This window comes from Hyperoodon ampullatus (assembly GCF_949752795.1).
Source record: "Hyperoodon ampullatus genome assembly, chromosome: 4".
NCBI lineage: Eukaryota > Metazoa > Chordata > Mammalia > Artiodactyla > Ziphiidae > Hyperoodon > Hyperoodon ampullatus.
Window position 1 is genome coordinate 4,643,373 of NC_136917.1, and position 121,896 is coordinate 4,765,268.

At 42.6% G+C, this 121,896-nt stretch overlaps 1 protein-coding gene across 1 annotated transcript; it reads left to right on the forward strand.

The window, feature by feature from the left end:
- Positions 1-60,722: 60,722 nt before the first annotated feature.
- ADRA1B (adrenoceptor alpha 1B) lies at positions 60,723-119,258 on the forward strand (the record flags this gene model as incomplete). Its single annotated transcript, XM_079701787.1, has 2 exons — positions 60,723-61,671; positions 118,651-119,258. 2 exons carry the CDS (start codon positions 60,723-60,725, stop codon positions 119,256-119,258), a joined length of 1,557 nt encoding a protein of 518 aa, XP_079557913.1.
- Positions 119,259-121,896: the final 2,638 nt, after the last annotated feature.

The window sequence follows — 121,896 nt, forward strand, 5'->3', positions numbered from 1 at the left end:
AACATCCCTGAACCTCAGTGTCCTCTTCTGTAAAAAATAAGGGTAGGATGATTTTGGGGATTAGACATAAGGAGCATTACCCTGGAACATAGTAAATGCTTAGCGCCTTTGAAGATAATGATACTGGCTGCAATAATGATGACAATAATGATGAAAAATTGAGTGGATAAAGAACATGTGTTAATTCTCATGGTCAAAATTTCTTCTTAATAACAACTCCAGACAGGACCCATACTTGAGACTCTCCGCTTCTATTTTGCCCCATGCTCCCATGTTTCTTCCCTCCTTAAAGAAAGCACAATTTGGTGCACTTGAACTTTACCTAAAAAACTGGATCTTCTGTGACTGACTACAAAGATGATTTCCTATTGTATCAAGCTGTGTTAATGGTGAACGCCCACCTCAACTCAGTAGAGCCAATTAGTCAGGCTACGTACAGAATTGGAAAAGGTGAACCAACACACATGTGGTTACTTTCAAGAGAAAATGTTGGTTACAGGGTAACTAAGCCTCAGTATTCAAAACTATTATAATGATCTTATCAGGTTCATGGTGTGAAGACTTGGACTATGCCTTATTCAAATATCTCCACAGGATTTCATTTTATCTGCCATTGAATATGGTGTAGTTATCCAGTTGGCCAAAATATACATGTCTTATCTGACAAGGTAGCAAGGAAGATTTGCACTCAGGTTTCTAAGTCTATTGGTTGAAGTAAGGTATGTTCAGACTATCATTTGAGCAATGTGTGGGCATCATATTTAATTGGATCCCCTCCTTTTGTGCCTGTATGTGTAAAACTGAAATACATAGAAGAAATGATCTAGTGCAGAGTTGTAACTGTGCTCCATGGATCCCTGGTGGAATGATGAAGGTACTGCCAAGGGTTTGAGTCTAGGGGAAGACTGGAGTTTATGAAACCCTAGAATGCCCACCCCTGACTTCAACCAGATCTTCTATTTCTGGTTTCCCTGCTGGGTTTCCATGTGATGTTACTCAAAAAATTTTTTAAAGTTTGGACATCACCATCCTGATTGAACCCACTCATTTTTCAGGAGAGGAAACTACAGCCCAGAAAAGTCATCTGACTTCCAAGGTTGCACAGCTAGCTACTAATGGAATCTGGATTAGAATTCCAGACTCAGAGATCAGCACAGTTGCCTAAGAAAAGCTACTGAAGCATTCTCTTGCAAACATACACTTTTAATCTTCATGACTGTCACTGTGAACATCAACAAACACTACTGTCATATACCTCCCTGTGAGTGTGTGATACTATATTTGTCACTTTAGGGCTTAGAGGGGCAGAGTGCAGGGGTAATATCAGGAAGGCTTCTGGAGAATGAGTGCCTGGACAGAGTTTTGAATGCTACATATGAGTTTAGCAGGTTGAAAGGGAAGAAATGGGAGTATTCCAAACATTAAACCTCTTTGAAATTGAGAACAGTGTTATAAATATAAGTCCTATTGTTCTCAGCAAATTACCAAGTGTAGCAGTCAGAGTCCAGTCAGAAAACAGCAAGCAGATTAATATTTCAAATCAGAGGATTTAATCCAGCAAAGTACTTACAAAGTGTTGAAAATGCTAAAAGAACAAAAAGGAAAAGTTGAGGTAAGCCCGAGACTAGGAAAAAGCAGAAAGCAGCTCTATGTTGGGACAAAGACAAGAACATGTTATTATCCAAGTGCAGGAATGCACTTACGACTGCACCACTGGGGGTGCCAGAAAGGGTGATGGAACCATGAAGGAGGACCAACAGGGAGGGCTCTCCCAGGCCGGTACTGAGCTATTGTGACTGAGGTTGGAATTGGCAGAGATGCGGTCACTCCCAAAGATCACACGAAGAACACACCGTCTCACTTCCTCCCACCATCCAACTTCCTACCAGTGCTTCCCCTTGGCTGAACCTACAAAGGGGGTCTGAGATCTGTGGTTTGCAGAGGTCCAGGCCCTGTAATGCAGAGCAGCATGTGTAAAGTCAAGAATGGTGCTGCGAATAAGCAGGAAATAACCAGCACACCATATTTTCTAAATGTAATATTCTTCCCAGAAATTTCCCCAGGGTCTTGCTCCCTCTCCCCTGCAAACACACGTTGACACAGTGATACACCCACAGTAGCAACCCAGTAGTGGACATTTGCAATTCTTTTATCTGTCCAGTACCTGAAGTCTCTTCCTATCTGGGGGGAATCCCCCATTGTACAAAGATGAAGCTCTGGATCCTGGATTTCCCTGCTTACTTGCAGCTAGGAGGTGGCACATGACCAAGGCTCCACCAATCAGATACATCTGTTCCTAAACTTGGAATCAGGAGCTAGTGACCCAAAGAAGTAGAAACAGGGAGGTTCCATCCTGATGGAGAAGTAGCCACATCCAGGTTCCAAGTGCTGTGGCAATTGTGTCCTTACCAAACTGGTCTGACATGTGACCTGGCCCTTAATCTCTAGCCTCCCAGGGATTTTGGAAACTATCCAAACCTCTCTAATAATTTCACTTTCTGCTTAAATGATCTAGAATAATTGTCTGTTGCTCACAACAAAGAACCTCTACTAGCATAACCTCCTTCCTTGTTTTGTGACCAGAGATCTTATATCTTCAGTCTAGCCCTTATGATTACCCATGAGTTTTAGGGAGCTTCATCTCCTACAATATCCAAGAGAAATAGGCACTGGCAAATAAGTAGACTTTGGCCTAGAACCCTCTGGAAGTCCTGAGAGGCTGGGATGTGCTACCAGCCTCCAGCATCCATAGGTATGGAATCAAGCTATCCCCAGCCGTGACCATGGAGAACAGTCACTTGCCTTGAGGGTTAAGTTCAAAACCCAGTGGCAGAGACTGGATCATCTTCATACCTCTCCCACAAAGGTTCACCGCACCCAGGAAGCTCTTGACTTTGTTGCATCTCCTTCCCGCTCCCAAGCCAAGTTCTGTCAGAAATTATTAGCCTCTACCCCCTTACAATTTCAGAGCCTCCAGCCTCCTTGCAATATCAGTCAGCAATTTCCAAGGACCTCTCTTACTCTAAATCATCATCTATTCAATTAGTCATCTATTGCTGCATAATAAATCACCTCAAAACTTAGTGGCTTAAAATGATAATAGTATTTATTACTTCCCATGGTCTCTGGAGGTCAGGCATTCAGTCAGGGCACAATAGGAATGGCTTATCTCTGCTCCACAATGTTTGAGGGTCTCAGCTAGAAAATTCAAATGCTGGAGGTTATACTCATCTGAGGGCTCATTCATTCAGATATCTGGCAGTTGATGCTGGCTGCAGACCTAGCTGGCATGACCAACTGAAACACCTCCCACACATGGCTTCTCCGTGGCTTGGGCTTCCTTATTACAACATGGCAGCTGCGTTCCAAGAAACAGGTGGAAGCAATATTGCCTTCTAACCTCAGAAGTCATGTGGCATCACTTCCACCACATTCTGTTGGTCAAGTCAGTTACAAAGATCCACCCCATTTCAAGGGGAGGACACAAAGACCTCCACGTCTCAGTGGAGGAATATCAGTGTCACCTTGTAAGACAAGCCTGTGGAATGGGAGATATATTGATGATCAAGTTTTCTTGAAAATATTTTCTCCCCCAGTCGCCTTCAGTAATTCTCAGGTTTAAAGGGCCTCTTTGGACTCATTCTTCTTTGATCATGTAGCAACTCACTCTGTACCTGACCTTCTAAGTATACCCATCCTCAGTGAGTCCACCTACCTTCTGGGAAGGGGACTGCACTCAGTGTGTCCCAGGTGCTCTTCTGGATCCTTCTTCTGAAGAAAAGCAAATAAATGCAAATGTCATCTCAATAGAGCTCTCTGCTACACACATGAACCCAAAGATACTGATTTCACTGGCTCCTTGGAGCTGTACACCACGTTATGGTTCACACTGCTCTTTTGCTTGCACAGCTCATTTAATCAATAACTCCAAGGTGATTTTTCTGATGAAAAAAATAAATAAAACGACACAGAATTAAGTACAAACGTGGCTCGCAAATTGCTCACACTACACTTTCCCCGCTCAGCTTCTGCCACCTTGAATTACATTCATGAAGACCCAGCCCCTCAAGGGCTGACACCTCAGCATAAAATGCATTCCACATCAGCAAGCTTGTTGAGGTGGGAGAGGAAACCCAACAACGCGGGGTAGGAAGGTGGCTTACACAACAGGAAGAGGAGGCCCTAAACTTGAGTTAATGTTCCCAAGTAGGGATCCTGCAGGAGCTGGGTGATTTGGAGATGGAAAGGCAACAAATACATTGACTGTGCTTTTAGTCCTTAGGCAAAGTATCAGGGATTCATTGCTGGGAATTTTCACAACACTGTCCTGCAGCCTTGCTCCCTCAGTCCTTTGCTGTAGGCCAGGCCTGACTCTGTGAGACGAGGGCAAAGTCATGTCAGGGAAGACGGAACTGGGTAAAAACTCTAGGCTGCTCAACAATGTAGAGATTCTAGTCCCTGATTTTGATGGAGAAGAATCACTTTAGGTTTCTACCATGACTGTAGAATAGGAGTCACTTGCACTTGTCAAAAAGCTTTAGTTATCAATGCTCAAATTTGAAATGGGCCTCTCACAGTAAATAAAAAGAATAGCCATCCTTTGAAGATGCTTAGTTTGTGCCAATCACTGAGCCATGCTCTTCACAGGTGTTATTGAATTTGATTGATTAATCAAATTAATCAAACACGTGTTATTGAGTACCTGTCATGGTCTCCTAGAGTTTATATTCTTTGAGGTATGTCTGTTAGAGCTGGGACTAAAACTGCTTCTCTGGGATTCCACAGCCTGACACATTAACCACAAAGCCATAGAACCACATGCTGGTAATGGGTGTATCTTCCATGACCTGAGGGGTTAGTGCCAGGCATCCAAGGGTTCATCTTGGGCTGCAGGGCTTAGCAGGCTGAACTAAGAGTTTGGAATACCTTGGTGATTTGTGGAGACAACTCAAAGGAGGAAAATGGAGAGGTTCTCACAGGCCCAGCGTAGGTAGAGAGGATGTCAGAATGACTGGCCAGGCCTAGGTTGGAATTCCAGCTCTGCCACTTGTTAGCTATGTGACCTTGGGTGAGTTACTTCACCTCTCTGTAAAAAGGGGATAAAATAATTAAACAAGATACTGAGCTTAAGTATAGTCCCTGGCCCACAAGAAGTGATCATTCATTCAATGCTCAATGAAGATGAAGATGAGGATGAGGATGCAGCCTAGCAGGAGGGTCTCCAGGTGACAGTCAGAACCTGGAAACCAAGAATGAGAGTTGAGTATACTGCGAAACAAAGTGGGGAACAAAGTATGCATGCCAGCACCTCAGAGGTAAAGACTGGGGGATTGCACCAAGCTAGGAAAAAGGGAGAAGGTCAAATATCAAGAAAGATGCAATTCACTATTTCTTTAATTCGTTCATCCATTCAGTCATTCAGTAAACATTTCCCAGGCCCCTGCTACATGCAAGAAGCTCTGTAGTGCCAAAAGGAATATAGGAACTGGTGCTGTCTGAGAAAGCTGGGCAGAGAGGCAGTCAGGAGCACAAATATCATCAAAAGCCTTTTGGAAATACCAGTCCAGAGATGTGGGGCTATGCTGGTGCATCAGGAAACAGAGTAGGGACTTGCAGCCTTCTGCCATGGTTCAAGTAGCCTCACAGGCATTGAATCTACCACCAGGTTCTAGGAGTTTAAGATGCCATCGGGGACTAGATTGGAAAGGCCTCCCTGGATGGCCCTGTCCAGTCTGGACCATCCCAAGTAAACCTAATCACTCTTAGAGCCAAGCTCTGAGACAGACCTGGTTTCAGGGGTCTCAGGCTTGCCCCTCACATATCCAAAACAGGCAGCTACCTACCACTGCAAGGGGCCAGCCAGCCAAAAGCAGTCCTTGTTGAACTGCCAGAAACCCCCTCACCAGAGCCAGGCCCACAGGGAGACATCCACTCAGTAGCTCCACTCACGTGTACCAAGAGCTTACTATGTGCCAGTCTCTGGTCTAGGCCTGGGGATACAGTATTGAATAAAACAAATGAGGTCCCTGCCCCCTTGGGGTGTATGTTCAGGTTGGGGAAACAAACAGCTAGAGAGCCACAATCCCTTATCTGAAACATTCACCACAGATGTTTTTGGGGGATAGAGAATTTTTCACATTTTAGAGAGGTCATGCTGTTCAAATTCCATGTAGTACGTTATACCCCATAGAGTCTGGGCCAGCTTTTCATAGTCAAACACATTAACAGTTCTGTAGCTGCACATATCCATGTTTACACTAAGAGGGATAAATTAAGAAAAAAGATAGTTTCACATCAGGTCATATTTTGCTACAAAAACTGAAGATTTATATCAGAAACAAACTGATGCGTGCCCAAACTATTTTTTTTAATGTTCTACCTTGAGGGCATTTGGAATTTCAGAATTACAGAGGAGGACTGTGAACAAGATAATTTTAGATAGTAATACAGGCAATGAAGATAATCAAAGAGGATCATATAATCCTGAGTGAGGCAGGGAGAGAGCAACTTCAAGTAAGATGGCCTCTTGGCTGAAGCACCATGCAGGACCCTCATACACATTGTCTCATGTCATCCCTCTACTCCCTGGGAGGTAATGCTGTCTCTTCCATTTTACAGTAAGGAGCCGGAGAACTGGTACCATTCAGAACCACATTCTACACCAGCATTTCCCAAATCTCCACAAACAAATACCACTCGTGGTTTTACCACATTCACATACCACACTGCTAGTCCTTCAGGTTCTCCTTTAAATCAAATCAGTTTTTTTAACTTACATAAATTTATTTTTAAAGGAAGCATTATAGAACGACCATAAGTGGAAAGATAGTTTCTTCGTAATACACATAAAAATGTTTGCCTCAACGCTACCTAAACGTTATCTATGTAGACCACACTTTGAGAAATGCTGACCTATAGGCCAACAAGCGGAACTCAGCTTGAGCCTAACAGTCTTCCTCTTGCCAGGCACTGCCTTTCTAGACCAGGATGGCAGCAAAGACCAACTGGACCCATTTCCCCAGCTTACTCCACATCTTAGACCCAATGGAATCTTCACCTTCCTAGGAATGTGTCCAGAATGGACTCTGAGGATCAAAGAAGAGGAGGAGCCTCCAGGCACTGTGCCAGCACCTTGTTGAAGCGTCACAATCCTGAGGTGGATGACACTACTACCCTCATTTCACAATAGAGGACACTAAGACAAGGGGAGGCCAAGGTCACAGAACAACCAGAGGCAGAGCTGGACCTCAAACTCGGCTCTCAGACCTCCAAAGCTTTCACTCAGTATTTCCAGCCTCAACCTTCCCCAGTACCGCTCCCATTCTCCCTTAGGGTTCCCAGAGCGCTCTGCTACACAGCTCTACTAAAGTTCTTCCTCACCTACCAAGCCAAGAGCTCCTAGAAGGTATAGCCCATGTCTTAGTGCTCCCTGAAGACTGTAAGATCTATGAAAGCAGGGATCATTTCTGTCTCATTCAGCTCTGTGTCCCCTTCACATAGTGCAGCGCCTGACACCTCCAGGGGGTGCTCAAAAATACTTGTTGAGGGCTTTCCTGGTGGCGCAGTGGTTGAGAGTCCGCCTGCCGATGCAGGGGACACGGGTTCATGCCCTGGTCTGGGAAGATCCCACATGCCGCGGAACGGCTGGGCCCGTGAGCCATGGCCATTGAGCCTGCGCGTCCGGAGCCTGTGCTCCGCAATGGGAGAGGCCACAACAGTGAGAGGCCCGCGTACCGCCAAAAAAAAAAAAAAAAAAGTTGAATGAATGAATGGATAGACGAAAGAATGGCTGGGTATCCACCCACGAACCTGGTATCCCAATACCTAGCACAGTGCTTGGCATATAGAAAGAGCTCAATAAAGACTTGTGGAATCATTAAATAACACTCCTGTTACTTACAGATTAAGTAGAACTAAGAGTTTCTAATTCTGTTACCTAGAATTCAAAAGAAAATGAATTTTAAATGGGATGTTCTTCTGTTTAAATAAACAAACAAGCTACCAATAGGCAAAGAAAGAAGAGAGAACACTTTTTAATTCAGTTACTCAAGATCAATTCAGATAAACTTAAAATGTTAAAAGCCTTGGATTTGAAACCAAACCTGAGCCCGAAAAGAGACATCTTTTTGGCAATGTGCTTCCACAAGAACACTTGCTGTAATTCCCAGCGTTTGTATCAATTCCCCAGAGATTGATGGCACCGACCAAATTTAAGTGATTAAATGTGTTCCTGGAATTCTCAAGTGTTCCTCCTGACTCAGATGGAAGATGTGTGCTCAGGGAAGGGAGGGAATATCCGACGATCTCTATTGTTCAGTGAATGTGGGTGTGGAAGGGTGGAGAGGAAGGATAGGGGCCCATGAGTCCCTTATTTCACAGGGCTTGGAAATTTAATATAATGTGAAACCAACTGCATGTAGAAGAACACACTGGGTTCTCTGTCAAATCCATTCTTGTTTTACGATGTGATTGTCTCAGGAAACACACTCATCAGGCACACTCCACTGGAATCTCAGATGTATTTAGCAAGCCCCTGGAAAAAATTCTCAGAGATGGAGATTTGCCTAGCACAGGGCAAATCAAGCATCTTACTCCTCCAAGTCAATAAGACAGAAAGATGCAGGATTGTAGTACGTATTCAGTGATAGCAGGGGAAGTGTCTAACTCAGTGCTTAGCACATAAAAATCCAAGAATTTCCTTTTGTAGTAATAAAAAAGATCCATGTAACCAAATTCTGTCCAGGTCCCACATAATAATTTACATAATATGGGAAATTTGGAAATTGCCTGAATTTCTTTCCTTTCATTTTTTTCCCCCAACAGCCCTTTGAGGCCCGTTGACAATGGCTTTATTTAATCTCCATGCAGTTGAGGAGGCAATCAAGGCTAAGACAATAAGACAACTGATCCAAAGTCACACAGCAAGGAGGTGGCTGAGCTGGGATGGACGTGTAGTGTTTTGGACTCCAGGGGCTATTTTCCTGGACTCCTCTGCCTCTCCCAGTTGCTGATTTTGCTACGTCTTGACCAGCCCCACCCATGGATGAAGCAGATAGTCATTTGAGATGAGTGATTTTTTTTTTTTTTAGAGAATTGAAATTTCAACTTTATTGCTGATAACCACAGGATTAGAGAATGTGGCTTTGAGTCTATGGCAAAGTGGACTTGCCCATTCTTTACTCTTTTTTTTTTTAACATCTTTATTGGAGTATAATTGCTTTACAATGGTGTGTTAGTTTCTGCTTTATAACAAAGTGAATCAGTTATACATATGTTCCCATATCTCTTTCCTCCTGCATCTCCCTCCCACCCTCCCTATCCCACCCCTCTAGGTGGTCACAAAGCACCAAGCTGATCTCCCTGTGCTATGCGGCTGCTTCCCACTAGCTATCTATTCTACGTTTGGTAGTGTATACATGTCCGTGCCACTCTCCCCTTTTGTCACAGCTTACCCTTCCCCCTCCGCATATCCTCAAGTCCATTCTCTAGTAGATCTGTGTCTTTGTTCCCATCTTACCCCTACGTTCTTCATGACATTTTTTTTTCTTACATTCCATATATATGTGTTAGCATACGGTATTGGTCTTTCTCTTTCTGACTTACTTCACTCTGTATGACAGACTCTAGATCCATCCACCTCCCTACAAATAACTCAATTTCGTTTCTTTTTATGGCTGAGTAATATTCCATTGTATATATGTGCCACATCTTCTTTATCCATTCATCCGATGATGGACATCGGATAGGTTGCTTCCATCTCCTGGCAATTGTAAATAGAGCTGCAATGAACATTTTGGTACATGACTCTTTTAGAATTATGGTTTTCTCAGGGTATATGCCCAGTAGTGGGATTGCTGGGTCATATGGTAGTTCTATTTTTAGTTTTTTAAGGAACCTCCATACTGTTCTCCATAGTGGCTGTACCAATTCACATTCCCACCAGCAGTGCAAGAGTGTTCCCTTTTCTCCACACCTTCTCCAGCATTTATTGTTTCTAGATTTTTTGATTATGGCCATTCTGACTGGTGTGAGGTGATATTTCATTGTAGTTTTGATTTGCATTTTCTAATGCTTAATGATGTTGAGCATCCTTTCATGTGTTTGTTGGCAATCTGTATATCTTCTTTGGAGAAATATCTGTTTAGGTCTTCTGCCCATTTTTGGATTGGGTTGTTTGTTTTTTTGATATTGAGCTGCATGAGCTGCTTGTAAATTTTGAAGATTAATCCTTTGTCAGTTGCTTCATTTGCAAATATTTTCTCCCATTCTGAGGGTTGTCTTTTGGTCTTGTTTATGATTTCCTTTGCTGTGCAAAAGCTTTTAAGCTTCATTAGGTCCCATTTGTTTATTTTTGTCTTTATTTCCATTTCTCTAGGAAGTGGGTCAAAAAGGATCTTGCTGTGATTTATGTCATAGAGTGTTCTGCCTATGTTTTCCTCTAAGAGTTTGAGAGTTTCTGGCCTTACATTTAAGTCTTTAATCCATTTTGAGCTTATTTTTGTGTATGGTGTTAGGGAGTGTTCTAATCTCATACTTTTATATGTAGCTGTCCAGTTTTCCCAGCACCACTTATTGAAGAGGCTGTCCTTTCTCCACTATACATTCCTGCCTCCTTTATCAAAGATAAGGTGACCATATGTGCATGGGTTTATCTCTGGGCTTTCTATCCTGTTCCATTGATCTATATTTCTGTTTTTGTGCCAGTACCATACTGTCTTGATTACTGTAGCTTTGTAGTATAGTCTGAAGTCAGGGAGCCTGATTCCTCCAGGTCCGTTTTTCGTTCTCAAGATTGCTTTAGTTATTCAGGGTCTTTTGTGTTTCCATACAAATTGTGAAATTTTTTGTTCTAGTTCTGTGAAAAATGCCATTGGTAGTTTGATAGGGATTGCATTGAATCTGTAGATTGCTTTGAGTAGTAGAGTCATTTTCACAGTGTTGATTCTTCCAATCCAAGAACATGGTACATCTCTCCATCTGTTGGTATCATCTTTAATTTCTTTCATCAGTGTCTTATAATTTTCTGCATACAGGTCTTTTGTCTCCTTAGGTAGGTTTATTCCTAGATATTTTATTCTTTTTGTTGCAATGGTAAATGCGAGTGTTTTCTTAATTTCACTTTCAGATTTTTCATCATTAGTGTATAGGAATGCCAGAAATTTCTGTGCATTAATTTTGTATCCTGCTTCTTTTCCAAATTCATTGATTAGCTCTAGTAGTTTTCTGGTAGCATCTTCAGGATTCTCTATGTATAGTATCCTGTCATCTGCAGACAGTGACAACTTTACTTCTTCTTTTTCAACTTGGATTCCTTTTATTTCCTTTTCTCCTCTGATTGCTGTGGATAAAAATTCCAAAACTATGTTGAATAAGAATGGTGAGAGTGGGCAGCCTTGTCTTGTTCCTGATCTTAGTGGAAATGGTTTCAGTTTTTCACCATTGAGGACAATGTTGGCTGTGGGTTTGTCATATATGGACTTTATTATGTTGAGGAAAGTTCCCTCTATGCCTACTTTCTGCAGGGTTTTTATCATAAATGGGTGGGGAACTCAAAAGAAAGCTGGAGTAGCAATTCTCATATCAGACAAAATAGACTTTAAAATAAAGACTACTAGAAGAGACAAAGAAGGACACTACATAATGATCAAGGGATTGATCCAAGAAGAAGATATAACAATTGTAAATATTTATGCACCCAACATAGGAGCACCTCAATACATAAGGCAAATGCTAACAGCCATAAAAGGAGAAATCGACAGTAACACATTCATAGTAGGGGACTTTAACACCCCACTTTCACCAATGGACAGATCATCCAAAATGAAAATAAGTAAGGAAACACAAGCTTTAAATGATACATTAAACAAGATGGACTTAATTGATATTTATAGGACATTCCATCCAAAAACAACAGAATACACATTTTTCTCAAGTGCTCATGGAACATTCTCCAGGACTGATCATATCTTGGGTCACACATCAAGCCTTAGTAAATTTAAGAAAATTGAAATTGTATCAAGTATCTTTTCTGACCACAACGCTATGAGACTAGATATGAATTACAGGAAAAGATATGTAAAAAATACAAACACATGGAGGCTAAACAATACACTACTTAATAACGAAGTGATCACTGAAGAAATCAAAGAGGAAATCAAAAAATACCTAGAAACAAATGACAATGGAGACACAACGACCCAAAACCTATGGGATGCAGCAAAAGCAGTTCTAAGAGGGAAGTTTATAGCAATACAATCCTACCTTAAGAAACAGGAAACATCGCAAATAAACAACCTTGCACCTTAAGCAATTAGAGAAAGAAGAACAAAAAACCCCCAAAGTTAGCAGAAGGAAAGAAATCATGAAGATCAGATCAGAAATAAATGAAAAGAAATGAAAGAAATGAAGCAAAGATCAATAAAACTAAAAGCTGGATCTTTGAGAAGATAAACAGAATTGATAAACCATTAGCCAGACTCATCAAGAGAAAAAGGGAGAAGACTCAAATCAATAGAATTAGAAATGAAAAAGGAGAGGTAACAACTGACACTGCAGAAATACAAAAGATCGTGAGAAATTATTACAAGCAACTCTATGCCAATAAAATGGACAACCTGGAAGAAATGGACAAATTCTTAGAAATGCACAATCTGCCACGGCTGAATCAGGAAGAAATAGAAAATATAAACAGACCAATCACAAGCACTGAATTTGAAACTGTGATTAAAAATCTTCCAACAAACAAAAGCCCAAGGCCAGATGGCTTCACAGGCGAATTCTATCAAACATTTAGAGAAGAGCTAACACCTATCCTTTTCAACGTCTTCCAAAATATAGCAGAGGGAGGAACATTCCCAAACTCATTCTCTGAGGCCACCATCACCCTGATACCAAAACCAGACAAAGCTGTCACAAAGAAAGAAAACTACAGGCCAATATCACTGATGAACATAGATGCAAAAATCCTCCATAAAATACTTGCAGACAGGATCCAACAGCACATTAAAAGGATCATACACCATGATCAAGTGGGGTTTATTCCAGGAATGTAAGGATTCTTCAGTATATGCAAATCAATCAACGTGATACACCATATTAACAAATTGAAGGAGAAAAATCATGTGATCATTTCAATGGATGCAGAGAAAGCTTTCAACAACATTCTTTACTCTTGAGTCACGTGGCCTTTTCTAGCAGGCATGGTCAAGGTAGACATTTTCAGGAGTGGGTCCCTTACTGCACAGAGGTAATGAGCAGATCAAAATGTTAGCGTCTGCTCAGGTAAGCAGACCTTAAATGAACGCCTATCACAGACAGGCCTTGAAAGTCGCTTCCTTCTTCTTAAATTTGCCAATCAGTCAATGCGTAAGTCATTCTTCTTCCTCTAGAGAGGGGCTCCTGAGGTTAGGGGAGAGAAGCCAGGGTGAGCACTAACTCTAGCTAATGGAGCATCAGGAGTTGGGAATACATATCTCCCTGGTACCCATATAATTGAATGTTAGATTCTTTACACTAATTGTTTCAAGTAATCTTCACATTTTTATCACCATTTTATAGATGAGGCAACTCACACTTAAAGATGCTACTTTACCTAAGATTGTATAGTTTGCAATGGGAAGACCTCTGTGTGATTTGACACTTGTCTTTAGTTCCGCTGCTATGTTTTGTAAAGAAATGAACTAGCAAGAGGACCTTCAAGATGGTGGAGGAATAAGATGTGGAGATCACCTTCCTCCCCACAAATACATCAGAAATACATCTACATGTGGAACAACTCCTACAGAATACCTACTGAATACTGGCAGAAGACCTCCGACTTCCCAAAAGGCAAGAAACTCCCCAAGTACCTGGGTAGGGCAAAAGAAAAAAGAAAAAACAGAGACAAAAGAATAGGGATGGGACCTGCACCTCTGGGAGGGAGCCGTGAAGGAGGAAAGGTTTCCACGCACTAGGAAGCCCCTTCACTGGCAGGGACAGGGGGTGGGCAGGGAGAAAGCTTTGCAGCCATGGGGGAGAGCGCAGCAACAGGGATGCAGAGGGCAGAGATTCCCACACAGAGGATCAGTGCCTACCAGCACTCACCAGCCTGAGAGGCTTGTCTGCTCACCTTCCAGGGCAGGTGGGGGCTGGGAGCTGGGGCTCGGGCTTCCGAGGTCAGATCCCAGGGAGAGGACTGGGGTTGGCTACGTGAACACAGCCTAAAGGGGGCTAGTGCACCACAGCTAGCCGGGAAGGAGTCCGGGAAAAAGTCTGGACCTGTGTAAGAGGCAAGAGACCATTGTTTCAGGGTGTGCAAGGAGAGTGGATTCAGAGTATCGCCTAAACGAGCTCCAGAGATGGGCGTGAGCCGCGGCTATCAGCATGGACCCCAGAGACGGGCATGAGACGATAAGGCTGCTGCTGCAGCCACCAGGAAGCCTGTGTGAAAGCACAGGTCACTGTCCACACCTCCCCTCTCAAGAGCCTGTGCAGCCCACCACTGCCAGGGTCCCATGATCCAGGGACAACTTCCCCAGGAGAACGCACGGCACGCCTCAGGCTGGTGCAACGTCACACCGGCCTCTGCCACCACAGTCTTGCCCCACATTCTGTACCCCTCCCTCCCCCTAGCCTGAGTGAGCCGGAGCCCCCTAATCAGCCGCTCCTTTAACTCCCCCCATCTGGGCGAAAAACAGACGCCAGGTGGCAACCTACATGCAGAGGCGGGGCCAAATCCAAAGCTGAGCCCCAGGAGCTGTGCGAACAAAGAAGAGAAAGGGAGATTTCTCTGTGCAGCCTCAGGAGCAGTGGATTAAATCTCCACAATCAACTTAATGTATCCTGCATCTGTGGAATAACTGAATAGGCAACTAATCACCCCAAAATTGAGAGGGTGGACTTTGGGAGCAACTGTAGACTTGGCATTTGCTGTATACGACTGACTAGTTTCTGATTTATATGCTTATCTTAGTTTAGTTTTTAGCACTTGTTATCATTGGTCGATTTGTTTATTGGTTTGGTTGCTCTCTTACTACTTTTTAAATTTAATAATATACTTTTTAAATTTTTTATTTTAATAACTTTATTTTTTTCTTTCTTCCTTTTTTTTTTTTTAAGAAGATGTTGGGGTAGGAGCTTATTAATTTATTTATTTATTTTTGCTGTGTTGGGTCTTTGTTTCTGTGCGAGGGCTTTCTCTAGTTGTGGCAAGCGGGGGCCACTCTTCATCGTGGTGCACAGGCCTCTCACTATCGTGGCCTCTCTTGTTGCAGAGCACAGGCTCCAGACACACAGGCTCAGTAGTTGTGGCTCACGGGCCTAGTTGCTCCACGGCATGTGGGATCCTCCCAGACCAGGGCTCAAACTCGTGTCCCCTGCATTAGCAGGCAGATTCTCAACCACTGTGCCACCAGGAAAGCCCTTTATTCCTGTTTTTTTACTCCCTTTTCTTCTGAGCCGTGTGTCTGACATGGTCTTGGTGCTCCGGCCAGGTGTCGGGCCTGAGCCTTGGAGGTGGGAGAGCTGAGTCCAGGACACTGGACCAGCAGAGACCTCCCGGCCCCATGTAACATCAATTGGCAACAGATCTCCCAGAGATCTCTGTCTCAACGCTTAGACCCAGCTCCACTCAGTGACCAGCAAGCTCCAGTGCTGGATACCCCATGCCAAACAACTAGCAGGACAGGAACACAAACCCACCCGTCAGCAGAGAGGCTGCCTGAAATCATAATAAGTTCACAGACACCCCAAAACACACCACCGGATGCGGTCCTGCCCACCAGAAAGAGAAGATCCAACATCATCCACCAGAACACAGGCACCAGTCCCCTCCACCAGGAAGCCTACACAACCCACTGAACCAACCTTACCCACTCAGGGCACACACCAAAAACAATGGGAACTATTTCTGCAGCCTGAGATTCTCAGGAATCTTCAGCCTGAGAAAAGTAGACCCCCAAACACAGCAAGTTAAGCAAACTGAGAAGACAGAGAAATATACAGCAGATGAAGGAGCAAGGTAAAAACCCAACAGACCAAACAAATGAAGAGGAAATAGGCAGTCTACCTGAAAAAGAATTCAGAGTAATGATAGTAAAGATGATCCCAAATCTTGGAACTAGAATGGAGAAAATAAAAGAAACGTTTAACAAGGACCTAGAAGAGCTAAAGAGCAAACAAACAGTGATGAACAACACAATAAATGAAATTAAAAATTCTCTAGAAGGAACCAATAGCAGAATAACCGAGGCAGAAGAACGGATAAGTGACCCAGAAGATAATATACTGGAAATAACTACCACAGAGCAGAATAAAGAAAAAAGAATGAAAAGAATTGAGGAGAGTCTCAGAGACTTCTGGGACAACATTAAACACAGCAACATTCGAATTATAGGGGTTCCAGAAGAAGAGAAAAAGAAAAGGACTGAGAAAATATTTGAAGAGATTGTAGTTGAAAACTTCCCTAATATGGGAAAGGAAATACTGAATCAAGTGCAGGAAGTGCAGAGATTCCCATACAGGATAAATCCAAGGAGAAACACGCCAAGACACATATTAATCAAACTATCAAAAATTAAATACAAAGAAAAGATATGAAAAGCAGCAAGGAAAAAGCAACAAATAACATACAAGGGAATCCCCATAAGGTTAAGAGCTGAACTTTCATCAGAAACTCTGCAAGCCAGAAGGGAGTGACAGGACATATTTCAAGTGATGAAAGGGAAAAACCTACAACCAAGATTACTCTACCCAGCAATGATCTCATTCAGATTCGACAGACAAATTGAAACCTTTTCAGACAAGCAAAAGCTAAGACAATTCAGCACCACCAAACGAGCTTCACAACAAATGCTAAAGGAACTTCTCTAGGCAGGAAACACAAGAGAAGGAAAAGACCTACAATAACAAACCCCAAACAATTAAGAAAATGGTAATAGGAACATACATATAATTAATTAGCTTAAATGTAAATGGATTAAATGCTCCAACCAAAAGAAATAGACAGGCTGAACGGATACAAAAACAAGACCTGTATATATGCTGTCTACAAGAGACCCACTTCGGACCTAGGGACATGTACAGACTGAACGTGAGGGGATGGAAAAGATATTCCATGCAAATGGAAATCAAAAGAAAGCTGAAGTAGCAATTCTCATATCAGACAAAATAGACTTTAAAATAAAGACTATTACAAGAGACAAAGAAGGACACTACATAATGATCAAGGGATCAATCCAAGAAGAAGCTATAAAAACTGTAAATATTTATGCACCCAACATAGGAGCACCTCAATACATAAGGCAAATGCTAACAGCCATAAAAGGGAAAATCGACAGTAACACAATAATAGTAGGGGACTTTAACACCGCATTTTCACCAATGGACACATCAACCAAAATGAAAATAAATAAGGAAACACAAGCTTTAAATGACATATTAAACAAGATGACCTTAATTGATATTTATAGGACATTCCATCCAAAAGCAACATAATGCACTTTCTTCTCAAGTGCTCGTAAAACATTCTCCAGGATAGATCATATCTTGGATCACAAATCGATCCTTAGTAAATTTAAGAAAATTGAAGTCGTATCATGTATCTTTTCCAACTACAGTGCTATGAGACTAGATACCAATTAGAGGGAAAAAACTGTAAAAAATACAAACACATGGAGGCTAATCAATACGCTACTAAATAGCCAAGAGATCACTGAAGAAAGCAAAGAGGAAATTTAAAAATACCTAGAAACAAATTACAGTGAAAACTCAATGGCCCAAAACCTATGGGATGCAGCAAAAGCAGTTTTAAGAGGGAAGTTTATACAATCCTACCTCAGGAAACAGCAAACCTCTCAAATAAACAACCTAACCTTACACCTAAAGCAATTAGAGAAAGAAGAACAAAATAACCCTAAAGTTAGCAGAAGGAACCAAATCATACAGGTCAGATCAGAAATAAATGAGAAAGAAATGAAGGAAATGATAGCAAGGATCAATAAAACTAAAAGCTGGTTGTTTGAGAAGATAAACAAAATTGATAAACCATTAGCCAGACTCATCAAGAAAAAAAGGGAGAAGACTCAAATCAATAGAATTAGAAAAGAAAAAGGAGAAGTAACAACTGACACTGCAGAAATACAAAAGATCATGAGAGATTACTACAAGCAACTCTATGCCAATAAAATGGACAACCTGGAAGAAATGGACAAATTTGTAGAAAAGCACAACCTTCTGAGACTGAATCAGGAAGAAATAGAAAATATAAACAGACCAATCACAAACACTGAAATTGAAACTGTGATTAAAAATCTTCCAACAAACCAGATGGCTTCACAGGCGAATTCTATCAAACATTTAGAGAAGAGCTAACACCTATCCTTCTCAAACTCTTCCAAAATATAGCAGAGGGAGGAATACTCCCAAACTCATTCTATCGGGCCACCATCACCCTGGTACCAAAACCAGACAAAGCTGTCACAAAAAAAGAAAACTACAGGCCAATATCACTGATGAACATGGATGTGAAAATCCTCAACAAAATACTAGCAGACAGAATCCAGCACCTCAGTAAAAGGATCATACACCATGATCAAGTGGGGTTTATCCCAGGAATGCAAGGATTCTTCAATATACACATATCAATCAATGTCATACACCTTATCTAAAAATTGAAGGAAAAAAACCATATGATCATCTCAGTAGATGCAGAAAAAGTTTTCAACAAATTCAATACCCATTTATGATAAAAACTCTCCAGAAAGTAGGCATAGAGGGAACTTACTTCAACATAATAAAGGCCATATATGAGAAACCCACAGCCAACATCCTTCTCAATGGTGAAAACCTGAAATCATTTCCACTAAGATCAGGAACAAGACAAGGCTGTCCTGTCTCACCACTATTACTCAACATAGTTTTGAAGTTTTAGCCACAGCAATCAGAGAAAAAAAAGAAATAAATGGAATCCAAATTAGAAAAGAAGAAGTAAAACTCTCACTGTTTGCAGATGACAAGATAGTATACATAAAGAATCCTAAAGATGCTACCAGAAAACTACTAGAGCTAATCAATGAATTTGGTGAAGTAGCAGGATACAAAATTAATGCACAGAAATCTCTTTCATTCTTTTTTTTTTTTTTTTTTTTTTTTGCGGTATGTGGGCCTCTCACTGTTGTGGCCTCTCCCGCCGCGGAGCACAGGCTCCGGACGCGCAGGCCCAACGGCCATGGCTCACGGGCCCAGCCGCTCCGCGGCACGCGGGATCCCCCCAGACCGGGGCACGAACCCGCGCCCCCTGCATCGGCAGGCGGACTCTCAACCACTGTGCCACCAGGGAAGCCCCTCTTTCATTCTTATACACTAGTGATGAAAAATCTGAAACAGAAATTGAGGAAACACTCCCATTAAACATTGCAACAAAAAGAATAAAATACCTGGGAACAAACCTACCTAAGGAGACAAAAGACCTATATGCAGAAAACTATAAGACACTGATGAAAGAAATTAGAGATAGTACAAACAGATGGAGAGATATACCATGTTCTTGGACTGGAAGAATCAACATTGTGAAAATGACTATACTACCCAAAGCAATCTATGTATTCAGTGCAATCCCTATCAAACTACCACTGGCATTTTTCACAGAACTAGAACAAAAAATTTCACAATTTGTATGGAAACAAAAATAACCCGAATAGCCAAAGCAGTCTTGAGAACGAAAAACGGAGCTGAAGGAAGCAGGCTCCCTGACTTCTGACCATACTGCAAAGCTACAGTAATCAAGAAAGTATGGTACTGGCACAAAATCAGAAATGTAGATCAATGCAACAGGATAGAAAGCCCAGAGATAAACCCATACACATATGGTCACCTTATCTTTGGTAAAGGAGGCAAGACTATACAATGGAGAAAAGACAGCCTCTTCAATAAGTGGTGCTGGGAAAACTGGACAGCTACACGTAAAATAATAAAATTAGAACACTCCCTAACACCATACACAAAAATAAGCTCAAAATGGATTAAAGACCTAAATGTAAGACTGGACGCTATAAAATTCTTAGAGGAAAAGATAGGCAGAACATTCTAACACATAAATCACAGCAAGATCTATTTTGATCCACCGCTTAGAGTAATGGAAATAAAAACAAAAATAAACAAATGGGACCTAATGAAACTTAAAAGCTTTTGCACAACAAAGGAAACTATAAACAAGATGAAAAGAGAATCCTCAAAATGGGAGAAAATATTTGCAAATGAAGCTACTGACGAAGAATTAATCTCCAAAATATACAAGCAACTCATGCAGCTCAATATCAACAAAGCAAACAACCCAATCAAAAAATGGGCAGAAGACTTAAATAGACATTTCTCCAAAAAAGACATACAGATGGCTAAGAAGCACGTGAAAAGCTGATCAACATCACTAATTATTACAGAAATGCAAATCAAAACTACAATGAGGTATCACCTCACACCAGTTAGAGTGGGCATCATCAGAAAATCTACAAACAACAAATGCTGGAGAGGATGTGGAGAAAATGGAACCCTCTTGCACTGTTGGTGGGAATGTAAATTGATGCAGCCACTATGGAGAACAGTATGGAGGTTCCTTAAAAAACTAAAAATAGAACTACCATATGACCCAGCAATCTCACTACTGAGCATATACCCTGAGAAAACCATAATTCAAAAACAGTCATGTACCACAATGTTCATTGCAACTCTGTTTATAATAGGCGGGACATGGAAGCAATCTAAGTGTCCATTGACAGATGAATGGATAAAGAAGATGTGGTACATATATCCAATGGAATATTACTCAGCCATAAAAAGAAATGAAATTGAGTTATTTGTAGTGAGGTGGATGGACCTAGAGTCTGTCATACAGAGTGAAGTAAGGCAGGAAGAGAAAAACAAATACCATATGCTAACACATATACATAGAATCTAAAAAAAAAAGGTTCTGAAAAACCTAGGTGAATGACGGTAATAAAAACACAGATGTAGGGCTTCCCTGGTGGCACAGTGGTTGAAAGTCCACCTGCCAATCCAGGGGACACGGGTTCGTGCCCCGGTCTGGGAAGATCCCACGTGCCACGGAGCAGCTAGGCCCGTGAGCCATGGCTGCTGAGCTTGCGTGTCTGGAGCCTGTGCTCCACAATGGGAGAGGCCACAACAGTGAGAAGCCCGCGTACCGCAAAAAAAAAACAAAAAACACAGATGTAGAGAATGGACTTGAGGACACAGGGAGGGGGGAGGGTAAGCTGGGACGAAGTGAGAAAGTGGCATGGCCATATATACACTTCCAAATGTAAAATAGATAACTAGGGGGAAGCAGCTGTATAGGACAGGGAGATCAACTTGGTGCATTGTGACCACCTAGATGAGTGGGATAGGGAGGGTGGGAGGGTGGGAGGGAGCCGCAAGTGGGAGGAGATATGGGGATATATGTATATGTATAGCTGATTCACTTTGTTATAAAGCAGAAAGTAACACAACATTGTAAAGCAATTATACTCCAATAAAGATGGTAAAAAAAAATGAACTAGCAAAGGGGTGATCATATTATTATTTTTCTTAAACTATGGACATGAGAGCATTTGTTTTCTGTTATTGTTCATGGTGTGTTTGGGGTGCACGTCAGTTAAGGGAAACTTATTCAGTCAGAAAAGAATTTAGAAAGGTAGTTTTCCAACCACATTAAAAATTTAGATGCAATTTAAATAAAAAAGACTGGACTATTCATTCTCATTGGACATATTTTTAACAAAACTTTTTACCTCACTTTTTTATTAGTTATCTACTTTATACGTATTAGTGTATATATGTCAATCCCAATCTCCCAATTCATCCCACCACCACCACTACCCCTGCCACTTTCCCCCCATGGTGTCCATACGTTTGTTCTCTACATCTGTGTCTCTATTTCTGCGTTGGAAACTGTTTCATCTGTACCATTTTCCTAGATTCCACATATATGCATTAATATCCGATATTTGTTTTTCTCTTTCTGACTTACTTCACTCTGCATGACACTCTCCAGATCCATCCACATCTCTACAAATGACCCAATTTCATTCCTTTTTATGGCTGAGTAGTATTCCATTCTATATATGTACCACATCTTCTTTATCCATTCATCTATCATTGTGCATTTAGGTTGCTTCCATGACCTGGCTACTGTAAATAGTGCTGCAGTGAACATTGGGGTGTATGTATCTTTTGGAATTATGGTTTTCTCTGGGTATATGCCCAGTAGTGGGATTGCTGGGTCATATGGTACTTCTATTTTTAGTTTGTTGTTGGTTTTTTTTTTTTTTTTTTTTTTTGCAGTTCGCAGGCCTCTCACTATTGTGGCCTCTCCCATTGTGGAGCACAGGCTCTGGATGCGCAGGCTCAGCAGCCATGGCTCACGGGCCCAGCTGCTCTGTGACATGTGTGATCTTTCCGGACCGGGGCACGAACCCATGTCCCCTGCATCGGCAGGTGGACTCTCAACCACTGCACCACCAGGGAAGCCCTATTTTTAGTTTTTTAAGGAACCTCCATACTGTTATCCATAGTGGCTGTATCAGTTTACATTCCCACCAACAGTGCAAGAGGGTTCCATTTTCTCCACACCCTCTCCAGCATTTGTTGTTTGTAGATTTTCTGATGATGCCCATTCTAACTGGTGTGAGGTGATACCTCATTGTAGTTTTGATTTGCATTTCTCTAATAATTAGTGATGTTAAGCATCCTTTCATGTGCTTCTTGGCCATCTGTATGTCTTCTTTGGAGAACTGACTTTTTAGGTCTTCTATCCATTTTTTTTATTGGGTTGTTTGTTTTTTTAATATTGAGCTGCATGAGCTGTTTTTATATTTGGATATTAATCCTTTGTCCGTTGATTCGTTTGCAAATATTTTCTCGCATTCTGAGGGTTGTTTTTTCATCTTGTTTATAGTTTCCTTTGCTGTGCAAAAGCTTTTAAGTTTCATTAGGTCCCATTTGTTTATTTTTGTTTTTATATCCATTACTCTAGGAGTAGATCAAAAAGACCTTGCTGTGATTTATGTCAAAGCGTGTTCTTCCTGTGTTTTCCTCCAAGAATATTATAGTGTCTGGTCGTACATTTAGGTTTTTAATCCATTTTGAGTTTATTTTTGTGTATGGTCTTAGGGAGTGTTCTAATTTCATTCTTTTACATGAAGCTGTTGAGTTTTCCCAGCACCATTTATTGAAGAGACTGTCTTTTCTCCATTGTATATCCATGCCTCCTTTTCATAGAATAGTTGAGCTTAGGTGCATGGGTTTATCGCTGGGCTTTCTATCCTGTTCCACTGATCTCTATTTCTATTTTTGTGCCAGTACCATATTGTCTTGATTACTGTAGCTTTGTAGTATAGTCTGAAGTCTGGCAGCCTGATTCTTCCAGCTCTGTTTTTTTTCCCTCAAGACTGCTTTGGCTATTCAGGGTGTTTTGTGTTTCCATACAAATTGTGAAATTTTTTGTTCAAGTTCTGTGAAAAATACCAGTGCTAGTTTGATAGGGATTGCATTGAATCTGTAGATTGCTTTGGGGAGTATACTCATTTTCACAATATTGATTCTTCCAGTCCAAGAACATGGTATATCTCTCCGTCTGTTTGTGTCATCTTTGATTTCTTTCATCATTGCCTTAAAGTTTTCTGAGTACAGGTCTTTTACCTCCTTAGGTAGGTTTATTCCTAGGTATTTTATTATTTTGTTGCAGTGGTGAATGGGATTGTTTCCTTAATTTCTCTTTCTGATCTTTTATTGTTAGTGTATTGGAATGCAAGAGATTTCTGTGCTTTAATTTTGTATCCTGCAACTTTACCAAATTCATTGATTAGCTCTAGTAGTTTTCTGGTGGCATCTTTAGGATTCTCTATATATAGTATCATGTCATCTGCAAACAGTGATAGTTTTACTTCTTCTTTTCCAATTTGTATTCCTTTTATTTCTTTTTCTTTTCTGATTGCTGTGGCTAGGACTTCCAAAATTATGTTGAATAATAGTGGCGAGAGTGGACATCCTTGTCTCGTTCCTGATGTTAGAGGAAATGCTTTCAGTTTTTCACCATTGAGAAGGATGTTGGCTGTGGGTTTGTCATATATGGCCTTTATTATGTTGAGGTAGTTCCCTCTATGCCCACATTCTGGAGAGTTTTTATCATAAATGGGTGTTGAATTTTGTTGAAATCTTTTTCTGCATCTATTGAGATGATCATATGGTTTTTATCCTTCAATTTTTTAATATGGTGTATCACATTGATTGATATGTGTGTACTGAAGAATCCTTGCATTCCTGGGATAAACCCCCCTTGGTCATGGTGTATGATCCTGTTAATGTGGTGCTGGATTCTGTTTGCTAGTGTTTTGTTGAGGATTTTTGCATTTATCTTCATCAGTGATATTGGCCAGTAATTTTCTTTTTATGTAATATCTCTGTCTGGTTTGGTATCAAGGTTATGATGGCCTAGTAGAATGAGTTTTGGAGTGTTTCTTCCTCTGCAATTTTTTGGCAGAGTTTGAGAAGGATGGGTATTAGCTCTTCTCTAAATGTTTGATAGAACTCATCTGTGAAGCTCTCTGGTCCTGGACTTTTGTTGGCTGGAAGATTTTTAATCATAGTTTCAATTTCATTACTAGTGATTGGGCTACTCATATTTTCTATTTCTTCCTGGTTCAGTCTTGGAAGGTTATACCTTTCTAATAATTTGTCCATTTCTTCCAGGTTGTCCATTTTATTGGCATAGAGTTGCTTGTAGTTGTCTCTTAGGATGCTTTGTATTTCTATGGTGTCCGTGGTAACTTCATTTTCATTTCTAATTTTATTGATTTTTGTCCTCTCCCTCTTTTTCATGATGAGTCTGGCTAATGGTTTATCAATTTTGTTTATCTTCTCAAAGAACCAGCTTTTAGTTTTATTGATTTGCTATTGTTTCCTTTGTTTCTCTTTCACTTATTTCTCTCTGATCTTTGTGATTTCTTTCCTTCTGCTAACTTTGGGTTTTGTTTCTTCTTCTTACTCCTGTTCCTTTAAGTGAAAGGTTAGATTGTTTATTTGAGGTTTTTCTTGTTTCTTAAGGTAGGATTGTATTGCTATAAACTTCCCTCTTAAAACTGCTTTTGCTGCATCCCATAGGTTTTGGATCGTCATGTTTTCATTGTCATTTGTCTCTAGGTAATTTTTGATTTCCTCTGATTTCTTCAGTGATCTCTTAGTAATTTAGTAGCATATTGTTTAGCCTCCATGTGTTTGTGTTTTTACTTTTTTTCCCCTGTACCTGATTTCTGATCTCATAGTTTGTGTTTGGAAAAGATGCTTGATATGATTTCCATTTTCTTAAATTTACCACGGCTTGATTTGTGACCCAAGATATGATCTATCCTGGAGAATGTTCCATGTGCACTTGAGAAGAAAGTGTAATCTGCTGTTTTTGGATGGAATGTCCTATAAATATCATTTAAATCTATCTGGTCTATTGTATCATTTAAAGCTTGTGTTTCCTTATTAATTTTCTGTCTGGATAATCTGTCCATTGGTTTAAGCAAGGTGTTAAAATCCCCTATTACTGTGTTACTGTCGATTTCCTCTTTAATAGCTGTTAGCAGTTGCATTATGTAATGAGGTACTCCTATGTTGGGTGCATATATATCTATAATTGTTATATCTCCTTCTTGGATTGATCCCTTGATCATTATGTAGTGTCCTTCCTTGCCTCTTGTAACATTCTTTATTTTAAAGTCTATTTTATCTGATATGAGTATTGCTACTCCAGCTTTCTTTTGATTTCCATTTGCATGGAATATCTTTTTCCATCCCCTCACTTTCATCCTGTATGTGTCCCTAGGTCTGAAATGGGTCCCTTGTAGGCAGCATATAGATGGGTCCTGTTTTTGTATCCATTCAGTGAGCCTGTGTCTTTTGGCTGGAGCATTTAATCCATTCACATTTAAGGTAATTATTGATATGTATGTGCCTGTTACCATTTTCTTAAGTGTTATGGGTTTGTTTTTGTAGGTCCTTTTCTTCTCTTGTGTTTCCCACTTAGAGAAGTTCCTTTAGCATTTGTTGTAGAGCTGGTTTGGTGGTGCTGAATTCTCTTAGGTTTTGCTTGTTTGTAAAGCTTTTGATTTCTCCATTGAATCTGAATGAGATCATTGCCAGGTAGAGTAATCTTGGTTGTAGGTTCTTCCCTTTCATCTCTTTAAAAATATTGTGCCACTCCCTTCTAGCTTGTAGAGTTTCTGCTGTGAAATCAGCTGTTAACCTTATGGGAGTTCCCTTGTTTGTTATTTGTCATTTTTCCCTTGTTGCTTTCAATAATTTTTCTTTATCTTTAATTTCTGTCAGTTTGATTGCTATGTGTCTCAGCCTGTTTCTCCTTGGGTTTATCCTGCCTAGGACTCTATATGCTTCCTGGAGTTGGGTGGCCATTTCCTTTCCCATGTTAGGGACGTTTTCAACCATAACATCTTCAAATATTTTCTCAGGTCCTTTCTCTCTCTCTTCTCCTTCTGGGACCCCTATAATGTGAATGTTGTGGTATTTAATGTTGTCCCAGAGGTCTCTTAGGCTGTCTTCATTTTTTTTCATTCTTTTTTCTTTATTCTGTTCTGTGGCAGTGAATTACACCATTCTGTCTTCCAGGTCACTTATCCATTCTTCTGCCTCAGTTATTCTGCTGTTGATTCCTTCTAGTGTATTTTTCATTTCAGGTATTGTATTGTTCATCTCTGCTTGTTTGCTCTTTTAGTCTTCTAAGTCTTTGTTCTTTAATTCTTCTAGGTCTTTGTTAAACATTTCTTGCATCTTCTCGATCTTTGCCTCCATTCTTTTTCCGAGGCCCTGGATCATCTTCACTATCATTATTCTGAATTCTTTTTCTAGAAGGTTGCCTATCTCCACTTCATTTATTTGTTTGTCTGGGGTTTTATCTTGTTCCTTCATCTGGTACAAAGTCCTCTGCCTTTTCATTTTGTCTGTCTTTCTGTGAATGTGGTTTTCCTTCCACAGGCTGCAGAATTGTAGTTGTTTATGCTTCTGCTCTCTGCCCTCTGGTGATGAGGCTATCTAAGGGGCTTGTGCACGCTTCCAGATGGAAGGGACTGGTGGTGGGTAGAGCTAGGTGTTGCTCTGTCGGGCAGAGCTCAGTAAAACTTTATCTGCTTGACTGCTGATGGTTGGGGCTGGGTGCCCTCCCTGTTGGTTGTTTGGCCTGAGGCAACGCAGCACTGGAGCCTACCTGGTTCTTTGGTGGGGCTAACGGAGGACTCTGGGAGGGCTCACGCCAAGGAGTACTTCCCCGAACTTCTGCTGCCAGAGTCCTTGTCCTTGAGGTGAGCCACAGCCATCCCCTGCCTCTGTAGGAACCCCTCCAACCCTAGCACGTAGGTCTGGTTCAGTCTCCTGTGGAGTCACTGCTCCTTCCCCTGGGTCCCGATGCACACACTACTTTGTGTGTGTCCTCCAAGAGTGGAGTCTCTTTTCCCCCCAGCCCTGTCGAAGTCCTGCAATCAAATCCTGCTAGCCTTCAAAGTGTGATTCTCTAGGAATTCCTCCTCCCGTTGCCGGACCCCCTGGTTGGGAAGCCTGACAGGCTCAGAACCTTCACTCCTGTGGGTGGACTTCTGTGGTATAAGTATTCTCCAGTTTGGGAGTCACCCACACAGCAGTTGTGGGATTTGATTTTATTGTGATTGCGCCCCTCCTACCATCTCACTGCAGCTTCTCCTTTGTCTTTGATGTGGGGTTTCCTTTTTGGTGAGTTCTAGTGTCTTCCTATCGATAATTGTTCAGCAGTTAGTTGTGATTCCAGTGCTCTCACAAGAGGGAGTGAGCGCACATCCTTCTACTCTGCTATCTTAAACCAATCTTTTAAGCAGAGTGATTTAAAAAAAAATTTCTGCCTCTGAAAATATCTCCTCTAATGATCTTCCAAGATCATTTGATCATAATGATTTCTCCTGAAATCCTTGCCCACTTCTCTTCAAGGTCAAGTGCCAACAGGTAATGGTCCACAAAGTTGTCCCATCTAGGTCTTCAAAAGAACCTAGGCCTTTCCCTGTTGATGAACATTTGAATCAAGATTTTCCTTCTGGACTCCCTGTTCCTTCATCTATAAAACAAAGCCTATGGGTCACATGATCTTCAAAGTCCCCTCCTGTTGGGACCTTCTCTGTCACTCTGATCTATGTGGATATCCAAGGAGTTTGGCCACCTCTTCCTTGTGCACTTATAAAAGGCCCAGTAGCAGGATAAGGACAAGGAGCACTGACGCCTGAAAAAAATAAGTATGGCTGAGAGCCCAGGGGCTGGCACAGCTCCATTTGTAATGGCATTAAGCTAATAACACTCGCCACCCCTCCCTGCTCCCTCTCTCACCCTCCCTCTCTCCTCCCTCTGCCTGGCCAGGATGACAAACCACAGTGAGAGAAGTCCTGGGCAAGGCTGTTCTGTGGTATCTCCGCTGGTTCTGCCTATGATTCCATTTAAAGTAACCAGTTGTGCTGGCTCCAAATTGGAAGCGGAGAAGTAAAATTGTCACTATTTGCAGATGACATGATACTACGTATAGAATGCCCTAAAATCTCCACCAAAAAACTATTAGAATTAATAAGAAACTGTCTGAAAGAGAAATTAAAAAGTAACCCCTTTACAATTGCATCAAAAAGAATAAAATATCTAGAAAGACCCATACTCTGAAAACTGTAAAACACTGATGAAGGAAATTTCAAATGACGTAAAGAAATGAAAAGATATCCCACACTCTTGGATTGGAAGAATTAGTATTGTTAAAATGTCCATATTACCTAAAGCAATCTACAGATTTAATGCAATCCCTATCAAAATACCCATGACATTTTTTACAGAACTAGAAATAATAACCCTAACATTTATATAGAACCACAAAAGACCTTGAATTGCCAAAGAAATCTTGAGAAAAAATAACAAAATTGGAGGTATCACACTCCCTGACTTCAGACTATACTACAAAGCTACAGCAATCAAAACATCATGGAACTGATACAAAAACAGACACATAGATCAAGAGAACAAAATAGAGAGCCCAGAAGTAAACCCATGCTGTTATGGTCATTTAATCTACAACAAAGGAGGCAAGAATATACAATGGAGAAAACACAGTCTCTTCAATAAGTGGTGCTGGGAAAACTGGACAGCTACATGTAAAAGAATGAAATTAGAACATTTTCTCACACCATATACAAAAAAAAAACAAAAATAAAACAAAACAAAAAACCTCTCAGTATGGGTAAAAGATCTAAATGTAAGTCCTGAAATCATAAAACTCCTAGAAGAGAACATAGGCAGAACACTCTTTGACATAAATCGTAACAATATTTTTTGGCTTAGTCTCCTAAGGCAAAAGAAAGAAAAGCAAAAATAAACAAATGGGATCTAATTAAACTTAAAAGCTTTTTTACAGTGAAGGAAACCATTGACAAAACAAAAAGAAAACCTATTGAATTGGAGAAAATGCTTGCAAATTATATGACCAGTAAAGGGTTAATACCCCCCAAAATATATATATATATAAATAGCTCACACAACTCAATATCAAAAAATCAAACAACCCAATTTTTTTAAATGGGCAGAAGACCTGAATAGACATTTTTCCAAAGAAGACATCCAGATGACCAACAGGCACATGAAAAAAATGCTCATCAGGCTTCCCTGGTGGCACAGTGGTTGAGAGTCCGCCTGCCGATGCAGGGGACATGGGTTTGTGCCCCGGTCTGGGAAGATCCCACATGCCACAGAGCGGCTGGGCCCGAGAGCCATGGCCGCTGAGCCTGCGCATCCAGAGCCTGTGCTCCGCAACGGGAGAGGCCACAACAGTGAGAGGCCCGCGTACCGCAAAAAAAAAAAAAAAAAAAAGCTCAGCATCGTTAATCATCAGAGAAATGCAAATCAAAACCACAGTGATGTAGCACCTCACACCTGTCAAAATTGCTATCATCAAAAAATCTACAGATAACAAATGTTGGCAAGGATGTGGATAAAAGGGGAACTCTTGTACACTGTTGGTGGGAATGTAAATTATAAATTAGTGCAGCCACTATGGGAAATGGTATGGCATTTCCCCAAAAAACTAAAAAAAGAGCTACCATATGAACCAGCAATTCCATTCCTGGGTATATATCCAAAGAAAGTGAAAACACTAATTTGAAAAGATACATGCATCTCAATGTTCATAGCAGCGTTATTTACAGTAACCAAGATACGGAAGCAACCTAAGTGTCTATCAACAGATGAATAGATAAAGAAGATGAGATATATATAGATATAGATTAGATAGATAGATAGACATACACATATACAATGAAATATTACTCAGACATAAAAAAGAATGAAATTCTGTCATTTGCAACAATTTGGTTGGATCTAGAGGGTATTATGCTTAGTGAAATAAGACAAAGACAAATAATATGTTTGATATATGTTCTGAAAAATAAAACGAATGAAAATAACAAAACAGAAACCAACTCACAGATATAGAGAATAAACTAGTGCTTCCAGTGGGGAGAGAGACAGGAAGGGGCAAGATAGGGGTAGAGGATTAAGAGACATAAACTACTATGTATAAACTAAATAAGCAACAAGGATATATTATACAGCACAGGGAAATAGTCATAATTCCATAATAACTTTAAATGGAGTATAATCTTTTAAAATACTGAATCACTGTGTTGTATACCTGAAATATTGTAAATCAACTATAATTTTAAAAAAAATTTTTTTAAAGAAATAAACTTATAATTCAAAAAGAGTCATGTACCACAATGTTCATTGCAGCACTATTTACGATAGCCAGGACATGGAAGCAATCTAAGTATTCATCGGCAGATGAATGGATAGAGAAAATGTGGTACATATATACAATGGAATATTACTCAGCCATAAAAAGAAAAGAAATTGAGTTATTTGTAGTGAGGTGGATGGACCTAGAGTCTGTCATACAGAATGAAGTAAGTCAGAAAGAGAAAAACAAATACTGTATGCTAACACATATATATGGAATCTAAAAAAAATGGTTCTAATGAATCTAGGGGTAGGACAGAAATAAAGATGCAGATGTAGAGAATGGACTTGAGGACATGGGGAGGGGGAAGGGTAAGCTGGGATGAAGTGAGAGAGTGGCATGGACTTATATACATTACCAAATGTAGAACAGATAGCTAGTGGGAAGCAGCTGCATAGCACAGGGAGATCAGCTCAGTGCTTTGTGACCACCTAGAGGGGTGGGATAGGGAGGGTGGGAGGGAGATGCAAGAGGGAGGGGATATGGGGATATATATATATATACATATAGCTGATTACTTTGTTATACAGCAGAAACTAACACAACATTGTAAAGCAGTTATACTCCCATGAAGATGTAAAAAGAAAGGAAGGAAGGAAGGAAAAGAAAGAAAGGAAAGAAGGAAGGAAAGAAAGAAAGAAGAAAAGAAAAGAAAAAAAAAGAAGAAGGAAACCAGTTATGCTGATGTCTGTGGTCCTACCAAGTGTGTTTGGCTGCTTTTGCATCACCCATAAGAACCACTGAAGGATGGCCCCTCTTGACCCCTGTCACCACCACAACCCCTCAAGTTCACTGGTTTCCTGCAAACACAGAAAGCAAGGGAAAAGAGAGAGAGAGAGCAGACTGACTCCTGAGATAGTCATAAGGCATAAGAACAGAAAGAATTATGCCCCCTAGATTTCTAGATTTTAGAAGACACTGGATCACAGAACCTGATCCCCAGAAGGAGTGTGTGTGTGGGTGTGTGTGTGTGGGTGTGACAACTGAAACTCTGATAAGCATCTAATTCTCAATCATACTCAGCAAATTATACCTCTGACTTATGTTTGTAACCTAGTGGCTAAATCAAGAATACAGACATTAGGGGCTGTTAGCTCATTAAACATATGTTTATAGATTCCAACAAGGTGATTTTTAAATATTTTATTATAATTTTGAATTACTAATTATTGACCTTTGCAAGATGCCAGTCACTGTCTAAGGACTTTACTTGTATTATCTCATTTAATCCTTAAAACATTCTGTGAAGTTATCCTGAGAGCATTGACTGCTTGTTTTGCTTGGGAGTTTTCTCACTATCTGATGCTAGTATCAATGAATAGAAGCTAAGGTAGAGATTTGGGAGGGGAATCATTCAGAGGACAGATGTGAGCTACTCACTTTAGTATAGGAAGGCAAATAGATTTTAACTCAAGTGCCAGCTACAGTTGAACACTGGTGGTAACGAAGAGGGTTGGGTTGAGAAAGATTCTGAGATTAAATCTGAGTTTAGTGGGAAAGAGTAACATGATTGACAGGTAATGCCTGTCATGAGTACTAGAAGGGGAAGTGTCACTACATGTGATAAGTATTTGCCATCCCTACTGAAGGACTCCTACTATGCCCATACACACGCTCTTCACAACTCTAATGAGTGTCATTCATATAGATTTTGATATAAATGGAACCCCCTGGAATTGTGCAGTCCATAACCTGCACTAATGTGCTCAGCAGCCCTGCTGCTATGATCCCTCATGGAAATGAAAACTGAGGTAGAAGATGATGACCTGAGCTGTAACGATGGGTCCTTAAAGAGTAGGTGCTTTAGTGCGAAGAGCTCCAAATGGGAAGTAAAGAGCCCTTGGCCCTGCTCTTAATTTGTTGAGTGTCCTGGGGCAATCTCTTTGACTTTTCTGGGTGTCAGTTTTATAACGTACGAAATGAGCTGTTAGACCACAGGATCCCCAAAATCCCTACCAACTGTGTATGTGGTAAACTTTGTTGTTCACCTTTTCTGGTCTCCTCCCCCTCTGTGATGTCATAGCCCAATTTTGGGGTAAGGGGAGATGGCTTTCCCACTCTCAGCTTTTAAGCTTTATGTTAGTCATGAGCATATAACTAAGCTAAACCAAGCAAGGCATCTCATCCACCTTCTAACCCCCAGCCACAGTGACTGGTTCAGAGTTCGATCCAAACAGAGCCAATGAGACTCAAGTCCAGGGATTTGAAGTGGGCTTTATCTTTCCTACTAGACATGAATAGAAGGATGTAGCCTCAGGAAGTGTTGGCAGTTAAGTTGGTTGAGCATGAAGGGAAACGCTGTCTTAAAACAGAGCCCTTACCAAAAACGCAAAATCAAAACATAGAGAAATTGTATTCTAGTTAGACTGTATGAGCCCTGTACCAAGCTCCTCCTGAAGCCAGGCATTCTCTGACATGAACCAACAAATTCCTTTTGCTTAAGCAGTCATGGAACTTTAAAAGTATCCTAACTGAAAATGTATGAATTCATGAATCAAGAGTGAATTTTACACCCTCTAACCCTGGCCAATACTGGTCTTGGTATCACTGACAAGAGCCCAACAGAAATGGGAGGTCTTCTTGATGCTCTGAGATGCTCATGTCATGATGAGCATTCCAGATTCCATTCGAGTGCTTCTCCCACACACATCATACATACACAATGGGCCTGGGAAAATGCAACAAGTGTATTACTATGCTTACTAAGACGTCCACTTCCAAATGAGTGCTGTCAGCCAAGCAGTCACCTAGGGAGTCAGGCTATGGATTTTTTTAATATCACAAATACATCCAGTCCTCTTTTCTGAAGGTCTACAGTTCCAGTTAGCAAAACCCCCAATGAGAACCCCTAGATCAAAATTACAACAATCCTTCACTGCCCACTCATTAGGTGGAAGGGGCTATAACAAACACTGACAGATGGCAACAACAACAACAGCAAAGTCCAGAACCTCAAAGCATTTATGATTTAGAAGGAAAAAATAAGGCAGATGTCCAGTCTATCCAAACATTACACTCTGACTGGCTCATAAAAATAATTTTCAAATGTTAAGTGGTTTTCTGGGCAAACCCTCAGGCTCTTCTTTCCTCCTTCCCATTCTGGATCTTTATGTGCTCTGAAGTGAATATCTATGAGGCACCTTCTTGCTAAGAACTGTCCCTCTCTCATCTATATGGTCACCATGGATACCTTCCCAAAATAATGTGATCCCCTTTCCCTGGCCAGTGTTGATGGTCCAGGGCTAGTCACCTACCAAAGCCTAGCGACAGCCGTTTGGCCCAGCTGTAAGCCCCTGATCCTCAGATTTACCTGAGCCCTTCTGTGGGAGTTTTGGAACAAGACTGCTATAAAGGAGCCAGGCTTTTTCTGGCTGCCCACATGCTGAGATGTAAAAATTAGAGCTTTTTGTGGTCTTGTTTCTCATCTTGTGGATCACAGAAAGAGGGTTTCGTCCTGTGGAAAGAAACAAAGGTGAAATATGGTATGTGAGGAGTTATCCAAAGGGTCTTGAACACTTGGGTCCAGTTGCTACTGAAGCCCAGATACATGCCAGGTTTTGAATTGCTTATTATACCCCACTAACACAATAAAGTCCTGTTTTTGCTTAAGTTACTTGGAGCTAGTTTTCTAGAACCACGTGTCCTTACAAGCACATGGTCATCTGATAGGTCTTACGTCTCTGGTTCCAATTCAAGTCCACCCAGCCAGATCTGGTCACACCCTCATTCCTGAATTTGGACCTTCATGGTTATGAGCATTGAGCTCCCTCTCAACTTGATGTCTTTTGTTCTCTGTTGGGGCTTCCCCACCCTCATCCCAGCCTGCAAAACTGCATCTTGATTCTCCTGTGAAGGGAGGGGAATAGGACAATCCCCAGAAACCATGACACTTGGGGGCAGGTGTGGACTGTGCCAGAGCCGTGTCCACAGTGCTGTGGAAGTGCTGAGGAAGGAGCAAGCAGATCCAGCTGCAGTAGGGCTGGGGAGGTCCACAGGGACTTAGCTATAACCCTCAGAGGCTGGTAGGAACCTCATAGGTGGAAAGGACTGGAGGAAGGCAGCTTGGAAAGACTATTTCTAGCAGAAGGAACAAAATGGGCCAAAATGTTTGTGGGAAAATGGGTAAGCACAGCTTTAGTGGATCTCTAAGGAAAAAAGCCTTCCATCTTGGTTCCTACATTATTTAACATATTTGGCTCCAATTGACTTTGCCCTTTCAAAATAATTTTTGGGGGGAGAGGGAGGCAGTGGATTACATGTCTATTCTTTAAAAAAGAAAAGAATACCTTCAGAAAATATGGAAAATTATGAAATCATCTATAATCTCTCCACCTACTCAGATATAATCTCAGCTAATGTATTTGACTATATGCTTATTACCTCTTTTTAAAGCATTTATATATTATAAAAGTAGATTTGAGCTATTTATATAGTTTGGCATCCTGGTTTTTTTCACTTTCAATATTTTATGAGAAGAATGTCTTTAAATATATACAACATCATGATTTTACATCGTCATTAAATGGCTGCATGGCAATCTCTGTGTGGATGTACAGTAACGTCTTAAGCAGTTTCCTTGTGGCAAACATTTAGGCTGCTTCCAATCAGGTTACAAGCGTGTGTGTGTGTGTGTGTGTGTGTGTGTGTGTGTGACTTTGCTTTTATATCAAAACTGTGATGACAGATCTTTATGCATTTGTTTGCTTGTTTTATTGAGGTAAATTCCAACAAGTAGGATTGCTATGTTAAACAGCTTTCATATTTTCAAGTCCTTTGACATACTGTCAAATGCCCTTTAGCAATGTGCCAATTTGCATGCCCACCATCGCTGTATGAAACAATCAATTTTTCCTCACCCTTTTCAGACTTTTTAGACTCAGTTTTATTCTTTTCTATCTGCCCAGTAGGTAAAAACCAGATATCATTGTTATGCAATTTGCCTTTCTTTTATTAATATACAGGTTTGTATATGATTATTGATCATCCATGTATTTTATTTAAGATTTATCCCTTCATGTCCTTTTCACATTTTTATTTGGATGTTATTCATCTTTTTGTAATTGATCAAAAGGATTTCTTAAATATCTAATATTAGTTATCTATTATTCGAATAAGTTGAATGTGTGTTTTGAATATGTCCTTTCTGGGGTGGTTTTTGTTTTCTCTGTGTGTGTGTGGCTGCACCACGTGGCATGCAGGATGTGGGATCTTAGTTCCCTGACCAGGGATCAAACCCGCACCCCCTGCAGTGGAAGCACAGTCTTAACTGCTGGACCGCCAGGGAAGTCCCTATCCTTTGTGTTTTAACTTCATCATGTGGGAGGTTTTGCCACATAAGTTTTACATTTTCATTTATAGTCATACTCTTTTTTTTAACATCTTTATTGGAGTATAATTGCTTTACGGTGGTGTGTTTATACTCTTTCTTTTATGGTTTCTGATGTTAAATGCCATTGCTAAAACGAATTCTCTAACCCTAAGAAGCTAAAACTATGCACCTACGCTTTCTTTTGGTGTTTTTATGATTTAGATGGTCACATTTAAATCTCTAATTTGTGTGGAATTTGTATTTTATGTAAGGTGAGAAGTAAGGCTCTAACTTTATTTTTTTCCAAATATCCAAAATTGACACCATTTGTGAGGAACAGAAATGTCACCTTTATCACATTTTAAATTTCATGCATAGTTGGATCTTTTTTCAGATGATCTCTTCTATTCCAGTGGTCTGCCAGCCTACCCTCTGCCAGTGTCATTATCCAGCATTTTAATCTAATAGGGAAATTCCCTCCACATAGCCCTCCTTTTCTGAAAAAAATTTTGGCTATTCTTAAGCATTTATTCTTCCAGAAGTACTTTGGAGTCATTTTGTTAAGTTCCTTCCAAATCCCACTGATATTTCGGATGAAATTACCTTAAATAACTAGATTAAACTGTGGGACATTGACATCTTTACAATACTTCCAGAGGCACAGTACATCTTTCCATTTGTTCACGTCCTCTTTCATGCTCCTCACTAAAGTTTTGTCATTTTCTCCATTTGGGTCTTATACATTTCTTGCTAAAGTTATTCCTGGGTATTACATATTTGTTTGCTATTGTGAGTGAGTGAAATCTCTTTTGTATCATATTTTATAGAAAGTTCCTGCTGGTATACAGCAAGCCATTGAGATATATATAGTTATAGATAGAGATGGAAATAGAGATGGAGGTGGAGGTAGAGACTGAGATAGATATTATTGAACCTGTCTGGTGCAGGAGGAGTCATGGAACAACTCTTGAGAAAGAAGAAGAGAGAGAAATGTCCTGACTTCTCCTGTTTCTCTCCTTCCCACCATGCCCACCACTGACCAAACCCATCTAGAAGCCAGATGACAATGGAGCCTGGGAACTACAGCCTGGAGTGGGGGCTTAGCCCCCAGCCGTACAGAACAGCACAGGGGAAGTCATGGAAGGAATCTAGGACAGAGAGGCCACGGACCAGTGCTAGATGCCTTCATAAGACTATCGGTTGCTTCTAAAAATCTGCTCTCAAATAATGAATGTTTAACTCCACCATGATGATCACAAGATGTGCATTGGTTTGAAAACAATATTGAAAGAGGAGAAAAATTAGTTTTAACTGGATTATTGAAACAAGCTTACCACCTCCTGTAGTGACCACTTTGAAGGGGAACACCTACATATGGAAGTATTGGTATTATTTTTAAATACGCCCATTAATGTAGAAATATTCACTATGTAAAATACATGTGTTACTTCAACAAACTCCCAAGGAATGGAGAACAAAAATAGTTCATTCTCTGCAAGGATCCAGCAAGGTCTTATTTTTCTCCCTCTGTCTCAGAACAGCGTGCTTGCCTTCCTCAGAGGGAAAAGTGAGGGGACTTCTCAGCAGGTGCATCCCCTCCTGCCTCAAGCACCAGCCAAATAGGCCATATAGAATCCCAGTAAGAACAATACTTTACAAATAAATAAAACTTGCTAAATACCAGTATGAACTAATGAGCCTGCTGTAAAATGTAATTTCAATTCTGTATCATTTAACTTTCTTAAAATCAACCAGATGTTACCTTGAGGAAAATCCCAACACTTTTCTAAAGGTTTCTTGAGGGATTTCTTGTTCATCTCCGCTGTCCTCAGCACCTAGTAGATGCTAAAAGAATGAAGTGAAGTGAAGTGAAGTTGAACCTACTTAAGTACAAATGATTGACAGTTAACTCTCAGAGCCCTCCCACACTTTAACGTCCCTCCCTGGTGATGGTTCCCTATTCCCCATCTTAGCCCCTTGCTTAGTTAATAGCACTGTTGATGGCAGAGTCTGTGTTTTCTCCATGTTTGTGTTCCCCACATGATCTAACCCAACCTGGCACAAAGCTCAACAAATGTTCATGTCATCCATGAAGAAGCAGATGGAATAGGGCCTCAGTGTCCCCATCTATATAAAATGGGAGCCTTGACATCTGCCTTTTTAACAGTCTGTGTGATGGAGCAATTCTCCTGGTGTTCTTGCTTTGAGGATGTAAGAAGTGGGTTTTCGTTCCTTCTGTGCCACCCACTTATGTCTGTTCTCCTCCTGATGAGTCATCTGGGAGCCAGACACCATCGCTCTCAGACAGAACATGTAAGGTACTTGCTCAGGAGCAGTGGGGCCATAAATCTGTGCCGCGTCCCTGTGGTTACCTAGGGAACACTGGGGCCCAGCCAGGGAGGGGGCACTGCAGACAGAGAGGGCTCTGGCCAGTGCCCCAGCCTCCAGGCGACAGCCCAGCAAACATTCTCACTCTCTAGTTTGGAAGCAGTGTCCTGGCCCCTGTAGAAGGCAAGGGTGGCCCCCAGCCAAGAGGCTCTGAAATACACCATGATCCTCCTACCAGACATTCAGAGAGACAGAAGGGGTCAGTTAGCAAAATGACTGTGACAGGAACCAGAGCAGCTGGAATCTGGTCCTGCACTTCATTCCTTCACCATTTACACAAGCAATCATAAGCAGATCCCCCTTCCACTCTCTGTGGATGTGAAAAGTAAATGAAACAATATATTAAACTGCTTGGCTTCAGTCCTGATCCCACCAAACAATTAACAGAGACAGTTGTAAATTTAATTATTATGATCGTTACTGATAGCAGTAGTAGTAGATTATTCTCATGATAATCTCCTGAGTATTATCCCACTTTAGAGATGAGGAAACTGGGTCAGAGAGGTAAAGTGACGTGCTCAAAGTCCTTTAAGAATCGAATACACTGGTAACAGCCAGCTAGCTACTGTAATGCACGGGGATTATTCTAGTAAGTACTATGGGAGAGTGTGGGAGGGACAGACAATATCACTCAGCTCCATTCAGCTCCAGACCCAGACAGGTAGGCCCTCCCTGGAATACTTCCAGACCTTGCTCCAAACCTTACGTAGTCTCATCCTCAAATCCCATGAAGAAAGAGTCCCTGGGCCCTCACTGGCTCTGATTGGGTCGGATTGTCCACCCCTAGAGCCACATGGGAGGGTCAGCCTGGGTCTGAGAGGTGGGGAGCTCAGCAGACAGCTATGGGTGCAGAGGGATGTAGAATGGAGGCTAGGGGCACAAGCAGCATGGGGTGTGTGTGTGTGTGTGTGTGTGTGTGTGTGTGTGTTTGTGTGTGTGAAGTCTGAAAAACATTTGCCAAAAATGTTTATAGAGATGCTGTCTTTGGATAGTGGAATAAAAAATTGATTTCCCTTTTGTTTTTTCTTTTTTTTACATATAGAGAATACTTTTTTAAAAAGTTTTATTGGAGTATAGTTGATTTATAATGTTTCCCTTTTGTTTTCTATACCTTTCCATAGCTTTACCATAAGCAAATACTTTGATCATTTTTTAAAAGCTATTTTCATTTGCTTAGTGGTTGAATAATACAAATAATATACAGTTATGTTAAGTATATTTATTTTTTATTTTTAAGAGTTTGGGGCTGGATATTTGAGGGCTTAGTCCTGGTTCTGGCTCTGAGTAACCACGATCATGTCACTTGTCTGACCTCAGTTCCAGCATCTGTTAGATGAGGGAAGAGCCATACAACCTCTGTAGTCCCTCCCAGCTCTGATTCTCTCTCTTCTGTGTACACACATCAAGTATAAAGGTGTGGATCAGCTGGGTCCTAGGAGACCTGCTTGAATGTGAAGAGAGCACAGTGGACCCTGAAAAACATGGCTTTGAACTGTGCGGGTCCACTTACATGCAGATTTTTTTCAATAAATATGTACAGAACTATGCAATTCTCAGTTGGAACCACGGATTCAGAGGGCCAGGGCTGACTGTAAGCCCTCCCCTCCTGACCCCTAAACCCCTCCTTTGCCCCCTCTCCCCGCTCCCGTTATTTAAGCGTCAACTGTAATTGCTTTTTTTTAAACTGAAGTATAGTTGATTTACAATGTTTTATTAGTTTCAGGTATACAGCAAAGTGATTCAGTTACACATTTATATGTATGTATATATATATATATATATATATATTCTTTTTCTGTAATTGTTGCTTTTTTTTTTTTAAGTGACTCGGCCCTTGCAGTGTTGTTTTTGGAGGTCACCACTCTTTTTTTTTTTTTTTAATTTTTGGCTGCGTTGGGTCTTCGTTGCTGTGCACGGGTTTTCTCTAGTTGCTGCGCGAGCGGGGGCTACTCTTCATTGTGGTGTGCGGGCTTCTCATTGTGATGGCTTCTCTTGTTGCAGAGCACAGGATCTAGGAGCGTGGACTTCAGTAGTTGTGGCACATGGGCTCAGTAGTTGTGGCTCGCAGGCTCTAGAGCGCAGGCTCAGTAGTTGTGGCGCACAGGCTTAGTTGCTCCGCGGCATGTGGGATCTTCCCGGGCCAGGGCTCGAACCTGTGTCACCTGCATTGGCAGGCGGATTCTTAACCACTGCACCACCAGGGAAGCCCCTGTAATTGTTTCTTGATAGAAATCAGTTCTGAATAAAAATGGGTACATTTATGGAGTTGAAAAAGTTTCTTCACAAGTTGAATATGTTCCCAGAGCTGCTAAGAGAACACCCCTCCTAAGTGGAGGCCAGCTAACCTACTCCAGCCCTGAAAAATCTCTCCCTCCCTAAGAGGGAAGAAGAATTAACATTGCGGACTGGGCCTACTATGTGTCAGACCTAATACAAAGTGTATTATACACACAGTCTAATTTAAACTCATAATGTGGTTCCCATCATTTGTTTGACAAGCAACTAGATACTGGACTCCTGCACTGTTGTTGAATGCTTGTCTTCCTATAAAGATCCTTGAGAAGAAGAAATGCTCTTTATTCATCTTTGTATGTACCTCAGACCCTAACACAGGGCTCAATAAATATTTGCTGATCATTAGAAACCTCCTCCTATCATCACTGCTTCTTGGGCTCCATAGAGGATGATTCCTAATATCAAAGTTTTGACCACCTCCTTGGTTAAGAGAATGATGATCAAATCAAAAGGGAGGAGAAGGAGCAACAGATTAGGTCATTATCCACTGTTGGCAGGAAGCCGTCACTTTACAGAGTTGTCCTGATATGCACAGGGCCTTCAGGAAATAGGACGTTGGACAGGTGGACTTTGACCAGGAACAGAAGGTTAGAAAGGTCAGGACTAGGGGTGACTGGAAGCAATATGAGAGCACTGGGAGCTTTATTTTTATTGAAATACAGTTGCTGTACAACATTACATTAGTTTCAAGTATGCTACATAATGATTTGACATTTGCATACATTATGAAATGATCACCACAATAAGGCTAGTAACCATCTGTCTGCTTACAGTTATTACAATATTATTGACCATATTCCTTATGCTGTATATTACATCCCTGTGATTTGTTTGTTTTATAACTGGAGATTTGTACCTCTTAATCTCCTTTGCCTATTTTGTCCACCCCATCACCCCTCCTCACTCTGTTTGTTCTCTGTACCTATGAGTCTGTTTTCCTTTTGCTTTGTTTGTTTGTTTTTTAGATTCCACGTATAAATGAGATCATGCAGTGTATTTCTCTATCTGACATCTCACCTAGCATAATACTCTCTAGATCCATCCATTTTATCACAAATGACAAGATTTCATTTTTTTATAGCTGAGCAATATTCCTGTGTGTGTGTGTGTGTGTGCATGTGTGGGTGGGTGGGTGGTGTGGTGTGTGTGTGGTGTGGTGTGTGTGTGTGTATACCTACATCACATCTTTATCCATTCATCTACCTATGGGCACTTAGTTTCTTCCATATCTTGTCTATTGTAAATAATGCTGCAGTGAACATTGGAGCACATGTATCTTTTCTAATTAGTATTTTTGTTTCCATCGGGAAAACACCCAGAAGTGCAATTGCTGAATTATATGGCAGTTCTATTTTTAATTTTTGAGGAAGCTCCATACTGTTTTCTATGATCTCTGCACAGATTTACATTTCCACCAACAGTGCAAGAGGGTTCCCTTTTCTCCACATCCTTGCCAACACTTGCTATTTGTTGTCTTTTTGATGGGAAACAAAAGCAAAAATAAACACATGGGACTATATCAAACTAAAAAGCTTTTCCACATCAAAGAAAACTATCAGTGAAACAAAAAGGCAGCCTACTGAATGGGAAAAGACATTTGAATACAATCCAGTAAGAGGTTAATATCCAAAATATACAAAGAACTAATACAACTCAATATCAAAAAGACAACCCAATTTAAAAATGGGCAGAGGGAGAGACCTTCAACATGGCAGAGGAGTAAGATGTGGAGATCACCATCCTCCCCACAAATACATCACAAATACATCTACATGTGGAACAACTCCTACGGAACACCTACTGAAAACTGGCAGAAGACCTCAGACTTACCAAAAGATTTTTTTTTCCTTTTTCTCTTTTTGTGAGTGTTTATGTGTATGCTTCTTTGTGTGATTTTGTCTGTATAGCTTTGCTTTTACCATTACTCCTAGGGTTCTCTCTGTCGGTTTTTTGTTTGTTTGTTTTTAGTATAGTTTTTAGAGCTCGTTATCATTGGTGAATTTGTTTTTTGGTTTGGTTGCTCTCTTCTTTCTTTTTTTTAATTACTTTTTAATTTTTTATCTTACTTTTAATAATTTATTTTATCTTTTCTTTTAATAATTTTATTCTTTCTTTCTTCCTTCCTCCCTTCCTCTCTCTTTCTCCCTCTCTCTCTTTCTCCCTTCCTTCCTTTCTTTCTTTCTCTCTTTCTTTCTCTCTTTCCCTCTTTCTCTCTTCTCCCTTTTCATCTGAGCCATGTGGCTGACAGGGTCTTGGTGCTCCAGGCGGGTGTCAGGCCTGTGCTCTGAGGTGAGAGAGCCGAGTTCAGGACATTGGTCCACCAGAGACCTCCCGGCTCCACACAATATCAAATGGCGAAAGCTCTCCCAGAGATCTCCATCTCAACACTAAGACCCAGCTCCACTCAACAACCAGCTAGCTACAGTGCTGGACACACTCTACCAAAGAACTAGCAGGACAGGAACACAACCCCACCCATTAGCAGAGAGGCTGCCTAAAATCATAATGAGGTTACAAACACCCCAAAACACACCACTTGACACAGTCCTGCCCACCAGAAAGACAAGACCCAGCCTCATCCACCAGAACACAGGCACCATTCCCCTCCACCAGGAAACCTACACAACCCACTGAACCAACCTTAGCCACTGGGGGCAGACACCAAAAACAATGGGAACTACAAACCTGCAGCCTGTGTAAAGGACACCCCAAACACAGTAAGTTAAGCAAAATGAGAAGACAGAGAAACACACAGCAGATGAAGGAGTAAGGCAAAAACCCACCAAACAAATGAAGAGGAAATAGGCAGTCTACCTGAAAAAGAATTCAGAGTAATGATAGTAAAGATGATCCACAATCTTGGAAATAGAATGGAGAAATACAAGAAACATTTAACAAGAATCTAGAAGAACTAAAGAGCAAACAACAATGATGAACAACACAATAAATGAAATTAAAAATTCTCTAGAAGAAATCAATAGCAGAATAACTGAGGCAGAAGAACGGATATGTGACCTGGAAGATAATATACTGGAAATAACTACCACAGAGCAGAATAAAGAAAAAAGAATGAAAAGAATTGAGGACAGTATCAGAGACATCTTGGACAACATTGAACGCACCAACATTCAAATTATAGGGATCCCAGAAGAAGAAGAGAAAAAGAAAGGGACTGAGAAAATATTTGAAGAGATTATAGTTGAAAACTTCCCTAATATGGGAAAGGAAATAGTCAGTCAAGTCCAGGAAGCACAGAGAATCCCATACAGGATGAATCCAAGGAGAAACATGGCAAGACACATACTAAGCAAACTATCAAAAATTAAATACAAAGAAAAAATACTAAAAGCAGCAAGGGAAAACAACAAATAACATACAAGAGGATCCCCATAAGGTTAACAGCTGATCTTTCAGCAGAAACTCTGCAAGCCAGAAGAGAGTGGCAGAACATATTTAAAGTGATGAAAGGGAAAAACGTACAACCAAGATTACTCTACACAGCAAGGATCTCATTCAGATTTGACAGACAAATTAAAAGCTTTACAGACAACCAAAAGCTAAGGAAATTCAGCACCACCAAACCAGCATTACAACAAATGCTAAAGGAACTTCTCTAGGCAGGAAACACAAGAGAAGGAAAAAACTTACATTAACATACCCAAAACAATTAAGAAAATGGTAATAACAACATACATATCGATAACTACCTTAAATGTAAATGGATTAAATGCTCCAACCAAAAGACATAGACTGGCTGAATGGATACAAAAACGAGACCCATATATATGCTGTCTACAAGAGACCCACTTCAGACCTAGGGACACATACAGACTGAAAGTGAGGGGATGGAAAAAGATATTCCATGCAAATGGAAATCAAAAGAAAACTGGAGTAGCAATTCTCATATCAGACAAAATAGACTTTAAAATAAAGACTGTTACAAGAGACAAAGAAGGACACTACATAATGATCAAGGGATCGATCCAAGAAGAAGATATAACAATTGTAAATATTTATGCACCCAACATAGGAGCACCTCAATACATAAGGCACATGCTAACAGCCATAAAAGAGGAAATTGACAGTAATACAATAGTAGTAGGGGACTTTAACACCCCATTTTCACCAATGGACACATCAACCAAAATGAAAATAAATAAGGAAACACAAGCTTTAAATGAAACATTAAACAAGATGGACTTAATTGATATTTCTAGGACATTCCATCCAAAAACAACAGAATACACTTTCTTCTCAAGTGCTCATGGAACATTCTAGAGGAGACATCATATCTTGGGTCACAAATCAAGCCTTGGTAAATTTAAGAAAATTGAAATTGTATCAGATAACTTTCCTACCATAACACTATGAGACTAGATATCATTTACAGGAAAAAGTCTGTAAGAAATACAACTACATGGAGGCTAAACAGTACACTACAAATAACAGATCACTGAGGAAATCAAAAAATACTGAGAAACAAATGAAAATGAAAACACGATGACCCAAAACCTATGGGATGCAGCAAAAGCAGTTGTAAGAGGGAAGTTTATAGCAATACAATCCTACCTCAAGAAACAAGAAACATCTCAAACAAACAACCTAACCTTACACCTAAAGCAATTAGAGAAAGAAGAACAAAAAACCCTCAAACTTAGCAAAAGGAAAGAAATCATGAAGTTCAGATCAGAAATAAATGAAAAAGAAATGAAGGAAACAATAGCAAAGATCACTAAAACTAAAAGCTGGTTCTTTGAGAAGGTAAACAAAATTGATAAACCTTTAGCCAGACTCATCAAGAAAAACAGGGAGAGGACTCAAATCAATAAAATTAGAAATGAAAAAGGAGAAGTAACAACTGACACTGCAGAAATACAAAGGATCATGAGAGATTACAACAAGCAACTATATGCCAATAAAATGGACAACCTGGAATAAATGGACAAATTCTTAGAAAAGCACAACCTTCTGAGACTGAACCAGGAAGAAATAGAAAATATAAACAGACCAATCACAAACACTGAAATTGAGACTGTGATTAAAAATCTTCCAACATACAAAAGCCCAGGACCAGATGGCTTCACAGGTGAATTCTATCAAACATTTAGAGAAGAGCTAACACCTATCCTTCTCAAACTCTTCCAAAAAATAGCAGAGGGAGGAGCACTCCCAAACTCATTCTACAAGGCCACCATCACCCTGATACCAAAACCAGACAAAGATGTCACAAAAAAAAAAGAAAACAACAGGCCAATATCACTGATGAACTTAGATGCAAAACTCCTCAACAAAATACTAGCAAACAGAATCCAAGAGCACATTAAAAGCATTATACACCATGATCAAGTGGGGTTTATCCCAGGAATGCAAGGATTCTTCAATATACACATATCAATCAATGTAATAAACCGTATTAACAAATTGAAGGATAAAAACGATATGATCATCTCAGTCGATGCAGAAAAAGCTTTTGACAAAATTCAACATCCATTTATGATAAAAAACCCTCCAGAAAGTAGGCATAGAGGGAACTTACCTCAATATAATAAAGGCCGTATATGACAAACCCACAGCCAACATCGTTCCCAATGGTGAAAAATGGAAACCATTTCAACTGAGATCAGGAACAAGACAAGGTTGCCCACTCTCACCACTATTATTCAACATAGTTTTGGAAGTTTTATCCACAGCAATTGGAGAAGAAAAAGAAATAAAAGAATCCAAATGAGAAAGGAAGAAGTAAACCATCACTGTTTGCAGATGACATGAGAATACATAGAGAATCCTAAAGATGCCACTAGAAAACTACTAGAGCTAATCAATGAATTTGGTAAAGTAACAGGATACAAAATTAATGCACAGAACTCTCTTGCATTCCTATACACTAACGATGAAAAATCTGAAAGAGAAATGAAGGAAACACTCCCATTTAGCATCTCAACAAAAAGAAAAAAATACCTAGAAATAAACCTACCTAAGGAGACAAAATACCTGTACTCAGAAATCTATAAGACACGGATGAAAGAAATCAAAAATGACACAAAGAGATAGATATACCATGTTCTTGGATTGGAAGAATCAGCATTGTGAAAATGACTGTACCACCCAAAGCAATCTACAGATTCAATGCAATCCCTATCAAGCTACCAATGGCATTTTTCACAGAACTAGAACAAAAAAATTCACAATTTGTATGTAAACACAAAAGACCCCGAATAACCAAAGCAATGTTGAGAACGAAAAAGGGAGCTGGAGGAATCAGGCTCCCTGACTTCTGACTATACTGTGAAGCTACAGTAATCAAGAAAGTATGGTACTGGCACAAAAACAGAAATATAGATCAATGAAACAGGATAGAAAGCCCAGAGATAAACCCACATACATATGGTCACCTTATTTTTGATAAAGGAGGCAAAAATATACAATGGAGAAAAGACAGCCTCTTCAAAGTGGTGATGGGAAAACTGGACAGCTACACGTAAAAGAATGAAATTAGAACACTCCCTAAGACCATACACAAAAAAGAACTCAAAATGGATTAAAGACCTAAATGTAGGCCAGACACTATAAAACTCTTAGAGGAAAACATAGGCAGAACACTCTATGACATAAATCACAGCAAGATCCCTTTTGACCCACCTCTTAGAGTAATGGAAATAAAAACAAAAATAAGAAAATGGGACCTAATGAAACTTAAAACCTTTTGCACAGCAAAGGAAACCATATACAAAATGAAAAGACAACCCTCAGAATGGGAGAAAACATTTGCAAATGAAGCTACTGACAAAGGATTAATCTCCAAAATTTATAAGCAGCTCATGCAGCTCAATACCAAAAAAACAAACAACCCAATCCAAAAATGGGCAGAAGACTTAAATAGACATTTCTTCAAATATGTACAGATTGCCAGCAAACACATGAAAGGATGCTCAACATCACTAATCATTAGAGAAATGCAAATCAAAACTACAATGAGGTATCACCTCACACCTGTCAGAATGGCCATCATCAGAAAATCTACAAACAATAAATGCTAGAGAGGGTGTGGAGAAAAGGGAACCCTCTTGCACTGTTGGTGGGAATGTAAATTGATACAGCCACTGTGGAGAACAGTATGGAGGTTCCTGAAAAAACTAAAAATAGAACTACCATACGAGCCAGCAATCCTACTACTGGGCATTTACCCTGAGAAAACCATAATTCAAAAGGAGTCATGTACCACAATGTTCATTGTAGCTCTATTTACAATAGCCAGGACATGGAAGCAACCTAAGTGTCCATCGACAGATGAATGGATAAAGAAGATGTGGCACATATATACAATAGAATATTACTCAGGCATAAGAAGAAATGAAATAGAGTTATTTGTAGTGAGGTGGCTGGACCTAGAGTCTGTCATCAGAGTGAAGTAAGTCAGAAAGAGAAAAACAAATAATGTATGCTAACACATATATATGGAATCTAAGAAAAGAAAAAACGGTTCTGAAGAGCCTAGGGGCAGAACAGGAATAAAGATGCAGACGTAGAGAATGGACTTGAGGACACGGGGAGGGGGAAGGGTAAGCTGTGACAAAGTGAGAGAGTGGCATGGACATATATACACCACCAAATGTAAAATAGATAGCTAGTGGGAAGCAGCCACATAGCACAGGGAGATCAGCTCGATGCTTTGTGACCACCTAGAGGGGTGGGATAGGAAGGGTGGGAGGGAGACGCAAGAGGGAGGAGATATGGGGATATATGTATATGTATAGCTGATTCACTTTGTCATACAGCAGAAACTAACACACCATTGTAAGGCAAATATACTCGCAAAAAGATGTTAAAAAATAAAAGAAAATAAATAAAAGAAAATAAAAACGGGCAGAGGACCTGAATAGATATTTCTCCAAAGAAGATATACAAATGGCCAACAGACACATGAAAAGATGCTCAGCATCACTAATCATCAGGGAAATGAAAATCAGAACCACAGTAAGATATCACCTCACACCTGTCAGAGAGCATTGGGATCTTAGGCAAGGGTTAGAATTGAAAGTGAGGGAGGGTTGCATAGAGGAGAATGGATTTCCAACACAGAATTCACTGGAAAGATAGAAAGATTAAAGAAATAGACAGATGATCAAAGAAAGCAAACCTCCTTCTACACAGTTTTGCCTGCAAGAAGCTCTGGTTTTAGGGATGGGATTAGATGTTGGGATCAAAAAGGTGGGTCAAAAAAAGAACCCCCAAAAAAAGTCTAAACAGAGAAAGCCCATCGAAGGACCAAAGTTTCACAAATTTTTCTTTATTTTGACCTTCAGTTAAGGCTGAAATCAACCTGTCCTTTTCATTCACTCATTCATTCTGTTGCTCATGTAATAAATATTTATTGAGCACATACAGTCCATCAGACAGTGTGCTAGCTCCTTGGATGAGCAAAAAGAAACACTGTGCCTGCTCTCATTGAGTATGAAGTCTGGGAAGAGAGGCAGATATTGATCCAATAATCACCTGGAGGATTGAGTAAACAGAAACCAGGGGGAATGCCATGAAGGAGAGGGGTGTGGTTTTCTGAGAGCAGAGAAGAAAGGAACCTCACCTAGACTGGGGTGGGGAGGGGCAAAACAGTCTCCCTGAGGAATTGACCCCTGACTTGAGATGTGAAGAACCATAGGCCCCTGGCAAGGAATAAGCCACAGCACATTGAGGCCAAAGTCACTTTTCATGGGTCCAGCCGAGGTAAGACTAGCAATACTGGTAATCAGAAAATCTAAGTTTAAGACGTAGACCCTCCAGGAACCCTCTCTGTGAGACATTTAGCTAAGTCTTTTGTACTTTCTGGGCCTCCATTTGATGATCTGTAAAATGGGGATAATAGACGAAAGTGATGTTTCTCAAAATATGATGTGCTGGTCTTCTGCAGTAGAATCAGTTGGGTTGCTTGTGAAACATATTAATTCCTTGACCTCACTTCAGACCTACTGGATCAAAATATCTGTGACTAGGACCCAAGAATCTACATTTTTAAGGCTCACTCTAGGTGACTGTTATGCTCAGTAAAGTTTGAGCATCACAGGCTGTGTAGGCAAACTTTTGCCTGCTAAATAGCTCCCTATTTCTTTCTAAATGTCTAGGTTCTCGATGGAGCAGCACCAAGAAGAGGTGAAGTGGGCAGTCCTCCAGACTGAGCAAAGAAACATTCTAAAGTTTTCAGGTGACAGCAAAGGTCTGAGCTTTTATACCTGGACCTGGTCCAACTGTTTTAGGGACCGCTTGACTTGAGAGAAAATAGCTCCAGGCTGAATTTTTTTTTCTCTTCACTTTCCACTCCACCCCTGGGATTTACTTAAAAATACATATTCAATGAAGTCTGTTCCCTGCCCTTTCCCTCCTTTTCTTCTTTCCCTTCTCATGAATCTGGTTCTCTGAAGTATTGGGGGCCAGTGGAGGTTCACATGGGTCCCCCTTCCTCCCGTGCCTTTCTAGGGCACAAATGGTCGGCCTCTGATATGATGGTTTATAGTCTGTGAGCCTCTTTGGCTTGCTACACAGGGAAAACTCCTGTTGACACTAATTGTACCAGGGACCAAGAATTACAGGCTGAGATCCGGCTGCCTTGCCTGCTGGACCAAGCCATTTCCCTTTCCCTCTGCACAGCAAGCTCACAGGGCCTACTGCCCAAGGCCACCAATAGCCCTACTGGCTTGGTCTCCAACCTCACTTTGAGTTCTCTGTGTGAAGAAATATTTCCAGCAAGTCCTGGGGTCTCTAGGTGTGGTAGAGCCAATCTCACAGGTTGCTTCTCAAAGGCCAGGTATATTATTTCTGCCTACGTGATAGAATTCTTGTATTAAAATGAGGTAGTGCATGTAAAGCACATAACACCAGCCTAGCACACAGTAAGCTGTCAACAAATGTTAGTTAGTGTTCTTTATATTTTTGATATTTTTCTAGCCACTGTTTGTTCAGGGGTATTTATAAGGGGAAAAAAAAGAAAGAAAAAAATCAGTTATATCAACTGGCAAGTAAAGGGTTGAAAGTATCATTGAGAGATCAACTAGGAAAATCTGTACCTAAATACTCCAGATACTGAGAAATATGTTGTATGTTAAGACTATACAAAACATCAACAATAACTAATAATTACTGAGAGCTTTCTAGGTGCTAGGCAAAGTTTCATTTAATCCTCATAATAACTTGATGGGGTAAATACTAAATCCCCATTTTACAGATAAACAGACAGAAGCTTAAATAAATGAAGTAAAGTCACAAAGTCACAAACCTAGGAAGTAGCAGCAACTAGAATTTGATCTGATGCTTAATAAGCTATTTCCTTAGGTCTAAGTGGTATCTCTCCTGCTGTATTTGGAGGCTATATCTGCTCGCTCGCTCGCTCTCTCCCCCCTCCCCCTCCCTCCCTCTCTCTCTCCCTCTCTCTCTCTCTCTCTCTCTCTCTCTCTCTCTCTGAGATAGACAACAGTTGATTGCATTAATGGGGTCAATAACCTTTGCAGTCCTTAAAAGCAATGATTAGATCAGGTCTCTTCGCCTTCTTCTTGGAAGAATTAAGGCTCAAGCCTGATACAAGCCCTTGATCTCATTTGAGTTTCCCAGGGAGGGGTTAGGAGGAGAGATGCAATCCTCAGATCCAACCCACAGAAGGGCCCATGTTTGCATTGTGCGATTAGTACACAGACCAAATCAACTTCAGCCTTTCTGACCCATGTCTCTGGCCTGCTGAGGTGCCCAGAAATTTCTGTCATTTTATCAGTGAGGTCAGCCTGCAGGCAAACTTGGGTTATCTGAGAGGTGAAAAGTATCAACTTGGAGTCAAACCACCTCTGTTCTAATCCCATCTCTGAATAATCTTGAGCAAGTTAATTAATCACTCTTATCCTGTTTCCTCACCTGTAAATTGGAGCCAATAGTGTCTTCCACAAAACTGCTGTTTGGAGGGTTAAATGAGATGATGCCTGTGAATTAGCTTGACACATGCTTGGTGCATAACTGCACTCATAGTTAATTAACATAGGTGATTTGGAAGAGGGCAATGCTTACATCTAAATGGATAACACTCCAAAGGATTGGGGAGATATTTGGAAGCCCTTCCAAGAACTTGGAATTCACACCATGCATCGAACTGCGATTATCCCAGGTGCTCCTATCTAGAAGTTTCCACAAACTCTTCCACATACCTTACCCCCCAGCACTTACCAGGGCAGTCCCACAAGAGTCAGAAAACCAAGGCTCCTCCTTCTCCCTTCTTCTTTTCACGACTCCCAAGGCAGCCTTCCAAATTCGTCCGTCTGGCATCCAGTAAACAGTAGAGAAACACTGGGCATTTCCTGTCCCAGCATTCCTCAGGACACAATAGAGATGGGCAAAGAAAACTGCCTCTTTCTCACATTCCTCCTTGCTTTGCCATACCCCGGGGCCTGAAGTGATGTCACACACATTTCCCAAGCATGCCCACCTGCATCCCAGGGTCCTACCCTGTCACCCTTGCCAGAGAAGGCAGAAATCACTCTATGACATCATTCCTTGCCTTGCTCCCCAGGGGCCCAGTCTGTCCTCTCCAAAGCTGGGCTCTAACACTTTGTCCAGATACAATTTTTAGATGCCCCCAAGGAAAAAGGTTCCCACCACTTCCTTTAGACCTTTCTGAACTTGGTGGCCACCACAGTAATTGGTTCAAAGAACCCAGAAGAGGAAGAGGAAGGTGGGAGAAACATGAGACCTATGTCATGTATTTATGTGTTTCCTTATTTAACTCACATCACTGTTCAGTGTCAGGCACAATTCTCTCTACGTCCTCAAACGCACATTCCCGTTATTCATCTTAAACTGTGAACTCTGGGAGGACAAGAAAGGCCAGCGTCCATTTACTTTATTCAGTGCAAGTTCTGCTCCATAATGAATGGTAAAACACTGGATTAGTTCTGTTGCCCAAGAGTGGAAGAGGTTACACCAAGATAGAGTTAGCAGGAGAGAGGCTCAGCAAACAAAAATAAGAAGTAACAGGGTGGAGATCAATTGATCAAGGGGCCCTACCAAGAACTTGGCACTGAAGAAGCCCTTATAAGGAATTCAGAAAAAGTGTGGAGTAAAGCAAAAGTTCCACAGCTTTCAGTAGATTCTTAATAAGGTCTAGCACCCAAAAAGTTAAAGAACCACTGGGAAGGAATATCACTTTTTCTTATGAAATTTGGAGGGGAGGGGAATAAGATTAATACATACAAAATTACAGAGAACATCAGTATAATAGTAGTGCTACTTTTCGCTGAGTGTTGTTTATGAGCCAGGTCCCAGCCTAAGCATTATAGACTACAGTTCCTTTAATTCTTGCAACCACCTATGTTGTTGTAGATTATCTCAAGAAATAGAAAGGATTATCTCAAGGTCTCAGATGAAAAAATGGAGGCTGAAAGAGTTACGTAGCTTGCCCAAGGTCACACATCTGGTCAGCCAAAGCTAGGATTCCAACTCAGACTCCATGCCAGGCTGCAGAAATTGATAACAGCAGTGGCAAAAAAAAAAAAGAGCCATGGGGGCGGAGTCAAATCTCCAGGCTATGGACCCTGGTTCTGCCTTAGGTAAATCCCTTCCCCTTTCTGGGCCTTTGTGTCCCTACATGTAAAATAAGGAGTTAGACTAGATAAACAAACATTTGATGCAACAATGTTTCTAGAACATGAAACAAACATATTCTGTAAAGGTTCAGAGAGCAAATATTTTAGGCTTTACAAGACTGTCTCTGTTGCAGCTCCACAACTCTGCCAGGGTACCGTGAAAGTACCCGTAGACAATACCCAAGCGAATGGGCGTGGCTGTGTTCCAATAAAACTTTATTTACAAAAACAGGCACAAGGCTGGATTTGTTCCATGGGATTATAGCTTGCTGACCCTGGACCAGATGATCTGTAGGGTCCTTCTGAGTCTGACATTTCAGAAATCCGGGTCCTGATTGTAGCGGTGGAGCCCAGAGGGACCAGTGCCTTGAAAAGTCAGCTGTACGGAGCCTATTGCCATAACTTTTGTTTTGTTATGTTTTGCTTTAACCTTTGACGGTTTCAACAAGTGTGTTTAGAAAGTAAATCCTGGCAGTGGCAATACAAAGGCAGCTTGGAAGAGCTTTAGCCCCAGCAAAATCTCCATCGGTAACATGGACAACTACCTCTGTCTTATGAAGAGCCTGGTACAAACACAGCTGCGTGGCCATCTTCAAACCATATTGCAACCCAAAGGCCATTTCTTGAGAAATTTGGGGCCCACGACAGATTTCTGGACAAAGTGATGGGCAAAGCCCATGGATGGTAAAGGGACTGCCAGAGTCTTTCAAGAAAATGGCAAACGTCTCCCCTTTGCCCTCAACTCTGCAGCACTGCGTGTTGCTGTTGGTGACCTGTTTACCTTGTCCCACAGGAGAAGCTGCTAGGGCATAAGGAAGCAGGGACCCATTCTTGGTTCCAGACTCAGTAGGCTTTTCACACTCCACGCTTTGGTGCCCTCACACCCCAGCCCCCAATTCAGGGCTCCCAGGTGCTCCCCGAGCATGTGATGTGATGTCAGCCCCTGGATGATTTGGCAATTAATCTTCACAAGTTTACTGCACGTGGTTGCTCCAAGCTCTCTCTCACTTACGGAGACATGCAGTGCATCTAGAATTTCTGGGCTGGGGGAATCCTTGCTCACCAAAGATTGACAAATTATAATTACCAGAGAGAAAAGCAAGTTTGCCCAGAGGGGGCTGAAATCCCTCCCTCCTGGGAGCTTCTGACCTGCTGCCTTTAGAGGAAATGCCTCTAGTGCAGCCAGTGTCCTCTGCTCAGAAGAAAGGGTACTTCTCTCTCCCATCTGGGCTGCAGCAGGGGCAAAAATCCTCCTTCAGGTCCCCAGAGACCCTAGTGTACCTCATGAAGCAGAGGCCTCATACCTCCGTTTCTTTTTCCATTTTTAGTCTCATTTACTGGGTACTTTGTATTCCAGCTGTGCCACCTGCCAGCCCTGTGGCCTTGGGCAACCACTCTGAGACTCAGTTTGCTCATCTATACAATGTCAGTAGTAATAGCATCCACCTCATAATATTATTAACAGTATTACGTCAGAAAATGTACATAAGGCATTTGGGGCACAACGCTTGCATTGTGGTAAGCACTTAATAACTCACATTATTAAGTGCTGATATTTTCACTATTACTCTGTGCTAGGCACTTTACACACATTATCACATGTAATCCTCACCTCGGCCCTCTGAGGTAGGCACTCTTATGATCTTCATTTCACAGATGAGGAAACCACAGCTCAGAGTGGTTAAGTGACTTGCCCAAGGACACACAGCTAATAAATTAGTGGACGTGGGACATAAACCCAGGTCTGTTTGATGCCAGTGTTCAGACTCTTAGTCACGACTATCCTGCCCAAGGTCACATTAGCAGCTATTAAATAAGGGAAGCAGGCTTAGATTCCAAGTTGGCTCTCAAATCTTCAGCAGACTGAGTGCTGGCCTGGGAGGCAAGAAAGCCTGACCCAAGGAGCTCCTGGGCAGAACCTTCTCACCCAGACAGCTCTGCCGTGCCGTCCCTTCCCTGACCCCTGCCTCACTCGGGAACCTGATCACATTCTGTCTTCTCCTGTAATTTCCTTCTACTGTAGTTTCAGGGCTAACACTGAACCTTCTGCTGCCTTTTCTTTTTTTTTTTTTTTTCCCTTAATCTCAGTCTGGTGCAGAGAGAAGGATGCAAGCTTTGGAGCCAGACAATAATGCTTTGAATACCAATGCTGCTTACTCATCGAATGGCCTTGGCCATGTCACAGAACCTCTCTGAACCTCAGTTTCCTCATATGTAAAATGGGGATAATTCCTACCTTGCATTGTTGTAAAGATTTAAGTAAGTGCACATAGAGTACCTAAAACAGTGCCTGCCACATAGTAGGTACTCCCTGAGGGGCATTTTACCAACATCATCATCTCCCATGGCACCTAGCTCAGTGCTAGGTTATTGTTTGCTTGATTTAATTCACCTTTGATTCGCCCGCAGCACCTAGCATGGTCCCTTACACAGAGTCGATGCTCCTGTATACAGCTGGTTGAATTGAAAACTGGAGAGAGCTAGAGAGGGAATACCATGCAAAACTGCATGATCACAGATGACAGATCTCCCACAGGTCCTCTAAACAGATCTCTGAATCTCCCACAGCCTTGGTCTCCCCACAGGTCAAACTCAGTGGCAGCTTCTCCTAGAGGGCTCACAGAAATGGGAGTTTGCAATATCAGAGGTTTCTAATGTAATCAGATGGATAATGAAAAGGTTCTTCTTCCCTGAGCCTCGAGTGAGTCAGAGCTCTGTGCTTGGCTTTGCCCCAGGGAGTACCAAGAAAATGAAAGATCGTCTGTATCCTCATGACACCTAAACAAATGGTCATTTCTCTGGGTCAAATATCAGCCAGAGGGGTTAAAAGGCATCTCCAGTGAAGGGAGGAAAGGAGCAGCAGGGAAAGTACCATGAGCAAGGTGCTTAGTGGCGTGCTGGTACATGGCTCCTGTTAAGGCTAATACCTGTTTGCCTTATGATGGGATGTTTGTTTTGCTTTCGTGAAAGATGCTGCTAGATGACAACATGTCTGAAATCTACAAGCATTTTGAACCCCTCGATCTGGCTCAATAATCCCTTCCACATCCTGACACCTTAATCAAGACATAAGTTCTCATTTAGGTAACAAGCTGTCCTCTTTTGTAACAAGTGTAAACCACATCTGTATCTCAGACTTGCTCTTTTTCTTCCTGGCCTTTTGCCACTATAGGAAAATGTCAGATAGGCTAAGTTTTCACATTGCAGCTGGTTACTGTGATTATGTAGACACAGCCTCTGTAAATTTAATGGTGTGTTGCTGGCTGTTCAAGAGCTGGTGAAATTAATGCCCAGGGGAGTGGGAAATGGGCCACCACAATCAAAAGGTGGACTCAAAAATTGCCCTTCATTCTGTGCCGCTCTTTCCCTCCTACCTCCCTGTCTTTGTGATAATCACCAGCTTTCTGCCAACCTGCTGGCGTTCTGTTCCTCTTCCCACTTCCCCTTGGGAGTAAACCAGTTCAACAGAAGCACCATCATCCTAGACTTAAAGATATATGAGCATGGTGGGAGCTGAGTGTATGAGACCCCACTCCCACCACCGCTGTGGACAATGCATTGGAGAAGGGGCAGCATGGTTGCCTTCAGAGGCCTCTTTATCCAGCAAAGGAAGCTGACCACCTAGAACTAGAAGACCTCAAAAGGTCATCTGGCCCAGGCCCTATCTCCAGACAGGTCAGTACATGAGCCGCCCAGGACCAAGGACAATCTCTCCTCTTCATAAGGACCCCTGGCAGAGGCCTGCCCAAGTCGTCCCTGTCTCACACTCTGCTGTATAAGTCATGAGTAGCTGCCGTGTGTGGCTTCTGTCTGGGGCAGAGGAAGGTGCACCGCTCTGTGGGGCAGGGAACTGGAGTTTGAGAACCAGCTCTGCACCTGACTAGCTGTGGGAGTTTACCAATTTTCTCTGCCTCCTCGACCACCTCCAAAATAGGAAAATGGGCAAGCAAGAGTTCTGCTAGCTCTTGAAGAGCTAAATCACTGTAAACCAGTGAATCTCTTATTTTAAAATCTTCATATACAACTTAAGCCAGTTTAATTGAAATAGAAAAAGTCTTGTTTTCAGGGCTATCTCTATCACAGATTCCTTAATCTCAGGGAACTCCTTGAAATTGTGTATTTTGTGCATTTGAGGGTCTGTAAATTTTGATGGGAGAGATTAAATCCCTAGATAGGTGTAAGATATCCTACCACCTCCAAATATATATATATATATATATATATATATATATATATATATATATATATGAGGTTAGGGACCCACCTTTAGGATGGAGAGCTTAAATGTAAATCACCCTGAATGGCTTCCTGGTTCCCCACCTCTGAATGCCAGGCTACAGTGATTATCAAGGGCAGGAAGTAGGAAGCCCTAGATGCAGGATTCTGGACTAGAGTAAAAGAAGGCATCAGGCTTTACTTTTTTTTTTTTTTTTTTTGCTGTGTAGCATGTGGGATCTTAGTTCCCGGACCAGGGATTGAACCCGTGCCCCCTGCATTGGGAGCATGGAGTCTTAACCACTGGATTGCCAGGGAAATCCCCAGGCTTTACTTTTCAGTCTCCAGCTCTCACTACCCATTGCTCTGCCACATGTCTACTAGCCATACACCTCAGGAATATACTAACTCTCTGAACCATGGTTTTCTCAACTGTCAATGGAGAATGGTATGCTTCTGTTAAAGGTTGTTGTGAAGAATAAAAGAAAATGAGTAAATGCTTGGCTATCAGTGGAAGCTCAATAAATGTGAGTTCCCTCCCAGCACTAGTAGCTCAGGTCCCAAAACTGACTATTTGGAAGACAGCTCCATCTATAACAATCAATCCACCCCTACCTCAAATGTAAATTGGCACAGTCACTATGGAAAACAGTAAGGAGGTTCCTCAAAAAATTAAAAATAGCAATCCCACTTCTGGGTATATATCCAAAGCAAATGAATAAAGGATTTCATTTGCACTCCCATGTTCTCTGCAGCATTATTCACAAGAGCCAAGACATGGAATCAAATGTCCGTCATCTGATGGATGGATAAAGAAGACGTGGCATATATATATATACACACACACACACACACACACACACACACACACACACACACAATGGAGTATTATTCAGCCAAGACAAAGAAAGAAATCCCACCATTTGCAGCAACGTAGATAAGACTTGAGGGCATTATGCTAAGTGAAATAAGTCAGACAGAGAAAGACAAATACTACATGGTATCACTTATATGTGAATCTAAAAGAAAAAAAAAAACCTCATAGAAACAGAGTTAGTTAAGTGGTGGTTACCAGGGGTTGGGTGGGGAGGGGCTGGAGTGGGGAATTGTTGGTCAAATGGTGAAAACTTCCAGTTATAAGATGAATAAGTTCTGGGGATCTAATGTGCATCATGGTGATCGTAGTTAATACTATATCATATACTTGAAAGTTGCTAAGAGAGTAGATCTTAAATGCCCTCACCACAAAAAAAGAAATGGTAATTACGTGACATGTTGGCAGTATTAGCTAACACTATGATGGTAATCATTTTGCAATATATAAGTGTCTCAAATCAACTTACATTATGTTATATGTCAATTATATCTCAATAAAGCTGGGAGTGAGAATTCAGCCCCTTCCTTGCTTCTGGGGGAAAAGTGTGACATAACAGCTAAGTGCTCAACTTTGGATAGATCCACAGTTGGGTTCAACTCCCAAATTCACTCCTTGGTGGCCATGTGGATTTACGCATAGTTAAATTTCACTGCACCTTGGTGTCCCATCCACTAAATGAAAATGATTATGAGAATAGTCCTTCTTTCCTAGGGTCGTGAGAAAATGCGACAAGTGCATAAATGTTAACTAACATAAGGCTCTCCCTCGGCATCCTTGGCTATACCCTCTTTCCTAAGTACTATTCACCCACCTTGGGAAGTGTGTCCCTATAGCTGAATGTCCAACCTGGAAATCAGGCAGAAAGGAGAAGAGAATTCAAACAAATAATCTGGATTCCCCAAGTCCCCTCCCCATTTGCCTGGAGGTCTCTTACCCCATTCCTGCCCCCAGATAGCCCACAGTTTGTTCCTCATTTCTTTCAGGTCTTGGCTCAAACATCACTTCAGGAAAATCCCGAGCACCCATATAAAATTCCAAATGCGCCCCACAGCATTCCATTTCCCCAGTCTTGCTTTATTTTCTCTGCTACACCTGTCAGCATAGGGCGCACCTCAGAATTTGCCTACTTATTTGTTTGTCTCCTCCCACTAGAATGGAAGCTCCCCAAGGACAGGGGTCTTTGTCTACTTGGTTCAATTACTCTACCCACAGCGCCTAGAACAGAACCCAGGGCAGACAGGGGGTTCCCAGTTAACAATCTGTTAAATGAATGAGTGATTGAATGAATGAATGCATGACAAGAAGCTTCCGAGTTTTCTTATGAGACCAGAGAGGTTTCACAGGGAGGGAAGGATGGGGGTTGGTGTCAGACCTGACTCAAGTCCCTCTCATTTGACTAACTTTGGAATTCTTCCTCTTTTAGGTGCCACGCAAGTTGCGGAGCCCGCTATATCTGAGTGCTGACTCCAGACGCCCCTCGCCAAAGGCAAGCACCCCCAGCCCACTTTTGAAACTGCGGAGTGAATAGGAGGAAAAAGAATCCCAGTGGGCCACCGGGGGGTGGGGGACAGGGGGATCCCCAGGCTCAGGTCGCTCTACCCCCACCCCCTCCCCCGCCCCCCCCACCTCTTCCCCTCCCCCTACTGGCCTGCCCTGGGGGAGACGGGGGCGCGGCCCGCCTCCGGGCTGAGCAGGGTGGCGGCGTCGGGGCTGCGGGCGCCTTCGCTGGACCCGCATTGCCCCCTAGTGCCGCGCGGAGTCAGGGCGCCGGGCTCCCCCGCCTGATGTCACCGCCGTGCAGTCAGCCCAGAGGCGGCTCATTGAAAGCAGACCCTCCTCGGCGCTAGCTGGGCGGAGGCGCCGCTGTCCGCAGACCCGCCGCGGGCCGGGCAGAGCCGGGCGCCCCCTGCCCCGCCGCCCGCTCCTCCCCGCCGCTCCCCGCGAGCCCGGCCCGGCGCGCCTGACGTGGACCATTAAACTTGGAGCTGCCGCTTCGTCCCCTCTCTCCTCCTCCTCGCTGTGACAGGCGAGCGATCGGCTTGGTGCAGGCAGGAGACGTGCTGCCGGGCTGGGCTGCCCGGGGGAGATGACTTCTCGCCAGGAGGGCGCCTCTGGGAAGAAGACCACGGGGAAAGCAAAGTTTCAGGGCAGCTGAGGAGCCTTTGCCAGCCCTTCCCAGCCCTGTCACCCCTCTGGCTATGGAGGGCGGACTCTAAAATGAATCCCGATCTGGACACCGGCCACAACACATCAGCACCTGCCCACTGGGGAGAGTTGAAAAATGCCAACTTCACTGGCCCCAACCAGACCTCGAGCAACTCCACACTGCCCCAGCTGGACGTCACCAGGGCCATCTCCGTGGGCCTGGTGCTGGGCGCCTTCATTCTCTTTGCCATCGTGGGCAACATCCTAGTCATCTTGTCTGTGGCCTGCAACCGTCACCTGAGGACGCCCACCAACTACTTCATCGTCAACCTGGCCATTGCCGACCTGCTGCTAAGCTTCACCGTGCTTCCCTTCTCCGCGGCCCTGGAGGTGCTCGGCTACTGGGTGCTGGGCCGTATCTTCTGTGACATCTGGGCCGCCGTGGATGTCCTGTGCTGCACAGCCTCCATTTTGAGCCTGTGCGCCATCTCCATCGACCGCTACATCGGGGTGCGCTACTCTCTGCAGTACCCGTCGCTGGTCACCAGGAGGAAGGCCATCTTGGCACTCCTCAGTGTCTGGGTCTTGTCCACAGTCATCTCCATTGGGCCTCTTCTTGGGTGGAAGGAGCCGGCGCCCAATGATGACAAGGAATGTGGGGTCACTGAAGAACCCTTCTATGCCCTCTTCTCCTCCCTGGGCTCCTTCTACATCCCTCTGGCGGTCATTCTGGTCATGTACTGCCGGGTCTACATCGTCGCCAAGAGGACCACCAAGAACCTGGAGGCTGGAGTCATGAAGGAGATGTCCAACTCCAAGGAGCTGACCTTGAGGATCCACTCCAAGAACTTTCACGAGGACACCCTCAGCAGTACCAAGGCCAAGGGCCACAACCCCAGGAGTTCCATAGCTGTCAAACTTTTTAAGTTCTCCCGGGAAAAGAAAGCGGCCAAGACCTTGGGCATTGTAGTCGGCATGTTCATCTTGTGCTGGCTCCCGTTCTTCATCGCCCTGCCACTTGGTAAGTTGGGGACTGTTGGAGGGGAACGGGGCGCTGTCAGATCTTGGGTCTACTGATGCGCTTACTCTAAAGTTTTGTGTGGGTTTTAGTGTTTTATGCAGTCTGTGTGTGTTTGGAGGTTGGGGAATATTGTTTGTTCTGCAAAGGCTTTGCAGATTGGGTAGGTGGCTAAGAACCAACTCAGGTGTTCGTGGAACGCGCTAAGGTACGAGTCACTTGAAATAGAACCTCGGGAGGCAAATCTGGTATGTGCAATGACTCATTCAACCGCCTTGGTTTAGTAATTAAAAAGGACACTGGACTCGAACATCACACCAGCGTTATTTCAGTAGTAATCATGTGCCCGCTAAGGCGGCGTCACTAAAGCAGCATACAAAAGAGTTTGTAGTTACCGCAGACACGGCATTTGGGAAGCAGGGAGGCAGCTCGTACACAGAAAGGCAGTTTTCATTCAGCATTTCCAGGGCTCCTGCAGAGATCCACGCTCCTCAAGAGCTTTGCAGAGGCTGCCTTCTCCCCCTCGTCCTTTCACCACTTGCTCTCACCTCCACGCACTCCCTCCTTCACGAGTTAATAAGAATAAGAGCATTTTACAGCCTCACAGCCACAACCAGCCTTTAGCTAAAGCTTGAGATTTGAAAGAGAAGGAAGACGGCCAGAGGGTCACACATTCTCACTTTCCACCCCAAAATATCCCTAACTCTGGTGATTTATGGAATGTCCAGAATTAAATTATAGTTGCGCTTCACCTTCAGCTACCAGACACCAAGTCCTGCTAGTATGAAACTGAGCCCTTTCTCTCCTATGAAAATGTGCCCATCTTCTTTTGTTTGGGAGTCCTACTAAGTGAGTTGTTCGAAAGGCTACCTGATTTCCTCTAAGGATGAAGCCAAGGTCTGGGTAGGAGGTAAACCTAGAGGAGGGTACTGTGACATTCTGTCCACACGGCTCAGGAAACACTTGTCCCTTCTCTGAGGCAGTGATCTGCTTTGATTTCTTTTTTCTATCCCTGGGGGACACTCCAGAAAATGAATGGAGGGAGGTAATTATGACAGAGTCATGTGCTGTGATATCAGAAGAGACAACAGCTGCTACTTGCCATGGACCACTAACGCCTGCAGTCACACCAGGGGCTCAGTTGGAACTGAACATAAACAAATCCCCGAAGTAACAAAAATCCTAAAGACACACTGCTTCCAAGAGAAAGAGCCAAATAGAAAGAGGGTAAACTGATGTCGGGAGTTTCCATTTAAAAATGATAAAGAAAATTGTTTAACCTACTCTCCATATTGTCATTTCTAAGGCTAGCTTTCGAGCTAATGCCTTTCAGAAATATTTTCAGCGTGTAAAGTGGAGAGGGTTTGAAGCTCTACCCGAAGTAGTGATCACATGCCGCTGCCCAGCTTTCTTTTCTTTCCCAAGGTCTCAGGGTCCTTTTGCAGGCTTGTCCAGTTAAAGTGGATGACAGTTCACACTCCATTGGACCATACAAAGATCGTGGTCGCACATGGAGTGATTTGGCCAATAATTAGCCATGTGACCTTGGGCAAATGATGACTTCTCTGTGAGCCTCAATTTCTTCATCTGCAAAATAGGGCTAATTACTATTTGCTCCATGGGGTTTGCGCTAGTGCGTGGAAAGGACTTAGTACAGTGTCTGGTACACAGCAAATACTCAATGAAAGTTAGCTCTTAGTACTACAAACCAAACCCCAATACCCCCTGCAGCTAAAACTGTGTTTTCTTCTCCATTCAGTTGCCAATACCTGTTATTAAAGGCTCAGAAGGGAACTAGATCTTTTTCCTTTCTTCCTTCTTCCCCCCATCCTCAGCCGGCAGAGGCTGTGACCAGAGCATCATCAGGAAAGACAAAGCCCCAGCAGGATGCAGGAGTGGATGAAAGGTGCAGGCTTTCACTTTAGGGGGCAGGGGAAACAACTGAAGAGGCTGCCAGCATGTTGAAATGGAAAGAGAACTGCTCTGAGGGTCAGGAGCAATAGCGTTATGCATGCGAGCTTTGCCATCGATTAGCTCTGTGAACTTAGGTGTGTTGCTTTACCAGCTGGGCTTCAGGTCTCACTTCCAGGGACCAAGAGGGTTGGACTAGATCAAGGGCTCTCAAACTTCAGTAATCATTTGTGGAACTAGATAAAAATTCAGCTTCTAAGACCTAACGCATAGAGAATCCGAGCCAGTAAATCAGAGAAGTCCCAGGAGTCACGTTTAACCAGCCCACCAGGTGATTCTGAAGAGGTGATCCGCAGACCAGGCTTTGAGAAGCACCGGCCAGGGGATGCCTCAGCTCCTTTCAGGCTCCAAGCTCCTGGACACCCAGGTTTTTAAACGCTGCAAAGGTTAGCACTTCACCACCCACGCGGCGGTGCAGGACGATGTGGCTTCTCTCTGGGTCCTGCTCTTCACACCCACCCTCAGTTCCTTCTCACTTACACTATTTCAGTTTCCCCCCTCTTTCTATCCATGCCTTTCTGAGACCTTATCTTCCTAACATCTCAGGTCCTTGGCTTCCATGCCACAGAAAGTGAGATGTTCTTGCCACCCTGATGCTATCAGAGCTTGTTTCTCTTCTCCTTGACTTGAAGACTTCCTGACCAACCGTTATCTCCCAGAACTCTCCCAGTGTGCTGTCCCTGAGCTGAGTCCATTCACATACTTCTCCCCTGGAAACCCAACCCTTGGCGGGTAAGGAGTGTGGACTCCAGGCCTTGAATTTGGGATGGACTTCGAAAGTGACTCAAGAGTTTCAAACAGAGAAGGTGCTTAATTAACATGTTCTTAGTAATTTATCAATAGAAAGAGCATCTGAGCAAAATGGAGATGTGGGCTTCTACTTCGTCTGAGTTCAAATAACACCCAAATAAAAGTAGCATGATGTAGAACAATAACTCCTTTGGAACCTGATGCAGGTTCCAAATTCTCACTTTTCCATGAAAGGCTTTTCACTCAGAAGGGGAGAAAGCAGATCTGGGGGAAGACAGTGGTTGGCAAACAGAGAAGCCCAGGTAGGAGTAAACTTCCAGTTGGCGATAGACTTCCAGGTGCCTGGATGGCACGAGATTTCTATCGCTGTGTTTGTCTTCTCTGTGGAAGAGGAGGGTTGGGATTCCTCCTGGGAAGGAAGGAAAATAGCCTTGCCCCCTACAGGGTCCTGGTCAGGGGCCCCATTTGTTTTCCTTCCTCCCTTGTTTTTATTTTTGGGAGCAAGGTTGGGCTGCCTGCAGAGACAGGCCTCCCATCTCCTGTGGAGCCCTCCCCACCTGTAACACCCTCCCTATCTCCTCCCCACCCTTTTTCCCTGTGGCCTCAGACCCAGTTGGGTCAGGGACCAGCTCTCACTTACTCAGGAGCAGGGATGAATCCACCAAACAAGGGCCTCTTTATTCAGCCCCTGGAATCAGGCCATGGAGGGACAGGAAATAATTGGAATATAATATAGTAGCATTTCTACTTGATGGGCGATGTGCACGGTGTCCAAGGAATCTTCAGCTGCCTGGCATTACAATGAAGGCCAACTCCCACCCGCCTGGTCAGGGTTCAAGAAGCGGCTGGGCTATTGAGGGAGGTGCGTTGCACTGGGGTGCAGGGGGGGTGTGGTAGATGGGGGTGCGGGTGGGTAGCAGGAAGCACTGGGCAGCCAACTGGTAGCTGGGCTGTGTGTGTTGTTTCGAAAACACTGGAACCTTGCCTCGCTCCAAATCCTTCTTCCGTCTTTTAAAATGCTGAAAGGCAGGCATCAGGAAGCCATTATTGAACTAACTGCTTTCCCCTCCAAATAAATGGTCAGTTTCAAAGAAACAGTTGTAATCTCTATAGTACTGGAACCAAATCGGAATCCCTCTCTCCATTGATTTGTTTCTCCAGTCCTCTCATTCAAATTAGGGCTGATGAATTTCCAGCTCCCACAAGAGCATAAGGGAGGTTGGGGGTCTCAGAGATGGCTTAGGACAGAGCCACCCCCGCAGACACACACTGATCCTCCAGTTCTGAGGTTTCAAAACAGGGATTTGAGTTGCTCACCGGGAAATCAATTGGTTTGAGTGAGGGAAAATTTTACACACAGGGAATCCTTCCTAGAAGAGGGAGATCTTACTGCAGGAAAATACATTGTCATTTATAAAATCATTAATGAAGACTTCCTAAAGCACCTATTATGTTCTAGGCATTGTACTAATCACTGGGTGGTTGAACCAAAGCAAACATGGCCCCTGCGTGCAGGAGGCTCACAGCCCAGTGAGATCCTGTTATCATGGAGCACATACTATGTACCAGACATTCTGCTAGGCCCTCTACAGACATTATCTCACTAATCCTCACAGCTACCCTGACAGGGGAAAGTAATTGCTCCCTCTCGACAGTTAAATATACTGAAGCTCAGAGGGGTTAGACTTCTTGCCCAAGGTCACACAGCAAGTAAATGGTAGAGACAAGAATTGAATCCGTGTCTGTCAGAACAGGCACTTGCCTGGTCCAGTGCACAAAGATGTCTGACCTTTTTGCTTTCTGGTCCCAACCTGCTCTCATAGCAAATGTTCTCCAGAAACCCCAGAGCCACCTTGTCAAAAGCTGATTATTCTACTTCTGTTACAAAAGCCTGTCTTTCTTCCATTCCCCACTCACCCCTGAAAAAAATTCACTCATAAACTATCAGGGAAGGTCATCCACATTCTAGCTCAGGGCTCGGCTTTCTCTATACCTCCTGCACTGTGCATGACATGGGTCTCTCAACACTGGGCATTTAGTCTCCCCAACCAGGAAGAAAAAGTGGGATCTTGCCCTTCATAGAGGGACTTGTTTCCACATCTTTAATCATTCATTCATTCATTCACTGAATAAGTATGTATTTATTGGAAGCCTACTAGGTCCAGGCGTTGTGCTGGAGATTGTGGAGCAAAGCAGCTGTGTTTCACGTTCTCGTAGAATTTAGTTCTAGTGGGGAACACAGGTAATGTGAAAAATACACACATGCAAATAAACATAAATGCAAATCGTGAAACAAGATTTGAAGAAAAGGGGTATGCTGCTATTAGAAGTATACAACAGGGATCGGTATATCACGGGGATCCCTGAGTGGCATTTAGGCAGAACCCTGAACAGTTTGGAGGCGCTAATTCAGTGAAAGGGGCAGGTAGAAGAAGAGAGCTCCAGGCAGAAGGAAGGGCACACCTGAACGTCCTGAGGGAGGCGCTGGTAGGGAGCTACCAGAGCCTAGAGAACAGAGGGGAAGCAGGTGCCAGTCGAGGCTGGAGGTGCAGGCACACGTGGGGCCGTGCAGGGGCTTTTGTGCCGCATTAAGGATTTTAGATTTTATGATAAATTAATTGCCGTGGCCCGTACTGAAGGATTTGAAGCCGACAAGAGATACCATCTGATTATGTGTTTTAAAGATGACTCAGGCAGCTACATGGAGCACAGAGCAGAGATGAGGCAGTTAGGAGGCTGTAATCCCGGTGAGCGCTGGTGGTAAGTAATCTAGACCACGCTGGTAGCAGTGGAGGTGGAGGGAAGTAGACAGATTCAAGGACTTGGGGATGGGTTGGTTATGATACAGGAGAATAAGAGATGTATCTGGAATAGCCCTGAGGTTACTGGGTGAAACACAACCAAGAGGATTCCTCCCAGGATCTCCTCAGATCCCATTCATCAGGGCTCACAAGATACCATGCTAGGAATGATATGCCAGACACTCTTACGAGGTGAGTGGACAAAATGGCCCAACCCAAAAACCAGGAGCCATGACCGTCAGCAAACCCAGATGCTCATTAGAAACATCTGGCAGGGGACTGCTTTCAACAGCACAGATTCTTGAGCTCTACCACAGACCTTTGTATCAGAATCTTTCACGATGGGGCCATGAATCTCAATTTTTAACCAGTTCTCACAGGCAATTATGCTACCAGCATAGCACTAGTCCTCTCCATGCCTGGGAACCTGGAATGAACACCCCTTGGAGAACCAGAGTTTGGTTAAACTTCCCCCAGTGCAGCCAGAAACATCCCCAGTCCTGCCCAGTCCCTCGGGCCAGTCCATACAGAGGAAGGCAGAAGATTGTTAGGAGGGAAGGTGAACTCTTCAAACCAGAGCCTCCCTGGAGAAGGGGAGGAGAATGAGCACTGTGGAAGCAGGTCTTCAATGTAGCAGGTAACACTGCTCAACACTAAATGTTCTGTATAGCTTGTAATTTTCACAGCCCCTCTGCAGAGCAAGGATCATCACCCTGTGTCTAGAGTTCAGAGAGGTTTGGTAAATTGCCCAAGGTCACACAGCTAGTAAATGATAGAATCTATTAGACTCCATATTTGTCACTCAATAAACATATGTTATATTATTCTTCTTGTCACTACAGTGCTTCCAGACATTTGTCTGAGGTCTGGTGCCCATGGGTGATAAAATTTTTACTGGCTCATGACAAAATGAAAGAAGAGTTAGGAAAATTCTGTGTTTTTCCAAATGTACTCAATATAAATGACTGTTCTTTCATTCTAAAGACTATGTCCTGTCTATTTGGGGAAACTGAAATAACGTTTCTTTAGTGGAATGATGGTAGTAAGTGACGGTGATAGTCATTGTGTGTGTGTGTGTGTGTGTGTGTGTGTGTGTGTGTGCAGTATTCTACTTGGCAAAATAAAGAGTTACTAACCCTATGTCTGTCCCCACCAAAAATTTGTTTTGAAATTTTACTGTGAGTCTCCTAAAGTCTTAGAATCATGGGAGACACCATGATAGTTAGGCACGATAAATATTTGTGGGAGAAAGCAGGAAGAAAGGGGGAGGGTGATTTATCCTCTCCGTGATGGATAAACAAATTAGCCTCAGCTTTGCCATAAGAGTCAAAGGCGTAGGGCAGGGGGCAGGGGGGGTGGTGAGGGGGAAGGATGATGTGTGTGGAGTCATGCTTGTCAGGTATGCTAGGATAGGGGCCATTTGTGGAAGCACCCAGTCCTTCTGGGGTGCAACAGACCACAGAAATGCCAGTGGGAGTGTGTAGCTGCAGTGCCATCACAGATGGGCCTATTAAGATCTCTAATGCAGGAGATGCCTTTACCTGAGTATGTGTGGCTCATAAAAATAACTGATGGCCACCAGGCCACGATGGGAAATTGCTTTCTCCCACATCTGCAGGATGTTTCCGCAGTCACTGTGCTCCCTAACCACATCTGATAATAGTAATACTAATAGCTCCATTGATTAGGTCTTGCCATGTGCCTGGCTTACACCAGGCTAAGGGTGCTTTCTGTGCATGCTCTCATTCACTCCTCTCCAGAGGCTTACCAAATGGACACTATTGTTGTCTCCATTTTACAGACGAGAAAACTGAAGTTCAGAGAGATGGGGTGATTTGCCTCAGGCCACCCAGCTGATTAGTGACAGAACCTGGATTCACATCTAGGCAATCAGATAAAGCTAAAAGGTTCATTACTGGGGGTATACTAGGTGTGGGGCTCTGAGCCCTGATTTATGGAAGCCCAAAGAGGCCCTAGGGAAAGCAGAGTCTATTCTGAGAAGATGGAAAGGAAAGGCAAGTGGCTGCCTATTATTCAGCAACCAAAAGGCACCATAGCCTGGTGAGAACATAAGGAATATAAAAACAATTGGGTCTTTCCCCTAGCAAGCTAAGTCAAAATTTCTCTTTCTCTTATTATGGGTGATTTAGATTTTTTTCAGCTTCACAACATATTACGGGTAGTGCCATATACCTTTAAGGCTTTTATCAAATTGGGGCTTTGGGGTTAAACACATAAAATTTACAACACTTTTTCACAGCCTAATTTCTGGCTGCATACATTTCAGAACTTGATTCACCTCTTCACCACATACGTGTGATCTCAGCACCACAGGACTCTCTCCTACCTTGGATCAGCCTCTGGTCCTACCTCTTGATGTCACAAAGGCTGGCATCGTGGACAAGAGAGTATTTCTAGAAGCTGTTTTTCCACTTTGCAGTACCCCTGACTAGTGATAACCTAGCTATACAGAAAGAAAATGCACATATATGTATATAAGAATATACATATATGCACACCATATATGTATATTCAAGAGAACCCAAATGAAATGTATCTTTAACTCTTAGCTAGTTCCCAAAAATGCCCACAGTCCCTATACTAACACCCACATGAAGGAAAATATGACAGAGGGAAGTTGGAGTGGAATTAGATAGTGGTCCTCACCAGTTGCAAGTAATAGATCTTACTCATGAAAACTTTGCAAAACAATACTACCCAGAGGAGACACGCTGGGATCCCACCCAGGGATTTGGAGGGTCCCATGAAGAGAGGAGCTCTGAGGTTAAGGAAGTGCCCATGGTCCACCCCAAACACTGCCGGGGTGGCTCTCTCTAGCAGCCTCGTGACTGATGGACTTATGTGTGAACTTCCTGTAAGCAGTGACGGCGTCTTTCCTCTTTGCCTAACACGGGTGCTAGGAGCACACCTTAACTCAGTTTGCTGTTTCCCCATATACACCTTACCTTGTCCTTACCCTATGTGTTTTTTCATACTCTTCCCTCTGGCAGGAATGCTCTTCCCATACCCTCTGAACATCCAAATCCTGTCCACCTGTAGACCCCCAGTTCTGTGGACACTTCTCTTAGGAAGTCTTTCCTGGTCCCCACCCCTTTCCCTGGCGGTGATGGCTGCCTTTCTACCTTGTGTATGGTGCTTGTCACATTTGTTCACGGGAATCAGGACTGATTGGCCCATCTTCAGCAGTGTTACTGGGCTGCAAACCTCTGGAGGAAATGGTCCAGGTTTCACTCATCTTCCTGTCCTCCATGCCCAGAGACATGTACCTACTAGACTCCCAATAAAAATAGCAATTGCAGCTCTGATTCACACAGTATGTGCCAGACTTCATCTACCATTTGAACCTCCCAATAGCCCATCAGATAGGTATTAATGTTCTGCTCACTTTATAAATGAGGAAACGGGCTTAGAGGTTAGGTGACTTGTCCCATTCCTTGAAAATACCACAAGCACGTTGAAACTGTCTTGACTGCTCTTGTGAAACCAAAAGGCCAATATGGGTCTGGTTATGGACCCAATGAAGAAAGATTAGATAGATGAAGACTGGAGTGGACCCAAGTTATGAGCTTGAAAATTGGACAGCATCTTCATTCTTCATAAAAGTTGCCATTCCGCCACCTCTGGGGGAGACCTGTCTATTGCCAGTCAGTCCCCATTTTCCCTCACCTTCTCAGCCCTTGTCACCTGCCTCTCACCTCTGGGAGGGATATGGTCAGAGTTGGTCCCCACAGAAGTAGGACAGGAGGACACAGTTCTGGTGACTTTATAGCAGGGCCTGATTAAGACCTTCAGAAAGTCCCAAGGTATTGAGAAGTGAATGCTGCCCCCACCTCCAAATGTAATTCTAAATTCTCTCTCTCTCTCTCTCTCTCTCTCTCTCTCTCTCTCTCTCTCTCTCTCTCTCTCTCACACACACACACACACACACACACATGACATACACACACACATGCCCTAAAATGAATGGAAGGAAGGCCAACATTCTAATTTATCCCATGAAGTCTACTTTGATGTCTTTAATATCAAAGCATTTCCCAAAAAAAGTGAAGGTGTCCAGCTTTGCTAATGCACCAAAGATACACTGGGTCTGTTTGTAGGTGATATAGCATTGCTCTATAATGGGGTGACCAGACATCCCACTTTCCCTGAGCCAGTCTCCACTTATGTCTGTTACCAAGGGCACTATGATGATTATTGTAACCCTCTCATATTCTCAAAATGTCTCAATTTGAATGATAAAAGTACCTCGATATTTTAACTCCCGGAGTAAGAGTGTTTACAATGGAACATCCAATGGTGCCTTGGTTTCACTGAGAAGCCTGAGATGGGGGAGGAGAGAGTCTGGCATCCATGGCCTCATCAGTACAGAGAAAGATTAATAATGAGAGAATGAAGTGAACATTAATTGAAGGAGGAAAGGCACAACTTCACGTGTGTGTTTTTTGTGGGAAAAAGGAATTAATGTAAACGTTGGTTGGAAATTTTTAAGTCTTCATTCAGTTAATTTACCCTACTTGCACAAGTGAGTCACTGAGCTGGGATCTGAATCCATGGCTGGCTGACCCTAAATACTTAGATGAGTGAGTCAGTGAAGCAGTGGATCCATTTCAGTACAAGGCAGATGGTATGATCTGAACGATGAGTGTCTCCAGAATGAAGAGGAGACGGAAAGAAAGGTGGGCCAAAGTGATTTTGGGGGGAGGAGAAGAAAAGCGAGCTATGTCCTAGGTACTGGTCAGGCTGGAATGATGGTAAGGGAGGGGCATCTTCACCCATTCATCACCCCCCTCCTGACACGACAGAGCGTAGGTCAGCCCATTGTACCGTCCTCACTGGCAGGCTTGTGTTCTTAGATTGTGTCAACAGCACACTCGTGACCACACCCAGGGGCAGCACACGTGAGTCTCCTTTGAGCACTCAAGTGCCCCTCTCTGGTGTGAGCACACAAAGTCCGCTGTAAAAGTCGCACCAGTGAACAGTTCATGCCGAAATGTTCAGAAATAGAAATGTCCCTAGCACATGAAAGTGGACCATTCCTTTCAGAGCCCCATTTAACTTTTTCCAGGGGTATCTGCGCACAGTGTCTTGCTCCCCTGAATCTGGGATGCATTTGGGGCTTGGCTTCGCACGCTTGTTAAAATTCTTCTTTAAGATAGAGTTTCCTGCCAAGCTAACATGCATCGCTTTGAGGCTGAGCTCAGCACCCTGGCCATGGCCCAGAAGGAGGTTAAAATAGGACCAAGGGCAAGCCGGGCTCACTGTCATTCACAGGCATGGGCCCCAGGGCTCACGCCACCAGCACAGGGCCGGGCAGAGATCCAGAGAGGCAGCTGGTGGGGGAGGAGGAGGTGCTACCAACTGGAACAAACAAAAAAAGTTACATCTCTGATTTATAGATTCAGGCCATCAGTCACCCTCTGGCATCAAGAGAAAGTGGTACCTGCTTCCAGGTATACCCTCATAGTGTCATTTGTGACTCCTTGTCCCCAGCTCTGCAGACTTTATCTTAAGCAAAAGTTCTTGGGCTTTTTTGTTGCACGGGCCCCTTTGGCAATCTGGTGAAGCCCCTTCTTACAATAGATACATAAAATAAGATACACAGGATATCAGAGAAAATCAGTTATGTTGAAATAGCTATTATAATGTTGAAAAAACAAATTTACTGTAGAGTAAACCAATGTTCTTCATTATTAACATATTAAACAAGATCTAGCAGCAAGTCAGATAAATAACTACTATAACTTGAAGTAGTGGCAAGTGGAAATATTTCAAGATATCTGCAACAAACATAATATAATATCGTAAATCTGATTTCTGTGGGCGACAAATCCTGCTACTTCTACTGTGGCTTGTTGCCTGCATTCCTGTGGAAGAAAATGCTAACTTTCAGCCAAAGGTTAACTCTTTAAAAAAAAATTTTAAAAAAAATAATTTTTCCCATCCAAGTTCAGGGACTCCCTAACCCCAGAATAAGAACCCTGTCCTATGACATTATAAAGATGTACTTCAGGACATGAGGTTTTCTATACTTTTTTCTTTCAAATTATATAGTCTTAGGACCACAGGGAACTTGGACTGTGCCATTGTGCTTTGTAACTGTCTTGCATGCTGACTTGTAGCAATTTTTAAATCTACTTTCTTTATTTAAAAATAGTGCAGAGACTTTTATTTAAATCAAGAATAATAAAAAAAAAAGAAAAATCATTCTACCCACACCAGACCCCAGGTCCACCTCTATCCAGCACTCTCAGTCTTTTTTCCCAGGAGCAAACACTGTTACCAGGTTGTGTATAGTTCCAGAAATAGTCTATTTATCTGTAAGCATCCATATACGTAGGTATACATGTGTAAATATTTGAGTGTGTATGTGTGTGGAATGTATGTTTACATCCTGTTTATTTTTACAAATGGTATCATCTTATAAACACTATAGTGGAGGTTATGTTTTACACTCAACAGCATATCTTGGGCATAGTTCTGTCAGGATGTATAGTTACTGCTTTCCTTTTCATGGCTGTATAGTAATCCATCCATGGAATATCCTATTTTATTTAACAATTTCCCAGCTCATTGACATTAGATTATTTTTGGTTTTTCCATACTAAAAACAGTGCTGCAGTGAGTACTCTTGTCTATGTGTCTGTGCCCACATATTCAGGATAAATTCCTAGAGACAGAATCACTGGAGCAAGAAATATTTGATATTTTAGGTTTAACCTGATTATGTTCAATTTTACTAAATAAGGAATTTTAAATATATTAAAATGTAAAGTTGTTAAAATAAATAGGTTAGATCTATCATGTAGGAGGGTTGTCATGATATTTATGTGAAAAAGACAAGTCATAGGGTTTTATGTAATCCTATTTTTAAAAGCTATTAGTCACCTCCAGGGGTAGAGAGAAGTGAGGAGGAGTAGATTATTAACTTTTTTATACACCTCTGTATTTCATATTTCACATTATTTCACGTGTGTGTGTGTGTGTGTATACACAAATTACATCACCTAGTGCTTTTATCACTAAGTATCAAGTGTGGACTTCTTGCCATTTCAATAAAACTGAATCATTTCAGTTTTTAATTTGTATTTCACATCTTTTTTTTTTTTTTTTTTGTGGTACGCGGGCCTCTCCCTGCTGTGGCCTCTCCCGTTGCGGAGCACAGACTCCGGATGCACAGGCTCAGCGGCCATGGCTCATGGGCCCAGCCGTTCCGCGGCATGTGGGATCTTCCCAGACCGGGGCATGAACCCGTGTCCCCTGCATTGGCAGGCGGACTCCCAACCACTGCGCCACCAGGGAAGCCCTATATTTCACATCTTTTAAATGATGTATTGCAATCCATAATAGAAGGTACCATAATGTGTTATATATAACCAATCCACTTATGACGATAGTGGTCATATTTATGTAAATAGATAAGACACACACAAGGTATCACATTCACAAGGCCCAAGTGTAGAATGAAAAGAATGTCCCTCTCAGTTCCTTGGTCCCCACATATCGAATTCCCCTCCCTGGAGGCAACTATTAATACCAGTTTCTTGCACATCCTTTCAGAGATATTCTATGCATATAAAAATATATTTATACATTCTTTTTAATAGAAATAACATGCTATTCTGCACTTTGCTTTTTTCACTGAACAGTGCATCTTGGAAATTTTCCACTTCAGTATAAATAGAGCAACCTCATTCTTTTTGATACTGCATAGTATTCCTTTTTCTTCCAAAAAGACTTCTATAGAAGGACATTTAGGTTGTTTCAAATCTTTTATTATTACAACACTGTAGCGAATATTCCTGTACATACTTCACTATTTCCCACATTATACGATTAAAATCCTGAAAGTGGGCTCTTCTGAGTAAATTTTTTTTTAATTTTTATAAATACTGCCAAATCATCCTGCATAGAGATTGTACCAATTTTCATTTCCTTAACTGACATTTGAGAGTGACCACTCATTCCCTAACAGTTTGTTATCAAACTTTTTGATCTCTGCCAACTTGATATGTGAAATACCTGTGAATGAGGTTAAGGATCTTTTTGTATGTTTGATAATCCATCCCCTCTTGATGTACAATTGTTTTGAGTTTTTAGCTGTGACAGATTTTCTTATACATGCACTTTTTTCTTTAATATCTTTTGTACACTTGCCCTTTAGGATTGCCTTAGGATGAAATCCACTTTGAATGGTTAGGATCAAAAGGTAGACTCATGTGAAAGGCCTCAGACACATATTATCAAATTACCCTCTGGGAAGGATGTAGCAATTTACACTCCCACTAAGCGTGTTTCAGCATAGCTGAAGAAACCACTTTTTATGCTGATAGTTCCTCACTGCCTGGGGAAGTTTCAGACATCTGCGTGACAAGTCAGCTTCCCCTCAGAGGTGATAAGATGGCTTGAAAGCTTCAAATCCTCGCAACTAATTCGGTGTCAGCCTTCCAGACTTCAGGGCTAGCAAGCTGCCCTCTTGGAATGCAACACCCCATCCATCAGGGGAGCCAGAGCAAGCAGCAGCCTTGGAATGTGTGTATGTTACCCAGGATCTGAGAACAAAAAGCAGTCACCCAACAGTGTGTAAACGGATTTGATCTTTCACATGGCTGCCAGGGCCACCACGATCCACATCAGTGGTTCGAGGCTCTGGGGCTGATGTACTGATTAAAAAACATAACAAAATAAGATACTCCCCCCCACCCCAGGAAAACAATCAACTTTGAGGCACTCAAGGATGAATTAATAAGGAAGGATTCCGTTGGGCATCCAAGCTTGCCGCACCGACCATGGGGGCCTGTGCTGATCCAGGGAACTCAGTGGACAGTCTATATTTAGACAAGGGCATGGCAAATGCACCACATTTTAGTTGCAAAATTCAAATTGGCTCGGAAGATGCCAGCCTCACGAATGGAAAATTTAATCAAGCACTGCTTAAGAAGCAAGGAGATGGCATGTGGAGCAGATTCTTCTGGGGAAGGAGGCTTTTTTGAGAGGCAGGCAATGAGCCCTGGTTAGTCAGGGTGGTAATTTAATCCCGACCTTGAACTGCTAGTCAGGATGGATAGGCAGAGTTATTTTCAGACTGTACTAAATCTAGAGGTGTTGGAGCCAGCATCCAGGATAGGGCCGGGAAGAGATGCACTCTGACCCACTGCCACCAAGTTGGGAGATAGGAAGATCCTAAGCCAGGAACTGAGATCAGCCAGGGAGTCTCAGAACCTCAGGAAAGCCTTTCCTGCCACCTGTCTCTGTCACTGCCATCCCACCCCCCCTCATCCAGTAAAGAGGGCTGGTACCTTCCCTTTTCCCTTTCCCTTTCCCTTTCCCTCCCTCCCTCCCTTCCTCCCTCCCTCCCTCCCTCCCTTCCTTCCTTCCTTCCTTCCTTCCTTCCTTCCTTCCAAGGAAGCCCTTCACAGGTTCTGTTTGGCTGGCAGCTTGGAGTACTAGAAAGAACAGGGACATTGAAATCAGGCAAATCCAGGTCTGCAGTCCTGGCTCTGCAGCTCATCTCTCTAAGCCTCAGTTAATACATCTGTAAAACGAGACTGAAATCATCTGCTCATAGGATTGGAGTGAGGAATAAATAGGAGAATGGATGAAAAGGACTCAGCTGGGTGCCAGACACGAGTAAATAATTCAGAAACATCAGCTATTAATGTATGTGAAGCCTCTAATATAATATCACCTTTGGAGGATACATTGAATAAGGATCTGTTGATAAATTGGGATTATGAGTAATTCTACAAATGGGCTGTGTCTTTGGGGGAAATAAAAATGGGACCAGTTCCTTCTCATTAAAAGGTTGGGCGATTAAAAATAATTTGAGACACCCATGACTTGTCCACCCAGATTTAACCAATGTTAACATGTTGCTGAGTTTGCTCCCTATCTTCTTTCTCCTCTTAAATAATATGTTGCAAACACACCTAAAAGGCCCCACTCCTCATCCCATTCATCTCTCTCCTTCTCAGAGGCAATCACCAGGATGCATATGATTAAGCAGATGCTCTTCTCGACATTTTCCTAGATGTGTCCTCTTAGAAGGTCCAAAATGAGGCCTTGGATTATGTCAGTCCTGAGTTCAAATCCTGCTCCTGCTCCTTTACTGGCTGGGTGGTCTTTGGCAAATTGCTCAATCTCTCTGTTCCTCCTCTCCCTCACTCTTCTCTAAAATGGGACAAATAACACCTACTTCACTGGGTTTTGTGAGAATGAAATAAGATTATTCATGTAAAGCAGTGGTTCACAATCAAGGATGATTTTGCCCCACAGGGGACATTTGACAATGTCAGGAGACATTTTTGATGGTCACAACTGGGGTGTGCCACTGGCATCTAGTGGGAGAGGCCAGGCGTACAGCTGAACATCCTACAATGCACAGGAAAGAATACTCAGTCCCAAGATCTCATTAGCGCCCAAGTAGAGAAAGCCTAATATAAAGCACACTATCGCAAGGGCTTAAAAATACTTATTCAATGAACAGTAAAAAATTATGATTTTTTTTATTTGTTAAGATATTACGTTAGACCCTTCCACGTGCATTATCTCACTAGTATTCCGTGAGTTGCCCCTTCTTGGTAAAAAGAATGGTAGAAGGCAAACACAGTTGCTTCTGCTTGTCTGAGACTCTCTGTCCTGCTTGTTAAAGTGGTAAACTTACTGAAAATATAAAATTTCAGGCTAATAGATTAATTGGAAGTTGTTACTCAGAGCCTAACCCCTCCTTGTCTCTGTGAAGAACAAATTGTATCAGCACTTGCAGCCATAAAATGGATTCATTTAAACCACAAATATCCCTTCAACCTAAGCAGGCCCAAGGACTGGCATGGCAAAAAATTAAGGCATCATAATTAAGCCTTTTTGACCCCTATTCACAAGGACTGTATCCCAAAACCTCAAGAAACTACAGAAGCGGGGTAGAGTATGGGGAAGAGGAGAGAGGCCAGAGTTCTGCTTATCTGATTCACCCCAGGCTCGGCTGGACTCCAAATGTTCTGTCCAGGGATTAGAGCCACTGTTACGCACAGAGGGTACCCACTATGAAAGGCCTTTGCACCGAGTCTCTAAGTGTGGTCCCCAGCCCAGCAGTATCCACATCACCCAGGAACTTGGTAGAGATGACACCCCAGACCTACTGAGTCAGAAACTGGGGGTGCAGCCAGGCAATCTGGGTGCTCAAGTTCTCCAGGTGATTCAGATGCACACTCAAGATTAAGAAGCAATAACCTAATAAGACCAGATCTCACTTTCCCTGTGGGTCCATTTCCTGTTGCCCATGGCCCTCCCTGCTGTAGCCACACAGCTCACCAATACCTATTCCGAAATGGAGGAGCCACTCCTTACTGGCATTTCCCCTGGGCTGGAAGCTTCACACATATTCTTTAACTTCTGCAAAAATATAAGGAAGATACAATTATTCCTTTTTCCAGATGAGAAAGTCCCAGCTGAGAAACCTTAAACAGCTTGCCCAGGGTCATACCTACAGAAAAGGGCTGGAATCAGGATCTGAATCTAGGTCAGCCTGCCACCAAATCCTGTCCTCTTAATGATGACATCACGCTGCCCATTGATGATGAAGAGGGACAGAACATGAACAGATCAGCCCTGCTGGGGCCAAACTGTAAGCCTTGCCAAGTTAGTCTTTAGTGCCCCTCAATCCTCTGTCCTGGGGTTCACCTGCCCATAGGTGACCCCCTGGGATGCTTAACCCCCAGTGACCTGATACTATCCCCTAGAAGCCAAGGCTGCCCACACTTCAGTGCTCTTGTAGCCTTTGTCTGATGTTCTGGGACTTCAAATCCCCACTCTTCCTCTGACTCGCTGTGTGACTTTGAAGCTGACTCAACCTCTCTGTGCTCCTGTTTCTCACCTGTAAATCAGTTACAATAATACATTCATATCAAGGTTGTTAAAAGGATTAAATGGAATAATAAATATGAAAATATCTAGCCCAGTGCCTCGTGCATAGTAAAAAAAAAAAAAAAAACTCTTCTTTTGTTTTTTTTTTTTCCCCCATGCTTTACACACTAACAAATATCAAAACTACTCAGTCCAGGGTTGATTCTACTGCAGTCTCATTTATTGGCCAATTAGCTAATATGAGGAGCTAATCTTCACTAAGGTATTAATTCATAATAATGGTTTTCTGTGTTTGCCTCCAACATACCATTTGCACTTCAACCAGGGGCCCTAAGTCCTTGAAATTGTACAGCTTGGGAGGGATTAATGATGGAAGTATTAAGGAATATGGAAGGCCAGTGGGAAGCTTTCCCCATCCATATTGTTCCAATTCAACTCTAATAGACAGGGGATCCCAGAGAAGTGGGAAATGGGATAAGAAGGGGAAGTATGCCTCCAAGGTTGCCCCTGACTTTGAAGAGAAAAATGAGCTCCTGGCATCTGCATATCAGGATAGGTGGGAACAATGCAAAAAAAGAAGTGAAATCAAAGACTAATGAGCTGTTTGCTAACGTTTAACACAATTGCTTGGTATCTGCATAGTTGAATGTAATAAAGCTTCATTAAAAAGTAGTTATAACAACTAATAAGACTCTAATTAAATTACCTTTCACTGGGCAAGCTGCTTGTGAAGTCCTAATTAGGTTATTTGCTGCCATTGGCCTAGCCTGGGAACAAAAGAAGATTCTGTTATGTCTTTAGGGATGCCTAGAAAGCCAGATCCCTAGACTCATGCAAGAATTGCTAAGAGGCTCTAAATCTGGGGGCAGCTGGTCTGAGACTATCTTAGCTCTCCAAAAACCAGGATGTGTGGCCAGAGTGAAATCCCTTAATAGGTCCCACTGCTCTTAGGAGCCAGACAGTTTAAAAGATGGAAAAGATATTTAAAGATGGAAATTCTAAGAATTTCACTTTACAGAAGAGGGCCTGAGAAGTGATTTATTCAAGGTCTTCCAGCAAGGAGCAATATGCCCTTCCCCCAACCTCCTCCCACCATGGTCTGGAAAAGACCCAGAACTTGGGCTGCTAGCATGGATTTTCACTTGGGAAGGGAGAGAGAAACAAAAAGCACTGGATTCTCAGGGGCTCCTATCTTTGAAGCCGTGTGTGTGTGTGTGTGTGTGTGTGTGTGTGTGTGTCTGTGTGTCTGTGTGTTGAGAGTGGTTCAGTCCCAGGTAAACTGAAGACCTACTTACAGTGTGGGTTGAGCTCTCTCCAACACTGTCTTTGCATTGGTGCCACAATGTCTTCCTAAAACATAGATCCGGTCACGCCAGCATCCTGCTGAACTACCCAGCGGGTAACTTCTGAGCTCCTGAGTGTGGCAGAAAAGTCTCCTCACAACTGGGTGCCACCCTCCCTCATCACTCAAGACTGAGCTTTGTGCTCAACCAACGGGAATCCCCGCTCTGCCCTCACTAGCTGGGCAGCCTTGAGCAAATTATTTCATCTCTCTCAGCTTCCCCTTTCTGCCTATAAAATGGGGATGACATTTTACTTATCAGGGGAATAGGAGAATTAAATGACAATAAAGCAGGTAAGCCACCGTGACCTGTGCTGTTACCTCTCCAGCCACACAGGAACACTCTCCCTTCCCTGAACACACGTGGCTCCCTCATGTCTGAAACCTTTGCACACGCTCTCCCCTCTGCCTGCAACGCCCCTCAGCCTCTTCTCTGCGTCATGAATTCTTCCAATTCAGAGGTCCAGCTCAAATGTCATTTCACCTTTGCAGTCTTCCACAGCTCCCCAGGCAGTAGCTACTCCTGTCCTGTGCTTTCCCTGGCCTCGCTTCACCCCTATCAGAACCTTGTCACACTGGGCTGAATGGGTTTTTGATGTCCTTCTCCCCCAGGAGTCTGGGTCTCACCCAGCACAGGCCTGGCGCACAGTGAGAACACAGTAAGTGAATAAAATCTTATCACAGGTACTATGAGAAGGGACTGTGAACAAGGAACAAGATTGGTTCCATTGTCACTTTGGCTCCTGTCCCCAAAGCTGAAATATAAATAAATTCCATGTATGTGCACAAACACACACACACACACCCCTCAAGATATTAGCAGTTGGGCTTCCCTGGTGGCGCAGTGGTTGGGAGTCCACCTGCCGATGCAGGGGACACGGGTTCGTGCCCCGGTCCGGGAAGATCCCACATGCCGCAGAGCAGCTGGACCCGTGAGCCATGGCTGCTGAGCCTGCACGTCCGGAGCCTGTGCTCCGCAATGGGAGAGGCCACAGCAGTGAGAGGCCCGCGTACCAAAAAAAAAAAAAAAAAAGATATTAGCAGTAACTACCTGTAATTGTTTTTGTTTTCTTCTCATGCTTCTCTATGCGGAATATGTATTGCTCTTGTAATAAGAAACTAAACACTTCTTCAAGTCGAGTGAGCTGAAAGCATAAAGGAGGTACACAAAGGGCTGATTTTCCAAACACATCTCTGAAAAAGTTAGGAATTTCCTGAATTTCAATGTGGTGCGGTTCTGATTTAAGGCCTTGTGGTCTCTGAATTTATTCTCTGTGATGTCTGTGACAGGAGCTAGTTTGGAGCCGTGAGGTGCAGACCAGAAGGCAAGTCACTTTCTCAGTATCTTTAAGGTGACCTTTTGGGGAACCATGAGTTTTTACAGACAGGAGAGAGTAAGTCCTCTGCTGTCCAGTATAGTAGCCATGGGCCACAGAAGACGAATCCAACTTATTATTCATTAAAATTAAATAAAATTAAAGATTCAGTTCCTAAGTCACAGGAGTCACATTTCAAGTGTTCAGTAGCCATATATGGCTGGTGGCTACCATACTGGACAGCACATCATTGCAGAAGGTTCTACCAGACAACACTAAATTAGTGTGTTTCTCAGCTTTTGCTCCAAAGATGGTTGGTGATATCTCAAGAGAATAAACCCATCAATTTGCCCTATGAATATGTTATTTCTTGCTTAAATATACATAGATATAGATATAGATATTTGTGGCTGTGTAAAATGATGCAGTGACTTTGGAAAACAGTTTGGCAGGTCCTCAAAAAGTTAAACATAGAGTAGCCTTAGGACCCAGCAATCCCACTTCTGATATCTACCGAAAAGAATTGAAAACATATGCTCGCACAAAAATCTGTATGTGAACGTTCACGGCAGCATTATTCATAATAGGCAAAAATTGGAAATAACTCAAATGTCCATCAGCTGAAAAATGGATAAACATATTTGATATATACATACAATAGAGTATTATTTAGACAAGAAAAAGAATGAAGTACTGATATACGCTACGTGGATGAACCTTAAAAAGCATATGCTAAGGCAAAGAAACCAAACAGGTCACATATTTTGTGATTCCATTATACGAAATATCCAGAGTAGGCAAATCCACAGAGAGAGAAAGTAAATTAGTGTTTGCCAGAGGCTGAGGAGAGGGGGAGATGGGAGTGACTGACAAGGTGTACTAGGTATTTTTTGAGGGTGATGAAAATGTTCTGGAATTAGCTGGTGGTGATAGTTGTACAACTCTGTGCACACACTAGAAACCACTAACTGTACACTTTAAAAGGATGAATTTTATGATGTAAGACTTATCACTTATGGTGATAAGTCTCAGTGAAGCTGTAATTTAAAAACAAAAAAAATACTCTTCTAATTGGGAAACAACCTAAATGTCCATCTATAGGCAAGTGAGGAAAAATCCCTGACACACCCATACAGTGAACTTCAATGCAGCAGTTAGAAAGAATGAATTAGATGTAAGTAAGAAACATCTTCAAGACAAATTGTTACAGGGGGAAACAAGTTTTAGAGAGTTGCATACAGTATAAAATGTAACATTTTAAAAAATCCCAAATATTCTATTTCCTCTGAGTGTATGTATGAAAATACAGGCATCTTGTTGCATTTTTCTTTATTGCACTTCACAGATACTGTGTTTTCTACAAACTGAAGGTTTGTGGCCACCCTATGGCAAGTCTGTGGGCACCATTTTTCCAACAACACTTGATCGCTTCATGTCTTCATGTCACATTTTGGTAATTCTCACAATATTTCAAACTTTTTCATTATTATTATATCTGTGATGATGATCTGTGATCAGTGATCTTTGATGTTACTATAGTAATTCAGTGGCCGGGGGGAGGGCACAAACCGTGCCTGTGTAATTAAGACTTAATCAATAAATACTGTATGTGTTCTGACTGCTCCACCCACCGGCCACTCCCCCATCTCTTTCCCTCTCCTCGGGCCTCCCTATTCCCTGAGACACAACAATATTGAAATTAGGCCAATTAATAGCCCTACAGTAGCCTCTTAAGTGTTCAAGAGAAAGGAAGAGTCACTCATCTCTCACTTTAAATCAAAATCTGGAAATGATTAAGCTTAGTGAAGAAGGCATGTGGAAACCCAAGATAGGCCAAAAGCTAGGCCTCTTGTACCAAACAGTTAGCCACGTTGTGACTGTAAAGGAAAAGTTCTTGAAGAACATTAAAAGTGCTACTCCAGTTAACACAAGAATGATAAGAAAGTGAAACAGTCTTACTGCTGATGTGGAGAAAGTTTTAGTGTTCTGGTAGAAGATCAAACCAGCCACAACACTGCCTTAAGCCAAAGCCTAATCCAGAGCAAGGCCCTAACTCTCTTCAATTCCATGAAGGCTGAGAGAGGTGAGGAAGCTGAAGAAGAAAAGTTTGAGGCTAGCAGAGGTTGGTTCATGAGGTTTAAGGAAAGAAGCCATCTCCATCACATGAAAGTACAAGGTGAAGCAGCAAGTGCTGATGTAGAAGCTGCCTCAAATCATCCAGAAGATCTAGCTAAGATCATTAATGAAAGTGGCTATTCTAAACAACACATTTTCAATGTAGAGAAAACAATCTTCTGTTGGAAGATTTCACCTAGGACTTTCATAGCCAGAGAGTCAATGCCTGGCTTCAAAGTTTCAAAGGACAGACTGACTCTCTTGATAGGGGCTAACGCAGCTGGTGACTTTAAGTTCAAATCAGTGTTCATTTCTCATTCCACAAATCCTAGGTCCCTTAAGAATTATGCTAAAATCTACTCTGCCTGTGCTCTATAAATGTAACAGCAAAGCCTGGATAGCAGCACATCTGTTTACAACATGGTTTACTGAATATTTTAAGCCCACTGTTGAGACCTACTGCTCAGGAAAAAAGATTCCTTTCAAAATATTACTGCTCATCAACAATGCACCTGGTCACCCAAGAGCTCTGATGGAGATGTACAATGAGATTAATGTTGTTTTCATGCCTGCTAACATGACATCCGTTCTGCAGCCCATGGATCAAGGAGGAATTTCTATTTCAACTCTTACTATTTAAGAAATACATTTCATAAGGCTGTAACCAGCATAGATAGTAATTCCTCTGATGGAGCTGGACACAGTCAATTGAAAACTTTATGGAAAGGATTCACCATTCTAGATGCCATTGAGAACATTAATGATTCATGGGAATAGGTCAAACTATCAACATTAACAGAAGTTTGGTACAGCGTGGTATTGGCACAAAAACAGACATATGAATCAATGGAAAAGAATAGAGAGCTCAGAAATAAACCTACACACCTATAGCTAATGAATCTTTGACAAAGGAGGCAAGATTATACAATGGAGAAAAGACAGTCTTTTCAGCAGGTGGTGTTGGGAAAGCTGGACCGCCACATGTAAATCAGTGAAGTTAGAACACACCCTCTCACCATACATAAAAATAAACTCAAAATGGCTTAAAGACTTAAATATATGGCATGACACCATAAAACTCCTAGAAGAGAACATAGGCAAAACATTCTCTGATATAAATCATACCAGTGTTTTCTTAGGTCACTCTGCCAAGGCAATAGACATAAAACCGAAAATAAACAAATGGGATCTAATCAAACTTATAAACTTTTGCACAGCAAAGGAAACCATAAGCAAATGAAAGAAAGGACAACCTACAGACTGGGAGAAAATATTTTCAAATGATGTGACCAACAGGGCTTAATTTCCAAAATATACAAACAGCTCATACAGCTGAACAACAAAAAAACAAACAACCCAATCCAAAAATGGGCAGAAGACCTAAATAGACGTTTCTCCAAAGAAGATATACAGATTGCCAACAAACACATGAAAGAATGCTCAACATTGCTAATTATTAGAGAAATGCAAATCAAAACTACAATGAGGTATCACCTCACACCAGTCAGAATGGCCATCATCAAAAAATCTACAAACAATAAATGCTGGAGAGGGTGTGGAGAAAAGGGAACCCTCTTGCGCTGTTGGTGAGAATGTAAATTGGTGCAACCACTATGGAAAACAGTATGGAGATTCCTTTAAAAACTAAAAATAGAGTTGCTATATGATCCAGCAATGCCACTCCTGGGCATATATCCAGACAAAACTATAATTCGAAAAGATACATGTATCCCAATGTTCACAGCAGCACTATTTATAATACCCAAGACATGGAAGCAACCTAAATGTCTATCGACAGATGAATGGATAAAGAAGATGTGGTAATATACATAATGGAATACTATTCAGCCATTAAAAAGAGAATGAAATAATGCCATTTACAGCAACATGCATGGACCTAGAGAGATGATCATACTAAGTGAAATAAGTCAGAAAGAGAAGCACAAATACCATACGGTATCACTTATATGTGGAATCTAAAATACGACACAGAGTTATTTGTAGAGACGTGGATGGGCCTAGAGTCTGTCATACAGAGTGAAGTAAGTCAGAAAGAGAAAAACAAATACTGTGTGCTAACACGTATATATGGAATTTTAAAAAAACGGTTATGTAGAACCTTGGGGCAGGACAGAAATAAAGACACAGACGTAGAAAATGGACTTGAGGACACGGGGAGGGGGAAGGGTAAGGTGGGGCAAAGTGAGAGAGTGGCATGGACGTATATACACTACCAAATGTAAAATAGATAGCTAGTGGGAAGCAGCTGCATAGCACAGGGAGATCAGCTCGGTGCTTTGTGACCACCTAGAGGGGTGGGATAGGGAGGGTGGGAGGGAGACGTAAGAGGGAGGAGATATGGGGATATATGTATACGTATGGCTGATTCACTTTGTTATAAAGCATAAACTAACACACCATTGTAAAGCAATTATAGTCCAATAAAGATGTAAATAAATAAATAAATAAATACATAAAATATGACACAAATGAACTGATCTATGAAAGAGAAACAGACTCACAGACATAGACGGTTACCCAAGGGGAAAGGGGGTAGGGGGAGGGATAAATGAGGAGTTTGGGATCAGCAGATACAAACTACTATAGATAAAGTAAACAACAAGGCCCTACTGTATCGCACAGGGAACTGTATTCAATATCCTGTTACAAATCGTAATGGAAAAGAATAGGAAAATATGTATATGTATAACCAAACCACATTGCTGTACATCAGAAACTAACACAACATTGTAAATCAACTATACTTCAATTAAAAAAAATTTTTTTAAACCCAGAAGTTTGGAAGAAGTTGATTCCAGCCCTCATGCATGACTTTGAGGGGGTCAAGTCTTCAGTGCAGGGAGTCACTGCCGATGTGGCAGAAATGGCAAGAGAACTGGAATTCGAAGTGGAGCCTGAAGATGGGACTGAAGTGCTGCAATCTCAGGATAAAACTTTAATGGATGAGGCATTGCTTCTTATGGATGAGCAAAGAGAGTGGTTTCTTGAGATGGGATCTGCTCCTGGTGAAGATGCTGTGAAGGTGGTTGAAATGACACCAAAGGATTTAGAATATTATGTAAACTTAGTTCATAAAGCAGCAGCAGGGTTTGAGAGGATTGACTTCAGTTTTGAAAGAAGTTCTACTGTGGGTAAAATGCTATCAAACAGCATTGCAGGCTACAGAGAGATCCTTCATGAAAGGAAGAGTCCATCGATGTGGCACACTTCATTGTTGTCTTATTTTAAGAAATTGCCTCAGCTACCCCAGCCTTAGCAACCACCACCCAGATCAGTCAGCAGCCACGGACATAGAGGCAAGACCCCCCACCAGAAAAAAGATTATGACTCACTGAAGGCTCAGATGATGGTTAGCATTTTTTAGCAATAAAGTATTTCTAATTAAGGTACTGTATGTACATTGTTTTTTTAGACATAATGCTATTGCACACTTAATAGAGTACATAATGTAAACATAACTTTTATATGCACTGGGAAACCAAAAAATTCGGGTGATTCGCTTTACTGCATGTGATAACTCGCTTTATCACAGTGGTCTAGAACCAAACCTGCAATATCTCCGAATGCCTGTACGAAGAAAAAAAAAACTGTAAGGTTATTCACCAAAAAGATAACAGTAGCTACCTGTGAAGGAAGGGCCTGGCATTAGGAGCAGTGTTCAAAAGATAGGTTCTGAATTTTTACAAAGAAAAAGTATTCATTTATGTGTGTAATTAACAATTGTTAAAGCTCTCTTTATTAAAAATAAAAGCATAAATTAGATCATCCCTGTAGGAATAAAGAAAAATATAACAAAGAGCATGCTTCAAAGAAATAAGCTACCTAAGTATAATCAGATACTTTGTTAATTGACCTCTGATATTCTCCCAGGAATAAAAACTTACTCTTAAACTTTGCCTATCCCTAAACCCTCTAGAGCTGAAAATACTCCCGTGGGGCTACTTCCTCTGGTTTCCCTGTTGAGAGAGCTCCAGACCTGAAGGGCCTGAGCTCCAACCTGATTATATTTGTTAGCTGGATGATTTCCTCTCTGTGTCACCTGTCATCACCTCTCACTAGCCAGCTCTATCTAGGTGAAACCTTGAAATTCTTTTATGTTTCCTGTAGCCTATGCCTCTGCTGAGATGGTTAAGACATTGCATGTGACCTATTTCACAGATTTTTTTTTTCAGGGTTTGGAGAGAAGAAGAGATTTGCTTTTCATTTGATTTTTCCCAAATTTTTTCAGTCTTCTCTTCACCAGATCACAAGAAAAAAGATAAAATGAAAAAGAGCACAAAGGAATACTTTCTCATTTTGTAGCTAAAATTCTGCGATGGTTTTCTTCCAATCAGTATATTATTACTGGGTGACTGACTTACGACCATGATTGGCTCTCATTCTCATTCATTCTCTCTCTCTTTCTCTGACTCTCACTCCCCAGTTTTATTTTTCTGGGTCTTCTGTTCCTTTCAAATCAGTAGCTGTATATCATTCAATGAGGGTCTTTACCCAAGATTTGCCCATTTATTTACATCACCATCTTATAGAGACCAATTTTACCTTTGGGAACTTCTTAAAACAGACAGGTCCTATTCCCTGTGAACCTTTCAAGCAGGCTTTTTTTTTTTTTTTTTTTTTAACAAAACACTTCTAAAGATACCAATGTACTCGGGATGCCCCAGGAACAAATGACCCCATTTTTTACAGCAGAGAGCCTTGGCAATCTGCTTTCTCACCAGCCAGCGTCTCCTGGCCTGAGTGTCCTGCTCCTGTGTTTCCATTTCTTATATGTCTGACCCTGGCACAGTGTCCCACAGGCTGCTCATTCTTCTAGATACAAATTTCATCTGCCCTGTCTTTTGAAGAATGATCGGTAGCACAAAATCTCTGTTAATCAGTAATTGATTGACATGCAGAGAATGGCTAACAGCCAAAGAAACATCAGAATGATGTTGGGAAATCTGGTCTCTCGACATGCCACGTTACAATTTTGTCAAAGTGTCCCTAACAAAAGATGATTGCTTGCTCATGATAAATGAATCAGAGGCCTCTAGTAGGTGTAAGATTAACAAAGCCCTGCAATTAGCACCCAGCGAGGACAGCCACCATTTGTACAGTGTGCTGGGTGCTGTGCTAAGTGCCTCACATACATTATCTCCTGCAATCTCCACAATAGCCCTAGAGATGAGAGGAGAGACTTATTATTAGCCTTATTTTACAGACATAGGCATTGAAGTTCAGAGGTTGAGAGGCTGACAAAGATCCCATAGATCACGTTAAGTACCTACTACATGTCATGGTCTCTTCTAGGCACTACGGCTCCAAGAGTGAATGAGACAGGCAAAGCCTCCACTTTCATGAAGCTGCCATTCTTGGGGGGTGGGTATGGACAAATACTGGATATGTAATTGAAAATAATATATAATTATATGTACTAAAGAGATGGTGTACTAGAGGGGACAAGAAAGTGGCAGCCAGAGTGCTGGAGTGAAGAGAAAGAGGAGAGAGATGACAAAGGATGTCAGGCAGAAAGATAGCATGGACATTCTGTACGGCCTGCTGGGTCTTGATAGTTTACAGTTTTCTCTGAATGCAGTAGAAAGTCATTGGAAGGTTTTGCAAGAAATAATATAATCTGATTTATGTTTTTTAAAGACCTCTGTGGGTAAGTGGAGAATGGATTGTAGAGGCTCAAGAGTGGGGGCAGGGAGGGCGCTTGGGAGGCTATAGAAGTGGTCCAGGAGAGAGGTGATGGAGGTTTGGGATTGTGCTCTGTCCTTAACATATAAAAAGCGAAACCATCCAGGAAAAAACATGATCTAGGCTTTACAGGGAACCCAGCCTTCCTTACTAAGCTGACATGAGGTATCTTCAGGCCTTGTCCCATCTCATGCTGAATGCGTGCGAATTATGTGCCACTTGTTTTTCTTTAAAGTTTTTATTTAAGTGTGACATACATACAGAAAAGTGCACCAATCATAAGGGTAGAGCCCTGTCAGTTTTCACAAAGTGAACACATCCCTGTAAGCAGCACCCAAAACAAGAAAGAAAAGATTATCCACACCCTGAAGCTCCCCTCATACCCCCTTCCTGTCAATCTCTGGCATTCCAAGTATGTTTTTCCAGAATGACATTCTGTAAATCACTTTTCTCCATCTTGCTTAACCCATGACCCCTTTTTCCAAACTGAAAGTTGCATGCCCTCTGCAATCAGAGATTCTTTTGTACAACCAGCCAAGAGATTTGAGCTTTGTATTCTGTGATGGGTAGTATGAGAACAAGTGTATGCATATTAAAAAAATCTAATATAATGTTGAATGTGCTTTTTTCAAACTTGATATAAATTCCCACTCCCAGATTCTGTTAGGCCCCCCTCTTAAAAATCACGTGTGCAAATTCTGGAAAGACTGCAAGTTGCTGTTGTCTAGAAGAACAGTCTGGAAATCTAACAGCACAGACAGTGGGACTGGGATACACGAGTCTGTAATAGAACAAAGCCATGATTTCCGGGCTTTGTCCAGGGGACAAGACACTGGCAGAGAACTAATATTTACTGAGCACTTATTATGTCTCTGGCACTGAGCTCAGGTGTTTCAGTATGTGATCTTATTTAACCTTCACAACCCTTTGAGGATACCATTCTCTTCATTGTATAACTAAGAAAACCAAGTCTAGGAAAGGTGAGATAATTGGCCCAAGTTCTCAGAACTCATAGTGACCAGACTTGGAAACAACTCTATCTGTCTTCTTATCCCAAGCTCATTTCAGTCAATCAGAGCAGCATCTTTCATGTTTTTCTTCCTCTGATCAGTACTTAAGAAATGGAAAATGTTGATCTCAACATTTGGTTCCTACAATAAGCCGCATTTCTTCTAGTGGTTTCCCATTTACTTTTTTTTTTTTTTTTTTTTTTTTGGTGGTACGCGGGCCTCTCACTGTTGTGGCCTCTCCCGTTGCGGAGCACAGGCTCCGGACGCGCAGGCTCAACGGCCATGGCTCACGGGCCCAGCCGCTCCACAGCATGTGGGATCTTCCCGGACCGGGGCACGAACCCGTGTCCACTGCATCGGCAGGCGGACTCTCAACCACTGCGCCACCAGGGAAGCCCAATTTACATTTTTTCTTAATGCATGGACTTTCAAATTAATGGTAAAGCTGTTCATAAATGAAATGGGGAACCTGGCTATAACTTTGCTTCCTTCCAGAAAGCAAAGGCTCTTTAAGCCTGATGAAGTTTAATGCTTGCTGTAAATCCAGGGAAAAAATAAACAAAAGCACCATTTAAATCACCCAACCCAGAGCCTGGCCACATGAGGGACACGGGAGCCACACTGTGTCACCATATTATCCATTATTGAGAAGGGAGCCAGCAATTAACAAAGCAATCTAGATTAACCACGTTAACATCTCTGGCAGAGTGATTCATGTTCTCCGGTTTTCTGGAAGCCCTTCCAAGCTCAAGCTGTCCCTGGGTTCTTTGGCTTTGCGTCATGAAGGGAATTGATTTGATTAATTACATTGCTGCTGCCTAATTAGTAAGCGTGGCCACACTTGCCCATCGGTTTCACAGAGATGGAACTTGGGATCCTGACTGCAGACCAATTTTTGTAGCTGAAAGTCGCTCTGCCTTGCATCCTCGATCCATACCAAGTTCCCCAGAGTTGATCATAGCAGGACTTCAGTCCAGAGCCAGGGGCAGGTTTTCAAAGTCCAGACAGCTGGGTCTCTGGGGCCCTCCTGCATTTCAACACAGATTATTTTGTGAAAGCTTCTCAGGTTAAGAACCCCTGCCTTTCTGCACATACCAGATCTCACCCTACACAAAGCACATCCACCCTCACCCTTTCATTTGGGTTTCCTGGTTTCTCAAGAAGAAAGAGGTACAGCTCTCATTTTAGACACAAAGAAAGGAACCTTCGCAGAAATGATTACTCAAGGCCACAAAGCATTTCTCAACTAAGATTAGTCATCCTTTTTTATTTTTTTTGAATTTATTTTTTTATACAGCAGGTTCTTATTAGTCATCCACTTTATACACATCAGAGTATACATGTCAATCCCAATCTCCCAATTCATCACACCACCACTCCCACCCCCTGCCACTTTCCCCCCTGAGTGTCCATACATTGGTTCTCTACATCTGTGTCTCAATTTCTGTCCTGCAAACTGGTTCATCTGTACCATTTTTCTAGGTTCCACATATATGCGTTAATATACAATATTTGGTTTTCTCTTTCTGACTTACTTCACTCTGTATGACAGTCTCTAGGTCCATCCACATCTCTACAAATGACCCTATTTCATTCCTTTTTATGGCTGAGTGATATTCCATTGTATATATGTACCACATCTTCTTTATCCATTCGTCTGTCGATGGGCATTTAGGTTGCTTCCATGACCTGGCTATTGTAAATAGTGCTGCAATGAACATTGGGATGCATGTGTCTTTTTGAATTATGGTTTTCTATGGGTATATGCCCAGTAGTGGGATTGCTGGGTCATATGGTAGTTCTATTTTTAATTATTTTAAGGAACCTCCATACTGTTCTCCACAGTGGCTGTATCAATTTACATTCCCACCAACAGTGCAAGAGGGTTCCCTTTTCTTCACACCCTCTCCAGCATTTGTTGCTTGTAGATTTTCTGATGATGCCCATTCTTACTGGTGTGAGGTGATACCTCATGGTAGTTTTGATTTGTATTTCTCTAATAATTAGTGATGTTGAGCAGCTTTTCATGTGCTTCTTGGCCATCTGTATGTCCTCTTTGAAGAAATGTCTATTTAGGTCTTCTGCCCATTTTTGGATGGGTTTGTTTGTTTCTTTAATATTGAGCTGTTTATATATTTTGGAGATTAATCCTTTGTCTGTTGATGCATTTGCAAATATTTTCTCCTATTTTGAGGGTTGTCTTTTCGTCTTGTGTGTAGTTTCCTTTGCTGTGCAAAAGCTTTTAAGTTTCATTAGGTCCCATGTGTTTATTTTTGTTTTTATTTCCATTACTCTAGGAAATGGATCAAAAAATATCTTGCTGTGATTTATGTCAAGGAGTGTCCTTCCTATGTTTTCCTCTAAGAGTTTTATAGTGTCCGGTCTTACATTTAGGTCTCTAATCCATTTTGAGTTGATTTTTGTGTATGGTGTTAGGGAGTGTTCTAATTTCATTCTTTTACATGTAGCTGTCCAGTTTTCCCAGCACCACTTATTGAAGAGACTGTCTTTTCTCCATTGTATATCCTTGCCTCCTTTGTCATAGATTAGTTGACCATAAGTGCGTGGGTTTATCTCTGAGCTTTCTATATTGTTCCATTGATCTATGTTTCTGTTTTTGTGCCAGTACCATATTGTCTTGATTAGTGTAGCTTTGTAGTAGAGTCTGAAGTCAGGCAGTCTGATTCCTCCAACTCCATTTTTTTCCCTCAAGACTGCTTTGGCTATTCAGGGTCTTTTGTGTCTCCATACAAATTTTAAGATTTTTTTGTTCTAGTTCTGTAAAAAATGCCGTTGCTAATTTGATAAGGATTGCATTGAATCTGTAGATTGCTTTGGGTAGTATAGTCATTTTCACAATATTGATTCTTCCAATCCAAGAATATAGTATATCTCTCCATCTGTTGGTATCACCTTTAATTTCTTACATCAGTGTCTTATAGTTTTCTGCATACAGGTCTTTTGTCTCCCTAGGTAGGTTTACTCCTAGGTATTTTATTCTTTTGGTTGCAATCATAAATGGGAGTGTTTCCTTCAATTCCCTTTCCGATTTTTCATCATTAGTGTATAGGAATGCAAGAGATTTCTGTGCCTTAATTTTGTATCCTGCAACTTTACCAAATTCATTGATTAGCTCTAGTAGATTTCTGGTGGCATCTTTAGGATTCTCTATGTATAGTATCATGTCATCTGCAAACAGTGACAGTTTTACTTCTTCTTTTCCAATTTGTATTTCTTTTTCTTCTCTGATTGCCGTGGCTAGAAGGACTTCCAAAAGTATGTTGAATAATAGTGGTGAAAATGGACATCCTTGTCTTGTTCCTGATGTTAGAGGAAATGCTTTCAGTTTTTCACCATTGAGAATGATGTTTGCTGTGGGTTTGTCGTATATGGCCTTTATTATGTTGAGGTAGTTTCCCTCTATGCCCACTTTCTGGAGAGTTTTTATCATAAATGATGTTGAATTTTGTCAAAAGCCTTTTCTGCATCTATTGAGATGATCATATGGGTTTTGTTCTTCAATTTTTTAATATGGTGTATCACATTGATTGAATTGTGTATATTGAAGAATCCTTACATCCCTGGGATAAATCCCACTTGATCATGGTGTATGATCCTTTTAATGTGTTGTTGGATTCTGTTTGCTAGTATTTTATTGAGGATTTTTGCATCTATATTCATCAGTGACATTGGTCTGTAATTTTCTTTTTTTGTAGTATCTTTGTCCAGTTTTGGTATCAGGGTGATGGTGGCCTCATAGAATGAGTTTCGGAGTGTTCCTTCCTCTGCAATTTTTGGAAAGGTTTGAGAAGGATGGGTGTTAGCTCTTCTCTAAATGTTTGATACAATTCACCTGTGAAGCCATCTGGTCCTGGACTTTTGTTTGCTGGAAGATTTTTAATCACAGTTTCCATTTCATTACTTGTGATTGGTCTGTTCATGTATTCTATTTCTTCCTGGTTCAGTCTTGGGAAGTTATAACTTTCTGAGAATTTGTCTATTTCTTCCAGGTTGTCCATTTTATTGGCATAGAGTTGCTTGTAGTGGTCTCTTAGGATGCTTTGTAGTTCTGCAGTGTCTGGTGTAACTTCTCCCTTTTCATTTCTAATTTTATTGATTTGAGTCTTCTCCCTCTTTTCCTTGTTGAGTCTGGCTAATGGTTTATCAATTTTGTTTATCTTTTCAAAGAACCAGCTTTTAGTTTTATTGATCTTTGCTATTGTTTTCTTTGTTTCTATTTCATTTATTTTTGCTCTGATCTTTACGATTTCTTTCCTTCTGCTAACTTTGGGTTTTGTTTGTTCTTCTTTCTCTAGTTCCTTTAGGTGTAAGGTTAGATTGTTTACTTGAGATTTTTCTTGTTTCTTGAGGTAGGCTTGTATAGCTACAAATTTCCCTCTTAGAACTGCTTTTGCTGCATCCAATAGGTTTTGGATCGTCATGTTTTCATTGTCATTTGTCTCTAGGTATTTTTTGATTTCCTCTTTGATTTCTTTAGTGATCTCTTGGTTATTTAGTAACGTATTGTTTAGCCTCCATGTGTTTGTGTTTTTTACATTTTTTTCCCTGTAATTCATTTCTAATCTCATAGCGCTTGTGGTCAGAAAAGATGCTTGATATGATTTCAATTTTCTTAAATTTACTGAGGCTTGATTTGTGACCCAAGATGTGATCTATCCTGGAGAATGTTCCGTGCGCACTTGAGAAGAAAGTGTAATTTGCTGTTTTTGGATGGAATGTCCTATAAATGTCAATTAAATCTGTCTGTTCTATTGTGTCATTTAAAACTTGTGCTTCCTTATTAATTTTCTGTTTCGATGATCTATCCATTGGTGTAAGTGACATGTTAAAGTCCCCCACTATTATTGTTTCACTGTCGATTTCCTCTTTTATAGCTGTTAGCAGTTGTCTTATGTATTGAGGTGCTCCTATGTTGGGTGCATATGTATTTATAATTGTTATATCTTCTTCTTGGATTGATCCCTTGATCATTATGTAATGTCCTTCCTTGTCTCTTGTAACATTCTTTATTTTAAAGTCTATTTTATCTGATATGAGTATTGCTATTCCAGCTTTCTTTTGATTTCCATTTGCATGGAATATCTTTTTCCATCCCCTCACTTTCAGTCTGAATGTGTCCCTAGGTCTGAAGTGGGTCTCTTGTAGACAGCATATATATGGGTCTTGTTTTTGTATCCATTCAGCAAGCCTGTGTCTTTTGGTTGGAGCATTTAATCCATTCACTTTTAAGGTACTATCAATATGTATGTTCCTATTACCATTTTCTTAATCGTTATGGGTTTGTTTTTGTAGGTCCTTTTCTTCTCTTGTGTTTCCCACTTAGAGAAGTTCCTTTAGCATTTGTTGTAGAGCTGGTTTGGTGGTGCTGAATTCTCTTAGCTTTTGCTTGTCTGTAAAGCTTTTGATATCTCCATCGAATCTGAATGAGATCCTTGCCGGGTAGAGTAATCTTGGTTGTAGGTTTTTCCCTTTCATCACTTTAAGTATATCATGCCACTCCCTTCTGGCTTGTAGAGTTTCTGCTGAGAAATCAGCTGTTAACCTTATGGGAGTTCCCTTGTATTTGTTGTTATTTGTCGTTTTTCCCTTGCTGCTTTCAATAATTTTTCTTTGTCTTTAATTTTTGCCAATTTCATTACTATGTGTCTTGGCGTGTTTCTCTTTGGGTTTATCCTGTATGGGAGTCTCTGCGCTTCCTCACCTGGGTGGCTATTTCCTTTCCCATGTTAGGGAAGTTTTCGACTATAATCTCTTCAAATATTTTCTCTGGTCCTTTCTCTCTCTCTTCTCCTTCTGGGACACCTATAATGCGAATGTTGCTGCGTTTAATGTTGTCCCAGTGGTGTCTTAGGCTGTCTTCGTTTCTTTTCATTCTTTTTTCTTTATTCTGTTCCGTAGCAGTGAATTCCACCATTCTGTCTTCCAGGTCCCTTATCCATTCTTCTGCCTCAGTTATTCTGCTATTGATTCCTTCTAGTGTATTTTTCATTTCAATTATTGTATTGTTCATCTCTGTTTGTTTGTTCTTTAATTCTTCTAGGTCTTTGTTAAACATTTCTTGCATCTTCTCAATCTTTGCCTCCATTCTTTTTCCGAGGTCCTGGATCATCTTCACTATCATTATTCTGAATTCTTTTTCTGGAAAGTTGCCTATCTCCACTTCATTTAGTTGTTTTTCTAGGGTTTTATCTTGTTCCTTCATCTGGTACATAGCCTTCTGCCTTTTCATCTTGTATATCTTTCTATGAATGTGGTTTTTGTTCCACAGGCTTCAGGATTGTCGTTCTTCTTGCTTCTGCTGTCTGCCCTCTGGTGGATGAGGCTATCTAAGAGGTTTGTGGAAGTTTCCCGATGGGAGGGACTGGTGGTGGGTAGAGGTGACTGTTGCTCTGGTGGGCAGAGCTCAGTAAAACTTTAATCCGCTTGCCTGCTGATGGGTGGGCCTGAGGCGACCCAACACTGGAGCCTACCCGGGCTCTTTGGTGGGCTCTTTGGTGGGGCTAACACAGACTCTGGGAGGGCTCACGCCAAGGAGTACTTCCCAGAACTTCTGCTGCCAGTGTCTTTGTCCTCACGGTGAGACAGAGCCAACCCCCACCTCAGCAGGAGACCCCCCAACACTAGCAGGTAGGTCTGGTTCAGTCTCTGTGAGGTCACTGCTCCTTCCCTTGGGTCCCGATGCGCACACTACTTTGTGTGTGCCCTCCAAGAGTGGAGTCTCTGTTTCCCCCAGTCCTGTTGAAGTCCTGCAGTCAAATCCCACTAGCCTTCGAAGTCTGATCCTCTAGGAATTCCTCCCCATGTTGCTGGACCCCCAGGTTGGGAAGCCTGACGTGGCGCTCAGAACCTTCACTCCAGTGGGTGGACTTCTGTGGTATAAGTGTTCTCCAGTTTGTGAGTCACCCACCCAGCAGTTACGGGATTCGATTTTATTGTGATTGACCCCCTCCTACCATCTCATTGTGGCTTCTCCTTTGTCTTTGGATGTGGGATATCTTTTTTGGTGAGTTCTAGTGTCTTCCTGTCAATGACTGTTCAGCAGTTAGTTGTGATTCCAGTGCTCTCGCAAGAGAGAGTGAGATCACGTCCTTCTACTCTGCCATCTTGAACCAATCTCCAGTCATCCTTTTTTTTATTCAAGTAACTTTTACTGGGTTTGTTTTGTCTTATTGCAAGAAGTTATATATGCTCATTATAGAAAAGTTTAGAAGATACAGAAAAACAAAAGGTAGTAAAAAAGCCATCCTTCACACATAACTACTGAAATGTTTGATGCATATTTATTCAGCCATTTTTCTATGGGATGATATCGTACATTCTATTTTGTAACCTACTCTTTGTCTTTTGATAGATTATGAACACCTTGTGAATCATATTCACTAATTTAGTCTTTAATGGTTGAGATATACGGATCATTAAACCAATCAGTTATGTTGGATATTTGACATTGTTTCAAAATTTTAGTTATGATAAATAATGTGGCAATAAAATCCTTGTATCTCAATCATAATAACATTTATTGAGTATTTATTACTCAGGCACTGTACTGTTTTACATGTATTATCTTTTTTATTTATTTTTTTAAATTGAAGTATAGTGGATTTACAGTGTTGCACCACTCTCTGCTGTACAGCAAAGCGACTCAGTTATATATATATATATTATATATATATATATAAAAAATAAAAGAATATATATATATATATATATTCTTTTTATTATAATCTTTTCCATTATGGTTTATCCCAGGGGACTGGATATAGTTCCCTGTGCTCTACAGTAGGACCTTGCTGTCCATCCATTCTATACGTAATAGTCTGCATCTACCAACCCCACACTCCCAGTCCTCCCCTGTCCCCCTTCCCTTCCCCCTTGGCAACCACAAGTCTGATCTCTATGTGAGTCTGTTTCTGATTTGTAGATAGGCTCATTTGTGCCATGGTTTAGATTCCATATGTAAGTGATATCAGATGGTATTTTTCTTTCTCTGTCTGACTTACTTCACTTAGTGTGATAATCTCTAGTTGCATCCATGTTGCTGCAAATGGCATTATTTCATTCTTTTTTATGGCTGAGTAGTATTCCATTGTATATATATAGGCCACATCGTCTTTATCCATTTATCGGTCGATGGACATGTTGGTTGTTTCCATGTTTTGGCTATTGTGAATAGTGCTGTTACGAACATAGGGGTGCATGTATCTTTTTGAATTAGAGTTTTGTCCGGGTGTATACCCAGGAGTGGGTATATGCCTATGGTAATTTTACTTCTGGTTTTCTGAGGAACCTCCATACTGTTTTTCATAGTGGCTGGACCAACTTACGTTCCCACCAACAGTGTAGGAGGGTTCCCTTTTCTCCACACCCTCTCCAGCATTTGTTATTTGTAGACTTTTTAATGATGGCCATTCTGACTGGTGTGAGGTGGTACCTCACTTGTATTATCAAATTTAACCCTCCCAGGAGTCCTATGAATAAGTAATATTACTTCCATTTTACAGGTGAGGAAACTGAGGCCTAGAGAGGTTGAGTACCCACAGTGACACAGATAATGACTCTAGAGGCAGCACCCTTAATCACTAAGATAAATTCTTAGAATTGTAATTTCAGGATAACTAAATACATAAAATTGTAAGGTCTCTGAGTCATATCGCCCAGTTGCCCTCCAGAAAGCATGTCCCAATCAATATTCCCACCGTCAGGATATGAATGCCCACTCACTTGCATCATCGCCAACACAAGACACTATTCATTTGTATTGTCCTTTGAGAAATGAAGCTCAGACTTCTGATAGCTTATTCATGCTCTTTAGAGCATGCATGCAACCCAACTCCCAACTGAAACATTGATTTTCTTTAAACCAGTTGTTCTTATCCTTTTTTTGGTACATGGACCCCTTTGAGAATCTGATGGAAGCTATGAAACAGCTACACAGAAAATGCACATGTGCACATCAAATAACCCCATATTTTTCAGGAGTTCACAGACACCATTAACTCCTATGCTTGCTAGAGGATCGATATATCAACAATACTGAAACTAAAACTAAAAACAGGATTAATGAACCCGGTCAAATGCTGGTTTCACCAGACTGTTCTTTTTAACAATCCTGCAGTGTAAGGAACCAGATCAGAAGAGGCTGGAATAAAATGCCCAGGCACTGAAATGGTCCATTTGCCCTGTGGAGTGGAGGTACCCCGGTCAAAACTCTCTCCTGAGGTCACGCTGTCCTCCACCAAACCAGTAAGACCTCCGAGCAGATGGACAGGCCATCAGTGGGCCTGACCCCATTGGTGCGCTTCAGCAGCCTCCAAAGAACAAGGCTCCTTCTGCCAATTGCTCTTCTTCACACACTCTTGTCTTTCACGATCTCCCCTTGCATCCTGCTCCGTTATGGTCTGGAAAGCCTCATCCCAGATCAGTGAAGCCTCCGCCCACCCTACCCACCCCTCTCCTATCACAAGCATCGGATGAAGACAAGAGGGGAGGGGAGCCTGAGGGCCAGGACCTTGCCCATCCATCTGCTGTGATGCTGCTTTGCCAGGAAGATTTTTCTGGGAACTTTTCTTGGCCTGAGCAGGTGCTTTTGGGGCTGTGTTTAATAATGATCCATTGAGGCTCAGTGGCATTTTCAGAATTGGGGGTGGAACATCTGGTCCCAGCCTGCAAGGAAGGAGGTAGACAGAGGAATTAGCACTCTGGAGTGAATTGCTAATTCACTGGTCACCTTTTGGGTGACCCAGTGGAGAATTCAGCTCCATCTGGATAGACAGGCTAGGGCTGCCAGACCACCATGAGACACACACACAGAGGATGCAGGCAGCTCCTCAGGCTGGAACGTGAGCTGCCCTGTCCTTGCTGCCCGTCCATGGCCACCTTGGGGTCTCATTTTGCACAAGACCACCATATCCTTGTCAGAAATATGAGGAGGAGTGGTGATGGGAAAGGGGACTGTTCTGCCCTTTTATCGTCTGGCTTAACTCTATCTTTTGATCTCTATTTATTAATTTTTCTCCATCCTATGCCCTGTCCTCTCGCTTATGTTCTTGGCATTGCCCATCTACAGATGATGGAAGGATTTGTGAGTTAAACATCCATTCTCCTCCCACCTTCTTGGTGGGACTTACATTCCTGGGACTCCTGTCTCCCTGGGACTTACATTCACAAGGCCAGGAGATGGCAGACGATGACTTTTCAATTCTAAATAATTACAGTTCCTCCTGGATTTGGCTGAGAACATGAGTCATCTGAAAACTAGTATATTCACACCCAAACATGGCTCTTCTGTTTCCCCCTGCACCCTGTACTCTCTTGTGGAATCTCCTCAATTCTTTTACATGTCCTTTTAGTCTTTGGTGTTTTGATGGCCTTCCTCACCAGATCCAAATAGCAGAAGATGGGAAAGCAGAAACTCTACTACTTAATATCTCCATGACTCTGAGCAAATTACTTCTCTTCTAAGCCTCAATTTCAACATCTGTAAAATGGGGACAGTAACTCTACCTCCCACGTTGAAATGTTTTGAGTACAGAGTTAGCTAATGTATGTTAGGTAATGTATGTTAGATAATGTATGTACTTGCCTCCTGTAAGCTCCCAGTAGACGGTAACTGCGATTCTTACTGTTGTTGTTATTAAATTCAGATCACCACCATCTTCTGTATTTTCTTGGGCACCATCATAAAGGCTGAGTCCATTTCTAACTATCACGAGAGTCAGCACGACTTCTCCACCTTCCTTGTGATCAGGACACTGCACAGGAAGTCAGGCCTCCTCTCTCAGGCTCTAAACAGCCTGAGGTCACCAGCTCTCTGAGACACATTGCCTCACTGCCGTTGCACTGTCATGCCCAAAGGGGATGCAATTCCCTGCCTTTCCAGCTCCTGTCTCCTCAAAATGTGCAAAGATGAAATCGTTTTTGCAGGAAAGTTCTCTGAAAGTAGCAAAGTCAAGTAACACCTCCTTCCCAAACTATCACCCACACTTATCTCTCCATCCCCACATGTAACCAGCACCTCCTGGTTTTCCTCTAGGTGCTTTCACACAGAACGTTCCAGGGATATAACAAGTCCCCAGTCTGTGGGAATCAGCACTGAGGTGCAGAAAGATCAGTTGCTCCAGGGTCAGACCTGGAATTGAATCCTATCTCCACCACTATGTAATCTTGAGCAATTTCTTTAATTACACTAAGCCACAGTTTTTTTCATCCATAAAATGGGCATAATAATTGTATTCACCTCACCGGCTTATAGGTACTGAATAAAATAATTGTTGAAATCTCCTTGCTTCCCCAGTCAATGTTAATCTCCTGGATTAAATTCTCAACCAGTTCCAGGTACCTAAGGGAAGTTCAATAAAGACTCTCTGTAAAGTGGGACAAAACTTGGGGACCTCCCGCTGCAAGCAATAATCTAAAAACCTGCATCAAACTGAGAATATATTTCATGTATATTTACATGAAAGAGGTGAAGAAATTGTATTTTCTGAAAATCTAGTAATTTGAGGAGAGGAACTGTCTTTAGGCAAAATCTTAACTAGAGCTGAAGGTAGAAAGTGAAACCCATTTCCCCCCGTCACAACCTACATGCCCCTCTTCCTCGCTGCCCTCAACAAGGCTGATGCCAAAGCTACCAGAAGAGAGAACAGAAATTATTGCCTAAAAAAGCAATAAGAATTTGGAACTCTCGGAGCAATCTGCGAGGAGAGGAGCTGAGGTGAGAGAGGACAGGGAGGGGGCCGGGGAGCCCAGCACTGAGTAGTACCTTAAATGCTTGGTGCGGGTAATTTTCCTCTTGTGGAATCACTGCTTCCAGGTGGTATAAGCAGAGCAGACATCAAGGGAAATGGAGCCCAAGAAGCAGAGTGGCGGGAATGAAGTTATTCCCCCTGCCCCACTCCAGGAATCCAGAGGCTTTGAGGGAGGGCTTTGGACATCCCAGGGTTATGGGAAAGGGACATTCACGATCATCTCGCCTATAGCTTTCAAGGGGTGGAAAGGCCCCCAGCTGATTCCTGGGCTACACATATATAAACAGCATAGCCTGTAAATACTGAATTACATCCTGTCCCTTCATGGAAACCCTCCGAAAACATTCTCCCATGGCTGCAGCAAGCCCAGCCAGCTCTGTGTCCTACAGGCCATCTCTGAGTTGAGCAGTACATTGTCCCTCGGGCACTTGCATCTGCAAATTTCGTAGCAATGAGGAGCCTTCAAGCTATGAGAAAGGGCAGCAATTTCAGGGTCATTTTATGGCATGTCTGTGGACCTGGACTGAGAAGCAGGAGAAGGCCCTGCTTTGCTAAAATCTGGACAGCGGCACGTATGCAGTAGCAAAGACTAATCATTTCATCATACAATATTCATGACACCAGCGATGTGCCTGGCCCTCGGGATAAAGAAAGGCAGGCGAGGGCTCTGGTGAGAAGACAAGACGCCCTAGAGGCAGCAGGCTGGCATCATTCACTCTAAAGGCTGTAGGTGACAAGGCAGGCATGACGCCCAGGTGTGGCCCCCAGAGGAGGAGTGCATCCCAGACCAGGCCTGACAGGTGGAGAGGAGATGCAGAGCTGTGTAGGGGTCCCAACCTGAACCTGGCAAGCCAGTGGATATAGGAGAAAGTTTGGATTACCACCAGCCAAAGGACAGATCAGAGGGATGAGTCAGAAAGAGGAAGGCAGGGGCGTCAGTGGACAGCTGCTGAGAGAAGGGATGAAAGGCATTGCATGGTGCCTAATGGCTTAAGTGGTCCAATCTCAGCGTTTTACCACCTGATTCCCCAAAGCCAGTAATTGTCCCTGTTCTCTCTGGAGCCTTTCATCTGAAGGTACGGAGCTTCTCAGCCAAGCAGCAGGTTCATCTCCCTCTGAGGGCAGCATCCAGTATTGCACAGCCTTTTTGTTATAGGCTCAAAGACACTCTGGCCACAGGTATATCTGTAACTTTTCCCCTCATCTCTGTTCCACCTCTGCAATGGAGTGAACACAGCTGACAATCCAAGAAGCAGGGAGCCCCGGTAGCTAATGCAACCCCCTCGTTTCATACATGAGGAAACGAGGCCCACAACTGTGATGACCCTGAATAAAGGTCGGCCAGCTTCTAGCCCTAGGCTGGGTCTTTCCCCCTATATTCTCAACCACTCTCTCTATCTCTTTCTCTCTCTCTCTCATTTTCCCCCCTGCCTCTCTCCCTGTTTCCCTCTAGTTACAAAAGCAATGATTGTTCATTGCAAAAAGAATTTTAAATAAAAAGTGAAAATCTTCCCATAAAGCCATCCTCCAGAGATAACCATTATGAACAGTTTTTTTCACATTCACCCAGATTTTTTTCTATGAACACACACACACACACACAAAATGTTTTTTATAAAAATCAGATATTAGACATTCTCTCCTGAAATTTGGTTTTTTTCTACTTAACTCTGGCATGGGCCTCATTCCATGGAGACCTAGCTTACCATTTTAATAGATGGATGGTTTTTCAATGCGTGACTGCTACGTGGTTTATTTCATAATCCCCTATGGCTGGAATTTAGGTTATTTCCCATTTGGGGGGAACATGACTGCAGTTTCCTGTATTTTTATCTTTGCTCCCTTTTAAGAGTACTTCTGTAGGATAAATTCCTGGATGTTGAGTTCTTACATCAAAAGCTAAAGTTATGCTCATTTAAATTGTATCAGATAACACCAGTTTTCCACCCAGAATCTGTAGCCCCACACAGAATGCATGCAAATGTCTGTTTTCTCATACCTTTGCCAAACTAATAGACCTGAAATATTTTGCTGCTTTTTAATTCACATTATTTGCTTTGTAAAGGATTTCATGAGGCTTTCATTAATTCACTGGCTGTCCATTGTACTTATTCTTGTTATTTCCTTATCCATATGATTTGCTTTGTTTTCTATTGAGTTGCTTTGTCTTCTTGATTTGAAAGAGAGTTTTGTGTATTGGAAAAATTCCTTTTACTGTCCTTTAATTTACAAATGTTTCTGTCAATTCTGATAACTTTGTTTTCAAAGTTTATGACCTTGTAGAAATGTCTAGGCAAACACAGCAATACTTTTCTTTATGGATCCTGAACTTCGGTCATGCTTAAAAAGGTCCTTCCTATTTCAAAATCATAAAAATATTCACTTCCATCTTCTTATATCTTAATAATCTTTTAATATTTAAAATCTTAGATCCATCTGGGTTTATTTTAATGTAAGAAAGTAGAGATCCAGCTTTATTTGTTTCTAAATAGCTAGAGACTGTTGTCCTAACACCACTTAAAGAATAATCTGTTTTTTCCCCACAAGCATTGAAATGGCATATAAAATTCTCATGGATATTTGGTTCTGTTTATAAACTGTATAATTTCATTGATCTATCTGCATTTTCTTGCACCTCCTTCCCTGGTATTTTTTAATTACTTTTATGGTATGATATGATTGTATGATAGGTTTTACTCTCTGTAGGGGTACGTTTCCCCATCTTCCCACACCACTCCCACCATTCCTCTTTATTTATTTTAATTGACCTGGCTATTTTTTCATGGTTATTCTTCTATAATCTATATTCTTCCATATATTTAGTTTGGGATCATTTAGGTTCCCCTCTCTACCACCCCCCTGAAGAAAACCTGGTGGTATTTTAATGAGATGATCTTGAATTTCCAGATGAATTTGGGGAGAACTGAAGTTTTCTTGGTTAGAGACTTTCTAGACTAAAGCAAGCTATGTCTCTCCATTTATACATGTCTTCTTTTTATGCCCCTTCATAAAGTTGTATCGCTTCCTTCACATAGGTTCCCCCCAACACTCAGTTTTAAAAGGGTTCTATGGGGAAAGTGCTATTGAGGTCAAAGCATGGAACACACTCAGTTTGGCATCAAAGATAGACCCTTAAGTGCTGCAGAAACTCCTCCATCCCATCTTCTCCCAACTCTGGGCCTAAGCCAAGAGGTCACTTCCCTCTTTGAAGTTGGAATGGGTCCATCAAGTAACCAGCAGGCAACTGATGGCACGGACCCCATGCCCAGTCCTGTGCTAGAAGTATAGAACACAGACTCCATCTTCAAAGAGCTTTGATGCTGCCTAAAGAGACAAGTGGCACATCTCTTAAGAATGACATTCCATATGAATCCATGTGGTATGGCCTTTGTTTTGATGGGAAATATAGGAGGATAAGCTGAGCAGTCAGGAAAGATTTCAGGAAGAAGATGAAAACTGGGCATTGGCCTGTGGTTACCATTTAAATAAAGAAGAGGAAGGAAGCACATTATAAGCAAGAGAATCACTCCACAACCATTTACCTAGTACCTACTATGAACCAGATACTGGGCTAGGCACATGAAGAGGAGGTTATGTGCTCAACAAATAGTTTTACACATTCACTATAACCCAAGCTCTGTGTTTGGGGCTAGAGAAATAGGACAAGTAAGATTGACCCTGGCCTTGAGGAGCTTGTAAACAAGGGAGACAGACTCTTAAATAAATAAGTTCAACAGCTGTTGTGATAGAATTCTGTGGAGAGAATAGCAGAAGACTCTTAATCTGGTGACTGTGCACTTCCTGGGTACCCATGGATGGGATTCAGTGAGTCTGTGAGCCCCTGAAATTATATGATGCTAAATTCTTTGCATAACCAGCATTTTCAGGTTAAGAACCATCGAGGTAGAGTGCCACAAAATTCTTGGCTTCTGTGTTTTAATGACCATATAAAATATATAGAAAGACCATTATAAGTAAGAAGTAAATAATTCTAGCCTTCCCCCAACCAGAACTATTCTAAGAGTTGAGAGGCAGTATCATCTGTTGTGAAAACTGCCCAGCTTTGAGACCAGGCAGATTTGGGTTTGAATACCAGCTCTACCATTTAATAGCTGTGTAACATCGGGTGAGTTCCATACACCTGAAGACTTTATTTCCTCATCTGTAAATTGAAAATTGAGAATTACAGAACCCAGTCCTCCCTCGTGCCTTATCGTGGGAGTGAAACTAGCTAAGGTGTGTCGGTTACCTGGATCTGAGCAGGTCTTCACAGCCTGCTCACTCCTTCCTTCTGCTTTCACACTTCACAGGAAGCTCTGCATCATGGGCTGTGGTTATGACAAGGAGGAATTTGAGCCAGGCCTGGAAGGGATGGAGAGGAGGAGGGGAAAGGAACGGGCATCTCAGACCAGTGGACAGAGTAGATACAGGGAAAGGAGCCGGAAAGGTCAACTCGTGTTGTGAAGAATCAGCCCATTGCAGCCAAGTTGAGCAGGTCTTCAATTCCAGCTGAAGCAGTTTGAACTTTATCCTATAACCTACAGGAGCCACTGGAGGGTTTGGGACAAGGAAGTCAATCCCATGGTGAGGTGGTTCTGAACCCAGCCTTTGCCCATCATGAAGCCCAAGACACCCGGGAAAACAATTTTTACAATGAAATTATAATGTGGACTAAGGCAATGCTTCTCACCTCAGGATCTTGTTAAAAAGCAGCTTCTGATTCACTGGATCACTGAGATTCTGCATTTCTAACAAGCACTCCGGTGATTTTGATGCTGTTTACTCATGAGCCTCACTTTGAGTAGCCAGAGGCTAACGTATTTTTGGTTGTGTCATTTTTATTACTAATATTATTCTTGTAACACATGTTGGCTGAGTGCCTGTCCTGTGTTAGGCACTGTGCTAGGCCCTGAGTAGAAAGAGAAGAATCAGACATGATTCTCTTTTTTCTAGAAGCTCACAGTCTAATCTAAGGAGATGTGGCATAGCCCTAAGCAACTGTAATTCAATACAGAAAGTAATAAATGCCGTATTTTAGCCTCAGATAAAATACTATGACAATTTGGTGAAGAGAAAGATTGTTCCCAGTTGAGGGAGAAATTGCCTGGTGCTTAAGGAAATGAATAGTAGCTTCTTTTTCTTGTTATTAAACAATGAGTAAGAACCAGTGAGTAGACTTCAGAGTTAGACTTTAATCCTAACTCTACCACTTACTAGACATGTGACTTCATTGTCTTAAACCTCAGTTTCCTCATCCGTAAAATGAGATATATTAATAGCAAGGCTTCTGGAAGGATTGTATGAGAGAATGTTTATAAACATAGTAGCTAATAACTGGTTCCTAGTTCATTATAAATGGTAGCTCTGGTGATTATTATTGTTTTCAGTATTTGCTGTAAATCTTAACATGTGTCTCTTTGGCCCCAAGGATATTGTATTTGTTGGACAATTTTGTGATCTCATTCCAGGGTTAAGCAGCAAATGAAAATGGAAAAACCTCGAAGGGAATTTCCAAATCCAAGGAAACTTCCTTCACAAAGCCAGTGCTGAAAGAATTAGCAACTAGTATTTTCAATTTTTGAATTTTTTTTGGACCAGACTGTTTCCACTGGGGAGACTTGGCTTGGCTAAAGGTGTAGCCAAGTGCTCCTAATAACAGCCACATTGAAAGGGAGCTCCACTCTATTTACAAGCTGATCGAAACGGTTTCACCACCCACTGGCTCCCTTGAGATGTCTGCTTGTGTGAAGCTGACTGTGAAATAAGTCAAATCAGATTTATAATCCTACAGACCCAGAATGTCAGAGCTCAGAGGGATGTTACAAACCACCCAGCCCTGGGGGGGACCAGATAAATGATGCTTTACATCCCTCTATGCCTTGCTGCAGTCTCCAAGCCCACACACTGGTCATTCCTTCAACCAGTATTTAATGAAGGAATATTAAAGGGCCCTATAGTAAGAGGATAAGGCACATCAGGGGACCTACAGGCACATCAGGAAGTAACAGAGGAGGCTGCTGGGCTTAACAACAAAAAATCTGATTTCCAACCTCTCTCTCTCTCTTACCTGTGGGGAACCTTGCGCAAGTGCTGCCTTCTAGCTGCAGCTCCATTTCTTCATCTGTAAAGTAGGGATAATCCCACTTTGCTCATAGAACTGTCAGGGGGATTAAATGAAATAGAACATAAGATAGTTGGCTGACATATATCTAGGACCCCATAAACACAGTATCTTTTGATTCATTGTTCATTTTTTTTTTTTTTTGTGGTACGCGGGCCTCTCACTGTTGTGGCCTCTTCCGTTGCGGAGCACAGGCTCCGGATGCACAGGCTCAGCAGCCATGGCTCACGGGCCCAGCCGCTCCGCGGCATATGGGATCCTCCCAGACCGGGGCACGAACCCATATCCCCTGCATCGGCAGGCGGACTCTCAACCACTGCGCCACCAGGGAGGCCCTCATTGTTCATTTTTTAAAATAATATTCATTGGATTTTTCCCAATTACAAAAGTAATTCGTGTTTATGGAGAAAATGTTGGAAAACACCAAAAAGCCCAGAGAGGGAAAATTCATGCATAATTTCACCACCCAAAGATAAACACGGTTGATGTCTCCTTTCATGTATATTTTTCCTGTCCTTTATACACACCAGCATGTGTATTTTGTTTCCCCATGAACTGTATTGGAAGTGATTGACAGCTTCTGTTAGGGCTTCCTGGATTCATATTCAAACTCTATCCCCCACTAGGTCTGTGACCTGGAGCAACTCGCCTTCCATTCCCCCAAGTGTGACAGTTGTGGCTTCCAGCGGGCACGGCAGGTTGGACCCAGTCACCAGGAACGCTATAGACTGCAGTGCGAAATGGCGCCCCCTAGAGCCGTGCCAGGCGCAGTCATGCTGGGCTGCCTTGGGAACAGACAGGTTGAAGGAGTAATGGGCGTAAAGATGTTTAGGCGTTTGGCCAGTGGCTGACACAGGATAAGAGCTTGTTAAATAGTAGCTACTACTCTACAAACATACCCTGGGGTTTTGAAGAATGGAGGGAGGTTCAGTGTTCAGATTTGTTAAATAGCACCTTAAGGTGACCCATTGGGACCGTGGTCCAGCCAAGAAGTCCTTCTCCTTGTGCTGATCCTGCTCCGCTTTAGCTTTTTTTCAAAAATATATTTATTTTATGTATTTATTTTTGGCTGCGTTGGGTCTTCATTGCTGTGCGTGGGCTTTCTCTAGTTGCGGCAAGCGGGGGCTACTCTTCCTTGCGGTGCGCGGGCTTCTCATTGCGGTGGCTTCTCGTTGCAGAGCACGGGCTTCAGTAGTTGTGGCTCGTAGGCTCTAGAGCGCAGGCTCAGTAGTTGTGGCTCACGGGCTCAGTTGCTCCGCGGCACGTGGGACCTTCCTGGACCAGGGTTCAACTCCGTGTCCCCTGCATTGACAGCCGGATTCTTCACCACTGCGCCACCAGGGAAGTCCCCGCTTTAGCTTTTGATCCTTGCCCTTCACCATGCCTCTAAGTCTCCCTCAGGCACGCAAAGCCCAAGTGATGTGAGTGGCTTCACTGCACCATCTGCCTGCTGCTTCATCCCTCCGCTCTCAAGTTCTGCCTCCTGCTCGCCCCATCCAGGTGTGCAGCTTTCAACCCCTCCAAGCCCTTTCAGAGGTGTTGTCTCATTTGACCTGTTTAAAAAACCTCAGTAAGAGGCTAGCAAGAGGCAACCGAGTGGAGCCATGTGGCCTCCCGCAAGTGGTTTCCCAGGGCTGCACCCATAATGCTACTCAAAATGACTACAGATCTGAGTGATGTGCAAGATAGCTTGAAGTGACAGCTAGAGATGGCACAAAAAACTCTGAGTCACGTATTCAATCAGTCAGTTGGTGAACAAATATTTATTTAGCACTACTATGTTCCAGGGGCTGGGTTCTGCAGTGAGAAAATATTCCCTCTTCACTTCTCTTTCAATCCTTCGGGTCCTCAAAGAGGAATGAATTCCTCTCAGTTTAGGGCCAGCAAGTCTTCAACACCCCTCAACCCCGGCTAATCTCCCTTTCTGAAAAAGGGAGCAGGTTCAGGCCCACTACTGTATGGAGGCATCCAGAGGTACTAATATTGTTTAGTTTTCATCTTATTTTTCTCTACCATTGCATTCTGCTTATAGCAAATGATGCAGGTTTTTAAATGATGATAGAAAGCTTCCTTTTTTAAAAAAAATTTAACTTAGATACCAAAAGTGAGTTGATTTAAAGAAAAGCATTAAGTAACAGGTGGTCCGGGTGGTAGAATGACTGATGCTTAGGAAGCCCTAGACTTGAGATGGGTGAGGCTTAACCCTTTCAGGGTTGCTGACCCAAGCCCATGATGACAGCTATGGATTCTCCCCCAGAAAAATGCATGAACATCACATACAATTTCATCAAGTTCCAGAACTACCTGGAGTCCCATTCCTGGGCCTGTATTGGAAAGAGCAGCAGGGTGAGAGTCCCGAGGCCTGGTCTGCACGGGAGACCTAATCCTCTCCACCACCTTCCTCATCTTCTTGGCAGTAGTACTGGCAGTAATAGCAGTGTTGGCAATAGTAACAGCAGTTGTGTTTGAAGCAGTCAAACTGTACTTTGAGGACGGCTTTGAGTGCTTTCAACATGCCAGGCACTTACCAAGCCTAAGCTCAGCTCATACATGCAGAAAAGAAATCACCATCCCCACTTTCTGGGAAACAAACCTCAAGTAGTTTCCCCAAGTTCACTCATCTGGGAAGTCAGGGTCAGCACTTGAACCCAGCTGTACCTGCCTGTGATGTCTGAACAGGTCCTTAACCACTGGACTCCACTGTCTCGATAAATCTCTGTTGGATCTATTGAAGGACATTTGAACAGGTTCTGGCTGTCGTTCTCCCATTCACCAGCTGAGTGACCTTGAGCAAGTTACTCACCCTGACTGACCTTCTGTTAAGGAAGAAGGTTTCGGAGTCCTGCCAAGCCATGATGCTAAGACACAGGGCAAGGAGCGTGGGACCATTTCATGAGCAAGAGAAGTGGAGCCAGGCTCAGGGACATGCACTGCGAGTTAGTGGCCCTGGCAAAGAGCAGGCATAGCCCTGACTTCCAGCAGAGAGAGCAGGCTTCCAGGAACCCACATTTCCCATTGATATTTGCTTCCTCTCCTGGCAGCTTCATTGGCCCCCACAGGTCTGTTTGGGTGCCCAGAGAAAAAGATCCCTGTCACCAATCCGCTTTCATGCCCCAAGGGCCTCAGCACCTTCCCTAATTAACGAGGGCTTCTTGGCTCCCCCCAGGGCAGGCTGGCGTAGCAAACAGGGCCACTAATCCACGTGGCTGCTCTGCTGCTGGCAAGTGAGGGAGGAGGGAAGGGTTCAACATATGTGTGGAATCCAAGGCAGCTGGCAGTCCAGTCCCTGACCCGCACTGCCCCTCTGTGGTGGGTCTGGAGATGGGCAGGGCTTCTAGCTCTGGCCTCGTGGAGACTCTGAATGTTAAGGCTGGACAAGACTCAGATCAAACCACTCAACTAAAGGAGGGAAACCATGTCAAATTATTATGTAGTGCACCTGAAACTAATGTAATATTGTCCATCAACTCTAGTTCAGTAAAATAAATAAATACATTTTTAAAGGAGGGAAACTGAGGCCCGGAAAGGGAAAGCAACTTACCCAAAATGACACATCAAGTTATCAAACAGGTTTCCTGTAATTAGATTTCCAGCCCAATGAGTGGTTTACAGGAATAATTATTATTTGGTTAATAAGCATTAATGCAGAGTTGATTTAGGTGGCAGGAACCTAGTACCCAACAAGCTAGTAAGAACTTCACATGTTTTACCATGTTTAATCCTCACAACAACCTAGGGAAGGTGGTATTCTTATTAGCTCCATTTTACTGATGAGGAAACTGAAGCTTAGGTATAGTATGAAACTTGCCCAAGGTCATGTGTCTGGTGAGAGAACCAAGATTCTATCCCAGGAATCGGAATCTAACGAGAAAAGGGCAGTCCTTGTCAGAAGTCACTGAGGGCTTGCTCAGGGTGCGAGGGTCATGCTGGGGTCTACAGGAGGAGGAAGCAAAGTAGAATGCAAATGGAACAAGAGGGTAGGTGAGGTCATTATTCAGCTTCCAAACACATGAGGATTAAGAACTGACCACACCCAGAGTTGTGGAGGTGTAGGGAAAATATCACATTCATACACAGTCTATGGGAGGAGGGTAAATTGGTACAACCAGTTCAGAAGGCAATTTGGCTAGTTGTCAGGACTTAAATGTGGAATTGACCCAGTGATTGCTCGTGAAGGAGGTTAGCCTGCAGAAACACTCAAACGTGCAAAAAGCGAAATGCATGAGGCTTGTCATTACTGCAGTTTGTAATAGCCAAAAATTGGAAATCACCTACTTGACTATCATCAGGAAAGAGTTTAGTGAACTACTTTATATCCAGAGGGCAGGATGTAATGCTCTGACATGGGGAAATAGCTTTTATGTATTCTAAGTGAAGAAAGAAATTTGGGGAAAGGTATGTGTATGACCCCATTAAAAAAAATCCGTCTGAAAGGATAAAAACAAAACTGTTAACTCTGGTCCTGTCTACTTGAATGAAGAAAGAATTTTCACTCTATATTATATAGATTTTTTTGTAATGTGTAATTTTTTAATTTAGCAGGTTCACTTTTGTAAGTGAGAGGTTTTTTAGTTGAAGTATATTTGATTTACAATATTGTGTTAGTTTCAGGTGTACAACAAAGTGATTCGGATATATATATATATATATATTCTTTTTTTCAATTCGATTCCATTATAGTTTATTACAAGATATTGAATATACTTTCCTGTGCTGTATAGTAAATCCTTATTGTTTATCTATTTTCTATACGGTGGTATGCATCTGTTAGTCCCCTACTCCCAATTTATCCTTCCCCCACTTCCCCTTTGTTAACCATAAGTTTGTTTTCTATGTCTGTGAGTCTGTTTTGTTTTGTAAATAAGTTCATTTGTGCCACATTTTAGATTCCACATATAAGTGATACCACATGGTATTTGTCTTTCTCTTTCTGACTTACTTAGTATGATGATCTCTAGGTCCATCCATGTTGCTGCAAATGGCATTATTTCTTTCTCTTTTATGGCTGAGTACTATTCCTGTGTGTGTGTGTGTGTGTGTGTGTATACACACACACACCACATTTTCTTTATCCATTCATCTGTTGATGGACACTTAGTTGCTTCCATGTCTTGGCTATTATAAATAGTGCCACTATGAACATTGGAGTGCATGTATCTTTTTGAATTATAGTTTTCATCTTTTCCGGATATATGCCCAGGAGTGGGACTGCTGGATCATAAGGTAACTCTTATTTTTAGTTTTTTAAGGGTCAGTGAGGTTTTTTTTTTTAATAGACTTTATTTTTTAGAGCAGTTTTAGGTTCACATTCAAATTGACAGGAAGGTACTGTGAAGAACCCATATTGACATGTAATCACCCAAAGTCCACAGTTTACATTAGGGATCACTCTTGGTATTGTACATTTTATGGGTTTTGATAAAGGTATAATGACATATATCCACCAATATAGCATCATACCGAGTAGTTTCACTCCCCTAAAAATTCCCTGTGCTCCCCCTATTCATTCTCCATTGTGTCACTTTTGTAATAAAAATATACAAATCTGGAAAGGAAAAGAAAAGAAATAAAAATATGGTTTCTGCCCAGAAGGAATTTAGAGTCTGGGTGGTAAACAAGGACTCAGCCAGCCCTGGGATGGCTTAATTCACAGACAAACAATAAAATAACAGAATAAGATCTGATTGTATATGTTCTGTGGGGTACAGAATGAAGAATTCAGTCTGAGTCGGGTAGGGTTAATCAGAGCAGAGTTCCTTCAAGAGGGCAATGAATGGGCCAGGATATAAAGTATGTTTGGAAAATGGCCACCATTTATGAATTTTCAAGGTGCCAGATCCTGTGTCAAGTATGTTTACATGGATTTTTTCATGTATTCAGAATAACCCTGTGAAGCAGATGTTATCCCCAATTTATGGATAAGAAAATTTAGCCTGAAAGAGCCAATTAACTTTTCAAAAGCCAAACAGCCAATACACCAAAAGGATGCAAAACCAGGCCTCTGTGATCCCAAACTCTGAGCTCAAGTCACCAGGCCACGTTGCCTAAAGCGGCTGAAGGCAAAGAATGACCGTCTTCTCAGAGGAACAAGTAACTCAGGGAGCCCAAACTCAAATTGTGGCTGTAAGTAAATGCCATAAGAAAAGTCAGCATCACCCCCTTCCCTTTGGCTGAGCACGTCTCAGCCCCATGGTCCTTGGAGAGTGCTTTGTAAGAAAATAAAGAGAAAGATCCAGACTGTCTTTATCCCTGACAAGGTGCTTCCGTTGTGATGGAGGTGAAGAGGAACCTAGAAAGAAATGCCACGTGGCACAGGGGTACAGAATGATATTTATGCCTCTATCATAAAGCCATGTGTGTTCTGTGGCAATGGACTGTGAATGCATCAGCCTTCCCACAAGCCTGTGGACTGCCACAGGGCAGAGACCACACCCCTGTTTGTCTGTATCCCCACAGGTTGGCCTCATGCCTGGCACTTAGCAGAGCTCCGTATTTGTCGAATGAATGAATGAATGTATAAAAATGTAAAAACCTACTACTCTTATATGCTGGTGTCCTAATCCATAAAATAGGACCAACTGGGGGCTTCCCTGGTGGCGCAGTGGTTGAGAATCTGCCTGCCAATGCAGGGGACACGGGTTCGAACCCTGGTCTGGGAAGATCCCACATGCCGCGGAGCAACTGGGCCCATGAGCCACAATTACTGAGCCTGCGCATCTGGAGCCTGTGCTCCGCAACAAGAGAGGCCGCGATAGTGAGAGGCCCGCGCACCGCGACGAAGAGTGGCCCCTGCTTGCCGCAACTAGAGAAAGCCCTCGCACAGAAACGAAGACCCAACACAGCCATAAATAAATAAATAAATAAAATTTAAAATTCACAACATATGTCAATATTAAAAAAAAAATAGGACCAACTATAGTCCCTTCATCTAGGGATTACTGTGATCATTAAATGGGCAAATGGTGTAAAGGATTTAGTGTAAGATGTGTACAAGAGCGCACACAATGTGACTGACGGTTCTGATATTAGCTATTAGCACTATTGTTATTTGTGTATCCTTTAAAAGCTGGTCCCTCTGGGCTTCCCTGGTGGCGCAGTGGTTGAGAGTCCGCCTGCCGATGCAGGGGATACGGGTTCGTGCCCCGGTCTGGGAAGATCCCACATGCCGCGGAGCAGCTGGGCCCGTGAGCCATGGCCGCTGGGCCTGCGCGTCCGGAGCCTGTGCTCTGCAGCGGGAGTGGCCACAACAGTGAGAGGCCCGCGTACTGCAAAAAAAAAAAAAAAAAGCTGGTCCCTCAGGATACACCCCCTTTAAGCCATTTACTGACTATTTTACTAACATCTTCAACAGGATTGGCAAGCAGAGTTACAAGTTTGTCTTCAGCAAGTATGCTTTCCTGCTCTGGATCCTGCCCACCTTTGCCACAGCTGTCTGTGCCTCCCCAGCCTCTATCCCAGGCCTTAACACGTCCTCATGGGTGCTGTGCCTACCTGTGCACACGCTCACCAGCATTTACCGTCCAGGGTAATTCACAAGGTTTCCAAGTGTTACCTCCCTCTCTCCACTTCCCCAAATTTATTCTCCAGTTTCCCATTTTTGTCAAGACCAGTTTAACTATGCCCTTTAGAGTCAGTGACAGAAACAAGACCATCCCCCTGGGCAGAAACAACTCACCCCATCATGGGTACTAGGTGTTCACACGTCATATTTGCATTTCCACTGGGGCCTTCTGTCCAGTGTTTTATTCCAAAGGATAATCTGGGACAGTGGGACAAAAACCTAATGGTGCAAGCCTTGTCACAAATCAGACCACGAGGTGGCGCCCTCATTGGCCCCCACCTAGAGCTAACCCACAGTTGAGAAGAGTCAGCATACTTGTATGTATAGTTAGCACTTACCCGGAGTATGGATAACCTTCTTTCCAAGTTAACCCCTCTCTGGTTTAACCCTGCACCAGGAACTCTGGCCATCTCCCCCCAGCCACCACCCCTGTATTGCCAAGCAGAGAAGTTGGAGGCTCCCTGTAACAATAAGCCAAAGCTCAAATAATCAAGAAGGGCAAGTGCTACAGGGGGGAAACTCAAGTGCAATCCAAAATAGGGATTCTTGTGGCATCTATGCCACAACTGTGGGGACTTCAGCCACTTTCTGGGTCTCGGTGTCTCCATCTGCCAAGCGAGGAGGTTGGACTTCGTGATTTGCTAAGATTTCTCCCATTCAGATGCTCTTCCTTCAACAAATGGATTCAAAGGTGATCCCAAAGACCAGGCCCTCAGGAAGCTCACAGTGTAACAGAGGAGATAAGACAGGAATACAAAAGTCACTGTACTGCAGGTGGAGTGGCTGGCTTAGGGACATGGTTTGAAGTTACAAAATGTTCTGTAAAGTATATTTGCATTTTTTAAAGCATTTACATACGAATATACAACAGGAAAAAAATCTGAAAGGTTATGTACCAAAATGTGATGTCTCTGCATTATGGGTATGTGTGCTTTTAAAATATTTTTTCTTTTCTTTTTGCTTTTTAATAGTTTCTCATTTTTCCACAAAGGGTATGATTAATAGCATTAAAAACAAAGAAAACACGTTTCATATTCAAACAGAATTGAGTTTAAACCCCAGCTGTATTACAAACATGCTGCGTGGCCTGGGGCAAGTCATGTAACCTCTCCAAGTCTCAACTGCCTGGCATTTAAAATGGAATTGTTTTTAACTTAATATTGCCATTAAATGCTTTGGGACCTCAAATTCACAGAGGTGAGTTAATCATGTTTCCCAATTCACAGCACCTCATTGTCATCGATCTCAGCCAGGCCTCTCTCTTACTTTATTGATTTATTTCCTTTTATTCCCACCCCTTATTCCTCTTTCCCTCTGCCTCACCCTTAGGCACCCATTTTGTATTTGATATGTATAATATTTTTTAACTTGAAAATGTTTTTGAAAATGTGTGTGGTTGGTTGTATCTTATAACAAAAGATATTATGCTATAAATCTCATTGTTTCCTACTTTTTTCACAGAGAACAATGTATTTAAGATCTTTCCATATTGCTTTTTGGACATGTCATCCAGGACTTCTAAGTACTGCATAATTGCTGTGCTATGCATGTACTCCACTCTACCTTTCCATAATTCCCAGTGAGGGGCACGCAGGTGTTTTCCAACTCTCTGTCACCATAAACACCACCCTGAGCATAGTCATACATGGGCCCCGATGGACCTGTGTGAAAATTCTTTGAGAGCTCTGCCCTGGAACAGAATTGCTGGGTCAGGAGGTATCTATATACCTAATGGGATCAGAAGGTCTTCACAGCCTCTGCCCCCACCAGCAGGAGACTTCCCATGTCTCCACACCCTTGTCTGCACTTGGCACTATCGAGTTTTCTAACAGCCTGACAGATGTTCTCTCACTCTGTGGTTTTCACTTTATTTGACTGCCTAATATTTTGAGCATCTTGGCATATGCTCATTAGACCTCGGGTTTCCTATTTTGTAAATTGCCTGTTCCTTTTCTTTGCCCACTATCTACTAGGAATGCTGTCTTCTTCTTGTTGACTTTCAGGAGTCCTTATATATTCTAAATATCAACCCCTTGACTGTCTTAGACATTGTAAATAATCTTCTCCCATTCTTGCCCCATAGTTTATCTTTTTGAAGTGTTAAGTTGTTTTTCTTCACCCCTCCATCAAAAAGATCATCCTTCACCGTGTCTTCTTTTACCTTATAAAGGTTTACCTTTCACCTTTAGGTCTTTAATACATCTCATATTTGCCATGGAAATACTTCATGGCATTTTGTGAAGGATAAAATAATACAGGTAAAGCGCCAATACAGTGCCTCAGACCCAAGAGCTGTACAATTGTGGGTGATTATTACTATCATTTGAGTAGAAAGTGGTAAGCACCGCCCTAGGAAATCTAGAGATACGGGAGTTTGAATGCTCTTTTAGCTAGATCAGAAAGGATTTTATGGGCGAAGGTTAAGTGATGGAGATTGGCCTGAAAAAAGAATGTAGGAGTCATTTATTTTGACATGTAAAGGGCAGTATTCCAGGTAGAGGAACTGGCCTGGGCAAAGGCCTGGAGGCAGGAATGCCACAGGCTGACAGTGTTTGGGCCGATCCCATCGAAGAGAGGGGTCTGACTACTCACCAACCGCTGTCTGTCTTTCTGCCCATGCCCACCCCACCCCTTCCCCCTGCAGGCTCCCTGTTCTCCACCCTGAAGCCCCCCGACGCCGTGTTCAAGGTGGTGTTCTGGCTGGGCTACTTCAACAGCTGCCTCAACCCCATCATCTACCCGTGCTCCAGCAAGGAGTTCAAGCGCGCCTTCGTGCGCATCCTCGGGTGCCAGTGCCGCGGCCGCCGCCGCCGCCGCCGTCGCCGCCTCTTGGGCGGCTGCGCCTACACCTACCGGCCGTGGACGCGCGGCGGCTCGCTGGAGCGCTCGCAGTCGCGCAAGGACTCGCTGGATGACAGCGGCAGCTGCCTGAGCGGCAGCCAGCGGACCCTGCCCTCGGCCTCGCCGAGCCCCGGCTATCTGGGCCGCGGCGCGCCGCCGCCCGTCGAGCTGTGCGCCTTCCCGGAGTGGAAGGCGCCCGGCGCCCTCCTGAGCCTGCCCGCGCCCGAGCCCCCGGGCCGCCGCGGCCGCCACGACTCGAGCCCGCTCTTCACCTTCAAGCTGCTGGCGGAGCCCGAGAGCCCCGGGACCGACGGAGACGCCAGCCACGGGGGCCACGAGGCCGCAGCCGACGTGGCCAACGGGCAGCCCGGCTTCAAAAGCAACATGCCGCTGGCGCCCGGGCAGTTTTAGGGCCCCCGCGCACCGCTTCCTTTCCCTGGGGAGCCAATCATCGTGGGGGGCGGGCGGGCGGCGGGAGGGAGGGGAGTGTCGGCGCCCGGTAGACACGGGCCCCACGGGGAAGCGGGGGGGAGGGGGGCGGGGAGAGGGGCAGCTGCTTTGCTGGCAGGGGCATGGGTGCCAGGTACAGCGCGGAGAGCTGGGCCGAGCATGCTGAGAGCCTGGGGGACCCGACGCCAGCCGGGGTTTCCGTCTCTCTCTCTGTGTATATATCTAAATGAGTCCCTCTGTACATGTATTTAACCGTGGGTGCACGTGCGTGTGTCTGTGCGGTGTACGTGTGGTCTGCGTGTGTGCGTGTGTGGGGCCGCCCGCGCGGGGGCAGAGCGAGTGGGTGCCCAGGAGGCAGCCAGGGTGTTGTTTGTCTCGTGACTTCGTACCTCGCAAGCCCCCCCTGTACTTCACTGAACGGTGGCACTTTGGCGGGGTTGGAAGCAAAGTCGGACATTAAAGGTCATTTCTCCTGTGCGGCCTTGAGTAGTTTGTGAACGGGGCGGCAGGCGGATCTCGAGTTGCCTTTTCGTTCACATTAAGGTGTGCCCCTGTCTCTCTCTCCCGCCGGCCCCCCTTGACCCCGTTTCTGCCTTTGCCATTCCTGCCCTTCAGGGCTAAACAAATCTGACCCTGTGGCCGAAAGTGACGCCCTGGACTTGTCCCATAAATCCTGCCTGCCTGCTTTTGACCGTTCCCATATCCAAATCTTCCTGCTGTGGGCAACATTGGGCAATGTCTGGCCTGGCCCTGATCTCCAGGACCCCGATCCTAGCTGGAGCTACCAGGCCAGCACCCTAGGTGGGCCTGTCACCTGTGAGGGGACTGGTCCCTTACCTCCTCCAGCATCTTCTGACCAAACACTGCATTATTTGCCTGTGCCCATGGAACCTGAAAAACAGAGCCAGACTGCAGAATTTTCTGGACAAGATAAGGATCCATATGTCAATGCAACACATATGGGCACAGGAACCCTCCTAAGCTCGGCTAACTGGCAAGCCTGCCTGGGAACAGAGCACCGAGGAAAGTCATGCAGAGAGGAGGAGCATACCTTGAAGAAGGTAACTTCCGTTCTAGTCTCAGTGCTGCTACCAGTTTACTCTATGACCTTGAGAAGGTCACATCTCTTCTGGATCTTGGTTTCCCATCTATGTAATGACAAGATTGATTCTAAGGGGCTTCCCTGGTGGCGCAGTGGTTGGGGGTCCGCCTGCCGATGCAGGGAACACGGGTTCGTGCCCCGGTCTGGGAAGATCCCACGTGCCACGGAGCGGCTGGGCCCGTGAGCCATGGCCGCTGAGCCTGCGCATCCGGAGCCTGTGCTCCGCAACGGGAGAGGCCACAGCAGTGAGAGGCTCGCGTACCAAAAAAAAAAAAAAAAAGATTGATTCTAAGGTCTTTTCTGCCTCTAAAAGCCACTAGTTTGCTAAAAGAATAAAGGATAGGGAACAAAACAGGGAGCACTTTTCTTCCCTGAAATTTAAAAAAAAGAGCCTAAGAGGAAAACCCCCACCCCAGTCCCTTTCTCTTCCTGCTTTGCTTTTTCTAAGTTGCGATTCATTAATTTTTCAAATGGTGAGAGCTTCTCCCAGTAATATTAGCATATCAGTCATTTATTCTATGGGCGATTGAAACAGAAAATCCCTTAATGGGGGAGGGGCAGTCATTCATTTAGCTGAAAAGTGTAGGAGTATCAGGCATGGCTGGATCCAGGGGCTTAAACAGTATTGTTAGCTTGCTCACTGGCTCTTATCATTCATCTAGCTCCCATCTTTTAGCTCTGCTTATCTTTATATGTTACACTTATTTCCTTTCTGCAAATAGCTTTCTCACACCATTCTTACAACTTGAGCCCCCTCCCCAAGGAGAAATAAGATTTCCCAGCATATCTGCCAAAAAAAAGAAAAAGAAAGAAAAAATCCAGAGAAGCTAGATGTTCCGTATCACAGACCCCTTTGAGACTCTAATGAAAGCTATAGATATACCTTCCAGAAAAAAAATGCACATACAAAAAAATTACATTTTCATACAATTTCAAGTGACTCACCTCTGTTTAAGATCCTATGAACTAAGCATGATATCCCAGATTCACTAGTTGTTTGAAAAAACGATGTTCAGAATTATCTAGGCCAATCCCCTCATCTTTACAGATGGAGAGACTGAGGTAAATAGCTTGCCAAGTCACACTAACCTAGGACTAAGACCTGGATCTGCTATATCCCTGTGCAGTACATTTTCTCCTCCCTTGTGCTGCCATCTTGGGGTTGAGTATATCCTCCAACAGAGAGTAGGTTTCTTCTTGCTGCTATAGAGAAAAGGGAGTCCTAGGGAAGGAAGAGCCTGCACCCAATTCCCAGAGAAGAAGGAACAGTTTGGGGTAGTCCTCTGGAAACATTTGCTTAGCAACACAAGTCTTTCAAACAAGTCTGACACAGAATCCTGACACAAGTGCAGTCTGCAGCGAAGTGAGGAAAAGGGCACAGAGCCTCGCCCCCTTGGCCTCCTCCTCCACATCTTGAGCCCTTTCCCCTTGCCTGCCTCAAGCACCTGAGGGCTCCACAGCGTGAAGTTTGAAAATCACTGGTGAATGGGACTTGGA